The following is a 144,179-nucleotide window of genomic DNA, read 5'->3' on the forward strand; positions in this document are numbered from 1 at the left end:
GTGGAGGAACGGCCCTTGACACACATTCAACATAAATATTGTGTATTCCTCATTTTTCGTTCCTTCATGTTCCTTATGAAGTAGTAACATGCTTAGCATTAGAACACTGATACTTTCATAGCACAGCAGGGTGAACCTTCTGATGTACCTTGCACATTATGCTGTGAATACACTCCAAGCACCATTGCAACACATATCTTTAAGAAATAGGTGTTGTATCAGTGTCTACCGTAAATATGTATTACTGAAACTTGAGTTTCACTCCAATAAATATTAGTAACTTGGCTACAGCTTGTTCATGCCACTCAAGCTACAGGAAGGGGTAGCTAAACTGTGACAGTGTTAATACAAAACCCTTTTTGGCAGTTATTAGTGACTATATGGCAGGAAAAAACAAGGACATGCTATCTAGCTATGTCCTTTGAACATGTGAGTGTTAAGCATTTATATGCAATCCTGAACACATGGAGGCTTTCTTCATATGATTTTGATCCCTGGCCTGCTAGGATTCTATGCTGTGCAGGGAGCCTTTGTGTTCAGCCTACAAACACGTTATTTACGGATGCTCAATGTATGTGGCTAGCCAGCATATCAGCATGGGAGTATGGCTAGCTAGTGTGCTTCCATTTCTTTGTCCGCTAAATGCATGGGGTAGGAAGAATGCCTAATAGTTTAACATGAAATCCCAAACCAGGAATGTGTGGTGTATACAACTGCTCTTACCCATTCTGCATCCCAGTCACATATTAACTCTAAAACTTCTGGACATAGAGGCAGCGACAGCAAGAATGCACTTCTTGGCAATCACATACTATTTTGGGGCAGGGAAGAGGAAGGATAGTGTTTTGGTCACTACTGTTCAGTCAGAAGGGATGGCAGTCAATGCTGTGAAAGGAAAAACAGAGTGGCGGATGCTTGTGGTTACTGCGGAGATCAGCAGCAGGGTGCACATATGCACATGTGTGCGCACAATGCCTGCAGAGAGAAGTGATCTAAGTTATATGGGGAATTGCTGGAGAAAGCATGTATTCATACATATCTGAAGGAGTTCTCAGCACAGTGGACATGTGAACAAGATTATCCAACTTGTTTAATTTATTCCTTATTATCACAGCTGTACAATTCTCATACATACAGGAGGAAATGCATATTGGCTACACCATGGCATGTGGATGCATTTCCAATTATAATACAGTTAAGTGCAACTCCACTTGAAAATGTACATTTTTACAACTTACACAAAGTAAAGACTGCTACATTATTATCTGTGACAGTATAAAGCTTTGATTTATGTTAAGTTTCCTTACTAAACCACTTCCTGGTTAAATACAAAATATACTAAATCATTTTAAAAGGCCCTTGTGGTGCTTGGCCAGTATATAAAATATGTTGTGTAAAACATAACCATTTGCATTTTTAAAAATAAGTTTATAGCTGTAGTTAAACATTTGTTACAGAGATGCTAGGCTGAAACATTAACAGGAGCCATATTTTAAACTTTTCTGCTATTGCATTAATTGTCACCAGAAGAAACTAGTTCCCTGATTCTAAACATACCCCTTAGAATTAAGTCCCATTAGTAGTAATAGGACGTAATTCTTAGTAATGTGTTTAAAAAGGGATGCAAGGCTATAATCCTAAACCATTTTCTTGGAAGTAACTAGAATTGAAATGAATGAGACTTCCTTTCAAGTCAATGGTCAAAATCCATCTCAGAGATAAGTGCACTTAAGTGTGCTTCACACTGTGCTGGACTATGGCCAATGTGTTTAGGATATGTTTGCAATATACTGCTGCTTTATTCAAACAGGTTATAGAACTATTTCTGGAAAGATAAACAGCATCCTCTAAACAAAATGGAATGCTATCCAAGACATATTTACTATCTACAATTTAATGGGCAGACTCTTACCAACTTGTGGCGGGGCGGACTATTTTCATATGATGAACCTGAACGTTGCATGTTAACTCGTTACTTTATTGTATGTTTTGGCCCACAGACCATTAACAGCTGTATCAAAGGAAAAAGAAACATTAATTCTATTGCCATCCCTTTTACAAGAATGGTTTTATTTATAGCCTCCTTTAAAAATATACATTTTACAATCCTGGCACCTCAACAAAAGGTGACAGAGAATAAATATATGTTTTCACTGCTTTACTCTCTTCAGAGTTAGAAACTACCTGTTGTATGCCCTTTCTTTTTTAGATTTCTCCAGTGCCTTGTCCATTGTTTTCTCATTCTCTCCTCTACATTTGGGACAGTACCATTTGCCCTTTGGTTTATGATTGAGTCCCACACATGAGAAGTGAAACCATTCAATTCGGCACTCATCATTATCACAACCTATCATTTCTCCATAGGAGACCTGATTACACAGACAATAGGTTGGCTCGTTGGGATCAATAGGGAGGTCTGCTGGAGAAGCCTCCCTCTCTGCTTTGGCCTTGGATCTCTTCTTTTTCTTCGAAGTTTTTGCTTTCTTCTCCTTTGGAGTTCCTGAGGTGATATCATCATGGTCGTGATTATTAGAAGCATTTTCTCTATTTTCATTATTTCTTTGCCGCCTGGATCGTTTGTTGTTGGGCTTTTCAGCCTGGGTGATTGTCTCGTTCTTTGATTTATCTTGGTTAGTTTTGCCATTGTTCCCAATGGTATCATTAGTCTCTTGGCAGGTTTCAAACAGTTCTACATGACTGTCAACTTGTCTAGTTCTGTTCTCAACAAGTTCTACCATTTGACTGACAATTTGAATCTTTTCATCTCCCAGTTCCTGACTCCGGATCAGTGCTCTCTGTATGCAGTGCAACAATCTCTTCTTTTGTCCTTCATCCGTCTCTCGTTTGAATTTTTCATAATAGTCATCTAGCTCCTTTAAGATCTCTGTAAAGGAAGGACAAGATTATATCACTTGCCAGTCTTATAATTCAGCAGAGCTACTTACATTTTGTCAAAAAGAATTGGTCAAGAAAGGCAGATTCCTAACACTTTAGGCTGTGATTACAAGCACAGCTACCTGGAAAGTACACTTAAATATACAAGCCTGTTTCCATATGGAGCCAGCCCTACCTTGAGATCTTCTTCAGAAGCTCTCTTCATAGGTTCCTCTGCCATCTGCAGTATGGGTCAGAACCTTTTTAAAGCAGTGGTAGAAGATTGGTCCATCTGCAGTATGGATATTTATATTCTGCTTTTCAACAAAAGTTTTGAAAATGGTTTACATAGATATGGCTCCCTGTCCCCAAAGGGCTCACAATCTAAAACAACACACACACCCCATTAGATAGACCCCCAGCAACAGCCACTGGAGATGGATAGAGCCAGTTGCTCTCCCTCTGCTAAATAAAGAGAATCGCCACCTTTAAAAGGTGCCTCTTTGCTCAGTCAGCAGGGGCAAACTCGTCTGGCAGCAAGTAAAAACTTTTCCAGAGATTTTCTGGGTTCTTCAGAGTCTGCAAGAGTGCTCTGACACTGTACAAATCAGTTATTTCTACTTAACTTGTAAAAGTTTGATTTATACTCCACCTTGGCATATGCTTTTAAGAAATGCAGCATATAAATATAACTTCGCATGAATAAAATATTCATAGATTTAGATTTTAAATTTGAGAGCTCTCTTTGGAATCTTTTATAGTCCAAGGGGTTGGAATGTATATTTTTAAGTATAACCGTTCCAAGTAAATCATCAACGTTAAACAGCTGTATTTAAATATTTAAGTGTGCCTAGAACAGCAACTTATTCATCAATACCGATGACATTTAGAGAAAAACATGACTTTCTCAGGCGTAAACCGCAGCTCCACCAACTTGACCCAGTGACCACCACAAGCACAGCAACAGAACGGATGGAGAAGGCTGGCAGACCCTTCCGGGAGGTCGAATGACAGAAAATAGATGGGGGAGTCTACACGAAATACAGACGCCCGCCACCCGTGAAGCACACCGTGGCCCCTCTCCTGCAGCCCCAACTCGGGGCTCAGCCACCACCCACAACTTGACCATTGCTCCTCCCCTACCCCGGCCCCAAAGGAAGCGCCTGGCCTCGCGGCTAAGGGGGAGGGACCGCCAAAGAACGCCCCCCCATCCCCCCCCGCACCCGAGGGCGGAGCAAGTGTATAGTGCGCGCGCAGAAGCGGGAAGAGAATATTTGCATCACATGCCCCACCCTTCCACACAGAGCAGACCCAAGCCCCTCTCAGGCATTGGAAGAACTTCGTGCCTGTCACTACTGGCTCCTCCCCGCCCTCAGCCAACTACAAAACGCCTGCTCTTTCGCTCTGCGCGGCCTCTCCCTTTGCCTTTTTAACTGCAAGTATTTTCGCCGATCAAAGATGTTCTCGTGGCAACTTACAGCCACTTAAAACAACAAAAGACGCAACAAGAGAGCAAGGTCGTTTAACGCAGTTGTTAGATCTAAAAAAGGTTATATCAACAACTCGTGAAAAGCCCTTCCCAACACCGCCCCCAGCCGTGCAATTCCGAGGTCCATTGTTCTTAGAAAGGAAGTGGCGGCGTCGGAGAATGTGAAGCTCCCGCCCCCGTTCTTCTTTAACGGAATATACGGCGAGGACCAAAACCCACTCAATTGACCAATTAGCATCGGGCCACTCGCCCACTCCAGCCACAGGCCCCCTTAGGCGAAACTGACCGCTCAGAATGAAGAATCACCTTAATGGCCCGCCCTCTACCTAAAAAGCATCGCCAACCAATCAAGAGGGAAATCCCCAGCTAATCTCCGCCTCCCTTAACATCAACGGTCCAATCAGATCTGGAAGGTGAAGGAGCGCTATCCCTCATTCTCCACAACAACGCGTCAGTCAGTGAGCTTCTAACGCTTCCTGCATCCAAGGAGAACCAATCAGCCGCTGAGAAGCAGACGGGGCAGTTCGAACTATTAGAACAAACCTCCTCCCATTCGGTTTTGGCATCGTCACTAGAAGGCGGACTTCCAGGGACTAATGGGCGGGTCCATGACTATTCCATGAGGGAAGTGCCAGCCAATAATGGTAAACGGAGGCGGGGCGAGCACAATAGGAGAATGACGGTGACATATAAAAGCCACTGTGACGGCCCTTCTCACTCTTTCTAGAGCTCAAGCGCAGAGGCGCCTCCCTTTAGCGCAGTTGTGTGCTTAAAGCGGGTTGAAATGCCCGCCCTTGTCCTTTAATAGTAGCCTCCCTTCTTCGTTACTCCAGTCCCAACCAGGCAATCACACCCACAAGTTGATGCTTGTCGCTTTCTCCCCCGCCGTTCGCGTCTACAGTGACTCTGCTTGCCTTTCTCTTCCTCGTTGCGATCTGTTAAAACTCCTCACCATACGAGAGGTCTCAAATGGATACTTGCTGCTTCCCCCCTCCCCCCTCCATAAGCGCAGCAATAACCTGCCAGGTTTCCACCACCCATTTCCCCCAGCGGCTAAGGAGGGTGTTGAATGTGTAACGGGCACCCCAGTGTCACCTCTACCGCCAGCCGTAGCACTCTTCCCCCCCTCCCCACCCCCTTTACCTCTCACAGCACCAAGTGACAAAGGACCTTTCAAGCCCCCTCACTAAACTAAAGCCACCATTTCCCCGGCTGCAGAGTGAGGGATCGAACGGAGCCTCCCTCCGTAAGAGCTACAAAATACTGTACGAGTTTGGGGGGTGGGGTAAAAGAGAGGAAGGAAAGCAGGGGGTCACTCCGCTAGCAGCACATCCCCAGCCCACACAGTATTTATATAATCTAGCCCCCACCCCTTTCCATTTCCCCCCTTCGATACAAACACTTGACGGGAGGAGATTTGTTTTAAAAGCGAATCCCATTGAAAAGAAGAGGGAACGAAGGCAACAAGCCCTGCCCACCCCCCCTTCCACTCTCAATCTAATCCTCCCTCCCTCCCTCTCTCTCCCTTACTAGCACCCTCTCCTACTACAGCCATTGCGAATACTAGAAATTCCTCAGCGTTGTGCAGTAATCGCTCTCCCCCTTCTTTCTCTCTGTTCACCCCAGCACTGTCCCACTGTCCCCAGAAAACATACTCTCGCCAACCACGGAAAGAGCGAGAGAGAAAGAAACAGCCGCCTCAGTGCCCCATGCGTCCCGATTCTCTGCCCCTCCTCTACCCCTGCTGCTGCCGCCGCCGCCTTTTTGTCCAGCATTTTTACACCTAAAAAGCCAAGTCCTTGCTTGATAAAAGAAGCCAAAAAGAAGACCTTTTGTTCCGCCCCATGAAAAACAGCTACCGCTGCAGAGCAGCCCCTTTTTCTCCTCCTCCTCGCTTTCTGGTCGCCTTCTCACAAATAAATAAATAAATAAATAAAAAGCTACCATCCGCTTCGGGATGAAGGGGAAAACACACATACACGAGAAATCGTCTCTGCAGAAAAGACAACCCCATGTAGCCTCATGTGTTCTCACATGTGAACCCATAAAGGAGAAAGCACTTACCTTGATATTTGGCGTCAATTTCCCTCATCAGGGAGACATTTCTCTGCAGATCGAAGGGCAGAGATTCGATGGAGTCCAGGTAATCCTCCACATAGTTCGCTAGATGAAGCTGCTCTCCGTTTGCAGGATTCAACATTTTCATCCGGCCGAAAATTGTGTATATATCCTTCTCTCTCACCCCTAATGGGCGAGAGTTTTCCTTTCAAACACAGCAGTCCCAATGGCAGAGGTTCAGTCCTCAGCCGCCTCTCTGTTCTTTAGATCTAACAACAACAAAAAAAGACCACGAAAAAAGCTACATCTGAATCTTTTCTTCTGAGAGCAGAAAGGCAGCCCGGAATACACACAGTCTGCGAGTCCCTACAGCCGTAGAGCAGCAGTAGCAGCTGATTGAATGGCTGTCGTTGTCGGTAACTCACCAAGGAGGTGGTAGGAACAATCAGAGAGATGTGTGTGTGTGTGTACAAGAGAGGGAGGGAGAAAGGGGAGAGGAAGCTCTTAAAAAACCAGATCTTCCGAAGACAGACAAGCAAATAAGATCTTTTCTTTAAACATGCCTAGCAGAAAGGAAGAGATGCTTCTCTCGTCTCGTATGTGCAGCTACTCCTGTTCCGCCGGTGGTATTAATGCAGCCTTCTCTATACGCCGCACTTGATCCAACGTGGAAAACCCAAATACCAGTTTCAAACACTTGGGAAACATTCAGCCCCGCTATGCAGTGCGCACGCGCACCACTCCCATACACTTCCCCCTCCTCCTCCAACAGCAGCAGAGGCGCTCGATGTGCCTCACTATAGTGATTATACTACCTTCCCTCCTGTTGCCCCAACTCCCCACTCGCGGGGAAGGAAGTGAGACTCCGGGCTGGGGTGAGAGAAGAGCGTAGTTTATTTGCTGCTAAAGTGTACTGGACGGGTATGTGCACGGCAAAACACATTCCTAATGCAGACGTGTCTGATGCTTGTGGGTGTGAATTGGGATTACTACTTTGCTAATGCACCATGAGAAGGGAAACGATTACCTCCTAGGAACTTGGGTAGAGCACGGAACCCCTCAATGCAAAGTGACATGCATGTGTGTGAAAAGAGCGAAACAGAGGTACGTGTGAAATCTGTGGGCGGAGTTTCCCGAGGCTGCTTGCCCGATTTTACATAGCGCTGGCGACTGGTAGCTTTGGAGGATCTGGACAGGACGAAGAATGATGTCTTTGCACTTGTTCATAGGGAACGACATAAACTTTGAGGAGTTGCTGCCCAGTCTTCGTCAAGATTCCTTCTTTCTCTCCTCCCACTCTATCGGCCTCGGTAGCAAGCCCTGCTGTGTCTGACCACCACGTAAGAATATGCCTGTGTATGAAACGCCATTGCATTCTTCCCACCTCTCTTGCATTGTTTGTCCTAGTTTGCACAGGACGCTTCTCACTTAAAGGAGAGAGGATTTCTCCTTCCCTCCTTGAAACTAACCACCCGAGCAGCAACCGCATCAATAATTGTAATCCCGTAAAGACAGCTCTGCTGCCCAATCAAGCTTCGGTTCTTACTCCGGCCCTCCGTTTTATTATCCAATGGCATGCTGCAAATGATCGGTCCGGAAGAGAGGCGTCAGGAAAGGATCGGAGCATGCTCAGATCTGATCCGTAGGCGAGGAGAAAATGGAGGGTGTGAGGCGAAAAAGTGAACTACATTTCCCTACAGCAGTTGCTGCAATACCGCATGCGCCTGGGTTGTGGCCATTGCAGTCCGAACTGGGGCAGCCCCTGTATTTTTAAGGTTGGCTGATCTGAAAATCAAAGCACACCCATCTGCAGAAAACAAAAGCAGGGGAACGTGTGTTGTGGAGAGCAAGGTTATTAGGGCTACCTCGCCCGGGGAGAAGGGGGGTTAGCTGCTAATTTGTGTGTGTTAATTCATTGAGATATAGTCAGATGAACTTACTCTATAGCTTAAAATGATGCTGTGATCGTCATAGCTAATCAGCGGTGCTGGTTTAAAAGTAGCTTTGAGGACATTAGAACGAGGAAAGGTAGATTTGGGGAGGGTGGTGTATCGAAGAAACACTAGAACAATGTGGGCTTGTTGAGGACGGAAAGAGGGTTACCTGGCGGAAAACATATTTGCGGCCATGAATCAGGAAGACGGGAGGGATGGCTGGGGGGATGAAGAAGCCCGCGTTTGGGATAGGGCAGCTGATGGCAGTGGTAGTAGTAGTAGTAGTAGTACAGCGGAGCAGATTTCCAAAAGTCTTTTGCAAGCCCGAACCACTCCGTCCACTGAATTTTCTGAGGGAAGAAGTAATGGCCGTATGTCCCGACAGCCATTAAACTCGTTGCTGGGTTTGGAGCAGTTTCCTACGTAAGCTACCTCACTTGGTTGTTGCTAGGATAAACCGGAATTGTAAAGCAGCCTGTAGCGTGGGATGTGCTACAGAAATGCTCAAGAATAAACGATAAGAAAGCAAACGAGATCTTAAGCGTTTTATAGAAAAGCGGCATATACATTTAATTGTGACAATTCTGCAATTTTTAAGGCACACGGAGCGGGGGCGGGGGCTCGGCGGGACACACAACGCCGCATTTAGATGCTTAAGGTAAGAGGCGCAAGAATCTTACTGACTTGAATAGGAACAGCTATGCTCTGGATAGCGGTGGCCACCCCAGTTGGGAGAGCGAGTGGACATTCGGCACGTGCGGGTGGGGGTTCTAAGCCCAAAGGCGAGAACCGGCAAGAGCCTGCCCAGACCTCTAGAGAGGGGGATAAAGGCAGGCAGCAGCTACCCTTCCATCACCAAGAGCGAGACACCGCAACCGTCTACAGCGCAGAAGACCTGAGAGAGCGAGGGCTCCTCTCTTCCCGCAGCAGCAATTTATGATCTTAAGTAATAGCGTGTTCTGGATCTGGAAATACCACAGCCAAGTCCACGGGGTGAGGGAGAGTCTTCCTCTTTATTCTTTCCAGACCAGTAGGTGAAAGTAAACGGCGCGCACGATGAAACTGCATCCCACCCTGAGCTCTTACAAGAGAGAGAGCGAGCAACTATAACGCAATCAGAGGGAAGGAATCCTTTCCAGAGAAGGAGCTTCCTTTCCCCCATCCTTTCTCCTCCATGTCCAAGGAGAGGGAGGTGGATTTGCCCTGATTGGAAGAAAGCTCCGTTTCTCACGAGGCAGGCTTTCACTGATGTGCTGCGGCTGCTTAAGCCGTGATCAAATCGTGAATGTCGGTGATGGCAGGAGGGGAGGAGTTTTTCTAACAGCCACGGTGCTTTGTTGTCTCCATCCTTTTCACTAGTTACCATTCAGAAAGGTTGTCTCCCCTTCTGTATTTTATGGAGTGTGTAACAATGGCTATTACATCTAAACATTTAGAAACACACAACAGCCTGGAAGAGTCTGCTTGCAGAGTCATGGAAAACAGTTCTCCCTGCACCCCAGTTTTAATGCCAGCACCCTAAAGGCTGTCTCTTGTAACTTATTCACATGTTGCAAATAGTTCTGTTTGTCAGAAACTGGGCTCTCCACTACAGGATACTCAGTGCCTGTCTCTTGGAATCCTATTTTTGCATGGGGCAAAGCACATCTTGCTGGACCATGGCAAGGTATTTTGGGATGGTACAATATTACTCATATCTGGAACAGAGAGGCCTCTCCCAACATGGGCTGACTGTTGTGGCCAGTTTGTTCATAAAATTAGATTCAATTCCATTTATGTAAGCGCATCTGAAATATTGCAGTTGAATTAGAGAAAAGAAAAATCAAAGAATTGTTACTGGGTTTTCTTAAGATATTTTCACACATTATACTAATTGTGATTTTTGCATTACCCATATCTGTAATTCATATGAATTAAGCTACACTGGCTGCAGTGTACACTATTTAAATATGGCTTTTCCCCACCTCCCCCCCCATAAAAATATTCTATCACACGACACTAAAAAGCACATTTGAGGGTTTCTTGTATTGCTGAACCATGTTAGTCATACAAAAACATCAGAGTGTCAACTATAATGAAGAAAAAAAGAAAATTAAAATTAAGATCTGTCCTATTAGTCCAATGCATGTGGCTTACAATAATATAAGAAAATTGTTTTTAAATTAAAGTTACCCTCTACTCATCCCCAATACTAAAATTAGGAAATGGCATAACTTTCCTAAATGTCTGCCTGGAGGCAGTAATGGGCTGGATGGGGGATAACAAACTCAAGCTGAATCCAAATAAAATGGGAGGTACTGACAGGGGAGGGGGACCTGAGAGATGGTTTAGATCTGCCTGTTCTGGATGGGGTTACACTCCCCCTGAAGGATCAGGTACGTAGCTTGGGAGTGCTCCTGGATCCAACACTCTCTTCAGGTTGAGTCACTGGCCAGGAGCATTTCTTATCAGCTTGGGCTGATACATCAACTATGTCCATTTCTGGGAGGTAAATGAACTTAAAACGGTGGTATATATGCTAGTAACCTCTAGGCTTGACTATTGTAATGCATTCTATGTGGGGCTGCCTTTGTATGTAGTCCAGAAACTACAATTCATACAGAATGCAGCAGCCAGACTGATCTCTGGGACAACCCGAAGGGACCATGTAACACTGATTTTAAAAGAACTGTACTGGCTGCCGATACGTTTCCAAGCAAAAAACAAAGTGCTGGTTATTACTTACAAAGCCCTCAATGGCTTGGTAGGGGTGTGCACAAAATCAGGTTGCCCGGTTCAGTTAGAGTCTGGACCATGGACTCACAGAGGCCCATTGGGCATGCATGGCAGCCTCCAAAATGGCTGCCGCCACAGAGGACAGGCCTGGAACAGGCCAAAGACCACCCAAACCGGGCTATTTGAAATTAAATGGAGGCTGGGGGCGGGAGAGGGAAACTCTGGATAACCCCCTGCAGCCATGCAGAAGCCCCCAGATGGGGTGGTGGCGAGTTTAATTACATTTTTAAAATGTTTAAATTTTTATTTTTAATGAACCCCCAAGCCTGAACTGGAGGTTGTTCGGTTCGGTCTGAGATCAGGCCGAACAGGCTGGTTTGGTTCAGGGGTGTTCGATGTTGAATGGATCCAAATTTGAACCCATTCGCACATCCCTAGGGCTTGGGTCCAAGGTACTGTCATGAGCCATCTGAAGCAGTCTAGTTATGATTGCCATTGGCTTATTTGGTGGTGACTTGGGACCTGGCCTTCTCTGTGGCTGCCCTGAGGCTCTGGAATATGCGTCCTGTCAAATAAGAGCATCTCCTTCTGTTTGCTTTTAGAAAGACCCTCAAGACACACCTGTTTCTCAGGCTTTTAACTGAAATTAATTTTAAACTTTGTTGAAAAGTTTAGATTGTTTTAACTTTTTATTCTGTTAAATTGTTTTGTTTTAAATTGTGTACACTGCCTAGAGAGGCACATATAAGGTGGTATATAAATATGATAAATAATAAAATGCCTATGATCCAGCACCTTTAGGGCCCATGCATTATTATAATGGGAGAATTAAGCATGTGCTAGGAGAGAGTTAATGTGTACCACTTGAAGTGCTTTTGAGTCTCTTTCTCATGGTCTGTATATGTTAAAGGCAGAAATGCAGTTTTAAATTGACTTGTATCTATTTTTAAAAAATTGATTGATGTGCCATATAGAAAGGTGTATTTACACACTTCCATTTTTCTGTATTTTTGTGAGGTCTGTCTCTAGCACATTTTTCATCCTCCATTTTTCCAGGGTTGTGCACATTTGGGAATAGCTTTTCAACTGTTATATGGAAGTGTATGTGTGGAACCTTTTTCAGTTTCACAGATGCTGTTTTCCTTCACTGTTCTCCCATTTATCCATCCATTTCCGCTGCTGCCATTGCTGCTGATGCTTCAGAGTTTTTTTGTTTCCTTCAAAAGTGAGAAAGCAGGTAATTGTTAAGTATTAACATAACTGTTAGGCCTCAGTTAAACTGACAGGGTTGGAGAGAAACTTAACACTTAAACTGAAAGGGGGGAAAAGTCTTCCTCTTAATCATGCAACAAAAATGACAATGACCATGTCATTTTTATTGTATGTTTTTAACTTTTGTAAACTGCCTTGTGGTTGTTTTTAATGAAAGGTGGTATAGAAATTCAACAATAAATAAAAACAAAAACAAAAACAAGTGGTAACTGAAGCAAGGGAATTAAAGTCCTTTAAAATGTACATGTGATTTTGGCATAGTGCTGAACTTTGGCTTGATAGTCCTTAATTTTTTTTTGTACATTGATCTTAGAAACTGGAGATGTTGATAGACCTCTGGGGGGACAGTAAAATCCAAATCCATAAAGTGATTACCAAGACTATCTGGCTGGAAACATATTTTAGAGGAATAGCTGTGGAAATGCTAGACTAACAAGCATAAGGTTGCCGGTTCGAATCCCTGCTGGTGCTATATTGGGCAGCAGTGATATAGGAAGATGCTGAAAGGCATCATCTCATACTGTATGGGAGGAGGCAATGGTAAACCCCTCCTGTATTCTACCAAAGAAAACCACAGGGATCTGTGGCTCTAGGAGTCGAAATCAACTTGACGGCACACTTTTTACTTTATAATTTTATACCACCCTTCATTCTAAGACCTCAGTGTAGTTAATAAGATAACAATACTAAAATTTCAATAAAACAACCTAAAAATAAAGCAAGCACAGCTACAATCTGAGAGCTGGGAGGCCAACTCATTGGCCAAAAGCCTGAAAGGTCTTCAATTTCCTCTTGAAGTTTGGGAGAGAGGGAGCCATGCAGAACCCAGCTGCAAGTTCCACACCCTGGGGGCAATCACCAAGAAGGCCCCGTCCCACGTGTTTTGGCAAACGGGCCTCAGAAGGTGTTGGCAGAAGGAGCAGAGCCCTCCCAGCCAATCTAGTCAGGTGGGTAGATTCAGCTGGGAGCAGGCAGGTCTTTAAGGTATTAGTCTGATAAAGTGGAGTCTAGTCCACAAAAGCTTATGCTGAAATAAATGTGTTGGTCTTTAAGGTGTAAAAAGGCTGTACTGTTTATTTATCATATTTTTATGATAATATCCAAATTATATATACATCTGATATGTACGTTTCTAGGCTGTGTACAACATTTAAAACAATACAAAAAGTTACAGATTAAAATCTACAAAACAATAAAAATAATAGCATAAGAGTTATTAAAACAAATTATTAAAATTAAAATTCTAATTAAAAGCCTGCGAGAACAGGTGAGTCTTGAGGGTCTTCCTGAAAACAAACAGAGAAGGAGATGCTGTTATTTCAGAGGGGAACATATTCCAAAGCCCTGGGGCAGCCACAGAGAAAGCCTGGTCCCAGGTTGCCACCAGTCAACCTGTTGCCAGCAGCAACCGTAACTGGACCTCTCCAGAAGATTGTAACCGTCGGTAGGGTTCATGACAAAGAAGGCGCTCTCTTAAAAACTCTGGGCCCAAGCAGTTAAGGGCTTTATGGGTAATAACCAACACTTTGTATTTTGCCCAGAAACATACTGGCAGCCAGTACAGTTCTTTTAAAATTGATTGGTCCCTTTGTGTTGTCCCAGAGACCAATTCTGTACCAATTGTAGTTTCTGGACTATGTATAAAGGCAGCCCCACATAGAGTGCATTACAGTAGGCAAGCCTGGAGGTTACCAGCATATGTACCACTATTTTAAGGTCATTTACCTCAAGAAATGGATGTAGCTGCTGTATCGGCTGAAGCTGATAAAAAGCGCTCCTGGCCACTGCCTTAACCTGAGAAACCAGGGAGGGCTTTGGGTCCAGGAGCACTCCCAAGCTATGTACCTGATCTTTCAGGGGGAGTGTAACCCCATCCAGAACAGGCAGATCTAAACCATCGGGTCCCAACCCCCACAGTCAGTACCTCCATCTTATTTGGAATTAACTTCAGTTTTTGCTCTTCATATCTGACACATTCAATGCCAACCAGTCACAGGCAGAGCAAACTGATTTCCAGACCATTTGGGAGTATCATAGGTCAGAATAAGCACTCTTGTAACATAATCCTAAACCTAAATTGAGACTTACACCCAAGTAAGCATATTCAGGATTGTAGCCATACTTCATAGTAAGTGTGTTTAAGATTGCAATCATAACTGTGTCTAGGAAACAGAAAGCCAGCTCAGACCACTTTGTTTAAAACCATTTATAGATTAAATACAATAAAAAAGATCTCTGCTATAAGTGACATAAAACAAAAAAGGTGAAGTGGTACCCTTTTGTGGCACATCTTATGTTCTGTGTAGATTACTCCAATGAAAAGCATCACACATCCATGTCTTTTCAGGAATCTTGTTCTTTAGGATCAACAAAGCAACAGTTTTATAGCATTCTGTAGAACTTAACATTTGATGTAAAAATTAAGAACTTTTTAGGTATAACTTCTGTAGCCCTCAACTTCCCACTCAGCTCCTATCCAGTTGTGAAAGAGATGGTAGGGCCTGAGCTCACTTAGGTGTGAGAGGGGCGAGGAATAATATGGTGAAACCCCAGTTTTGTGTGGTCCTTCTCTCATTCTCTTGAGATAATGGTGGGAATACAGTGAGCTACTTTCAAATCTATATAACCAGAACTGAGGTTTATTCAACAAAGGGTGCGGGGTGGGGGTGGAGAAGGGAAGAAATCATAAAAATGATTCCAGCATGTATATAATCTACAACAAATCCCACACCCACACAGAGTGGAAAACCCTCAGAGTCCAACAATTCATTTGGGTCAGACCTGACCCTCACTCCACTTGTCCTGAAGAGAGCTGATGTATTCTTGCTTTATCTTCCGGTTTGTCTTTTTCTCCTTGCTTGATCTCTTTCTCTCACTCTAATCCTTTCACTCCAGAACTTAGTTGGTTTTTGCTTTGGTCCCCTCCTCCCTCGATCCAGCTCTTCCCTCGGAATCCACACTATGGTAACCCCAAAGGTCCAACAACCCCACCTGTCCTTGTGTTCTAACGGGGGGGGGGGCTACACTGGTATATAGTTCTGTTATTTTAACATGATTTTGAGTGATATTCCTTCCATGTTATTACATTTTCCAACCCTATTTTTTTGATTTGTAGGCCTGAAACCGGCACGGCGAAAAGCAATGAGAATCAGCAGGGCACAGGTTTAAGTGTGCAGCCATGTGTGCAATGAGCCAAACTGGAGAATGCAGATGTAAACCGATTTCAGCCAGGCCAAAAAGCCTGCAAGCCTAAGCACAACTTATTGGGAAGGCAGTCCCCCTGAATCAGAGGGACCTCCTTCCGAATAAACATGCCTAGGATCGGACTCCTAATCGATGAAAGCTCTGCCAGTGCCTTTACAAGGCCGCGCAACTTGCAAGGTCAAGGGGAAGACGCGGCAATGAGAAAAAGCACATTTCAAAAGCTGCTGAAGCCGAGGCATCATTTTACCATTTACTGGAGGCACCTCCAAGCATAGTCCCTCCCCCCGCCTTTCCGACCAGCTCGGGCAACGAAAGCTCCTCCTTTTCCTGCTGCTTTCTGGCTGTAGCTACCGCTCTCCACAGTTGGCGCACAGGCAGCGGCTCCTGTCTCTACAGCCGCAGCGGGTTGTGCAGACCTCCCTTCCTGCTTCGAGCGGCTCCGCTGCCAGCAGAGCTCCGCCCCCTTTCTGAGAGGAGGAGGAGCCGGCTGGGGCTTTCTCCTTCCTGCATCCTTCCTGGCCATGTGAGCGGCGCGTCTGTGCAGCCTTACTGACTTCGTTGCAAGCAGCTGATTTTGAAAGGAGCCATTTCTGAAAGCGACGGCGACAGCAGGAGGTTGCAGTCGCAGTCGTCGAGGAGCTGACCTGGGCTGACCCCGCCGCCAAGAAACATGCTGCACGCGCCGCTTTGGGTTCCTGGGGGCGGGTGGGCGAGGCTAGCCGCCTTGCAGGCGCTGAGTCTAAGGCGCTGCGGAAGGCTGAGCTTTGTAGCCGGAGGTGCTGCCGCCGCTGAAGCAAAGCGACTGCTGAGCGAAGCTAACCAGAGGAGAAGGTGTTCTGGTGTCCCAAAGCTTGGGACGAAGTGGATCAAGCCTACAGGCCAAGACAGTGGAATCCAGATCTACAACAGCCTGAGCAGAAGCAAAGAACCTCTTATACTGGGGAACGCAGATGTGGTGACTTGGTAGAATCTGTAGAAATTTGTGTTCATAGAGGGTGGTGTTGCTACTTTTTTTTTCCTTGATAGAGCTCCTGTGCTTTTACAGCAGCTCAGCAAGCATAAAATCAGCAGGTCTGACTTTTTTTTTTTCTGGCATGGAGGTATAGTAAAAGAAGAAAGCAACACCTGTTGAGTTTCTGCTTGTTGCACAACTCGTGAAAGCCTAGGAGTCCTGCTAGGAAATAAAAAAGTAGTAAGCTTGTATTGGGCCAGCCAAAGTTTTTTTTAAAAAAAAATCCATGAAGAAGAACAGCACAATTCTTTGTTGTGCCTCTGCTTGATGTGAGTCCCACTGAGTTCAATGGGAATTATAAGAAAGTGTGCTGAGGATTTATGCCTTGGTGCTCAACATGCAGTTTAAGAAACAGCACACAATTTACAGGATTTTGTACAGAGATCTGTTGAGCTTGAGATATTGGGTGGCCCTTATCCTAGATCTGCTCTTGTAGTGAATTGTAATCGGATCAGAACTGCAACAGAATTGACACAACCTTGCGGCCCATGGAGGGGATTTGTCAGATGATGCTCTGGCAGAAAAGTTGGGAGCTGGAGCTGTGGTTAGGGATGAAGAGTGAGCCCTGGGGTGGACAGACTTTCGCTGTCTGGCAGCTCTTGAAACAAGGCATGGAACAGAAGCCAGATCTGGAAATAGCAGCAGGGAGATATGCTCTGTTGACCAGTTCTAGGCACCTAGCTCATTCCAGGAGCCCTTTGCTGCTTTCATAGCAAAGGGGCTAGTTAAAAAATTCCTGTTCTTTAGTAGGCCTGAAGGAGGCTCTGTGTCATATAGATCTGGATAAGATGCTGCTAGTCCTGCACCCCTTAACTCAGGGCTGCTCAACTTTTGCTCTCCAGCTGTTTTTGGACTAGTAAAGTGTGCCATCGATTTGATTTCAACTCCTGGCGCCTGCAGATCCCTGTGGTTGTCTTTGGCAGAATACAGGAGGGGTTTATCATTGCCTCCTCCAGCGCAGTATGAGATGATGCCTTTCAGCATCTTCCTATATCGCTGCTGCCCAATATAGTACCTGCGAGGATTAGAACTGGCAACCTTCTGCTTGTTAGTCAAGCATTTCCCTGCTGCGCCACTTAAGGACTACAACTCCCATAATCCCCAACCACAGTGGTCAGTAGTTAGAGATTATAGAAGTTGTAGGTCAGTGTCTGCAGAAGGGCTGAAGTTGAGCAGCCCTGCCTTAATTCAATCTTTTCTTTGGTAGTCATGCACCATTTTCCTGCTTAAACAGTAGGTCTGAGGTAAACTAGATTAGTGTGCCTGATACCCCAAAATGACTTCCCTCTGGAAGTGCCCATGGTAAGCTGAATGCACAGACATATCCATTTCACATTGCTTATTCACCTGTCGATTAGTGTAGTTGACATTGTGCCTTTCAAAACTGCTTATAGATTTATATAACACTGCAAGCAAAATCTTGGAGAGTTTTGTGATTTTCTCAGTAGACTTTAACTTTGTGCACAGGTATAGCTGTGGACCAACTGTGTATGACCATGCACACCTTGGGCATGCTTGGTGAGTGTTTTTATTTTATTTTTAACTGTAAATTTATAAACTTTGTAGCCCACTAGCCATCTTAGATGTAGTCTCTAGCACCCATTAGCTTGTATTCAAATTCACCCATTAGCTTGTATACTAGCACCCGTTAGCTTGTATTCAAAATACACTCCTTCAATCTTGGAAGTATGCAAAGTGCAGCCTGTCAGTCCCTTATAAAATGAGATGCAAATATAGTTAAGCCACATATGAGAGAGATGGAGGAGAGGAGGAGGAGAAAATGAAGAAGAAGAAACGTCTGTGCATCTAGCATGGAGAAAATTCCTTCCCAAGAACCAAAATGTGATGGATTGCTCTGAACCTGATCAAAGAGCCAGGTACACACAGAGGTGCACTTAGGTAATTTTGGAGCCCCCCCCCCGCAAGTTAAGCATCATTTTTTAACACGTAGGTTCTTGAGGGCACACGCACACCACCCAAGATAGACTAAAGATGATTTGGGGTCCCCCAGGCCCCAGGGGGTGTAGAGGCCCTGGACTTTGGCCCCAAAGTCCAGGGGTAAGAATGCCTCTGGGTACACACACTTTGCTGAGAATCCCCAAGCAAAAATATTCTTAGCTCTGGCGTAAGTCTACCCCTGCTTGGAGTGAGGAGGGTGAAGCAGATATATTATCTTGTTTGATCCTACAAAAGGCATGGGGTTATGTTATGTTTGCACCCTCTCTACTCCAAGGAGACTAGAGTGGTCTCCACAGAACAACCCTGTTCTCGGTTGCTCCAATCGAGGCATCTTGATGGGTTATCCCTGTCACGTGCTCCTGGTCAAGACTATTCTAATTAGCTAGACAGAAGCCTTTAGAGCCCGAAGGGGATGATTCCACCCATTTCTTACAGTCCTGCTTCCTGGCAGGTTCTTGCTCTCTCTCTCTCTTCATTTGTCCCTTCTGAAACTTGTTCAACTCCTTTCTTTCTGATTTCTTCCAGTTTCCATCCATTTTCTTCATTCTGTCTTTTAAATATAAATTAAAACAACATTAAAATGTTAACAGATTAAAATAATTTAACATTTAACACAATGTTTAAAAATTATTAAAAACTGTAAATCTAATTAAAAGCCTGGGTGAACAAACGTGTCTTAACTGTCTTTTAAAAAGTTGTCAGAGATGGGGCGCTGTTATTCCAGCAGGAGCCTATTCCTAAGCCTCAGGGGAGCAACAGAGAAGTCCTGTCCCTGAGTAGCCACCAGACGAACCGGTGGCAACTGCAGACAAACCTCTCTGGATGATCTCAGTGGCCGATGGGGTTCATGGCAGGCTGATAGACTATGTCCTGGTTCGGATCCTCATTTGAACCATGGCTTAGATGAGGGCTTCACAAGTCTGGCCCTCCTACAGATATTGGTCTACAACTCCCATGAGGCCTGAACTATTGGCTGCTGTGGCGGGGGATGATGGGAGATGTAGTTCAACATTTGCAGGAGGGCTGAACTTGTGCAGCCCTAGTTTAGATGATCATGAAATGAATATGTTCCTGTCAGGCTTGCATGCTCCCTTTCTCTTTAGTGTGCCACAGAAGATCAAAAACTGTCATTTTTACACTAACCATTGTTCTGCATTGCATCCAAACTCTGGCAACTGTGATTGGCTAACAAACCAGGAACTGTAGTTTGATGCTGGCTTGTCTTAACAAATCACAGGTCATTCATCTGATGGTGGGCTCTGGTTTCTGAAAGCATATGCCATGATACATTTCTTTTTGGTGCATCGGAACTCCTGGTTGGTTTAGTACATTCGGGTTGAGGATCCCAGCAGTCAAAGTGGTTGAGAATTACTGAGGGTTTTTTAATGTTACTTTTAAGCAAACATAAGGGTTCATAATGTAACACACAACTTTTCTCTCCCCTCACCCTCAGTTCCTATGTTAGATTTGATATAATTAGAAGAATAATGACAAAGATGTTTGGAAAGGAAGTAATCATGGTGATGGGGATCACAGATATAGATGACAAAATAATTAAAAGAGCCAGTGAGGTAAGTTGCTTTGCTTGCATTTTAGTTTTTGAATCTTGTTTAGTTTTTGTGATCAATTTTGACGAGGAATGTGCTCTTGCTTTATACTGTTTTTGCTAAAACAAATTTATATATCAGCAAAACTAATCTTGTTTGACTTAACCATTTTAAAAAATACTTTGGATTTTTACAAATTCTTGGTGCCTGCTTTACTAATTTTGTTATATATATCCTGTACTTGCTGCAGATGTAACAAACCGCTTAATTGCAGTTTTCACTGCCTGCTTGTCGCTGCTGCTTTCTTCTTACTGTAGCTTTGGTACTAATTTTTTTTTAAGTTTCTTTCTGAATTGATCCATCTAACTGGTGATCATGTAGGCACCATGATATCACATTTTTGCACAATTGGATTTGACTTGGAGATCAGCTTTTCTCTGAATAGGCTTCCTGGTGATACCATGTAACCAAAGCCAAATCAGAGTGAGGGCAATTCTTTCTCACTCTGAGTGGATTGACATTTTTGTTTTTGCAGCCCATCCACCTCATTATCAAAATGGAGGGCAGGGTACATTCTTTGGTTTGGCACTCATACAATGTTCAAACTGCTTGTTTTTTTCCTAAATGAAATATATGTCATAGTATTAAATGTCTCAAGGAACTTCCAGGATTACAGGGGAGTCTTTTGACATTGTTACAGTAACTCAGAAAAGCTGTCACTCCTGCTTTATGCCATTGTTTAATAAGGATTTTAAAATGTGTGTGTGGGTATTTGAAATTCATACTAAAATTTAGATGAAGGCTGTTTCTATTCCCCCTTATATGCAGCAGGATACTTATGCACTTCTGTGCAGTAATTAATGAAGCTTCATGGTTTTGTCTTGGATCCTTTATCTCCCTCTCAGTAATTAGATGCTGGAATTAACTAATATTGTCGTATTTTAAACAATTATATTTCATGTGTTATTTACTTGTGTAACCCTGCCTTACAGATGGATATATCACCAAAGACTCTTGCTCGCCTTTATGAGGAAGACTTTAAGCAAGACATGACTGCATTAGAGGTACTAATCTTTCACCTGACATGCTTTAGTTTTGGATTCAAATCATTCTTCATTTTAAAAAGAAGAAACAAGAAAAGTTACAATAGTTGTGGGCCTATTCTTTAACTCACTGTAGTGATGGGAAGGATTTGAGGGTGGACTAGGCCTCACTAGGCTTCAGAGCAACTGCTAGGAGGGTGAGCCTTTCCTAATAAGGGAAACATCCCAGGAAATTTCAAAACAGAAGGATCAATCTAGAGGATTGGGCATGAACTACACAGCCACCTACTGAAGAAGAGAAAGCTTTATTCTGTTAGTTCTGCCCCAGGAGTGCTCTGAGGAAGCAGCTGGCTGATAGCTGCTCGGGAAATGGGAAGGCTGCAGCCTGTGATTAAGTTAGGGACCAGTTCAGTTAGATGTGTAAGGGAAATTATTTTCTTTTACTGTAATGCTTGAAATTTGAATTGGCTGGTTAATGAAAACTCTCTCTCTTACAAATTGCTTTATGAAGTAACAATTGGGTGGGTTTTTTTTTGCATGCTCTTGTTCTTCTTTGAATCTAATCATAAACCTTTGTTGGTGAAGTGTGCTACTCTTCATTTTGGGTCTGCCGTCGCACATCTTTGGAGGCCTAGGACTGGTCAGCCCTTCTAGGGAGGGTTTTGCCACTTTAACCTCTCCCAGGAATCTTATGTGGAAGAGTGGTTTGTCCTGTATTAAAATAAAGTGGATGGTGAGCCTACTGTGAATCTCTTGCAGTCAAGGCATCCCACTGATCTCCTCCCTCTTCCTCTGGCATGCACGGAGGCCATGTGTGTGCTGGCATCACTTGGGGCAGTTGGGGAGAGTGCTGCTGACATGCAATGATAGGTGGTGGGGGGGGGAGGCACCGCTGCGAATAAGGAAGTGGTGGTGAGCAGCGGAGCAACAGGTATTGACCTCCTCTCTTCTGTGTTAAAGGGGATGTGTAATCCCTCTGTGTTAAGGGGATATGCTGCGATTCGGTATCTGAATTGCGTTTCATGCACATCGCTGTCTGGTAAGAGTCATGACACTTGCTCATCTACTTCTCTGGAACTTTCTATGGCAATTTATCCATGGTGACTTGCTGTGCTTTGAATAGTGTTTGGTATTGTTGGACAATGCAACTATGTTGCTTCAGTTGAAATAAGTGGAGACTGGAGAGCTTATTGCCAGCAACAATATAGGCCAAGAAAGAGAGCACAAGCCACCCTTAAAACAAATGGAAGACTTTGATTCAGAATCAGAATCAAGCTTTATTACGGTCAGAGACCAGCATAAAATTACACATTAAATGAAGGTAATACTGGAGAAAAGTTACATGTTGATAGAGGTGATTGCAAATATGATGATAGCTATTGGGAAAAGGCTAACATTTAAAATAATTACATTTAAAAAGCGACAAGCTACTAAAAAGAAACAAGCTACTAAGAAACTAAAACTGCTAAACATGCTGTTCCATAATAAAATGCACAGAAAAGATAGAAGGGGGATTTAAATATTAGTAGTAACATAGCTGAAAATGATTTTATATGTGGTAAAAAGCTAGAATTAAAATTAAGAATGGTTAAAACTATAATGGTTGCTATAAGTTGGACTATTACAAAAAATGGTAAAGTTACCTGGAATTACACTGAATGGTAAAATACACTAAATTACGCTAAATGGTGAAGTTACACTGCATTAATCTAATAAAATATTATGCATTGCCATGGCGCAATTAATATGATACGAAGAATATGGAGGCGAGGGTTATCAGGACTCAAATTGGGGGAGCCCATCAGCTATCATCTTTCGCCAGATGCCAATTGCAGTCGCACAGAACTTGGCAACAATCTTTGTGGTGGTGGGGTTAGAGTCAGATAGCAGCAATTGAGTATAGAAGTGATTCGTATGTCCCGGAAGCTTGTTCAACAGTGGAGAAATAAGGGCGGCACGAATGTCTCTGTAGAATGGGCAGTATAAAAGGACATGCTCAGTGGTTTCAATTTGCTCTGAGCCTCAGGGGCATAATCGCTCTGCGTACAGGATATTTCTGTATTGACCCTCTATTACTGCTGAGGGGACACCATGGCAGTGGGCTAGAGTGAACGCCCTTCTGTGGTTTGGGGCTTCCAGTTGAGAAAGGTATGCTGCCGGAGAGGCCATATATCTGAGCTCCTCACTTATACAAAACTTTGGGACACTGCTGAGATCCCCTTGGCGCTCAGTGTCTGTGATGTGCTGTTTGATGATAGCTTTTGCCTGATCGTATCCCTTGTTGTTCGGGGACAGAGGGGCGAGGCCCAGGGTAGCTAATTTTATCTCAATTGCCTGAGCCCATATAGAATGGTAATCATCATGAAGGGTTAGAGGGGCAAGACCAACTGGATTGAGGGATAGTTTAAGCCAATGGGAGAGAGTGGCCACCCATACCCTAGCCTCAGTCTTGATCAGGCCTGTCTCCAGGCGTAATGTAGCATCGGAAACACATCTTGGTACACGCAGCGCTGCCCTGAGGAGCTTGGATTGTACCCGTTCCAAAGTCACAATATTGGGAAAAGGACCCAATTGCGTGCCATAGAGTAGTTGGGCTAATGACTTGGCTTGGAACAGTTCAAGAGCTGTGTATAGTAGGGTGGCTAAGTGTCTCCCAGCGAGCTTAGGAGGATTGAAGTCAACGTTGCTGAGCTGGTCCACCACTGAGTTGATGTAAAAATTAAATAGGAGTGGGGCCAGAATGCAACCTTGCTTGACGCCCTTTTGCGTTAGGACGGCACTCGTAAAATGACCTTGTGGACTACACCTCACTTTGAGTGAGGTGTTAAGATGCAGGGTTCTAATGAGATGCAGCAGGCGCTGATCAATAGGACTAGGACCGGGGAGACCCGAGTTCAAATCCCCATTCAGCCATGAAACTAGCTGGGTGACTCTGGGCCAGTCACTTCTCTCTCAGCCTAACCTACTTCACAGGGTTGTTGTGAAAGAGAAACTCAAGTATGTAGTACACCGCTCTGGGCTCCTTGGAAGAAGAGCAGGATATAAATGTAATAATAATAATAGTGGAGGCCTCCAGCTTCTTGCATAGTTTTACATGTGAGATGGAGTCAATAAAGGGAGGTCGTCCTACAGTAGGGGTGTGCACGGATTGGTTCGGAGGCCATTCTACTGGCCTCCGAACCGGTCTGGAGAAGGGGTGGTTTTGGTTTGGGAGGGTTAGGGTGGGGGGTTCCATTAAGGGCGGGGGGGGGCTTTACTTACCCCTCCCGCCCTTTCCTGCGTTGGCGCTGTAAATATTGTAAGAAATCAGGGCGGCAGGATCCCTCGCCGCCCGCTTCTATTACCGATTATGGCTCTGCTCCTCTGAATTTTAAACATCGGGGGGCGGCAGGGTGCTTCCCTGCCGCCCCCTCGAAGCCCCCTGCTGCCGCTGAAGCCCCTTTAAATCTCGCCCGGACCGGAGATTCCGGCGGAGAAACGGCGCTCGGGCGGGCGGCAGCGAGATGTCCGTCCGCCCGCCCGCTCCCTGCCTTGCCGAGTGCAAAGTGCAGGTTGATGAAGGCAGCATAAAGGGAGGTCGTCCTACAGGAGGAATAGTTTCCGCTGAGGTGCTGTAGGACTATACATTGATCAGTAGTGGAGTACCCCTCTCTGAATCCTTCTTGTTCCTCAGCAAGAAGCTTTTCCTGCTGAAGACTTTGATTAAAGACACAAATATGGCTTGCAAGGCTGCATATGTTTCATCTCATGACCTAAAATTATTTAACTGTTGCATGGCTTCCAGTCTATAGTCATTCTGGATGAGAGTTGTCTTATCAGTCTCTTGTACCAAAAGAGTTTCATTGGTACTGTATCTTGTAATAAAACAAAATCTTTGAGGCATTGTGAAATATGAAAACTTTGCTTTTGGCTTTTTAAATACTTTAAAATTGATAAATGTGGTAGAATTTTAGCATTCTTCAGCTACAACATGACTTGTGAAGACCGGACACCTAGGACCCAAATCTAAGCACATTTACCTAGAGCAAAGTTCCACTGGTTTCAGTTGGATTTACTTCCAAATAAGCCATGCATCTCAGGCCTCTGCATGTTTGCATGCTGCATTGTGTTTAATGGGGCTTATTGCCCAGTAAGTGTGCTTAGGATCACAGCCTTAGACAATCAACAATAGTTTTCAGGTTGATTGATAGTTCTTTTTGACAGATTTTATTTTGTTGCAATGGTATCATTTAAATATGCTGCTCATAGTCCTGTTTCCTATGTTGGTTAATTTAAAGTTATGACTTTCCTCCCTTAAGGTACTTCCTCCTACAGTATATATGAGAGTGACTGAAAATATTCCCCAGATCATTTCTTTTATACAGCAGATCATTACTAATGGACATGGCTATGCAACATCAAAAGGTAAATCTTCAGAATTTTACAATTGATTGTTTATGTATGCAAAATGTTAGTGTCATTTTGACACTAATCATTTTGCCTTGGGATCAGTTTGAATATCTTGAATATTGGATCAGCTAGTTCTCCTGTTTAACTTTGCATTTGCTGTTGATGTAACTGCATTTGTTCAGTTCTACTTCTTATTATAGATGCGTATTTTGTTGACAGCCCCTATCAAAGGAGGTGATGAGTACGATACAATATGACGAATATTTATATACTGCTTTTCAACAAAAAAATCCCAAAGTGGCTCACTTCAAAGATGCACTTACAGTTTTTTTATATACCGCTCTATAGCCAGAGCTCTCTAAGCGGTTTACAATGATTTAGCATATTGCCCCCAACATTCTGGGTACTCATTTTATCTCTGGGCTCATTGGAGGAAGAGCGGGATATAAATGTAATAATAATAATAGTGGAGGCCTCCAGCTTCTCGCATAGTTTTACACGTGAGATGGAGTCAAAAGCTGCCTTAAGGTTGATGAAGGCAGCATAAAGGGAGGTCGAAGGATGGAAGGCTGAGTCAACCTTGAGCCCCTGGTCAGGATCGAACTTGTAACCTTCTGGTTGGATGCTGTGCTGGGGATAGATAGGGCCAGTTGATCTCCCCCTGCTAAATAAAGAGAATCACCACTTTTTAAAAGGTGCCTCTTTGCTTAGTTAGCAGGGGAATAGAATCCTGGCAGGAACTTGGGCCATATCCCTAGGAAGTGGCCCACATACAATAGCTGCTGCTGCATTCTTCTTCCTTTTCACTATGCTAACCTCTCTTTCTGCCTCTGTACCCACATGTGGTTTTTCTCTTCCTTCTCTGCTTGCTAAAGTTCTGGTCTGAAACCTGGCCAGGGTCAACCAGAAGGTGGTCTCTATCTCCATCACCTTTCTCCAGAAAGAGAAATTACAGGCATATTTTAAAGCAACAACTTCACATATCTACAGATTTCCCTTATTCCAGACCAGAGCTGTACTTCAAAAAAATAGCATCTGAGGAGTGTCCGGAGTGCAAGCTCACACTTACTATGAGTGTGACTGGCAACTTTGATATGTCCCATCCCCTGTATAATTTTATTTATTTATTGCATTTTTATACCTCCTAGTATAGAAATCTCTAGGTGGTGTACAGATCAAAACATAATATAAAATAAAACATGTTTTAAAATTCATAAAAACAGATAAAAATCACAATAGATAAAAACACATTAAAATTTAAAATTTAAATTTCAGTTAAAAGCTTGGGAAAACAGGTACGTCTACAAGGTCCTCCTAAAAGCAAACAGAGAAGGAGATGCTCTTATTTCAGTAGGGAGCGTGTTCCAAAGCCCTGGAGCAGCCACAGAGGAGGCCCGGTCCTGAGTTGCCACCAAACAAGTTGGCGGCAACCATAACTGGACCTCTCTAGATGATCTTAATAGGCGGCAGGGTTCATGACGGAGAAGGTGCTTTCTTAAGTACCCTGGACATAAGCTGTTAAGGGCCTTATAGGTAATAACTAGCATTTTGTATTTCATTTGGAAACATCGTTAGCCAGTGCAGTACTTTTAGAATCGTGTTATATGGTCCCTTCAGGTAAACCCAGAGACTAATCTGACTGCCACATTCTGTACCAACTGTAGTTTTTGAACTATGTACAAAGGCAGCCCCACATAGTGTGCATTACGGTAGTCAAGCCTAGAGGTTACCAGCATACGTACCACTGTTTTGAGGTCATTTGTCTCCAGAAATGGATGTATCTGGTATGTCATCCGAAGCTGATAAATAACACTCCTGGCCACAGTCTCAACCTGAGAAACCAGGGAGAGTTTGGAATCCAGGAGCACTCACAGACTACAAACCTGATCTTTTAGGGAGAGTGTAACCCCATCCAAAACTGGAAGATCTAAACCATCTCTCGGATCCCGGCCCCCTACAGGCAGTACCTCCGTCTAGTTAGGATTCAACTTCAGCTTATCTCTCATCCAGCCCAATATCGCCTCTAGGCAAGCACTTACGGGGGTCATGCCATTTCCTGATGAAGTTGGTATGGAGAAATAGATCTGTGTGTTGTCAGCATATTGATAGCATCCCAGACTCAAATTCCTGACGACCTCTCTCAGCAGTTTTGTAGTGGTTAGAGTTCTGGACTAGGACTGGGGAGACCTGAGTTCAAATCCCCATTCAGCCATGATACTAGTTGGGTGACTCTGGGCCAGTCACTTTTCTCTCAGCCTAACCTACTTCACAGGGTTGTTGTGAGGAGAAACTCAAGTATGTAGTACACCGCTCTGGGCTCCTTGGAAGGAACAGGCGGGATATAGATGTAAAAATAAATAAAAATAAATAAAAATTAAAAAGCATTGGAGACAGTATGGAGCCCTGTGGAACACCACACTTCAGCTCTTGTATTTGGAACAACAGTCTTGAAGTGACACCATCTGGAATCTGCCATGCCCATGGATATGTATCTAGATCCTGAGACCCTACAATGAATCCCCTTTGCAGTGGTTTCTATTGATGGAGAATTGAGATGCCATGGAATTGCATCTCTGGACATGAGTTTTGCCAGTGGCTCTGACCAGACTCACCAAAAGTTGCAGTGTGTATCCTGCTTATTGTATGATCAGCACAGATTTGGCACAGTCTCCATGATTACTGGCACTAGATGCAATGTGGTTGCTGGCTCGAGCAGGTGCCTAGGCATAGAGGAATGTGTGGTTCGTGCCCTTAATTAGTAAATCAAATATCTTCTATCTTTTTAATTAGTCAAACTGTTTATTTCCAACAGGTAATGTTTATTTTGATGTCCGTTCTAGGGGAGAAAGATATGGAAAACTAGTAAATATTTATTTAGATGTCCAAGAGGAATTAGGTAAGTTAATGCAAGGTATTTAGCTCTGTACCCATTTCAGTGATGTTAATACCCTAGCTGTTAAGATATGGAATTTACTAGATAAGTTTGGCGTACAGTGTTTTCTCATTTAGCCACTGTTGTTTCAAAGCTGTTGCTCTATAACACTCTACAGTGTATAATGTTAATGTAACCCACAATCCTCCGCACTGAAGAACTCATAGGCCCACATCCTGACTAATGTTGCGCTAATGCAAGGCCTGACTAATGTTGCGCTAAGTCTGGAGCTTGCGTTCTTGCATGGCAGGGTGTGCAGGCTCTGGTATGCCTCATATGTTTTGCAGAGAACACAATTCCTTGTGATTTTGCACAACGATACGATCTTCTTGCACTAGTGGAACTTTGTTAGTGCAATGTTATAATGTTGGCTACAGTTGCCAGCCTAATAGTTTAAATGGGAAAGTAAAATAGATCTTTCCATAATGAACTTCAGGAAAAATATGATAGAATGGATCAGTTCTTTAGATCTTGTAATTTCCGAGTAATGGTCTGTTTATTGCACATATAATAAACTTGATTTGACTTGACTTGATAGTATGAGGGGAGGAGAATATGGCAACAAAATGAGAGTTTTGCAATGCCTTCTAGATGACTGGCTAAACGTTTTACCGTTCATAAGGCAGACGATAGGTATGTGCACGGAACTGGTTCAAAAGGTGCGCGCAGGCACGTCGGATACTTCTGGTTGTATCTGGCAGGGAGGTATGCTGCCGCCCTGATGAACTTTGGAAAAAAGGAGTGCCGGTGGGGGAAGAGCGGAGGGAGGGGTAAATGCAACCTCCCCCTCTCTTAAAGCAGCACCCCCAGCTCCACCATTGAACCTCTCCCGCCTGGTTCCGTGCACATCCCTAGCAGACAAAGCTATGAAGGATATGATAGAAGCATGGGAAATCCGTAAATGCCTGTCAATTTTATTTTTAACTAGTTTTTTTTAGGCCCGTTAAATTAACGGGTGCTAGGAGAGTTGTGCGCCGCTATTCCCCCTCCCGCCGCCTCCATACTGCGGCCGGTCTCCCCGGCCAGGCAAGGGCCCCCTGCCACCACCGGCCTTGCCTTTCCGGGCCGGCTGGCCTCCGCGGCCGGACCGGGCCCGCCACTGCCTCCTCCCCCCCCCGCGACCCAGTCTCTCTCTGGGCGGGCCATCTTCCCCGTCCCTCGTTTTGTTTTTTGGCCGCCGCCATTGCCCCTGGCTTATTCGGGGTGGCCGTCTCATCCTGCCGCATCCTGCCTCGGCCAGTTTCCCCCTCCCCCGCATACCCGGCTTCTTCGGGGCGGCCGCTTCTGGCCGCCCAAGATGGCTGCCGGGTCCCGGCGGTCGTTTGTCCCTTGCTCTGTTCTGGGCATGCGCTCCGAGCATGCCCAGAACAGGCCAGGGAGGCACGAACGCACGCGTTGGTGTCCGTCCACGGACGGACACCAAGGCTTTTATTAGAGAGGATAAACATGTAGTGAGTGGAAGCATTCTTCACGCAGCATACTACTGGAACTGGGTTCCACTGGGAATGGCAAAGACTAGCAGTATAACTACATTTTTAAAAAATCATGCACATTAAATAAAAATTGCAATATCAGTATTTATTAATTGAGATCATTACTATTACTACTATTTATATACTGCTTTTCAACAAAAATTTTCAACGTGGCTTACATGGAAAGATAGATAAATAATAAAAAGATGGTTCTTTGTCCCCGAAGGGCTCACAATCTAAAAAGAAACATAAGGTAGACAACAACCACCACAACTGGAGGGGTGCTGTGCTGGGGTTGGATAGGGCCAGTTGCTTTCCCCTTTCTAAATATAAGAGAATCACCACTTTAAAAGGTGCATTTTTGCTCAGTTAGCAGGGATTATAGTGTGTGTGTGTGTGTGTGTGTGTAGTGTATAGTGTATATAGTTGTATGGTATATAACAACAAATATTTATATACCGCTTTTCAACAAACATTTCCAAAGTGTTTGAAATAACATAGAGAAATAACAAATAAGATAGATCCCTGTCCCCAAAGGGCTCATAATCATAATATAGTATGTATCCCTTCATAAAGTTTGTCTACTTTTAAACTCCCAAAAGACTGTAGGTGGTAGCGGGGCAGAATTCTCAGCTGATGTCCTTTGTAATTATACAGTTCCTCAATAGCAGCCAGTGCTTCCCACTATCAGTGACATGACTGAGCTACATGGGCCATTGATTTATCCAGTACAATGACTCTGATCTCTCTTCTTGTTGAAAGTGTTTCATTTTTGTCCTGTGCTTTCAGACATACATGTCAGAAGGAGAACATAAAATATATGCCTTTATTTATGCTAGATGGTTGAATGTCAGCCGCATGACTGTATTAGAATTAGATTAGGCAGTTCTTTCTCATACATAAAAGACTTAGGAATCAATAGGATTTCTCATACATAAATCTAGAAATCTGTACAGCTGTGATGTTGCCACAGAACTGAGTGGCCCTGAGAATCTCTGCTTTTGTTCTTAAGCTTCCAGGCCTCAGGGTAATAGAAGAGTAGGGGAGAGAACTTTAAAATCTGTGATTAAATTCTTCTTGAGGGGTTTGGGGTTTTTTGTGTTGGTTTGTTTTTTGCTCTGAGTACTTTGTATTAGTGGAAATATATCCTTAATTACATTTTATCTTTGCTACAAGCCTGTAATGTAACTAAGGTTGAGAAGCAGTGTCTTATCCAAGAACATATCAGGATGTGTAGGACCACTTCAGACAATCCAACAGACCAATGTTTATTTGGTCATGAATGTGATCTGAAGCATGCTGAACCTCCCCCTTTTTTTTAAATCTCAATTGAATATCCAGTTTAGATGAAATCTCAGTTTCATATCTTAGTTTCAAAACCATAGTTGAACCACAGCTACCAGGTTCAGACAATACACCAGAGTTGGGGTGGGCAGAAGGGAGGAGAGAGTGTGTGGGCATAGAAGGCTTCAGTTCATGTTTATGATTCAACAAGCCATGGTTTGCTGCGTTGTCTAAACGGGCCCATGGTCTTGCATATACAGGTGGTCCTTGTTATTGCAAGGGTTCTGTTCTGGCCTACAACTGTGGATAATGAAACCTTAAGTCAATGGGAATGGTGGGGATTAGGTTCTGGAGCCCAGGAAAATGACCAAATAATCACTGAAAAGGCAGGGTAAAAGCAGAAATAAGGATGGAGCACAGCACTGTATCTTGGCCACCTAGCTCTCCTGCTCCTCCAGCAATGCGCCCCCCCCCCCCTCGCCAGCTTCTCCAGTAATGTCTAATCATGACATTTCCTCACTCTTCTGTTGAAGTCCAGCACTTAGCAGTACAAGCCCCTTGGACTGATTGGTTGGTAGGTTAGCCAAATAGGCAGCAAGAAATTAAATCCAATTCAAGTAAACGCACACCGAGGAGTGTGTGAGAATCAAGGAGTGAGAGGAGAATCAATTTTCAATGGATAATCAAAATCAATTTTTAAGTTTTAATTTAAATTGAATTTTTGATTGTAATTTAAATTAAATAATTCAGTGCAGTAATTATCAAAACTAAAAAAAAGTTAATTTTAAATTTCCCCCCATTAAAATTAAATTTATAAAAGTGATAATTAGCATCTTATGAGAGCAGCACAATCCTGCAAGAGGTTCCAAAAAAATGACTCCAGAGGAATGTCTCTAAAAAGCCTCCAAAAGCTCCAGAGCAATGGCTCCTGAAGGCTCCCAGTGGCTCCCTAAGGATGCAAGATGCTACTCAAAATGGCTTTTAGAAGCACAAACGACTCAGAACATGCAGACCAAAGCACTTCACTGCCCTCCTCCAAACTCCTCTTACAATCCATGAGCACATGCAGAAAGAGCACAAGCATGTAAGGGCAGAACTGCACTGACGAAAACTCTGGATATGCAAAGCTGCGTACGGTGGATAACGAAGTCCAGTATATATTGCATAGATATATATCCAGGATATATTTCGCGTAGATATGTGAAACCATGAATGCTGAAACCGTGGATAACGAGGGCCACCTGGATAAGCCAATGAGCTAAAGCTCATTGGCAAGATTTCAAAATGGGTCTGCTGGCATTATGCTGGTGCTCTCAGATTGATTTAGAGATGCCAGAGTAGGTCTGATGAGGGCACCTTCACCAAAATAGACTTTTCTCCATGACTTCTGTGTTTCTGTTATCTCTCAAAGCTCCTGCATCAGTTTTTATTTTTTTATTTAACATATTTATATACTGCCAAAAGCCTGTGTCTCAGAGCAGTATACAACAAAAGTTTTTCTTCTCCTTCGTTAGCAACCCTTTCCTCTCCAACATCCAGGTGAACTGGATGGCTTGTTATAAGATGGATGTTATATTTTTTTACATAAATCTGTGCCATCAAACTAAAATTATGCACATTCAGTAAATGTACTGCATTTAAATAATGTGTTCCATTGCAGAATTTGTGATGTTTTGTTACTACATTTTAATACTCGGGTATATATTTGCATGTTTTCCTAGTGACATAAAGTTGTGCCCTTGAGTCAGTGTTGACTCTTGGCGACCACAGAGCCATGTGGCATACATGTTTATAAATATGAGGCAAGCACTGAATTCTGGAGACTTTCTTCTTTATATTGGATACAAAAGAGGCTTAAGAAAGGAGACCAGCCCTGTTTGAGTATGACTGTGTAAGCCCTCGTCAGTTGGCACAGTGCATGTCTTCTGTAGCCAACACATGCAGTCTTTTGCAGAAAGAACTTTTCTTGCCAGTAATCCAGAAAATACTTGTCCTTAATTCATTCCCAGATGTCAGCAGTTAGATCTGTGTTATGCATTCAGGGCTCTTCTGGAGTAAAGAATGCCTCGTATATCCAATACAGAATGCAACAGTACAGCATGTGGTACTTGTGTAGATTGCCATGATTATCCTATATGAATTATCATCACCAGATAATAAATATATCTTTTCAGCTGCCAAAGACTGAACCTTCATGAAGCAGAATACAATGTCACAATGCAGATTTCACAGGAACTACTCTAGAGTTTTAACGGAACTTAAATATTGCCGTGCCCTAAATTCCTCATGTAGCTACCAACCTACCTACCTGCATGTGTGCAACAAAATACACACACACACGATCATTATGTTTGACACTTTGCATGCAAACTATGTATTGTTTCCTACACCAACATGTTTTCTGTGAAGAAAAACCTAATGTGTGAGGTAGACTTGAATCACTTGTAGATTACCGTAGTGATGCCTTGGATTTAATAACTTGGTTCTGAACCACTTTATTAAAACACCATCCCTTATTATTGGCAGGTGATAATGATAAGCATCACATGGAGGATTTTGCTCTTTGGAAGGCAGCCAAGCCGCGAGAAATGTGCTGGGATTCTCCCTGGGGGAAAGGAAGACCAGGCTGGCACATTGAGTGTTCTACAATATCAAGGTCAGCCTCTGTGGAGTTGCTCCCCTTTTCTTTTTTCCAAGCATGCATTAACAAGGGGTAAAGCGTCGCTCACATGATCAGTAGCTGAACCTGTTTATGTTAGTTACCAAAAATGAATGGCCATAGCCGTCTGGGAAATTGAGCCTGAAAGGTTTTTGAACAAAGTGAATAGGTTTGCTGCAGTAAGAACATAAGAACGAACAGCTCTGCTGGACCAGGTCCAAGGCCTATCTAGTGCAGCATTCTGTTTCACCATATGCCTCCGGGAAGTCCACAGGAAAGAGCTAAGGGCATGCCCTCTCTCCTAGTGTTGCTCCTCTGCAACTGGTATTGAGAGGCATCTTGCTTCTGAGGCTGGAGGTGGCCTATAGCTCTCAGACTAGTAGCCTTTGATAGACTTTTCCTCCATGAATTTATCTGAGCGCTCCAGGCTGGTATCCATAGCCCTGTCAAACACTACAAAAGTCAAGAAGGCACATTGATTGTGAGATGCCCCTCACACACTAGCCCTGTTCAGTCACTCAGAAGCTGGGTACATTGCACCTAGAGATGGGGCAAATAGGGTGGGTGGATGCATCGTCTTGCAACTCCCCCAAGCTGATGTGCTTCTCTAGCGCCCCCCCCCCCCGGGGGGGGGGTCAGTGGTTGTGCAGAGGCAAGCACTGCACCTGGCAAGTGTTTCTTCTTAAGATCTTAAATACTAGTTGATGTGCTCCCCTCACCCCAGTTTCAGGCTGACAGCTTGGATAGGGCTACTGTTGGAGCCAAATCATGATTTTTAAACTGTGGCTTGTAATTTGGGTTAAAGTGGCCTAAAAGACCACAGTGCAACAGGAAGGGAAATGCTGAAAGGCTGGTTTGGAGCATATGGGGATGGGTACTGAATAATAATTTTAAAAGTCAGCGCCTTCTGCACACCAAGCACCTGTACTTAAACATACAGGGTGACGGTAAAAGGGAGGCATTGTTGTGAGGCCTTCATGCACAAACCCAACACTGCCTTTTATCCTTTTACCATGTGTGTGTCCAGTTTTCCTGCAACTGAGTGCACAAAGAGTTTTCATCAAGAAGCCTTTCCAGTAGCCTGAAATGTATGTATGTATGTTTTTTCAATGTAGTGGTTCAAAAAGAGCAACCACACTGGAATAATAGTAAACTATGCATACAGTTTTAAAGGTTGCTGGACTAACTGAATGTGGAATAAGGAAGTGGGAGAGGAAGGAAATAGGTTGTAGGAATCTGCATGAAACATTTTGTTGCCTCTATTTTGAGGTGCTGAAATGCTTCAGGTTTCCCCCACTGAATCATTTTGGTGGGGGCGAGAGAGCACTTTGAAAGGAGGAAAGCAGGTCTTACTTGCTCCTCCATGGCCCCTCCACCATCCCAGCACAGTGCTGTAGGGATTAAATGCCCTGCTGCAAGGCTGCTGCTAGCAGTGCGTGGGGCATTGTCATGGAAATGGTGTCTGAGTATGCGGGGACACCATCTTGAGTGGCCAGCATGGTGTTGCTGACCACTCAAGTTGGCGCCCGCGCATGCTCAGACACCATCTCCGTTAATATGACGACCCACATATTGCTGGGAGCAGCCCTGCACTGGGGCGTTTAATCCCTACAGCACTGTGCTGAGGTGGTGGAGGGGACATGGAGGATCAGGTAAGACCTGCTTTCCTCCACTTAAAGTGCTTGCTCTCCCCCCCTCCCCCGCGCCGCCACCCCTGGATGTGCATGGGTCCAATTGCAATTTATACACCTACTTGGGGAGGGGTGTGTGTGATTATTGATGTCAAAGAAATTTCGCTCTTTGTAGATAAGCCTGCTTTACCCTTTGACCGTTTGGAAGTTAGAATCAGGCCGCAATTAACTGCTATTACAATGAAATTCCTTGGGCAAAGATTATACTAATCCTAGTGAGGGCCACAACTGCCTGGAACAGTGGTTCTCAGACTTGGTTCTCCAGATATTCTTGGACTACAACTCCCATCATCTCCAGCCATTGTGACTAGGAGTGATAGGAGTTATAGTCCAACAACATCTGGGGACCCGAGTTTGAGAACCCCTGGCCTAGAGTTAAATAGAAATAAAATAATGGCACATCCAACTGGTAAACCATAATGGCTGTCCCTTCAGAGGTGTGCAACACACAGTTGGTTTTTGCCCAACAGCAGCTACCCTCACACTCTTTTTTTAGATGCCAGGCTGTTTGAAATGCCATGTTATGGAGCCTAGGTTGCTGCTGTTCAACAAGAAGCAGCAAAACAGAGTCGTGGCCTTGGTTGCATCTTGTGCCTTCTTGAAGTAGCACCAGTGTGTGTGCAATCTCTAGGGTGGGAAAATGAATTGGAAATTCTGAACCTATAGGGAATGAGAGGTAGGTGTTTCCTCTAAACAAGATGGACATTGGTGGGGAATGGAAATGCATTGTCTCTTTCGGTGCCATCCTTGGCTGAAGATTTTAGTTAATTAGTTAAACTACCCATATGTTGTCATACAGGTCTGCATGAAGCTTATATTTGTAGAAATGCAGTATTACAATCTTCACTGTGAAAGCAAAACATTACAATAAGTATATTTTTACATTTTTCCGAGAATTCCAATTGTGTGCTGCCAGATTGGGAGAATGTAAGGGGAGTGGGGAGCAGATTCCTCCCCCCGAAAGCCCCCTTCCAATCCCACCCCCACCAGCTTTTCCCCTGGTGCCTAGAAAATACTCAGTATCGGACTATATGCACTTGTATGGGGAAAAAGAAACGTGCTAAGTATTGTGGTTATGTTAAGGCAGCTTCATGCATTGTACTTCTAATTTTGTACGAGCAAAACATTTCATGAGTACTTGTAACAATTAATGTACATGCAATAAATTGATATTTGCCACCACAGGTATCCTATAGGCTCATGTGCATGGAGCTGGGATTAGCTACAGCTCCTGCAGCATGTTCGCACAGTGATGTGTGAAGCCATTCTCATTTACATATGTGTCTCACAAAGTAGTACAGTAATAATAAATAATAAAGCCATCTTGGGAAATGCTACCAGCCAGTAACTGTGATTGTTCACTTTATTTAAGATGGCCAAATGTGAAGTGTGAACTGGAAAATTGAATAAGATGCCAACAGCAATTTTTGCAGCTCTTACAGTTCGCAGAACTGCTCCTGGTCTTATATGTGATTGCTGAGTTCACACGCTACATGCATACTCTGAATGCTTAGACTATTCTTATGGGGGCAGGTGGCTATATTGTGTGAACTGACAATCCATTGCTGTAGTTGTGGGGTAAATGTGTGCTAAATTGCACTTCAAATCTTGATTCCTAATGTACTGTAATCTGGAAACATCTCTTACTACTATTATTTAGATACTGCTTTTCAACAACAACAAAAGTTATCAAAGTGGTCTATGTAGAAAAATAAATTAAATAATAATAATAATAAGGTTCCCTGTTCTCCAAAGGCTCACGGTCTAAAAAGAAACACAAGAGAGACACCAGTAAGAGCTGGTAAAGGAATGCTGTGCTGAGGTTAAATAGGGCCAGCTTGCCTATAGCCAAAGGGATAGCCACTCAAAGATCTGTGCTCCATTAATTTGTCCACGCCCCACTTAAAGTCATCCAAGCTGGTGGCCATCACCACATCTCATTCTAGATAATTCCATAGATTAATTATGTGCTGTGTGAAAAGGTGCTTCCTTTGGTTGCTCCTAAATTTTTCTGACAAGTTTAATAGAATGAACCCTGGTTCTAGTATTGTGAGAGAGGAAGAATTTCTCCATATCCACGTTCTCCAAACCATGCATCATTTTATAAATCTGTATCATGTCTCCCCTTAGCTGTCTACTTATTTTATTTTAAATTGGTTGCTCCTTATGCTTAACTGCTGTGAGATGAGAACTGTGCCTCCATCAATTTGTTTAGGTGTACAAATACATGAGAACAGAACAACCCAAAACATCAGGAAAAAAGATTAATATAATACCAGGCTGAAATATCTCTCTCTAAAAACTATGAATATGGATAGGAATGGGTATTTTAATACTAAGAATTAAAAGTTCTACATAGGACAGCTTAAAACACAATTAAGTTTTTTTTTTTTAAAGTATTAAACATCCCAATACATATACCAATAAAATACTATAAAAGTGTCCCAAAGTATATGTAGTAAAATAGTGCTCACAAATGAGCGAAAATCTTCTTGAAAACTTTTCAGTTCAGTGCTATGTTGCCAAATAGTATGAAGTCTTCTTAAAGTCTTGTCCAGTAAGTCAAACTTTAGACTTTAATGTCTTCCTCAGTGATTTTATCATGCTAATACATGAGTGCAGGCATTTGACAAATGCTATGCATCAATTAAAAAAAAGGTTTGAAGTAAACAAAAATACAATTCCTTTCTCTCAAGTAGAACAAAAGAAAGGAATTGCATCCAGTGCTGTTATCAGTACTATTTTCCGTAGTAACTTCCACAGATACATTTGTATTTCTCAAATCAAAAGGCCTCCTTTGAGGAGGTAGTGGCCAATTTCCAGACTAATGAAGTGTGCATGCAGTGTGTTGTGATCCACACTAAATTGTTGCAGTTACTCGTGCTCTGTACCACCTGAAAACAGCCCCCTGAGGGATATGTGAACCTTAGGGACATATTTTTGAATAACTCGGAGTGCTTCAAAGGGAAGGGGAGTTTGACAGAAATTGCCGCCCGCCCCCCTTTGCATGAGTCTGGCGTGCAGTACACTGCATATGCTACCTGTTCTACATGTGCCCTTTATTAGCCTGGATATCAGCCTGTGTTCTTAAAATTTGGCAGATAAGCTTGGGCAAGTGTTGTAGTGGATTGAATGGATTCCAGAGTTGACCCCTGATTCTTTTCTTTACTGACCTGGCGCAGGAGCTTGGATCATGAATCCCGCCTTTCAGTTGCTAATCTTTCTATTATGGTGGCAAGTCTCTTTATTTGTTTTAAATCACTGGATATTACTGTTACAGTCTAGTGTTTGGAGGACACTTGGATATCCATACGGGTGGAATAGATCTTGCATTTCCCCATCATGAAAATGAAATTGCTCAGTGTGAGGCATATCATCAGTGTGAGCAATGGGGAAATTATTTTCTACATTCTGGTAAGTTCTAGCTTAAGTAAATCCATTTACATGTTGCTGTTGATGCATTTTTTGTCTTACATTATTCCTATTTTCATTTCTATCTTTCATATAGCTATATCGTTTCCAAGACAAAATCCACTTTTTAAGGAAAATGAAGAGGCACAATTCAGAATGAATTAGTTGCTTAACAAAGCCTTAATGCTTATTGAGAGGTTACTCTTCTCTTACCTCTCAGGGCTAATCAAAATATGATTATTTATTAGCCCTATTCAGATGTTATGTTGTACGTTCATATTGAAGTCTGTACACTTGTATGTGTTTTTGTGGGAATAACTGTACACTCTTTTGTAAAAGCAATCCTGGGTGCAGACCCCCTCAAATACAGGATGCACATGCTGTACATAATGTGTGAATAGCTGTACGTGCATACAGATCTGTGTGTACACTGTCTACAGATTGTAGAACATAACGTGTGATTAGGGCTTTTGAGACCAAAACTGCATCTGAATCACTTAGCTCCATAATATGGTTGTGTAAAATTATGTTGGACCTACCACATGAGTCAGTCCAGTTGTGTGGAATGGCTCCAAACCATCTGTTGCCTGGGAGAAGCGGTGACAGTATAGAAGCAGTTCATGCAGTTGGCCTAACTTGCACACTCAGCCCACTGCAAATGTGTCCCACGCATGGAGCTGTGCATTCAGAAATACAGTATATTTCAATAAACTTCACATGAGACAAATTATGATTGATTGGAGGAAACCAGGAGTACGTTTTCTTCTCTCCCTAAAGACTGCATACCTTTTATCTTTATTGAAGTAACATTTGCTTCTGGTGAATGTCACTAGAGTAGGACTTCTCTGCTTACTCCCAGGTTGCCTTTGACCACCACAAAGAGAATACCTGCTTCCTTAGTTGAAGAGAGAATTATGGGATAGTCTAACATCACTAAACATGATTCTTCTTGGGCTGGTTTGGATGCCAACCCATCCAGTCACGCACTGGAGGAACATAGGCATTTATATCTTCACCTCCCACCTGGTGCACTGTCCTACTGTTGCCTGATAGCATGGGGGCGGTTCATTTGGACCATCCCTTGACACATGAATTAAACACTGCATTAAAGCAGTATTTAATTTGTGTGTTCAGTGATTCAGACAAACTGCCTCCTATGTGATTATGAGGCATCGGGATAGTGCACGGGGAGTGGGAGAAACATATCTCCTCCCCCATGTGATTGAGACAGACTGGTAGACATGTCATCCAAACTGGCCCCTTGTAATGAAAAAATGAGGAGCATACTCTGTACCTAAAATGTGTATGTACTTTTTAAAGAGTATGACATGCCTTCCTGAATAAGATTTACTGGTCCCTCCACGTTTGCTCTTGTGAACATGGCTTGAGTGTGTATTATTTTTAAAGCTACTTGATGCAATAACAAGTGCTATGCTAAATATCCAGATCGTTCAGTTTCTAATTTTTTGTCTCAATGGAGCAAAGTAAATAAATGCTGACTTCAATTAATTGTGAGAAGTCAACAAGCAGAAATTGTTTGGCATGATGCAAATGATTTTTATGAAGTTGCTTAGAGTTTAGTGACCATGCTTGATGAATGTTTTTCTGATTCTAATTCATATTTTTATGAAGCAACAGCCTGTTAGTGTTATAAATCAGAATGCTGAAGGATTCAGAACTCTCCCAAGAGACATCTGGATTCCAATATTCTCAGGTTTATTTTATAGCTAATTACTTGAATTTGGTTAATTCATTTATCTTTACCAGTCGGTGTCACTGTTCTGGAAGCCAACACATTACATTCATTAACTGAATTCTTTTTTTTTTAAAACCCATAACTTAATGTTAATTATTCATACCCAATTATTCAGTTTTAGAAAATAAGATGTCAGTGTTTCATAACAAAATGTAGAATTTTAGCAAGCTTATTAATGAGGCACTGTTTAAGAGTACTATCGTCTAACCTTTCTTGAAACATTTACGGAAGGTGCTGATCAAGAAAATTGCACAGCTGTGCATTTTGTACTCAACAAAGCCTAAGAGTGGATTCACATATTGCATGTTTCTTACACAGAAAGCATTTTCAAGCAGAAACTGTGTGAAAGCTGTGTGTAAATTGTTACACGATTATTGTGCTTTTGTGAATATTGCTGCATGTTCCATCGGATGTGCATGTACTTAAAAGCAGTAGTGAGTCATGACGTGTGTGTGTGTATACACACACACACACACACGAGTTCATGTGCATTTGTATTTGCATAATTATTGCAAGAGAACATCAATGTAAAAGTTACCATGCTGTTTCCAACCTGGGAGTACTTTCTCTTCAGCAACTGGGATAAAGTGCTGTTTACAACATCTCCTAAGGAGTTGATTTAGCTGCTGTGGTTCAAACAAATGGCTTTCTTTAGAAGCCTTGAAATGGCAAATGGTACATCCATGTACCTCTTTCTGTTTGCATTGCTTGAAAACTCCCTTTTGATGCCCATGTTGGCACTCTTTTTCAAGATTTGCAGAGCATAATGGCAGTGTTGGGAGTTTATCTCTCTTTAGAAGTCTAATTGGTAGATTAAATTGGCTAAATGTTTAGTTGAATTGGTGGGGTTCAATTTTGAATCTGTGTGATTATATATATATAGAGAGAGAGAGAGATAGAGAGAGAGAGAGAGAGAGAGAGATTGCAAGTAAATAGCCTCTTTATTTGTTTTTGAGACCATTTTAGTTCTGAAGTGCAACTACAATTGGGAATGAGAGAGAAAATATGACCCTTTCTTCTAAAGGGGACTTGCTAAAATGCAAACCAAAACAATCAAAACCCCCATATAGAGGATGGAGATAGTATGTCCATTTGAGATACCATCTCCTTATAATAGTATACGAATTATTTAAATTTAATCAATTAAAAGGCAGATGATTACCCTGATTACAAATTATATTAACAGCTCTGTTCTTATGATTTTATGTCTCTGTACTACTTTGGACTGTTCCTATCTCTGTCTTAGTTCAAAGGAAGCTGATGAATGAGGCATGATTTACCAGGTCCTTCTGAAAAAAATTCTTATTTATCTTACTTCTCTGTTCAGAAGTAGAAAATGTCAGCTTGCTTTTGCCATTCCAGGGCACCTCCATGTCAAAGGGAGTGAGAAAATGTCAAAATCATTGAAAAACTACATTACAGTCAAGGTACTGTTGCTGGTGTTACTGTTGTTTATCCTGCTTTACCAATGAAAAAGAAAGCTCAAAACTTCAAACCCCATCAAAACACAACCAAATAAAATTTGAAACAATTATTCTAAGGGGATGGGGGAAGGAAGTATTTTACACTTGGAAAAGAATATTCTCCAATTCTTTCCCAAAATGGGTGATGATAATTCTTTGAATCATTCTTACCCATTCAGGGAAAGAATTGGAGAATATCCTTTTCCAAGTGTAAGACAGAAATAATTTTGTAGTTGAATCTCTCTAAGCACAGCCTGCCAGCCATGTTTCTGTGCTATAAGCTCCACTAAACAGACTAATCTGGTTGTAAACCGCCCAGAGATGCAAGTTTTGGGCGGCATAGAAACACATTAAATAAATAAATAAATAATAACCTGTGCAACTATATGTACGGAGGGGGAGAGCTGGTCTAGGAGGAGGAGAGCTGGTCTTGTGGTAGCAAGCATGACTTGCCCCTTAGCTAAGCAGAGTCTGCCCTGGTTGCATCTGCATGGGAGACTTGATGTGTGAGCACTGCAAGATATTCCCCTCAGGGGATGGAGCCGCTCTGGGAAGAGCAGAAGGTTTCAAGTTCCCTCCCTGGCTTCTCCAAGATAGGGCTGAGAGAGATTCCTGCCTGCAACCTTGGAGGAGCCGCTGCCAGTCTGTGAAGACAATACTGAGCGAGATAGACCAGTGGTCTGACTCAGTATATGGCAGCTTCCTATGTTCCTATGACATGGAAGACTGTTTGAGGGTTGGCAGTGCCCATTTTGAAGACTAAGTGAAGATGAAGAGTAAGGACCAAAGAAGTGAAAATTGCTCTTCTCACTCCCTGTTGTCATATCACATTCTTCCTCCAGGGAACTTGTCACCTACATGATATGATCCTTGACTTTCTTTTCCTGAAACCTTCTGCCTACTAGACTTTTCAAAAGTTATGATTACATTTGCACCCCACTCTTGCTCTAAAGAGTGATAGGTCGACTCCCCCCCCCTTTTATCTTTACAGCAACCTTGTGAGGTAGGTTAGTTGGAGAGGGACTGGCCCCAAATCACCCACTCAGTAGATAACTAATTTGAACACTGGGCTTTGTGGTTCCAAATCCAGTATTCTAGCCACTACACTGACTAAAATTTTTTCATGTATTTGAAATAGAAGAAAAAGATGTATTCTTGGCCAGGGATTTTTGCTATGGATGAGTGTCTGTTCATTGTAGTTTCATACTTTAAAATAAGTTTCAAATGAGATTGGTTTCATACTTTAAGGGAGAGGCTTTTTAAACATGGTATTACATATAGTCAACTGATTAATGGCTTTTCTTCAAAAACTATCTTTATCCTCTCTTGAAGGTAGGTTTCAGTCCATTGATCCAAACTTCCTCACGTTTAGCCAAGAGAAAGCTCTGTGCGGAAATTCTCTTCTGAAAACCTGCAACACTGCCTGCCTGCCTTTTGTCTTGCCAGCTCTGGAATTGAGCAGATTCCAAATAATCAGCGAGGCATGCTTTTTCTCTTTCTGTAGTCATGTTGGATACCCTTGATCAAGCTGTGCTTGTTTCTTTGGTTCTTCCTCCCTGATTCTATCAACCTTTACCTGTTTAATTTGTTGTAAGTACTCAAAGATAGTTTCCCACAGACTATGATGTGCATAGCTCTTCTCCCCATCTCCCGTCCTGTCTGAAAGACATACTGTTTATTGCTCTTAACTGAGAGTGTAGCTGAGAAACAGGAAAAGTGTATGTCTTGTCAGTTCAACTCAAACTCTTCATTAAGACTGTAAAATGATTTAAATAAGTAGTGTGCAGATCTGCCTATTTTGACACATGTCCTTAGTTTGCTTTAATTTGAACTTGCTGCCTTGAGATTTTGTAGAACTTGGGTTTTACTTTTACTTTTAATTATGTAATGTGATGGTAGAAGAAAGGTGACAGACTGGATAAAGCAATATCCCTAGACAGCAGGCACTTTTGCAACCTTTGTCCATACATATGCAAACGCTTCTGCAGCCATGAAGACTAGAAACTTGCTTTGTTCATTTTATGAATGCTGTTCTACATCTGCCCACATCTGCAAGCAATCAGCCATGACTATAGGTGTTGTAATAGCAAAGGAACAGGAACTCTGGAGAGTGTGGAAGGACTAGGAACTCTCCTGCATTAAAGAAGTCCCTTTCTATTGAAAACTGGAAGCTTTACTCAAGTCTCCTTAGCACATACCTGTAAGCAGAAATTATTCATGTGATTCTAGTTTGCCTCCACAGTCATGAACAATGGAAATGTGTTATCCTTGAACATTAAAGCAGGGCTTCTGCAGAATACTAAATCCCCGTTGTTCATGGTGTTAATCACAGTTATGTTTATTTTAAGGCTTTGTGAGTATTAGTAGTTCAAGAGCTAGAACTTAACTTGTCTTTATTTTCTCTTTTGTCTCTAGGATTTTCTGAAGACGTCTTCAGCTGATCAGTTTAGAATGTTTTGTTTGAAGAGCAGATACAGCTCATGTAAGGAAAGCTCCTGTGCCTAGAGATGGGTGCTGCGCAATTAATTATCAATGATCTCATAATTAGATGGTTGCTTTGCATGTTCATTTTATTGGATAAAGCCTGAAATGGCTCATCCAGTTTTAATTTCACTTAAGAATTTTGGGGCAAGGACTTGATTTTATTTTTTAAAGCTGTGCTGGTTGCGTGTAGTGAGAGAAGCAGAATGGCTCAGCCCCTCCTATTCCCTGAGCCACTCTAGTTGATAGGGCATAACGTTGAGCATTCCAAACTCTGTCCCTGATGCTTCCTCTAAAAACGTCACCCTTTTAATTCCTCAGAGCCAGAATAAATGCAAGAGTGCTTACCTGCAGTTGGGTGGGTCAGAGTTGGGGGGTCTCATCTTCCGTCCTGGGAAGAGGGAAGGAGGACAGAATTGAGATCCTTCCCCATTCATCCTAGATTTGGTTCATGATCCATTGAATCCATTAGAATGGGTTCTGCGCCTGCGCGGAAGCCTCTCCTTTTCGATGCCTGCGCCCTGCCCCACGTGACCATGTGGCTATTTAAGGTAGGAGGCAACGCAGGCACCTCAGTTCCTTTGCGACCGCCATAGATATCACTCTCTCGATTTCTGTGGCTCCTTTGTATTGGTTCCTTTTTCTTCTCAACGAGTTCTTCTGTTATATGTCTATTTGGTTTTTACCTGGACTGTTTTTTGACTATTCTCTGGCTTTCTGATTTGGACCGATTGATCTTGGTTTTGACCTCGGACTGCTAACATTTTGCCTCCTCTTGCTGATTCCATCTGATTCCATTGGACTGATTTCTGGCTATTTGACCACGGACAGTTAAAGGTGTGAGTACTGGGGATACCCCAAAAGGGAAAAAGACTTTTAAACGCTGCACTAAGTGCAAAGCAAAGTTGCCCTCACAAGACGGCCATAATTTTTGTTTACTATGTTTTGAGGAGGCCACGTTATTTCGGCCTGCAAGATTTGTCAGTCCTTCTCTAAACAAATGAGGAGGAATTGGGAACTCCATTTAAGGGCGGCAATTTATGACGATGTGTTAGCTGTGCCCTCTTCATTGAAATCTCCTCAGAAGCAAGGCATGAGGATCCTGGGTTCAGCCTAGTCTAAAACCTCTACGCCCTCCATGAAGACCTCTAAGTCCTTAAAGAGGCCAGGTAATAAAATGGCAACTGCAAGTGAGCCTGCAAAAAAACACGGAGACCAGCAGAAATTGTCGGGTTCGACGCCGTCTCTGAGTTCCGCTCAGGTTATCGTCTTTGTATCAGCATTAACAGCACCACTGACATGGAAGAAATCGACACCGGAATCTTCGATGCCGAAAACCCCGCTCGGCTCGACATCGAAGGCTTCGACGTCGAGCCAGCAGCCGAGAACATCCTTGATATCAAAGCAGTGCTTGCTGTCGATATCAACATCGACGCTGATGGAAGGAACGGGGCACTTTTAGATGGAACAACAGTTCTCAATATCGATCGCATCGACAGTTCAACCCACACTGGCATCGACGCACTCAATACCGACAGCTCGGGACCTAGTGTCTGCACCGACACCTATTCTATCCCCTTCGACATTGAGGGATGGAGAGCAGGTGCCCACCTTGAATACCCCAGCTAACATCACCACTGTGTCCCCAAGGTTCCAGGCTCCTATGACGTTCACCCTGGAGGACACTGACATTTTGGACAAAGAGGCACCACCTTTGGATCCTCTTCTCAAGATGTTGGATTTGACAACCACAACTACATTTCATGGATTTCTACATTCTGAGGATGAGGCGGCTCCTGTTACCACTGTGGAACCTCAGCTGTTTAAAAATCTGGTCCCAACTCTCCAGTTATTGATTGTGCAACCTCAACCAGGTCGGGAAGGAAACACACCACCCCTGCAGATAAAGAACCACGACCTACCAATACTGTGTTCTGCCTTTTAGCAATAGCAATAGCACTTACATTTATATACTGCTCTATAGCTGGAAGCTCTCTAAGCGGTTTACAATGATTTAGCATATTGCCCCCCAACATTCTGGGTACTCATTTTACCCACCTCGGAAGGATGGAAGGCTGAGTCTACCTTGAGCCCCTGGTCAGGATCGAACTTGTAACCTTCTGGTTACAGGGCGGCAGTTTTACCACTGCGCCACCAGGGCTTTGCACATGTCTTTTGGGCTTTGCACTGCCCCCCCCATGTCTTTACCAAGTGCATGGTGGTAGTTGTGGCCCACTTGAGAACACAGGGACTGAACCTGTATCCCTATCTCGAAGATTAGCTCCTATTGTCCAAAGACAGAAAAGAGTTAGATTCGCAGAAACAGTACATGTTGCAACTTCTCCAGGACCTCGGGATACAGGTCAACTGGAAAAAGTCCAACCTGACACCAGTGACTGCCATATCTTACATTGGAGCGGTGCTGGATGCTACACAGGAGCGGGTGTTTCTACCGGAGGATCGTTACCAGGCCATCATGCTGTTGGTACAACAGTTTCAAACCACTCCCTTACAAGCGGCACATCAGATTCAGCATCTGTTAGGCCTGATGGCCTCTTGCAAATCAACTGTGCATTACACCTGGTTGAAAATGAGGAAACTACAGCTGTGGTTCCTATCATCTTTCAATTTGCTCAGGGACTACCCTGCAGACCAACTGCTCGTGCCGGTGCCAATCCTTCGCTCGCTCTCCTGGTGGACGCAGAAGTCCAACCTTCTCAGAGGAGTACCATTTCAGACGCAACCTTCGTCGGTGTGGGTCACGACAGATGCCTCGCTCCAGGGATGGGGCAGACATTGCAATGTAACTATGACACAGGGTCTCTGGACCCGCAACCAATGCCAACTGCACATAAATTTTCTAGAGCTGTTGGCAGTTTTTCAGTCAATGAAAACCTTTCTAATGTTGCGGGGACGTGTTGTCTAGCTGCAGCTCTACTGCCATTGCCCACCTCAACAGGCAAGGAGGGACAGTCTCCAGGTCACTCTATGCACTGAGCATACAGATTTGGCATTGGTGCATCTGGAACAGTATTACGCTGGTGGCGATCCACATCAAGGGGACAGACAACGTACTGGCGGGTGGCCTCAGCCGGTCATTCACGATGGAGACTCGACACGAGTGGGAACTGAATGATGTTTACCTTCATAAAATCTTCGAACTCTGGGGTCAGCCAGAGATCGACTTGTTTGCTACAGCTCGGAACACGAAGTGCAAGCTGTTCTTCTCCAGAGCAGGGAACAATCCACGTTCATTGGGGGACGCTTTGCAACTGGACTGGTCGCTCCATCAGACTTACGTGTTTCCACCCTTACCACGCATGAGCAGGGTAGTAGCGCGGCTTCTCGGTGGCCAAGTGAAGTGCATTTTGATCACACCTTGATGGCCGTGCCAAGCGTGGTTTCCTCATTTACTCAGACTGACTTCAAACACCTTCCAAAGACTGCCGAACTGTCCGGATCTGCTGATTCAAGAGGAGGGACTAGTTCTGCACCCCAGGATTCTCACACTGCAACTGACAGCATGGCGAATCGATTGTTGAAAAAGATCTTTCTGAATGAATATAAACTCTCTACCAGAAAGAACTACGCCAGTAAGTGGAAGATTTTTACTGCCTACGCGAGGTATCATGGCTTCTGTCCCAAAAGCACGAACATCCGGGACATCTTGCTCTATCTCAAGTCCCTGAAGGTGTCTAAGCTCTCCAATGAGTCCATAAGGGTCCACCTCGCTGCCCTGTCGTCCAGGCATCCTGGCTTGGATAGCAAGACGTTGTTCTCTCATCCTTCCTGTAAGAGTTTCTTGAAAGGCCTCACGAATCTCTATCCACCTATCCTTAAGCCCCTGGAACAATGGAGCATCTCTTTGGTCTTCTCCGCTTTGACAGAACCACTGTTCAAACCCATGAGTTCTGCAACTCTAAAACATGTATCTTTAAAAACCGCCTTCTTGGTGGCTATCACCACTGCTCGCAGGGTGAGTGAACTTACTGAACTCCAGGTGGATGTGCCTTATACCCAGTTCTACCCGGATAAGGTTCTCCTGCGCCCAGACATTACCTTTTTACCTAAGATCATGACTAATTTCCACGTCAATCAGGACATTGTACTGCCCACCTTCTTCAGGTCACCATCCATGTCTCTGGAGAAGGCACTCCATTTGTTGGATGTCTGTAGGGCACTGCTTTATTATTTCTCTAGGATGAAGCCATTCCGGATGACAAAAAGAATGATTATATCTTACAAGGGTCTTAATATGGGTCAAGCATTGTCCAGACTCAAGGACCGCTAAATCATTTGTGCAGAGTGTCAAGGACTGCTACATTCTTTGTGTGCAGTTTCCCGGACCAGCAGTCCAATAATAATAATACAATAATATTCACAAAACATACAGTGTATTTTACAGTTATTTAATACAAAAAGCTCAGTAATATCAAACAGCATAATCTATGAAACAGAGCCTAGCTTAATCAGGCCATCATTTTCTTTATGTGATCAAGCTAGGCAGAATGTACAAACTCTTAGTATAATAAAGCAGCTGTCATCCTAACTAGCTTCACCAATGAACTTTTAAAGTTTGGGTTCAAAAAACAAGCATGCTGACAGACACTTTTCTAAGCATCGCCTCATTTACCAGAGGAAGCAATTCCTTCTCCCAAGACTACATTGAACCCGTTCTTCCATCCCAAAGGGCTCCAACAAGGCTTTTGTGCACTGATGTAAAACAGATGTCCTTTTGCACAATCAAGTACCCCAAAACATAAGGAGGAAATATTTTAGGAGCAGAGGAAGAAGTCTGATAATAAGACATTCAAAATAAAACCTTGGTATGAAAAAACTACAATATTCTTCCTTTCCATGTAGCCATAAATAAGAGCCATGTCTGCTTACTGGAAAGTATGCATTCCCAGATTCCAAGGAGACTCTTAGTATATGCATATAAAAAAAGAATCATTGAAATAGAACACATTCAAGCACTACTTGAATGCTTGCATTACTTTCTCCCAAAAGCAATATTGGGGCTGTATTTGTGAATGGCAAAGAGATGACAAACCAATTGCCTCCGTTTACTTCAGGATCATCTGTGATGTTTGACATGGAAGCTGTGAATTTAGGTCCTTCCAATAATAGTGAAGGAGGGAACTTCAAACTCAGAGTAACGATTAGCTCCAACAATAGGGATTCTGCTTTACCAACTCTCCAACTGCTACAACGGCATTTGGCAGCCACCTAACTAAGTTTTTTGAGAATTTCAGAACCAATGCCAAAACCTCTGAACTCTTTCATCAAAAAGTAATACATGGCAAAACCCACAATACTGTATCCTTCAAGTGTTGTGTGTTCTTTTTGGTACTTCTGCAACAAGACAGTGGTAGAAAGGGTGTTCTCCAAAGCCAGCCTCAAGCAGATCTTTTTCAGTCAGTACTACTTGATCCTCCATTTCTTCATATTTAGCAAGCTCCTTTATGAGGCGCAACAGGTCAGAAATTCCATTGATTTCAATGTTCAGAATTGCAGCCCCAAATGAGTTGTGCTTAACACTTCAATTTATCAATATAAACAAAAGATAGAAAAAACTCTTCATAAATGGAAGGATAAAATCTTGTCTTGGAAATGATTGAAGGAGAATAGTTAGTTGCTCTTAGCTGCACGCAGCTTTAAATGGAACACACTGCTCAACAATTCTGATCAAATATTATGGGGCATGATGAAAGCACATTAAAATAGAAATGACTGGAAACCCATTGAGAGCCACTCCTATTCTATTCCTACTCTCTCCTATGTTTCTAGGACCACTCATTCTTTTTTTAAAATATGCTTAGTAGCAAAACTTTTACACATTTTTATAGCACTTTAAATGTTGCACAGTATTATCTGATGCCATTTGCCCCGTTTCTTGGCATGCAGCATCACCACACTTCTTATTAGCTTCCCAGAAATCTGTGAAACGTTGAGCTCAGACTGTTTCTCTCAGCCACAGAAAGGGCTAAACAAGTTAACCCTTTGTGTGTACCTCCACAGCAGTGCTAACACAGCCAGTACATCATAGTATGATAGGATCTGTTGGCAATATTTTAGAATTAGGAAGTTTTAGAATATTTTAGAATCAGGACTCCCTCGCGTGAGTCCCCGATAGTTGAAGAGCAGGAGAAGCAGTTTCTTCATTTGTGTCCCGGGCGTGGCATCGATGGCGGTGGCACAGTAGTCAGGCAGAAGAAGCTGCCATCGAGATTACTTGCGGGTTTTTTTCTCCGTGCCGCCGCCGCCCCCACATGGCCGAAGACGGCCCGAACTACTTGAAGAAGCAAACAACTTGAAGAAGCTGCTACTGAGATTGTCTGCGGGGTTTTTTCTCCGTGCTGCCGCAGCATGGAGAAAAAAACCCGCAGATAATCTCGGTGGCAGCTTCTTCAAGTAGTTTGCTTCTTCAAGTAGTGCGGGCCGTCTTCGGCCATGTGGGGGCGGCAGTGGCAGCTTCTTTGGTCCAAAATCGGGCCTTTGTGGGGACAGGTGGTTGGCGGCTGCGGCCGCAGCAGTAGTTTGGGGCGGGCAGTATTTTGGGCCAATTTGGCCCGTCTTCGGCCATGCAGGGCGGCAGCGGTGGCTTCTTTGGCCTGAAATCGGGCCTCTGTGGGGGGAGCTGGGTAGGCGGTCGGTGGCAGCGGCCGCGTGGGCGCCAAGCGGGAAAGCGGCGGGAGGGGTAAGTAAACCCTCCCGCCCTCTTAAATATACCCCCACACACACACTCACAGCCTCGGCACCTCACTTATTTTTAACCCAGTAAGTTTAAATATACCCCCCCACCCAGTGCCGGACTGCAGTTGGTGATTCAAAGCAAACACTCACAGCCTCGGCACCTCGCTTGTTTTTAACCCAGTAAATTTAAATATACCCCCCCACCCCGTGCCGGACTGCAGTTGGTGACTCAAAGCAAACACTCACAGCCTCGGCACCTCACTTATTTTTAACCCAGTAAGTTTAAGCAGCTCACCTCATCAAAGATCTCAAAAACCACCTTCAAGCGACCAGCAACCACCCGATTCCTCCACTCACTCACTCACTGATTGGGCTATCTTCCCGCCTCGGCACAAGCCCCACCCCTGCTCCACCCCTATTGTCCACTGACGTTCCAGGAGCCTCGGAATTTCTGGGGAGAGAAAAACTTTTACAGCGGAGAGAAAAACAAGCGTATTCTTTGGAGCCCTGCCTTCCTAGTCGCGGACTGGCACTCAAGCCTCCGCGGACCGCTGCCGGTCCGCGGACCGGCTGTTGAGAAACCCTGGTCCAGACAAAGGCTTTCACATTGGCTAGTGGAGACCATTCACCTAGCCTACTCTGTTCAGAAAGTTCTGGTGCCTCAATCCATCAAAGCACATTCCACAAGAGCTTATGGTACAACTGTGGCATTTTTGTCTGGCATATCCTTCATAAGACTGCCACTTGGTCCTCTGAACAGCCTTTTGTGAAACATTATGCAATTGACCTACGTTTGGTTGCAGAGATGAACTTTGGGAGAGCTGTACTTAAGAGGATTTTACAATGACTCAGTGCTCTCTCCACCTTTTGGAGCTAACTAGACACCCATTCTAATGGATTCAATGGATCATGAACCAGATAAACAGGTTGCTCACCTGTAACTGATGATCTGGTAGTGATCCGTTGACATCCATTAGACCTTCCCTCCGCAGTTGAACTTACTTATGCACAGCAGAACTCACCTGTTCGTCGTCTTGTCTGACTGCTTTGGTGGTCTCCAAGGAACTGAGGTGCCTGTGTTGCCTCCCACCTTAAATAGCCACCTGGTCATGTGGGGCGGGGTACAGGTGCCGAAAAGGAGCTGTGGAACTCGACACCGAGAGGCTTCCACGGGTGCAGAACCCATTCTGATAGATGTCAACGGATCACTACCAGATCATCAGTTACAGGTGAGCAACCTGTTTTTCTTGCAACTGTACAATAGCCAAGGGCATTCAGAATCTCTGACTGACTCTGTCCCTGCCCCACTTCCTTTTCTCTTGTTGGGATAACACACTTTTCCCAGCATGTTATCTTGTATGATCTTTCATCACTGTTGCAGGAGAAACATATATTTTTGAAAAAACAGCCCCTTGTCATACATGGCAGATTGTGTTTGAAGTTTAGGATACTTTCAAAAAGCAGTTGTTAAGAGGATGTGAGAGAGCAGTGTCATTCAAAGAAAAATAGTCAAACCTTCCACTCAGGAGGCGCAAGCTTTTGGACATGCCTATAGTAGCACTTTAAGTCCTGGCCAATCAAGAGAAATGTGTCAAAACCTGTTTACCTTGCTTTTGTAATGAAGCTTTTGCTTTGATTTTTTGTCCTCTTTATGTACAAAGCAATAAAGGGTTTAGTTGATTTCTTACATTTTCATCATGCTCTTCCTCTAGGAACCTCAAGGTAGCATATCTCTTCTCCTGCTCCCCATTTTATTTTTGGAACAAGCCTGTGAGGTAGATTAGGCTGGGTATTATCTAAAGGTAAAGTTGTGCTGTCGAGTTGATTTCGACTCCTGATGCCCACAGAGCCCTGTGGCTTTTTTTTGGGTAGAGTACAGGAGGCGTTTGCCATTGCCATCTCCCGTGCAGTATGAGATGATGCCTTTCAGCATCTTCCTATATTGCTTCTGCCCAATATAGGTGTTTCCCATAGTCTGGGAAACATAACAGCGGGGATTTGAACCAGCAACCTCTTGTTCCCTAAGCCAGTTATTTCCCCACTACGCCATTAGGTGGCCAGTGGGTATTATCTGCCTGGGCCAAAATTATCCAGCAACTTCATGGCAGAGCAGGGATTTGAAATGAACACTTGAATTTGAACTCTCTGGTCAAAGTCCAGCACTCTGTGAACTACCCGATACTGGCTGACTATTTAGTTGTTACTAAAAGCTTTGCTAGTAGTTTCAAAGGATTCACATTTTTGAATGACTTGAAGAGATCTTAATAGCACGGCTTCTTCTGGATCCTCACGTCACTTAACAATAACTGCTGGACATCTTATTTATTAAAGCTGGAGTTCAGACTGGTGAAAGACCACTAGTGCTGCTGCTCCTGTTCATAATATGTTAATCTAACTATTCCATTGCACCAAGGGTAGGCTGACTTCAATCCTGCCTGGTCATTTAGGGAGGAGAGCTGATCTTGTGGAAGCAAGCATGACTTGTACCCTTAGCTAAGCAGGGTCCACCCTGGTTGCATTTGAATGGGAGACTACATGTGTGAGCACTGTAAGATATTCTCCTTAGGGGATGGAGCTGCTCTGAGAAGAGCATCTAGGTTCCAAGTTCCCTCTCTGGCATCTCCAAGATAGGGCTGAGAGAGATTCCTGCCTGCAACCTTGGAGAAGCTGCTGCCAGTCTCTGTAGACAGTACTGAGCTGGATGGACCAATGGTCTGACCCAGTATATGGTAGCTTCCTATGTTGCTATGTTTTGGGGGGTTTAGTTTTGTGTTTTACCAGCATCCCATGATATATTGACATGTATTCAGTGATGCAAAACAGAAGTACTTACTCAAGATCTCTTAACTATTGTGGCATACCAAATCTGTGTGGAATGATTCTGAGTTTGCACTCTTGATTGAGAACATAGGAAGTCCCTTGCTGAAACATTCCAAAATCTACCTAGACTAGTGTTCTTTGCAAGAATCCCAGAAACCAGCAGGTGGGCCACAATCTAACCTTTGTCCACTCCTGGTTTACACTGTTAATCAGTGTTCTCTCTAATTTTTTTCATCTTTGTGCAAAATGAGTTTTGTTCTGAGTGGGAGTATCAAAGCAGTCTGTGCACATATTTTTTCAGAATAGGGCCTTCCTGATTCAACCTGAGTGGGATCTAAAATTAAATGAGCGGACATTAAAATACTTGTGAGCGCAGGCACGTGTGCACGCCTTAGGGAACACTGCTGTTAATCATGGTTGAAGGTCAATACAGAATAGAGAAAGGGGTTTCCCCAGGATACAGCTTGTGGAAGGTGGAGATCTACTATCTCAATGTTGTTTTCAGTTGAGGGTAACTGTGCCTCCCCCTATCCTGTCTCCCTTCTTCGCTTACTTCAACAGGAGACTGGGGGTGGGTAGGAATATCGTGTGTCGCTTTTTTAAAACCACTGTTTTCATTATGTTGCAGAAGCTCTTCTGTTTTCCCATGTAACTGAATTTTATTTTTTTTTAGCTATAGAATATAGTGAGGACACCCTGAATGATGCGAAAAATGTCCTGCACACGATTACTTCTTTTATGAGCAGTGCTACTGCCTACATGAAAGGGCACCTTCTCTGTGAAGCCATTAGAGAAGATGTACTCTGGGAAAGGTGAGTATTATGTCCATTTTTTATAATATGTATGTGTGAGTATCCTGGTCTCAGCATGCAGAATAATAAAGTGGTGGAATCCTGTAATGGGACTCTACTGTTTCAGATTGTAAGTAGTCAGTGTGCCATTTCCGAATGCTCTGGTGTGTTAAAAATAAACAACCACCCTGCAAACATAACTAGCACATCAAGGAGAAAGCAGATAGGTTGAGCTAGAAACCAAATGCTAATTTTCAGCTTGCAGGGAATTTTTTTGATTTTACAAAGAGGAAAGTGTTCAAAAATACAGCATGTGTATTCTTCACCTGCCATCTGAAATGGTCCATTCATCTCTTCCATCTCATTCTCTTATTTGTGTAGATCAGGCGTATAACAGATAGGGATGTTCATGAACCGGTTCGGAGGCCATTTTCCAGATCTCCGAACAGGTCTGGCCAGTTTGGTGGTGGCAGGGGTGTTACTTTTTTTTAGCAGGAGTGAGGGTGTTCTTCCACCCTGCATTGCCCCCACTGGCATCGTGCTGAAAATCGCTGGCGTGGGGTGGCAGCGAACCCTCTTGCTGCCCCAGTCAGCGTCACTGCCACCCCGCACCAGCAATTTTCGGCACAGCACCAGTGGGGGAAACGTGGGGGGGGGAGCACCCTCCCTCCTGCTTAACGGTAAACCCCCTTGCTGCCGCCAAACCGGACATCTGCCAGTTCGTGCACATCCCTAATAACAGATATGTTACAATGAACGTGTCCATCAGCATGTGAATGCTGACAATCCCAGATGACTTTTGTGAATGTATATGTTGCTTACATATCCTAACATTTCAGCCATGGTAATACAGCTATAAACATCGCTTGTATTCCGACTAAAGCTCCAGAGTAAAACGTTATCACTATATAGCAACTAGTTGTCTTTGTAATGTTGGCATGATGTGGATGTATGAAGTCTTGATATGTATGTCGTTCAAAAGGAATACAGTTGCATATATTACACAGCAAGGAAGCTTGGAATTGCCACAGAGTGGATGCTCATCTGCCAGTCCTGGCTTGCGCTTCCTCTCTCAGGTGTACCTGTATGATGCAACATGTTTCCAAACATTGTATTCATCATTTACACACTATTCATTTTTAGCTGTTCATTTAACAAAGTTCAGGTATATACCTAAATACATAGTGTGAGTATGAAGCAACTTTTGTATTGCATCAGGATACATGAGGCAAGTGAAGCTGCTTTCTCATTCTTTCCTGCCTTAACTGGAGTTGACCTTTGATTAAAGAAATATTAATTGATGAACAGAATGAGTTTTAATTTTTATGAAACTTGCATAAACTTGTATATGAATAAAACAGTAATATGGAAGAAAAACCCTTTCTTTTCTTTGTTTTAGATGATGCATGCATGCGTCACTGCAGGCTAGGGATGTGCCTGAACTGGTTCGACACCTCAGAGAAGCGCCAAACTGGCTCGGGTGCCTGCATCTGAACTGGTTTGGCGTTGCAGGGATTGGTTGCTTTAAAAACCAGGTAAGCAGGTCCTTACCTATTCCTCCACCCACTGCTTTTCCAGGTGCAGCGCTGCAGCAGCGCACGGCCTCTTGGAACGTGAGCGCCATGCCGGAAAATAAGTGGGCCAGTGGAGGAGCAGGTAAGGACCTGCTTACCTGGTTTTAAAAGGAACTGATCCCCGCCCCGCCTGCAGCTGCCAGAGCCGGTTCAGCAACTTCTCTACTGCAGGTAGGGAGAGAGGTTCCCTCCTGTGAGAGAAAAGGAGGATTGTCTCTTCTAACGTCTATGGATTTGTACATTGCTTACTTTAATCAGGCAGCTGATTTTTTAAAAAGTCAGAACCACTTTTTAATGGACCATGAGATTTTATCTTAAAATGTGTGGATAAAGTTAGCATACAAATGTATTACATTTGTATGCTACCTTTCTTCCATTGTGCAACTTAAGGTACAATGTACCTTAAGGTAACAATGTACTCCATTGTGTACATGGAGTTTCTAGATAGTCATCCATCCAAGAACTTTGCTTAGTTTCAGCAGAGTAGTTGTTTCAGCAGAGTAGTTGTGATGCACATTGGGACGGAAACCCCCAACTTCAAGTACCGTATATGCTGATTGGGATCTGAGCTGTTGGTGACGGACCAGGAGAGGGATCTTGGTGGACAGCTCATTGAAAGTGTCGACTCAGTGTGCGGCAGCTGTGAAAAAGGCCAATTCCATGCTAGGGATCATTAGGAAGGGGACTGAAAATAAAACTGCTAATGTTATGATGCCCTTATACAAAACTATGGTGCAGCCACACTTGGAGTACTGCATACAGTTCTGGTCACCACATCTTAAAAAGGGCATTGTAGAACTGGAAAAGGTGCAGAAGAGGGCAACCAAGATGATCAAGGGCCTAGAGCACCTTCCTTATGAGGCAAGACTACAACACCTGGGGCTTTTTAGTTAAGAAAAAAGACGACTGCGGGGAGACATGATAGAGGTCTATAAAATCATGCATGGTGTGGAGAAAGTGGAGAGAGAGAAATTGTTTTCTCTCTCACACAACACTAGAACCAGGGGTCACTCCATGAAATTGATTGCCAGGAGGTCTAGGACCTACAAACGGAAGTATTGTTTCACACAGCGCGTGATTCACTTGTGGAACTCTCTGCCACAGGAAGTGGTGACGGCCAACAACCTGCATGGCTTTAAGAGGGGTTTTGATAACTTCATGGAGGAGAGGTCTATCAATGGCTACTAGTTGGAGGGCTACAGGCCACCTCCAGCCTCAAAGGCAGGATGCCTCTGAGTACCAGTTGTGGGGGAGTAACAGCAGGAGAGAGGGCATGCCCTCAACTCCTGCCTGTGGCTTCCAGTGGCATCTGGTGGGCCACTGTGCGAAACAGGGTGCTGGACTAGATGGGCCTTGGGCCTGATCCAGCAGGGCTGTTCTTATGTATTATGCAACCTCAGACCATGCTCTGGAACTGTTTTCAACCTGTTAACCTAACTGGTTAAATGACTGAAAGTTCCAGCCCTATTTTTAATCTGTTCTGTTATCCCGATAAATCTTGGTAGAGTAGTTACTTGAATTGTCCTGTCTTTGTTATATGGATACGACACTTTCAACAAAGTTTCCAAACCAGTTTACATAGGCAGTGATTAACTAATTAAAATAATCAACATACCCTGTTCTGTTCTCTGCACCCCACCACACACTCTTTTTAGAATTTTTTTCTTAATTGTTGATACAGAATCCAGACATAACATGTGGAAATTATATGTAACTTCTATTGATACACGATATGGTCAGAAATCAAAATAAGTTCAATTATATTATGAAAAAGAGCTATGTTCCCCTGGACATCAGTTTCTGAGGTCATAATTCCTTTCCCAGTATTATTTTTAAATTTATTTTTATACAGCCTCATCTTGGCCACTCCAAGCGGTTCACATAAATAAAAGCAAAATAAATAACCCATTAAAAATGATCAAAATTAAAACAGTTTAGAACCATTTAAAAATAACTAAAGACCAGGCTAAAAAGATGTGCTTTTGATTTATTCATTTTCACGTATTTCTGTACCATCCCAAACTTGCATCTCTAGGCAGTTCACAATTAAAATCATTTGAACATTGAAGTCATTTAAAACCCCAATATTAAAAGTATTAAAACTTTTAGGCCACTTTTAAAGGCTGGTAAAGATCTCAAGCCTCTAATATCTATAGGGATTGCATTCACAGCCCAGGAGCAGCTCAGAGAAGGCCCAATCCCAAATCGCTGCTGGATTTGCTGGCAGCAGTCAGAGGCAGGACTTCTCTCACAGAGGCAGCTCATCAGTAAGGGCAGGAGGGGTGTGCTCTCCCTCCCATCAAACAAGCAAGCACCATAGAAACCTACAGGCAGGCAGCACATCTTTGAAACCACAGAACCTCCTGCCCCTCCTCCTTGCCTGTAACTTCCATCCTTGGTCTTATTGACTGGAACAGCTTGCTAATCAAGCTATTCTAGCAAGTCTGATTCCTGGGGGATGCTGGTCTGGCATTGACCACTCCTTGAATTAAAAAATAGGTAGAAAATACAGCCCCTGATGCCACCAGGAAGTGTATTTTTAATCCATTTTGAAATTCCCAAGCTGGAGCCCCTTAGGAATCAGACTGGTTGGAACAGCTTGATTAGTAGGCCATTCCAGTCAATAAGACCAAGGACAGAAGTTCCAGGCAGGGAGGAGAGGCAGGAGGAAGCTCTGTGGTTTGGCAGATTTGCTGGCTGCTTCTAAGTTTGAGTTTTGTTGTTAGCTTGTTTGTTTGGGGGGGGGGGAGGATGCAAGTCCTGGATTCCCCACCCTTGAGTTCTCCTTTCTGCCCCTCTTTCTCTCTGCCTTCTCCCTTCTGCCACTGCTTTCTCTACCCCAACTTCTCTCCTACCTTCTGCCTTTTTGTCTCCTTTTGCCTTCTTCCCCCTTTCTGGGTTTCTGCTATCTCCCTACTTTCTGGTTTCTTCTTTTTACCCCTGCTTTCTGCTTCCCCCCTGTTTCTGGTTTTGCCTTTTGCCTCTGCTTTCCTGCCTCTCTCCCTACTTTCTGGCATGTTTGTTGGTGGGCTTGGCTAGTAATTACCCAAGCCAACCGGTGTGGAGGAAAGCACATGCGGGGTGGGGGTGGGGGCGCTCCTGCCTCAGTGACTGGGCTCTCCTCCCATGCCCACCCTCCAGCCTTAGTGCCCACCAGCTGCCACTTCTCTCTCAGTGACCTTAATGTGTGTTGGGGATCATGCTGAAGATAACAGTAACACATACACATGTAATATTCCTCTGAACAAAAAAAATGGGTTTATGGATTCGTCTGAATTTAATGTTGGGCAACATCCAGATTAATGCTGTCCTCCTGTGAGAACATCTCATTCACATTGATTTCTGCTTATTCTCTTCCCCGCTTACTTCTGCCTTACCTAATGTCCCCCCTATATAATATGTCCCTGTGGGTCTAAAAGCCCTGAGGGACATATTTTCAGGGGGCAGCAGAGGGAAGGAAGGATAAGTGAAAATTGTCTCTTCCCTGTTGCATGAGTGAGGTATTCTTACATGTGGGCATTGTTGGTCTAGCTAGATGCTGGTGTATTCCACATCTTTAACTATTGAAGATCTAATCCTAGGAATTACATTTGTCCTCCAGTAATTCACAGTTGCACATCTGTGGAGATTAGCAAATATCAACTGCATCTGATCCTTTCTTCCCAGGTCTGGTAGGTATCCCAGTAATATAAGCAGGGCTGTTTCCATGTTCCAGTAGGGGCTTTGGCCAAATGCCTTTCTGGGACCCCCAAACCCTAGTGGGACTTAACTTGATGGTGGGGTAGCTTCAGTGGCCCAGAGTGTTTTGTGGCAGTTTCACTGGCAGGCCCCCATATTTTTGAGTTTTGTTTTAAAAATGGCACTTGCCAGCATAGCTTCCACAAAGCATTCCAGGTCACTATTCTGCCACCTATTAGGGGTGACTCTTCAGACACTATCTGAACCAATGAATGAGCTTCTTGCGGAGGCCCCTGAGTTATCATGGGGTCCTCTGAAAGAAGCTCATTCATGAATGAAGATGATGCCTGGAACGACGTGATGCCAGAGCTTCTTGCTTGGCCATGTAAGTCATTCTGTTGTCGTCTCTTCCCACTTTCCCCGTCAGGGAACGGCAGCTTTCCTCAGAAGCCTCTGCATCATTACACAGAGCCCTGGAAAAAGCTCCCATTCATGGATGGAGAGGGCAGCAGTGGAGGGGCCTTCTCAACCAAGAGTTCTGCTGCCGCTATGGGCACTGGCAGAAGGACCTCAGAGATCAACTGTGAACCTTTTGATGGCCCTGGGCCCCCTGCCAATGCATGATTTGGCCACCCTGATGCTGAATACAACTGCAGGAACTATTAGTGTTTCTTCTCATGGAATGTCCGTGATTAATATCCTCTCCCCCCAACTGCCCCAATCCATGTATTTTTTTGGCCTGTCTACTAAATGTATGAAAGACCAGCTTATTCATATCCCCATCCATCAAAGCTTGCATCCAAACATATCTGTATTAACCTTCGAAGAGTGAGGTGCCCTTGATCCTGTTCTCTTCATACCCTTTTAAATTTATTTAGTGCATCTCTATACTGTGCCTGCCTACAACCTTGGAGAAGCCGCTGCCAGTCTGGATAGAAAATGCTGGGCTAGATGGACCAATGGTCTGACTCAGTATAAGGCAGCTTCCTATGTTCAGATGTCCCTTCAGCTGCCTTCCCAGAGTGACTGAAGGGCAGCTTATTCATAGCTATAGTTAATGCTATAGAGCTGCAGATCCTGAGGGAGGCGGGGGAAGGTTGGAAATCAAGGAACTGAGGATAGTCATGGATCATCCTTGTGACTAGTGGCGGGTTTCACTTCTCATTTGGAAGCTGCTTGTTGGTTTTTATTGTTCTACTGTATAAAGCTTTTCAACAAAAAGGTTCTCAAAGCAGTTTTCTTCATTCTTTTCTTCTAATAAGATGGTTCCTTGTCCCCAGAAGGCTCACAGCCTGTCTAAAAAGACACACAAAGTAGACACCAGCATTGGAAGGACACTATGCTGGTGTTGGAGAGGGTCAGTTGCTCTCCCCCTGCTAAATAGAATACCATCACCACTTTGAAAGAGGCCTCTTTGCCCAGTTATCAGGAACCAGTTGAAGCCAACAGACATCTTGCTGCCAAACTAAAGGCCTTGCAAGGGTCCATATTGTGATAGCTGTACACTTTTAGCAGAAATGGGCTACATCACTGAGATCTTCTGGGTTGGTTCAGGTAATGCTTTTCCAGGTCGTGTGGTTAAAAGGGGGACCCACTGAGACCATGTCTGTCCTAATGTATTTAGTGGGCATCCTGACACCCTCCTGGTGCGTTCCTTGATCAAACTGAGGGTGGGTTTTCATCTGAATTGCCTCTCTACATGTGACCCAAATACTAGTAATCACAATAGAGTGATAGTTTGGATGAATTTCTCCCCATACAGTAAAATAATGCATTGGGTAGGACATAGGATGTCTGTGAATGGCATCAGGACAGTCTCAGTGCATCCTCTTTTAATCATGTTGACTGGGAAAGCATCATTCAAACTGGCCCAATGTCTCTTCAGTATTGGTTGGAATAATTCTGCCATTTGAAACAGCATATCTCTCATCATATGGCAGTTTCTGAGCCATGTTCCAAATACAGAGTTCTTTCACCAATGTTTGCTTTTACTGCAAGACCAGAAACACCATGGTCAAGCACAAGGGCATGCTTGGGTTTCTTTTTAACGATTTGTCACTGGGTGGCTGAATGTCGCCTGGCAGGTTAAATCCATTGGTTGTTGACAGCTGTAAACGTTCGGATTCTCTTCTTCTGTTCACGCATCACTGCTGTAAAAATGACAGGCTTCAGAGCCAAACTAGACATGACAGCAGCAGACCTGTTTGTTTAATTCCTGGCCGGTCCCGGGTTTAATCCCCTTATATGCCTGGGGGAACAGACTGTGGAGATGTAAGCCATGGGTAGAGGGAAGGTATGATATTGCCCACTGATATGCTCCATATTGCTCTGAAAACTAGACCCATATTGCCATATGAAAACTGCTTCTCATATGCAGTTGGGCAGATTGAGATTTAAACAGTCTGGTTTGCTGCCATTCTGGTCTGCTTCTGGTCTAATTCAGTCCTCAGAATATTTAGAACATATAGCACAATTTGTGGGTGTGTATAAATAAAAATATATATGAGCTGCAGTGGAGAGCAGTGTCCATGCTGAATTTGTAGGGTGATCTAGGACTACATCGAAGAGATTATGTCTTTAAGTACTTATTTCATGAGACTGTTGAAAGAAAAGAGGAGGTTGGGGGTTAGCAATGCCTGCCAGTGATATACTGCCCTAGTGAAGAATTTTATCAGTGGTACTAAGCACCTCTCTCCTCAGTTCAGTCATATCAAAGTGATGAAATGCTGCCGTTTTTGTTTGTCTTGGGATGAGATGTACATAGCTAATGCAAAAGGATTCTTGAAAGTGAAATATGTAAATTGGTTTCACATATTTTAACTCAATTTTTTTTAACTTGCTGCCACATGACAACCTCAGCATTTGTTTGCTAACTTATAGTGGTGATCTGAATAAATGACTTTTCTCCATTTAAAAACCATACGCTTGATCCAGCCAGTGTTAAATGTTTTTACAAGCTATGGAAAAGTTTTAAGCACAAGCTTGTTTTCCTTCACAAAAATGAATGATGTCTAAAAAAGCTTAACATTGGCTGGGTCATTCCCCAAACAAACACACACCTGTGTCTCCACCCAAAGCATTATTTTAACTAGTTGATGGACTTGGGGCATGCATGATATTAACTACTTATCTGGCTTAAAATTCTTCTTTCTTTTCCCAAGGCTAGCCAGTACTAAAGCCACCATCAAGGCTGCATGTGTGGATAACTTCGACACCCCCAGGGCTGTTGCTGCAATTATGGACCTCGTTCACCATGGCAACAGACAGCTTAAGGCCGTCACTAAGGTAACCCATTAGGATACAAAGATCAAAAACCGACAGTTGTCTACAGTTCAGTAATGACAGATGGGTTATTTTCGTATGAGAAACCAGCAGAAGAAAAACAGCAAATGAATTTTCCCCCCATGGTGGGCATTTATCCAACCTGAATATCTAGGGCGTAAAAACCTCTGTGTTTGTGTGTGCCTGCAGAGTGCTTCAAGTCTGTTTTACTGCTGCTTCTCTTAGGCAGCTTGTGAAAGGGGACTTCCATGCTAGCCGCCTTCTCCACTACTGATGCAATCTGCATGCTCAAGAATCCAGATGATGATCCTCCCAAATAATTACATTCACGTGTTTCTCTGTTGTCTCCCCAGGTTTCTTTCAAGTGCTAGTTTATTGTGTGTTGATTGGTTTGCATAAGTATCCAGTACAATTGCAGTGGCAGAACTTTCTGGCGAACTGACTAGCACTCTTGTCTGTCTTGGTTTGTAAGTGTGCTTTTGACATGGTTGGTGATGGTATTGAATCCTTCTCCTCTCTGTTGCCTGCCTGCTTGCTCTGTGCCCCTTTCCATCAGTGCCCTTTTCCTCTTGGCTAACACTGTGGTGAAAACACAAGGCTTTTCCTGCCTGTCCACTCACACTTCTCGTTTTTGAATGAGGCTATTCCTGCCTGCCTGTGCCCTTTCCCACTGCTGCTGTGTTGCTTTTGTCCCTACCATGATGGCAAGGCGTGCAGCCAAAGTGGAGGAAATGGTGAGGGCAGCTCTTACCTGCTGCTGGCTGAAGAGTGGAGGCAGTGGCAGCAGCCTGACAACTCTGGAGTCCAGACAGAGCAGGGTGCTCCTGAACTTGGCAGATGAGACCCCAGACAGAGGACAGTTTGCTCTTCCTGGTACATGTGGTAGGCTTGGCTCACAAAAGGCCCCGAGAAGTAAGCCAGAAGGAGCCTGAGTGAACTTGTTGGGGATGTGGCTCTTCTGCAGCAACAAGTTCATCCTTGCTTGCTTCCAGGGGGCATCGGCAAAAGTGGTGATGGTTGTGGTTGTTGGTTGATGTGTAGGGACTAAATAATGCACAGTGGCTGTTGAACGAGCAGAAGAACAAACATGCAGAATAGCTAGGAAACTCGGAGCATTCAAAAACATCTTCTAGCATGTCTCCAGAAGTGGAGAAGTGGAATACAAATACAGCATAGCCAGAGCACAAGGAACTTTGTCAAAAGGCATACAGATCTTCCAGACAACCTTTGATCTTGTGCCATAACTAGATTTTCAGTTAGTTTCGGAGTGATGGCTTAAGGTCCCATTGAGCCTTGAATCTGTGAGTAGACAGATTTAACCCTGCCTAGGGTTTTCATCCCAGTACATCAAAGGAGGGTTTTTGAAAATGCTGTATATAATGCATGGAAGAATGACAATTGGATTATTTGTTATGCTTCCCACTCAGTTTTAAATCTAGCTTCACTGTCATAGTGGCTAGAGATATTCATTATTTAATGACAGTATTTAGCATTTGTATAGTGCTTCCATGTATTCAAAGTGATTAACATGTGTTACATTAACAACTCTTTTTAAGGTAAGTATGCATATTGCTCCATGTTATAATTGGGAAGCTGAGGTAAAGAGGGAACGGCTTGCTGAAGGCCACCTAGTCAATAGATGGCAGCGGGGAGATTCCAGTTAGAAAGTTGCAGCCCTACTATACGACACTGGCGGTCTAATTTAAATTTAATATTGCATCAAATGAAAGCTGAGATCTACAGATTCTTTGCCTGGAAGGATCAAATTTGGGTATTCCACTATTAGTTTTAACCCTGCTGTGTCTCTGACATGAGAGAAAGGACTTCTCCAACCATACAGCATGTCCTTTTCATTGCGAGGCTCAGTCCTAAAGGGAGTAAATGCCCAACCACTGAGTGTTGAGCACTAAATTTCTAGGTCTAAGTGTACCATTTTAAATATGGTAAATGTTTATACCTAAAGTATTTAAAGTTCATTTAGAGAGAGAGAGAGAGAGAGAGAGAGTGTGTGTGTGTGTGTGTGTGTGTGTGTGTGTGTGTGTGTGTGTGTGTGTGAGAGAGAGAGAGAGAGAGAGAGAGAGAGGGCGCCAAATTGAACTATTATAGTGTATATTCTAGCTTGGCAAAGATCTGTTTGTATATAGTCTGTCATCTCTGACATTATATTTCTTATGTTTTGCTTCCTATTTTATTAATTTCCCAGGACTGTGATCTTCACTGAAAGGTCTCTTCTTCCCCTGACCCTGAAAATTCATTTCACCTAGGGTCCATTTTATAAGACAAGACTGTGCTTTATAACTTTCTATATACCTTGAACTTTCTTTCTTTCTTCCTTTCTTTCTTTCTTCCTTTCTTTCTTTCTTCCTTTCTTTCTTTCTTCCTTTCTTTCTTTCTTTCTTTCTTTCTTTCTTTCTTTCTTTCTTTCTTTCTTTCTTTCTTTGTCAGTCATATGGGAATCTTTTGCTGAGATCACCCACACATTCCATACCAAGAGAAGTTGAATTCTTTAATCGATATAAATGTTGCAAATTAAACAATTTCACATTTAGTAGCTTATTTCATATGTTGTGCTTTCACTCACCATGTGGAAGGGCAAGGAAGGCCTTGAATCCCTGCCTCCTTTGCCAGTGGATATGTTTGTCTCCTTTTTAGCTTCCAGGTTTTTCACTAGTCATGGCTAACACACTTCTGAACTTTCTCTTTGCAGCCATAGAGCTATTCATGTGTGACATTGCACACACATGCAGGTGCTCTGTACGGATGTACACATTCTTGTGTACTTGATAGTAATGTGCATTGTTGAAATTAATATAAGGACTGGATCCATCCTCTATCAAATGTAAAGAACAGATTGTATGTACTGCTGCACATAGGTTGAGTGTACTGTGTCCTGATAGCTAGAAATATGTGTTTACATTTTTAAAAAGAAAGCTGGGTTTGGTGGTGCTAGACATTCTACCCAATAGCAAATGGTTCAGTTCTACAGAATTACAGAATCTGTAATAGTATACACTTAACCTTGTATATAATATATATATGCACAGTCTGAGTTTGTGTGACTTTTCTTAGCTGAAGAGAACTAAAACTAAACGTTGAGCATTTTGGTTAAGACTGTGAAGACGCAAGTCAGAGACAAAAAGATATATAGGCTTTTGGTTTTGAGCTGAACAGTGCACATCTTCAATTTCCCCCCGTTACAGTAATGAGAGGAGCTTTAAAAACAAAACATATATTTGAAGAGAACTGATTTCAGCACCAAATTTTGCCCATATCACCAATGCACATAATAAGTGCAGCTCATATAAATGTATGACGTATATTTTTTAAATGTTTTTAAAATGTTCTGGTAATACTGCTTAATGATCATTTATGGTGATTCTTCACTGTAAAAAGGGTGGTGGTTTAGGAAAGACTTCAGATAATGAAATCGCTGCAGAACTGCCTTTTCTGAACAGAGAACTGTTCATTTTCATCTTCTGTTCATATGCAGACAGACATTGGCCACTGTAGGGAACTGTTATGTTAAATCAGCTCTCTTGTGTTTTGAAACCAGGAAACTGGATCTCCTAGAAGTGCTGTTGTGTTTGGGGCCATTGTCTCCTATATAGAGGAATTTCTTGGCACAACTGGGATCACTCTTGGTGAAAAACAGGTAGGAAAATACCATGAAATGATATAACACAGAGTCACAAAACCAGACTTCTAACTACTTATTCATCCAATCCCTTGTGTTGTACAAAAATTGTCTCCTGGTGAGTTCCCTTTGTTGCAAAGATATTGCCTTGTATATAAACATATGAAATGGCCATTGGTCTATCTCGTTGAATACTGCCTTTTGTTACTGGTAGTGGCTCTTCAGAGTCTTGAACAGAGGTCCAAGATGGGTTTTTTGCAGAGATGCTGGGGATTGATCCTGGGACCTTCTATAGCCTCCCGCTGGTGCCCATGGCATTGTCGTCTATTTACATAACTGTATGCATGACTGTACCACAACTAATGCTAGAAGGAAGCTAGCAGGAAAAGGAGGAAGGGATGGATGGATAACCTGAAAGAATGGCTAGAAATGGACACAGAAGATATCATCCATGAGTCTAGGGCTTTTTCTGGCTGCCAACCTCCCAATCGGAGAAGGCACATGAAGAGAGAAGAGATGCATGACTCTCTCATTCTGTTTTCTAGCCTTAGAAACCTTTTGAGAGCTTTCCATTGTGTGTATTACTATATACAGGAAATTGCACATGGATGAATTGCATGCAAGTTTCATACTATTTCATGACAAAGTGCTTTCTTTGTAGAAATATTGGTGTATTTGAAGTGGACCATGGTTTCAATTGGGGACACACTTTGGAATGCCCTCTGTTGATGAATGTGTGCTGTTTATCTGGCGTCCAGTCTGTGTGATGTGTTATGTATAGGGCTTGATTTTGATTTGATTTATAGGTTGCTTCAGAACCCAACCATTCAGCCATGCTTCCCAGTGTAATCGATGAACTAGTGAGCTTCCGAATCAAAGTGCGTGATTTTGCTCTTGCTGTGGCTGAGACTACAAGAGGCATGCCTGCTGCAGGTGCTGTTCTGTCAGAAGAAGCAAAACGGCAACAGAAGGAGGAAAGAAGGCAGCTACTGCAAGATAGAGCTCCCCTTCTGCAAGCCTGTGACCGCCTGCGTCAGGACCTAGCTGTATATGGGATCAACATAAAGGTTTGCCTCCTCCCTGCCACAGCCCAGATCCTGCTTGCTGGAAATCTTTAAGCATATCACCTCTTTGGCTAGCCTTAGGAGTAGGATTTCATGTTGAACTTTCCTTCACCCTGAGAATAGGCAGCTTTCACTTCTGTTCCCTGAGCAGTTGTGACATAATAAATGTCACAATAGCTTACAGCCTGAATTGCCATGATTGCTCTGAGCAGGCCAGTCCTCAATACTAAGCTGTCCACAGGTAGCTGCTTCTGCAGTTGTTCTGCATAAAAATTGAGCTGTTGAACATTGGCCTCTAATGTTCTGAAGTTCTGTCAGGAGATAAAAATATTCAAGTGCTCCTGTTGGTGCATTAAATAAAGGTAAAGGAAATTCTGTATCTCTGACGTGGTCTCTTGTCTTTTACACCAGTGGGCTATGCGCCTGCGCAGAGACCTCGTCAGAACCTAACAAGCTCAATTCTCCTCATTTAGGCAGGAACCCCGCCCGCAGCTGCTATATACGGCTGCACCATTCCACGTTCCTTTAGTCTTCGTCATCGATGACTCAGACGTCGTGGAATCTTCGGCTCGGCAACACGTTGGACGGTTTCTCGAATCCTCTTGTTTTTTCTCCCGTTTCCCCCTGTTAGGAAACATGGGAAGCTGCCGTATACTGAGTCAGACCATTGGTCTATCTAGCTCAGTATTGTCTTCACAGACTGGCAGTGGCTTCTCCAAGGTTACAGGCAGGAATCTCTCTCAGCCCTATCTTGGAGAAGCAAGGGAGGGAACTTGGAGCTTAGATGCTCTTCCCAGAGCAGCTCCATCCCCTGAGGGGAATATCTTACAGTGCTCACACATCAAGTCTCCCATTCAGATGCATCCAGGGCAGACCCTGCTTAGCTATGGGAACAAGTCATGCCTGCTACCACAAGACCAGCTCTCCTCTCTGTTTCACGCCTGGTTTTTTAAATTTTACGTGCAGTGGTGACTTTTTCTTGGTGTTTTTATTTTTACGGTCCTCCCCCCCCCCACCCATCTTCATTGGCGCCAATCCTGGCCGGAATGGGGCTTTGTGGCCGGCTGGCCAAAAGTTTTCTATGCCAGGCACAAAGAACTTTAAGAAATGTGTTCTCTGTGGATCTAAGATCCCTTCCCCCGATACTCATACCAAGTGTTTTCTCTGCCTGGGGGAATCCCACATTGTCGAGACCTGTATTCATTGCCAGAGGTTTACGAAGCAGGCTTGAAAGAATAGGGCTTCTCGCTTGTGCGCTGCCCTGTGGGACTTGGCTCTCTGTTCTTCTGAGGCCTTGTCATTGAAGCAATAGTTTAAAATGGCTTCTTTGATGCACTCAGAGCATTTGGACTCCGCTCTTCTGGTGCCAGAACCCTGACTTTGGTACCAGTATCGTCGGCACCTGCCTCGGACCTATCTGTGGTTTCGGCCCTTTCTGTGCCACTGGAGGACTTGCCTCAGTGCACTTTACCTTCGGTACTAGACCCCACTTCGGTACTGCTGAAGAAGAAGAAGAAGCCGACACTAGTTCCGCATCTGCCGGCAGGGCAACACCTTCCATCTATTCCCAAGAAGAAGAAGCCCCCGCCAGTCTCTTCTTGGGATGCTCCGCTTGTTAAGAAGCCGAAATTGGCGTCTTTGGGGCATGGTTCAGCGGTTGTTGACCAGGTGTCAGAAGGTCGGCCAGCCACGGTACTGGTTCCTCTGATACCAAGTTCTACTGGCCCTCGCCTTCCTACTAGTTCTCTGGTGGCTTCGATGTCTCCAGGTCAGATGCCTGCCCGTACCTTTGCGGGGTAGGAACTCTAGGTAGTGGCGGATGAACAGGACTATGCTACGTTGGATTATGAACCCTATTCACCAGACAAGCCCACTGCAAATTTGATGTGGCTGCCTAGACGTTGTTCGTCTTCCATGCACCACATGGAACAGCCCCTGCTTGGGGATTGGAGGAGCGCTCCTCTGAATACATATATGGGAGAGATTTGGATCAACGTGGACCTCCTTACACTGATCGATACCGTGTCTCTGCATGAGGTTCCACGTATGTAGATGACGAGCCCTCCTCCTACCGAGATTGGCGTTGGGATGCTGTCGTTAATAGACAGTATCCCTCTGATTATTGTTCGGATTGTTCTGACTATGGAAAGCCCTGGTACAGATCTTGGTACTGAGAGGGATCTGCTTATGGGACTAATCGTGATTGGCGTAAGGCCCCTTCACATTTGGAAGGGAGGCCTTGGTCTCACTCTCCGTGACGAGACCTTCATGACTGTGCTAGTGGGCATGCTTTCGGAGGTTCCATTTCGGACTCCAGTGCCGCAACCTTCTTTGGTACCGTTTGCGGCGGCAGATGGGTCAGTATCGAACCCATTGAGTAACCATACAGAGTGTCCAGCTGTTCATCTGGATTTGGCCATGGATCCAGTTGCACCTCCTGAGGCGGAAAGCAAAAGTGAACCTGGCTCTCCAGATTCTAGTTTCCCTGGGGTCGTCCGCTTTGGACAATCAATCAGACTCTAAACCTGTGTCTCTATCAGAAGATCTGAAGCAATAATCAGCCTATGTGGCCCGCATGGCCTCAGCTCTCAGTGTGAGCCTTGATACGCAACAAAAAGGGGAATTGGACCCTTTATTCGGTCTCATTGATGTTGAGGCTAAGGTACCGGCCTCTCTACCACTTAACGCCACCTTATTTGGAATCATGCATGGACATTAGAAGAAGCCAGCAACTCTTTCACAACCCAACAGGTGTTTGGAGAACTTCTATAGGGTGCAGATACAGGAGGATACTACCTTCTTGAAGAATCATCCTACGCCTAATTCCATTGTGGTGGAGGAATCCCTGCAAAAGTCTAAAGGTCACAATCACTCTGTGCTGGGTGATAAGGAGGGCTAGAAGTTGGACTCCTTTGGGAGGAGACTCTACTCTGTGTCAGCTCTGCATTTGCAGGTTGCCAACTACCAGGCCTATAATGCCAAGTATAACCATTTTTTTGTGGGGAAAGGTGGCTCCCTTTTTGGATCTCCTGTTCCAAGATAAGTGAGATCCAGTGAAGGCTTTTCTGCATGAGGCTGTGCAGGGGCAAAGCAAGAACTTTACTCGGCGAGATACTCTGGAGTGTTCAGCAAAGGTGATGGCCACGTCTGTGGCTCTCAGGAGGCATGCCTGGCTGCGTTCCTCTGGGCCGACCTACGAGGCCCACGCTAGGATTGAGGATCTTCCCTTCAAAAGTTCGAGCCTCTTGGCGGAACAGACTGATGACACCTTACAGAAGGTTCAGAAGCTGAGGAGTATGGCGAAATCTATGTTCTACTCTTCCTCTGCTCCTAAGCTGCAGAGGCAGCCCAAGTAGTCTCCTTACCAGCAGGCTACAGCCCCTTCGCAGCAAAAATCCTCATCGGAGCGTACCTTTCGAGTTAACAAGTTCCATCCTCGATACAAGTCTGGGTTCCAGCCCAATAAGCCTGCCTTTCAGAAGCAGCGTCCGAATACCTTTCAGAAAAAGCAATGACTATTGGGCCTTTAGGACCCGCCTAGCTTCCTTTGTGGCGAATTGGGACAGTGTGACTGTGGATTAGTGGGTCCTCACAGTCATACGCATGGGTTATGCCCTCGGGTTTCACCAGACACTACCTTTTGTCCGGGGTCGTGACTACACCGTCGACCCCAGCATTGGATCAGGAGGTCTCTACTCACCTCTTGAAGGATGCGATCAAAAGGGTCACCAAAGTGATGAGCCCTGGTTTCTATTCCCATTACTTTGTTGTTCCAAAACCAGACGGCGGTCAGCACCCTATATTGGACTTCAGAGGCCTAAACAAACAGCTTGTTTACAAGCATTTCCTAATGTTGTCAGTACTGACTATTTTGGCCCTGTTGGAAAAGGACTTGCGGATGGTCTCCTTAGATCTGAAAGAAGCGTACTATCATATCTCCATATGCCCTCATCAACGCCATTTCCTGCATTTCCAGATAGGGTGAATCACCTATCAGTTTAAGGCTTACTGTATGGCCTTTCGGCCCTGAGGGTCTTTACAAAGTGTCTGGCCCCTGTGGTGGCATTTCTACAAGAGCAAGGGATACAAATCCTGCCATAGCTGGACGATTGGCTCATCCTAGTGGGTTCAAAGCGGGCTGCTTTGAGCTCTCTCAGTGCAGTCATAGATACTCTGCAGAGCCTGGCTTTGCAAATCAGCTTTGAGAAGCCCCACTTGGATCCTGTCCTCAGGATACAATTTATAGGGCTGATCTTCAACACCAGCTTGGAGAAAGTCTTCCTCCCATAGGCCCGCATAGATACACTTGTACGGCTGGCCGCCGGGCCATGGACCATGCACTCTGTGCAGTGCCTGTTAGGCCATATGACTGCCATCACATACATGCTTCCACATGCATTCTTTCAGATGTGCATCATTCAGAGGTGGTTCCTGGACGTGTTCAACCCCCTTTGGGACTCCGCTCAGTTGGAGCGCATGCCTCCCCAGCTGGTGTGGGAAGCTGCAGCTTGGTGGGTTGAGCCTCATCGTTTGGACCTTGGCTCTCTCTTCCAGGTCTCCCCCCCACACACTGGAGGATTACAACCGACACGTCAGAGCTAGGATGGGGCGCTCATTTGGGCGGTTATTGCCTGAGCAGCCATTGGATGTTGACAGAGAGGGGGTGACACATCAATTACTTGTTAGCCATATTCCATGCCCTAAGGGGCTTCTTACTAGTAATTACAGCTTGTTTGGTGACAATTCAAACCAACAATACGACAGCGAAAGCCTATTTAAATCGACAGGGAGGCACAGCCTCAAGGAGCCTCCTATTACTTTCAATCGACCTGTGGCATTGGTGTGTAGCACATGCGGTGACGCCTCATGCGGTCTACATCCAAGGGAACCTGAATGTCCAGGCAGACACGCTGAGCAGACTAAAAATGGTTTCCCACGATTGGACCTTGGACCAGGGTGTACTCCGGGACATATTCACAATGTGGGGTGCTCCAGTTCTGGATGTCTTTGCATCTCAGGACAATGCTCAGTGTGTCCTCTATTGTTCCAGGGGAGGGCTCTCTGGGCAGTGCTTTCGTCCTGTCCTGGAAAGGCCCCTTCCTTTAGTTTCTGCCATTCCCCTTCATACCAAAGGTTCTTCACAAACTGAGGGAGAAACCGCTCCAGGACCATCCTGATAGCCCCTTGGTGGAATGATGCTAGGTTTGGCAGGACTGTCCTACAGTCTATTTTCAGTTGAAAATAGTACTTTGTTTCTTTGAAATAAATACTTGTTGCAGAGTGCATCCTTGTTTCTGTTTGTTCCCTCCACCTTGGGTGCTAGCTTGTTATGCGCCCATTGGTGTAAAAGACGGAGACCATGTCGGAGAACTACAGGTTGCTTACCTGTAACTTTGGTTCTTCTAGTCGTCATCTGTCCTTTTACACGCCCTCCCATCCTCGCCGCTGGGTCTACTGAAGGTGGACCCCGTGACTGAAGGGATGTGGAGTGGCGCAGCCGCATATAGCAGCTGGAGGGTGGGGTTCCCACCCAAAGCAGGAGAATTGAGCTTGTTAGGTTCTGACGAGGTCTCTGCGCAGGTGCATAGCCCATTGGTGTAAAAGGACAAATAGCTACTAGAAGAACCAAAGTTATAGATAAGTAATCTGTAGTTTTAGAAGAAAGGGCTTCTCAAGGTTGACTTGCCACACAGGTATTGTCTACCCGCCTGACCATGGAGGCTAGGTTTCAGGAGAAGAAATCAATGTGCACAGATGCTCTACACTCACACATCTCGCTTTCGTGGGATCCGGAATACTCAGCCATGTAAATAAGCATTAGAACTGGCTTTCTGTAAGGCAGCAGTAAACAACCAAGGGCACAATCCAGCAAATGCTGATTGTGGCTAAGTCCCCTTGAAAGCAATGGCTAGGGACCTGCAGCTCAACCTTATGCGTGTTTACTCAAAGGGAAGTCCCGCTGAGGTGAAGATGGACAAGGTCTTCCCTGGCTATGAAGATGGGCATTGCACCCCACCAAACTGGATAGTGGTTCCACTCCTGTCTTGTTACTGTCTCAACCACTGCACACTGCAGCTTGGTGCCTGAGAGATGAGAGAAGTCTCTGCTGCTTTTTCTCTTCTTTTGGAGTAAGCTAAAAGCATCACCAGCCTTCCCAGCTGCACATTCTGCTGTATGTGTGTGGTGTGGTAAGAGCCGATGATCCTTTCAGGTTGCACAGGACTCTTGGTTTTATCTATCTATCTATCTATCATTAATTAATTTAAATCTAAAAGAAGGGAGACAAAGCAGTTGAGCCACCTCCTGTCTCGAGCACTTGGCTGTGGAGTGTTCTGTGGGGGTCACTTGCCTGAGGTGGATTCAGCTGGGGAAAGGGGCGAGACTGCCAGCTAATCCAACAATCAGTTGACTGATATCAACCAGCAAAGTCCAAAGCCCTGGTGCATAGTGTGGCTGCAAAAATACTCTGCAAAAATACCCTGGTGGTGCAGTGGTAAAACTGCCGCCCTGTAACCAGAAGGTTACAAGTTCGATCCTGACCAGGGGCTCAAGGTTGACTCAGCCTTCCATCCTTCTGAGGTTGGTAAAATGAGTACCCAGAATGTTGGGGGCAATATGCTAAATCATTGTAAACCGCTTAGAGAGCTTCCAGCTATAGAGCGGTATATACTGTAAATGTAAGTGCTATTGCTATTGCTGTTTTCAATCTCTGGTTACTATCCCGTTTATTTCAGATGGATGTATTTCTAAGCATATATGGGTAAAATTGTAGGTTTAGTTGTCCCTGACTTTTGCTGGCTTGTACCCCTTTTTTGTAGAGAATTACAGTGTTTATTCTAATTCCTAACATTTTTCAAACTTGTGGATTTGTTTAGATCAATCCAAAGTTAAATAGTTGGAAATATTATTTATATTTACACACACACACACACACACACACACACACACACTCACTCTCTCTCACAACATTTGCAGGTACCACTTAGGTTTGAATCGTAGGACTGTCACTGAAAGTGTCTGGATTAGATTTGATCTGAATTGAGGACATTGGTTTGTCTGTACTGGAGGGTGTGGTGCCCGTATTTTATTGATTCAATAGCACGGTGTATTGTTGGATTAAATTAATGTATTGGGGATCCTTAGCTGCCAGTCATGTGATGGATTCTTTCTTTGTATTTTAGTTTCAAATAGCAACGTGGTTTTAAAACTCTTTCTTCCCAACATCATGACATTGCTTCCTTCCCTAGAGTAGGGATGTGCACGAACCTCAGTTGATGCAGCAGTTTGAATACAAACTGGTTCATGGTTCAGCAAACCAGTTCATTGCATTTTGGCTGACCCATGAACCAGTTTGTTGGTTCAAGTGCAAGGGCAGTGAGCGGCACCTTTAAAAGTGACTACCTTACCTTCATGACAGCCACGCGGTGCTCCCCACAGCAACCAATGCACGGCAGTGCTGGCAGGCATATGCCCAGCACACATGCATGGGAGCCATTTGCATGGTCAGAAACACCATGTAAGCTGCTTCCACTCATGCATGGTAGCCATGTGTGTGCCAGCGTTGCCGCACGCAGGCTGCTGAGGGGAGTGCTGCTGTAAAGGTACCCCTCACTGCCACCCCCCGGCACTGCACTTGAACTGCCAAACTGGTTCACGGGGTTGCCCGAACCGGCTCAGACTGGTTTGTTGAACCACAAACCGGTTCACATTCAAACTGCTGCATGAACCAAGGTTCGTGCACATCCCTACTTCACGGCATTGCGGGCCAGCTGTTGTGGGAGAAGGCAAAGTCCATAAACTCTGCTGCTGCCTATTAAAGCAGCCGCTTTCTCAGGAAGTAAGGAAAGTGTTCATTGAATCCACTCCCATTTTTTAAAAAAAATGTCCAGTAGGGCCCACGTTATCAGCCCAATTCAATTCTCAGCCCTAATAAATAGATGGCTTAACTAGGATTGAATAGATTTTCAAACTACATTCAAGTTCATATAAGGCTAGTACTTAAGTACAGTATCCATTCTGCGGTGAATTCTACATAAAGCTAAAACTGTAGAACACATGAATTTACTGTGTACATAGTTGAGTGCTGTTGATTTTGATGCAGAAATTTTAATGCTGAAGAAAGGAACTATATTTCAGTTTTTGAAATGGCTACTCTTCCTTTGGCAGCAAAAGCAAAGGTATAAACTCAGTTCTCACCCAACATTCATATACTGCGTTTTGGGTCCAGAGTATACATGTGATTTGATTAATCAGTGCACCATTTTCTGGAAAGTGTTTAACAATTGTTGCTTTACTTTTTCTCTTTTTAATATTGATTAGCCATGGTAGGACTTCTTTGTCTTTACAAGAACTTGTAATATTCTCTTCTGTTGGCTTATGGTTATTAGTCTTCTCCATAAGCCTGTTTAGTAAGATGACTACTGCAGCTGCAACATTTAGTTGGTTTAATGTCACATTAATTGATGAAAAATCATGTTGATAAACTAAAGAAGTGCCCCAACTTAAGCAAGTCTTAATTTTTTAAAGTGCAGCCACTTACAAATGCTATATATAGATGGCAAATGCCATCTTACAGAGAAGAGAAATGTCTTTTCAAAGATGGTGCCTCATCTTACAAAGCACACTTTAATCTCTGCAATGATTGTTTCTCATATGCTGATTTAATAAACTACAATTTCTTAATTCAGTGACAGGTTTTGTAACTACTATTCCAGCTTCATATATGAACTGAGGTTGAAAGGTGGTGCTTAGTTCAGATTAAGCCAATGTGTCCATTCTTGAGCCGGGAGCTGGGGTTACAATCACTTACTTGGGAATAACCCCTGTTGAGCACAGTGGAGTTGCTTCTGAATAAGTGTGTGTAGGATTGAACAGGCAGAGTGTGTTAAAAGCAAGCGTGTGTGTGTGTGTAACTTTTTTTTTCTTTTGATACATACACAGGACAGAAGTACGTCTTCTACATGGGAACTTGGCAAGCCCAGTATAGAAATGAAAAAGAGCTGATATAAATATGGAATACATTTGACTAAAAACAAGAACAAAAAACTGGGAAATTCCTCTCTACTAGACTTTTGTACAGAGGCAGTGTACATATATACATAAATACATACATAAGCCTGGACATGATTTTCTACTTTAAATTTAAAAATGATAAGCTTTGTTCTCTGAAAAGACTGGTGATGTGTTGGGAACAAGTGCAGATCCATGGCTACAGTTCTCCTTTGATCTTGTGTATGGAATCCTATGATCCAGTGTGCTTCACCACTGGTATAGGAATGAAGCTGCTTCATCTGAGTGTGCCAGTGAAACTACCACCAACATATCTGATGCCAGAGGTAAGTTTGTTCTAAACTCAGAATGGGTTGTACTGTTTGAAAATTTCATGGAGTAGTGGAAACTTCAATGCAGCATAAATAACCATGATCTAGTGTGACTAGAGACCCTGGAAAGGAGGGCTTTGGTGGCAAGATACTGAATCATACATACTTTTATATTGTAAGAACTGAGGAGTTTGCCTTCTTGCTTGTTACATGTTAATCTATTCATTGTACAAATATTCCATATATTGTCATCATAGTGGAAAGAGTTCCAAACAAGATCTAAGCTTATTTAAAAGTAGCGGATGCCAAACCAATATTGATTTAAACAGGCACAAGCCATACTCTAGAACTCTGATATGTACTTTAATGTACTTAAAGGTTAAGTAACTTAATTAAAACATCGCTAGCAACCCCTTTCCTCTACCTCAAAGCATAGTACAGTGGTAGAAGAATCCCTTCTACAAACTTCAGTCAGTCAGTAAGACAGTATTTTGCCAACTGCAGCTCTGTAAATAAGACACTCTTATGGAACAGACTTGATCTAACTTCAAATCCCAAACCCATGATGGACTCTTAAATGATTGATATGATCATGTTAATAATTGATGTATCAGAAGCTAAACTTGATAAACTTTCTTCCTTCAATCTGGGAAAGCTGTTTTGGATGCCTAATAGACTGTACTGCTATACATTTATTTTTATATTTATATATAAATATAATTGCCCTTCATCCTAAGACCCCAGGGCAATTAACAACAAATAAAACAATAAAACTCAACAAGAAACAAAACATAGCTAAAAATTTGAAAGCAAGGGCAGCTCATTGGCCAAAAGCATGAACAAAAAGGACAGTCTTCGCACTCTTGAAGGCTGAGAATGTGGGGACTATGTGGATCTCATCCATGAGCATGTTCCACAGTCTGGAGCCAATAACTGTCCTGTGTATTCAACAAATGGGCTTCAGCAGGTGTTGGCACGTGGAACAGAGCCCTCCCAGATGATCTAGACAGGTGGGTAGATTCAGTTGGGAGCAGGTGGTCCCTAAGGTACCTGGGGCCCAAGCCATTTAGCACTTCAAGGTAATAACCAGCATCTTGAATTGTTCCCGGAAACAGACTGCAGCCAGTGCAGTGCCTTCAAGACTGGAGTTGTGTGCACTGCGAGCAGTCCCAGAGACAAATCTGGCTGCTGCATTCTGCACCATCTGTAGTTTCTGAATACATTTCAAGGGCAGCCCCGTGTAGTGCGTATTGTAGTAATCCAAATGCGACATGACTGAGGCATGGGTGACAGCAGCCAGATCAGCCTTCTCAAGGAAGGATTGCAGCTAGCGCACTAACCAGAGTTATACAAAGGTGCTCCTGGCCACAGCCACCACCAGATTTTCTAGGAGCAGTGTCAGATCCAGGAAGAACCCCCAAGCTGTATACTTCCTCCCTCAGAGGAAGTGCAACCCCATCCAGAACAGGCCTAACCCCCATTCCCTGAACAGGCCTTCTACTAACCATCATCTCCTCTGTCTTGTCAGGATTAAATTTCAACTTGTTAGTGAACACATCCACCCAGCCCATCACGGCTTCCAAGTCACGGCTCTGAACTTTCTGTGCCTCCCTGGGATCAGATGGCATAGTGAGATAGAGCTGGGTATTTTCTGCATATTGTTGACACCAAAGCCCAGATCGCTGGATGATCTTCCCCAGCAGTTTCATGTAGATGTTAAACAAGGGGGACAAAATTGAGCCCTGTGGACCCTGTCCAGTTCCCAGACAACCAGGGCAGTTTCAGTCCCATAACCAGATCAAAAACCAGATTGACAAGGGTCCAGATACCATGTGTTATCCAAGACCTGCAGCAGGGCATGCTCTATCACCTTGCCCAAGAAGGGAAAATTAGAAACTGGCTGGTAGTTATTAAAACTGGAGGTATCGAGAGAGCTTTTTCAATATAGGTTCCCCCCCCCCCAATATATATTTGTTAAAAGAAGAAAAGGAATGAGAGAATGGGGATTAGGGAGCAAGAGGTTGCTGATTCGAATCCCCACTGGTATGTTTCCCAGACTATAGGAAACTCCTATATCTGGCAGCAGTGATATAGGAAGATGCTGGAAGGCATCATCTCATACTGTATATGAGATGGCATGGCAAAGGTAAACCCCTCCTGTATTCTACCAAAGACAACCACGGGCTCTGTGGTTGCCAGGAGTCGACACTCAAGAGCACAACTTTAATCCAAGGGTGAGCAGGAAGGGGCACCTTCTTCCAGCTGGATAGCTGCAAAAGTTCAATGTGATTTACTTGCTGCACTAGTTCACAGAAAAAAGTAGGTGTGGAATGAAGAGCTCTGGGGCATTTATATAGGCAGAGGTGTGGATTTAAAAACATAGCTTCTCCAGTAAAATGAGGCAAAATTCATTTTGGCATTACATTGGGACCATGTCCACTGACCTGTAATGGGTGGTACCATCAAGTTACATGTAAGGCTGCTTGTTCCATTCAAAAGTGAATTAAAGGTTTCTGAATGCCAATGAAACAAATACAAGAACACTTTAGCACTCAAGGAAAATAATACATCTGGTACTTTAAGTAGCACCATTCATTTACTTAGAATAGGGGGTGGGGATTTAAGTTAGTTACTTGTTAAGTGTGTCTAGGAAAGAGTGAAGTACAGTTAGTACTGAGTAACTGCAAAACTGTAACTTCTGTGCTTGAGAGAATTTACAACCTATAAAAGCCAAACTACTCTTATTTCAAGTGTAACTTGCACAAAAATAAATTGGTTCAAACCTAACTGTTCAGAGTAACTTCTAACATGACTATGCTCTACTAGTATTGACATTTCATGTGAGAGCACAAGACCACTTTGAACTAAAAATGGGATCTATATGTGGGAATGAAGGGCATCCCCATTGCCTCCATTACTATATGAATGAGGAGTACATTGGATACCCATCTATTTTTGCAAGGTTTCGGCTTACCTACCTGCCTGCCTAATTTTTGTCCCCTGTCATCCACATATGGACTGTAGAGTTTGGAAAACAGAATATAGCTTTATCTGATATAGGATATGGGTGCTGCCAATAAAAAGCTGTTAAATATTGGTAAGACTTTCAGAGGTTCTAGTAAAGGGAGCTTTGCATTATCATCTTTACATTTGTAAAGTTGCTATTCTGTTTAAATGGATCCATTAATACAGCTTAAAGGAAAGAGAGAAGCCACCTTGACATGTTGCAACTTCATTAGGTAGGGCTTGTCCAGGTCACTAAACAAATTCACAACAGTTGTTTAATTTGTCATATTTTTATTTCCTCTAGAAAAGAAATTGCTACATCTTCAGATTGTTTCAGCTGTAAAACCTTTATATACTAGTGAACATATTTGCAACTTCTGTAATAACAGTTAAAGCAGGCAGATTCAAGTTCATATTGACTGCTCTTATATTACTTTGTTTCCCTACAAATAACTTTTGAGATCTCATGATGTGCTTTCTAAATATTGACAGCTCAATTGTAAGATGGTAGGCATTTTATTAATTATTATTTGATTTCTATACTGCCCTTCCAAAAATGGCTCAGAGAAATAATAAATAAGATGGATCCCTCTCCCCAAAGGGCTCACAATCTAAAAAGAAACATAAGATAGAGACCAGCAACAGTGCTGGGGATGGATAGGGCCAGTTACTCTCCCCCTGCTAAATAAAGAGAATCACCATGTTCAAAGGTGCCCCTTTGCCAAGTTAGCAAGGGATAAGAAATTTTTACATTGCATTTTACTTCTGGAATTGGAGCACAAATTAATTTAAATAATATTTCCTTATCCCAAGGTGGCATTATCCACTTGCATAATGGGTGCAGTGCTTATGTGTGGAGGATCCTGATAGGTGCTCATTACAGCCTTGTTTCTCACTGCTCCCAGCCCCTACAACTCTACAGGACACAGGCACACAATGCAGTAATATGGTAGAAGGAACAAGAGATCTGTACATACATCTCATGTCCCTATGCAGCCGCCCTCTGCCTTGCAAGCATGAGAAACTTGCATTGGGCATAGAGTGAAGGCTGGATGAAGACATGGGAGGCATTTGACCTTATACTAACATCTCACTGTGCTGGCCTTGTGCCTGTACCAGGTGACAGGGTGGTATTGAAGTAGATCTCTCTTGAGCCTTAACAGGATCCTCTACATGGTAGAAAATAGTGTGGAATTCACTCTCATGTGAATAGATCATGCCCTGTAAATATATTCTGCTTACATATAGGCAATCCACATCTTCTAGTTCTTCAAATATTCAAAAAGCACATTAAACTCATGGTCTGTACCACCAGAAGGAAGATGAGGTTCCATGATGGGGAGCTATCCCTTACCTGCATTCTGAAGTGGTAAAGACTATTCCATCCCCACCACCTCTTTAAAAAAAAAAAAAAAAAGTTGAATGAGAGTACTAAACTTTGATGGAACCAAACATTGGAAAACACTTCGGATATATATAGACACGTTTTTGTAAAGAAACAAATTATCGTTTTGAGGTAGTGGTTGCAGTGCATCCAAAATGTTAGTTGTAAGCACATTGAGTTTATGCAGAGCAATCGCCCTGATTGCAAGTAGAAAGTTAATTTATGTAAAGTGGCATCTGACTATTGCATATTGTAGCAAATTCTAAGGGTAACACACATGATAGAAATACTAGCTTAGAGCCAGATTTTAGATCAGAGCTGCAGTCCAAGTGCTTATGTTGTAGTCCATGGAATAAAGCGATCAACATTCTGATTAACAGTGAGCACGTGCTTCTAATAAAAAGTATGTGTGCAGCACTGTCCTCTCCAGTTCTGAAGTGTGGGAGCTTATTGTGCAAGAACACAGTGATTTTCGTCACTATCCCCTTGCTCCACAAGTGCTCTTTGACTGGCAGAAACACATCCCTGAGGGCCGCACAACTCTCCTTTTATTTAAAGAACGCGCGCACACAGGATGTTGGCCACTTGAACTCATTTCTCAGTAAAACATGCACAGGATCAGGCTGCAAGTCATTCAAGGAAAAATAAGTATTCTTCCAGAATTTTCCTTTGAACTTAAAAAAAACAAAAACCGCTAATATACCAAGGTTAAATTCCAAAAGTAAAAAAAAAAACGTAGAGCATAGATCCTACAAAATCAAACTAGCCAGATAAAGAACAATTCATGTATTTCCTCTTGAATGCGTGTGCTGTCTTGATTACAAAGATGCTCAATGCCATTATCTTAGGTGTACTACAACAGAGCTTTGAGCAACCTATACCCTTTCTTGTAGGTGGTGGTCAGGAGGTGCCTGCTAGTTCTTTAATACTGTGCAGTTTAAAGGCAAAGCCTTTCATGCTTCAATTGCTATATGCTGGTGATTTTAAAAAGTGTGTCACTGTAACCAGCAATTGAAGGTGACTTTTTAAAAACCAGTATAAAAGCATGATGGGCATTTTCCATCAGCAGCCACTCCTGTGCAAAACTCTGTGAGGCTTATTGAGGAACTGTTCATGGTAGATTGTGTTAAGCTTTCTTTCTTTTTTTTAAAAGGGAAATTCTTACCATGAATTCCTGTTTTTGGAGACTCCCAGAGGGCATTCCATTTATAGGTTAGGCCCCTCCCTCAGAGTGATGAGCAGGACCAGACTGAAGATTGCTAAGGAGGGAAGGGCTGCCCCACCTTCCCCAGACCAGACTACAAAATCAGAAGCAAACCCCACCACCACCCCACACACGTTTCCAAGAAGGAACCAATTCAAGGACTCAGTACCTACAATGAAAACTGCAGAACACTAGGCTGCGTAAAAACCCAGAAAGGAATGGGAAAAGCATGGGGAAAACAGGAGGGCAACAGAGGCAACATCCCCAGGAGGCCCCAACTACCATCCCACATGTGCGGCAAAGGTAGAAGCCTTAGTGTGCAAGAAAAACACCACACACATGCAGAAGGAAAACGAAGAGCAACAAGCACCAACCCAGTTATCAAACAAGGGTGGGCTGAATGCCTTCCAGGAGTCTGAGAACAGAGACTCTGTAATTAGTCACTGTAAGAATTTCCCTTTCTCCAGAGGCTCCCAGAGGGCATTCTGTTTATGGTTGTAGAAAAGCAGTGCCAGCCCAGGTTGGGGAGGTACCATAGGTGGATCCCTGAGAGCGTCTTCTGCAACCCCCCCCCCCCCAAAAAAAAACAACTCGGCGGCCATAGGAGAAAGAAAACATCGATTTTATGATGTTTGGGAAAGGAATGCACTGAGACCCAGGTAGCCACCCTACATGTCTCGGTGATGGAGAAATTGCCTTTCGCTGCGGCAGAAGTGGCCACTCCCCCCAAGGAATGGGCCATAATGCCCATAGGAGGAACCTTCCCCAGACTTTATAGACCAGTGATATGCAGTCCCCCAGCCACCTGGAGATTATTGCAGAAGACATCTTCCCCTGAGAACTGTCCCTAAGGGGAACAAAAAGACACTCTGTCTTGCTGAGCAATCATGTGATCCAGGTAAAACCTAAGCGCTCTCCAAACATCTAGTAAGTGCCACCTGCATTCCTTTGTGCATGAACTAAATTCAGACAGAATGTAAGCAAAGACAATTCCTGGGACCAGTGAAAGAGGGAATGAACCTTCGGATCGGGGTATTAACACAAACGTCCCGATGAAAAACACAACTTGGGGTCATCTGACAGAGTGCTGAGCTCTGACATGATGGCGACCAAGAAAACAGAATTAAGGGTCAACACACGGAGATCACACATGGCCATGGGCTCAAAGGGAGGTGACATAAGAGCCAAGAGCATCCAGTTCAAATTCCATGTAGGGAACCGGTGAACCACTGGGAGATTTAGTAAGGTGGCCCCTTTGAAACATTGGATATGAGAATGTTTGGAAACCTGTGGATGCCCTGGCATCCAATATGCTATTGAGTGTGGTGACCTGATGCCTGAGAGTATTAGTGCTCAACCCCTTCTTGAGGCAAAATTGCAAAAAACCCCAAGATGTTTTGGACCCCCACAGACCTACCATGAATGGCACACCAAGACTGAAAATCCTGCCACGTACCCCCATAGGCCCTATTGGTTTAATCTTTCTGGGAAGACGAGTGTGTGTAAGACCGTGTCCAAGCAACACATCATGCTGAGGTCTTCCTGCTCACCTGCCAGGCTGTGAGATGGAAGAGATCTGGTTGAGGATGAATCACCAATCCCTGGGTCAGCAGATCCAGGCACATCTGAATTTACCATGCAGCATGAACAGTAAGGTACAAGAGATCCAGAAACCATGGACATCAAGGCCAATGAAGCGCAATGAGAACCACCTCCACCTGTATCTTCTGCAGCACCCTGGGAAGAAGAGGCACCACTGGAAAAGCACACAGAAGGCCCTGTGGCCAGTGCATCCATCCCCAGGCTTCAAGGGAATAGGAGGTGTGTGTTTTCGTCTGTGGCAAACAGACCAGACTGAAGTGACAGACCACTTGTCAGAATAACTCCAGATTCAATGTCCACTCTGACTCCACCATGGAATTCCGGCTGAGCCAATCTGCCAGTATGTTGGATACTCTGGCTGTGTGCTCTGCCCTGGTCAATAGTAGACAATGTTCCGCCTAATGAAGCTTCCCGGTACAAGCCTGACCTTGTGCCTCCTTTTTGGTTCACATACACTTTTGCATACACTGGAACAGAGGAAGCTGCCATATACTGAGTCAGACCTTTGATCCATCCAGCTCAGTATTATTTACACAGATTGGCAGCAGCTTCTCCAAGTTTGCAAGCAGGACTCTCTCTCAGCCCAATCTTGGAGAGTCTCCATCCAGAAGGGTTTCTTGGAGAGTCTCCATCCAGAAGGTCCAGCCACTTCAGGAGAGCCACTTCAGGTCCAGTATCCCCCTAGTGTTCCCATTCCTTTTTGGTACCAATGAAAAGATGGAATAGATCCTAGAGTGGATGTGACAATGCAGAACCAGTTCTATGACGTTTATCTTGAGCAGATATTGAATCACCTGCATAAAAGCCTGGTGTTTTTCTGAGTCTCACAACTGCCGTGGTGGAAGGATATTCAGTAGCGACATCTGAGGAACTCCAGAGAATAGCCCTCAGTCACAATTTCCAGAACTCCAATGATTGGCAGTGGATGTGGTCAATTAGTGGGCAAAAAGGAATCCTCCCACCTGACAGCTGGCCAGAGGATGCTTCTGGTCAGGAAGACTGCTTCCTGGAGGTAGATGGTCCAGAGGAAGTGCACGCAAACCCTCTAAACTTGTGACTTCTGGTGATACCACAGAAGCTTCTACCCCCAAACTAGAAGAAGATGCTGTGCTTTGGTGGGATGGTTGTGGAACCATGAACTTGCGATCCTCTCTCCTTGCCGTAGGCAGAGCCGTTTTCTTATCCCTAGTTTCAACCTGGTTCTTGTCTGGTGGTTTGCAAAACAACAACAACACACACACCCCACCACCGAGAAAGAGGATCCGGCCAACTGCTTGGAAGCCAGTGTCACCATCCCAGTTGCTTAGCCACACATTCTTGGCCACAGCATTGGCAGCCATGGCTCTGGAACAAAATTAGACAGCATACAAAGAGGAGTCAGGAGAAAGAAGAGAGAAAATCCAAGGGGCTCAGTAGAGCTTGGCAAAAAAACTCTGCCGGGCTGGGGAAGCTGTCTTCAATCTGACCCTGCCTGTTGCCTAACTGAATGCCCTCTGGAAACCTCTGAAGAACAAAAAATAGCCTGAATTTTTTGATCATGCAAGTATGTCAGGTTTCTCAGTATGCCCTGAAAATGATTTGGTTTCACGTTCTAAACTAGCCCTGAACAGTAGATGAAGCGAATACATTCTTCAGCTAAATGAACTCTACTTTGCATGCTAAGCTCTACAGCTCTGCAGTTTCTTTGTACAGATTCGAAACAAAAAAACATCAACAACTAGTGATGCCCTTCCCTCCCTCCCCATCCCAAAAGTGAGGAACATTAGTGCCTTGTGCCTAGGACTCAATAAAGATAATATGCATGCATTCCCTGCTCAAAAATGGCATGTTTCAAAAGCAGCACAATGTTGTACAGAATTGAAACCCAGTAGTAGTTCTAAGAACAAGAACAGATGAGCTTGGCACAAACCAAGGAACAAAAGCTGAGCTGGTAGAAGAATATTATGGCACAATTTAACCAGAGTTCAGTACTTTCAAATCCTATTTATTTCAATAGAAAAATTAAGCATATGCTTAAATTCTTCTACTGCATTTAACTGGGCTTTAGTACTTAACTTCAGCTGGATAATGCCTCTATATCACACATTAAGTGGTTTGGGGTTTTTTTGCTGCTGCTGCTGCTAGCATAAACTTAGTTATTGCTCAATAACTGTGAGATAGAACAGAGGAATACTTTCAATTCTGTTTTATTATATTATAACATCTGCAACTACAGCTTATTCGACCAAAAAAAAATTTGTATTCCAAACTCTTTAAAAAATATCTACAATTTTTCTATTTTTAAAAAATAAAAACTACCTAGTATACCAAGCACTTATCCTACTGTAATTTCCACTGCTGCCAAAGTTCGGTTTTTCTTCCTCCTCTGCTGCTGCTTTGGTCTTAGGTTTCAAAGAGTTTATTAAAGGCTGCTCCAATTTCTAAAACCATGTCAGAAGCTGTCATAGATCGTCCAAATTTCTGAAAGGCTTGGTTGTTGCACTGCCTTGTAAGTGAACATGCTCCAAATGCCGCCACTAGAAAAGGATTCTGACTAAAAAGGAAACAGGAATGTCAATTAAAATTGAAGCTTTCTTTCCTTTACACACATTACCTTCAAGGGGCTTCAAGCTAACTGATCCAAGCACTGAATGCTTCAATAAATATTTCTTGGAAAGGTCATGTGTTTTCAAGTTTATTTCCCTTTGCCTTGGCTGCTTGACCAGGACCTTAACATTAATTTTTGTGCTACCCACATTGCTACTTCTCTCTTCCTGGCTCTTTCTCCCCAGTATATATTTCTTTAAAAACACAAAGGAGCAGAGCAGTTCCACTGAAGTGGGCTGTTGAAAAAACAAACAACAGACTACTAGAAGCACCTTACCCATTTGTTTTTTCTGGTCCAGCAATAAAGGCCCAGTGTGCTAAGACTCCAAGAGAACCTGAGAGGAGATCCCCTTGTCCACCACACCTTCTGCTGCTTCCTTCATGACTACATACAAGCACTATAAGAAAACAAACTCAAGATTAGTAATGTACTTCAAAGCATTCAATATACTTTGTTTAATACTACTTATGGGAAATGGGGGAGGGAGAAGCTCAGGAAATGAAGACCAACTATGCTAGACTAGGAATATGGCCTGACATGAGGAAAATTACTCCAAGTGGTCCCATTGAAATTAAAAGGACAAGTTAGGCAGTGTCTAACTTGTCCTTTTAATTTCAATGGGATTATGAATAATTTTCATCAAGTTGGGCACTTTAAGATGATTCAAGGAGCAAGAATTCAGATATTAAGTTACTAACTTTCAATCATATCCTATGAAATTTGGACTTTTCAACAAATAAGGCTGGACATATGCTCAATTTCTGTCAACTTGGATGATAAATTCCTAAAAATGCATCAATTAGCAAATCTTATCCTAGAGGTGCTCAAGTGCCTGAGTAAAGTTAGCCTAAAAACATCATGGCACTTTTGGAAAATCGAAGATTTCTTCATGCCTGGAGTGGGAACACCTGTCTAGGACACAGCTATTTTCAATTTTATATCGTTAATCATCATAGAATTGTGTGTTGTTGCCACGTTGAAGTGTAAATATTGAATATCTTTGTAGTGGGTGTTGGGGTGGTGTTCAGATCCCCCAGAACATTCTTGGTGGGCTCCGACACCACCTGTTCACAAGCTGGGAAGATTTTTTCTGACCTAGGCCCCCTGCAAAGAGTATAGCCAACTGGATTGAACAGGATACCTGGTCTCCCTCAGAATTTCGTGAAAGACCTGAAACTGTAAAGTGATCACTTGGGGGAAAATATTAGAAAGTTGTGGACAGCATTTATTTATTTATTAGTTAAATGTATACCCCGCCTTTCATTAAGAAAATCTCAATGTGGCTCATAATAAAATTTTAAAACACAATTATAAAAAAGGCACATTAAAACATTGAGCTAAAAAGTATATTTTAAAAAACTGATTTAAAAAATAATAAATTAACACAAAAGCATAAAAACAGTACAAAATACAAGACGCAGCAGTGGAGACAATCATATAAAAGCCTGGGTAAAAAGCCACGATTTGACATGCTTTCTAAAAACTGATGGAGACTGAGGAGCAGATACCCACCAGGAGAGTATTCCAGAGTCTGGGGGCAGCAACAGAGAAGGCCCTGTCCCAAGTGCACAACAACCTAGCCTCCCTCATTGTTGGCACCCGGAGCAGAGCCACCTCGGATACCCTGGGCCCAAACCGTTAAGGGCTTTAAAGGTCAAAACCAGCACCTTGAATTGGACCCAAAAACGAACTGGCAGCCAGTGCAACTCTTTCAGAATGGGTGTGATGTGTTCCCACCCGGCAGCTCCAAATAAAACCCTAGCTGCTACGTTTTTCACTAGATGCAGTTTCCAGATATTCTTCAAGGGCAGCCCCAAGTAGATGTGTTTCAGTAATCCAGACGTGACGTGACTAAGGCATAGGTAACCGTGGGCAGATCTGCCTTCTCAAGAAAGGGATGCAGCTGGAGCACTAGCCGAAGCCATGCAAAGGCACCCCTGGCCACCGCTTCCACCTGAGCTTCCAAAAGCAGAGCTGGGTCCACTAGTACCCCCAAGCTGCGTACTTGCTCTTTCAAGGGGAGTGCAACCCCATCCAGAACCAGTAAAATCTCCCCATCCCGATTGGCACTCCTACTGACCAACAGTACCTCCGTCTTGTCCAGATTCAATTTCAGTTTATTTGCCCACATCCAACCCATCACAGCCTCCAGCCCCGGATTCAGGACATCCACCGCCTCCCTAGGATCAGGTGACAAGGAGAGATAGAGCTGAGTGTCATCCGCATATTGCTGACAACTCAGTCCAAGTCCCCAGATGACCTCTCCCAGCAGCTTCATGTAGATGTTAAACAGCATGGGGGACAAGACCGAACCCTGCAGGACCCCACAGGCCAGCGGTGACAGAGCCAAGCAGTAGTCTCCCAGCACCACCTTCTGGACCCTCCCCCCAAGAAAGGACCGGAACCACTGCAACGCAGTACCTCCAATTCCCATACTCGAGAGGTGGCCCAGAAGGATACCATGGTCGATGGTATCAAACACCGCTGAGAGGTCCAGCAGAACTAACAGGGATGCGCACTCCCCCTGTCTAGTTCCTGGCGAGGTCATCCACTAGAACGACCAAGGCAGTCTCAGTCCCATATCTGGGGCGGAAGCCAGATTGAAAAGGGTCCAGATAATCCGTATCATCCAAGACCCTCTGCAGCTAGGATGCCACCACACGCTCTATCACCTTGCCCAAAAAGAGCAGGTTAGAAACCGGTCTATAGTTGTCCAGGTTGGAGGAATCAAGGGAGGGCTTTTTTAATAATGGTCTTACCACTGCCTCCTTGAGGCACGGTGGCATCCTGCCCTCCCTTAATGAGGCATTAATAATCACCTCCAACCATCTACCTGTACCCTCCCTGGCAGCTTTTATTAGCCATGAAGGGCAAGGGTCAAGAGCACAGAATGTCACCCGCACACTGCCCAGGATCTTGTCCACATCCTCAAGCCACACCAACTGAAAAGATTCCAACACAACAGGACCAGATGGTCCCAGAGGCACGTCTGCCGGAACTGCCAAAACTCTGGAGTCCAAACCGGCACAGATGCGAGAGACTTTATCCGCAAAGTGACACGCAAACTGATCACAGCGGGCTGTAGATGATTCTTCCCCCATTATCTGGGGGGATGTGTGCAGCAATGTCTTTGCTACATGTAACAGCTCCGCCGGTCTGCACTGAGCAGATGCAATGGAAGCGGAGAAAAGTTTCTTCACCGTCCCCACCGCCATGGAGTTGGTGGGGACCTAAAATGGGCTCTAGCCTGTGTTTGGTCGAATTCATCAAGACTTTTCCTCCAGCGTCGTTCCAGTCATCACTCGAGTTGTTTCATCGCCCTAAGCTCTGAGGAAAACCAAGGAGCAGATTGGGCTCCACCAAGCTGGAGAGGACGTTTAGGAGCAACCGTGTCATCTCTCCATTCCAGAGATCAACCTGGGCCTTGACAGGGTCATGAGCTCTGGACACTGGAAACTCCCTGAGGGCCACCTGGAACCCAAGTGGATCCATAAGCCTCCAGGGGCGGACCATCCTAATCGGTCCACCACCCCTGCAGAGGGCAGACGGAGCAGTCAAACTAAACCCCACCAGATGATGATCTGTCCATGACAAGGGAGTTGTCTCAAATTCCCCCACCTCCAGATCATTTGTTTCCCGGTCGGCAAAAAGCATGTGACTGGGGGCCCACTTTTCCTCACTTAGCATTCACGAAACAGTATTAACAATTTAAAAAGCTTTATTATTAAAATAGGACATAAATTGGAGCAAATGGGGGGAAATGGAAACATAGGCCTGTCTTATTATGACATCCAGGCAATACTGGGGGGGGGGGGAGCTAACACTGACTACAATCACTTTCCCAGTTATACCTTTTATCCTAGTCCTTGGGGCTCTTCTACTCTACATTCTTCCAAGTCACCTTCTCATCTCAAATTGAGCAATGCCTCAGGGAGAAGGACAGAGAGGCATTTCACTTCACTGTTCTTTCCAAAACCTCAGAAGAAACTCTCAAAAGAAACCTCTCCTTCTAAAAGGAGAGGAAAAAGCTAACTCTTAATTTAATTGGTTCCCATGTAGGAGACTGTAGCCAATTATAGGGTTCAGTTTCTGGTCTGACCGTGATGTCATCTATCCTAGCAACCAGGCCCAGATTCTGATAATCCTTTGCTCACTATAATCTTATTATCCCTACCTTTCTATTACTGCTCTGCAAAGCAAAAACTAAAGTATGGAGTTCCGCAAGGCTACATACGGTCTCTAATACTCTTCAATATCTACATGAAACCACTGGGAGAGATAATCAGGAGGGCTGGCGAAGGGTGTTCATTATCAGCAGCTGGTGCGGGTGTCACCGGGAGAGTGGCAAAAGGCACCTTTAATTGTAAATTAATAGGTGCTTGCTTCCGCTACTACCACACCTGAACACTGCTTCGAGCAGCAGCACACCGCCCAGCACCCCCGCTGGCTGTCAGGTGAGTGGCAGAGGCAATCCCTCGCTGGACGATGGGGGGTGCTGGACGATGCGCTGCTGCTTGAAGCAGTGTTCAGGTGCGGTGGGTAGAGGGGCAAGCACCTATTAATTTACAAGTAAAGGTGCCTTTTGCCACTCCCCCGGTGACACCCACACCAGCTGCTGATAATGAACACCCTTCACCAGCCTTAAAGGTGCCTTTTGCCAATGCCCCCAGCAGTGCTGAGCAGCACCACTATTGATTAATATGCTGACAATATGCAGATCTATTTCTCCATATCAGTTTCATTAGGAATTGGCATAACTTCCCTAAATGCCTGCCTGGAGGCAGTAATGGGCTGGATGGGGGATAACAAACAAGCTGAATCCAAATAAGATGGGAGGTATTGACTGGGGGGGTGGGGGTACCTGAGAGATGGTTTAGATCTGCCTGTTTTGTATGGGGTTATACTCCCCCTGAAGGGACAGGTACGTAGCTTGGGAGTGTTCATGGATCCAACATTCTCTCTGGTTTTTTAGGTTGAGGAGTGGCCAGGAGCGTTTCTTATCAGCTTGGGCTGATACATCAATTATGCCCATTTCTGAGAGGTAAATGACCTTAAAACAGTGGTACATATACTAGTAACCTCTAGGCTTGGCTATTGTAATGCACTCTACATGGGGCTGCCTTTGTATGTAGTCCGCAAACTACAATTGGTACAGAATGCAGCAGCTAGACTGGTCTCAGGGACAACCCAAAGGAACCATATAACACTGATTTTAAAAGAACTGTACTGGCTACCGATATGTTTCCAAGCAAAATACAAAGTGCTGGTACACTACAAAGCCCTCAACAGCTTGGGTCTAGTGTACTTAAAAGAGTGCCTTCTTTGTCATGAACACTGTTGCCTATCAAGATCATCTGAAGAAGTATGGTTATGGTTGCTGCCAGCGTGTTTGGCGACTCAGGACCAGGCCTTCTCTGTGGCTGCCCTGGGGCTTTGGAATATGCTCCCTGTTGAAATAAGAGCATCTCCTCCTCTGTCTGCATTTAGGAACACCCTCAAGACGCACCCGTTTTCTCAGGCCTTTAACTGAAATTGATTTTTAACTGTTTAATTTGCTTTTAGCTTTACTTTTTAAAAATTCTGTTAAATTTTAACTGTTTTTACTCTGTTTTATATTTGCTGTGTTTTAAATTCTGAACACTGTCTAGAGATACACATATCAGGCAGTATAAAATTATGATAAAAATAAGAAAAATAAAATAAATTACTAGCCCCTATTTTGTATGTTCAATGTTTAATATGCTTAGCAGCATTAGGTTTCTTCCACAGTATCACCATTATGAAATCAAAGTTATTATATAAGTGCTTAGTGTGTTTTTCCTTTAATGGTAACGCAACTTACCTTTTTCCCCATCTGAAATAAGATCTCGTTCTCCTTTCTGAACAATTGTCAAATTCCCTAAGGCTTGGCTGAGTCTTAGCACACATCCATGATGATCATTACTATCTACAGGGTCTCTAAGCTAAGACAGGAAGATAACAAAGATGTTATTCAGTGGTGTAAACTCATACCTGCTGTGCATACATTTAATCATGAAACCTTTTTTACAAGATGGTACTGTCTCATACAAGTTTTATTTAATAATGGAGAATAGTAAGTAAAAATGGTTTTTGAATCTGTTGTATGAATTAAGTATTCCTCGAAAGTATGAACTCACCATAGCTTCATACAATCTGCTAAACTCCATCGCGTTTGGAGTAAGAATAGCTCGAGGGTAACCCTGGATAACAGAAGGCTGTTGGGCAATGAGCCATAAACCATCCTGCAGAAGACAAAAAGAGAAGTATTTACTGACAAGTGTAACATCTTGCCAACAAACTAATGAATACAGAATACTTACAGCATCAATTACAATAGGAATTCCTTTGATCTTGGATTTTTCTATAATACCCTGTTTAAAAACAAGTGAATATTTTAAGAAATGTAGCTTCTGAAAAAGTTCAACTTATTTTTAAAAAATGTATAATTAGCTTCCACAGTTTCAAAGTAAATATTAAAAATACAGATGCTCCTAAAACTAACAGTACAAGGTGCCATTTGTTTTTATGCTGTCTGATTTTATAAAATACTGCCCTCCTTTCTCCTCAGTGGCTTACATGATATGCAGTGTTACAGGTCCATAGTGCTGTGGCCCAGGTCTGCTGCAGACTTCAAAGTTCTGAAGCAGCAGCAGAAGTGTTTCTGCAGATTCCCCAATGTCACAAATGGGGAGACCTGTGGAAATGCTACTTCTGCATCCACTGCATCAGAACAACATCGGGGCTTGCTCTGAAGTCCACAGCAGCCCTAAGGCGCAGCGTTATGGAGCCGTAACACACATCATGTAAGCCAATACCTCCTAAATCACAAGCTGTCCAAACAGAGGGCATCTCTGCTTATCCATTTAACATACTGGTTTTAGATATGAGTTATGTTTGGAAGTGGGGGAAACCCACACACGTTAAAGACGTGCAATGCCACAGCCTGGAGTCAAAGTCACACTCTGATCTGATAAAATATAAGATACCTTTTCAGGATAAAAGGTAAAAAGAATGCCTTACAACTACCTTCAGAAAACTAATCATCACAGAGTCACTTTACTTTTATTTATTATTGATCATATTACTATACCACTTGATATAAACATCTCTAGGCAGTGTTGACTTTTGACTCAGATGTGGCTGAGAACCCCCTTGGTTTGTTGCTTGAAAACTAAAAAAAATGTGATAGTGGGTGTGGAAGGAAAGCTACTTTTGTACCTTTCCCTTTCAAAAGCCCTTTCCGCTGGTATAAATCTGTTCCTGAGGACTATGTCAGGAACAGATTTATACAGTGCAAAAGGCTTTTGGAAGAAGGATCAACATTTGAACATGCACACACGCAGTCCACTGTGCAGTGGAGCCTGCACTGCAGGGGTGCTGAAGGCTCCTCGTAAATCCACAGCCCTCCGTCACTGGAGAACTGTGGATCTTGTGAACCGCCATCTTCACATGTAGTGCAAACCTGAAGCTATTGTTTAACTATGCAAATCATGATCTGAAAGCAGAGTTGACTCTCGTGATTGCGGTTTTTAAACCACAATTAAACAACAGCTTCCACTTTGGACAACACACAGCTGTTTAAACATACCAGGACAGACATTAACACCATAACATAACTGAGAAGGGAAGAGGAGAGAGACGCGCAGGCCCAGGAAGATTAGAGTGATATGATTTGTGCAACTGTCTAAACCAGCCTCAAAATTTTCACATGAAGGTAGATTTACTAAACAGTAGCTACTAATTCTGTCATTTGATTATTGTCCCTCCTTTTCAATAGCAAAGATAAAGAATAAGATCACAGGAAACTGCCTTCTACCGACTCAGACCATTGGCCCATCCAACCAGGGTAGACCCTGCTTAGCAAACCTTAGCAAAGACCCTGCTTAGCAAATTTATGCTTGTAATAATAATAAGCAATGTAAGCTTGTAATAATAATAAACAATGATAAAGTCAAAGCAGAGTCAGCTCAGAGCAGAGGCAAGAAGAAGAGTAAATTAGAAGTCACTACTATGCACAGTATTACAGTACAGGTTACCCTGAGATGTCTGCAGGTAAAGGCTAGGAAAACCCATCTCTGAAATCCTTGGGACCTGCTGCCACTCAGCATATACATTGGAATTTAGGAAGCTGTCTTATACCGAGTCAGACCTCTGGACTATCTAGCTCAGTATTGTCTACACAGACAGGCGGCGGCTTCTCCATGGTTGCAGGCAGGAATCTCTCAGCCCTTTCTTGGAGCTGCGGGGGGTGGGGGGAGAGAAGACTTGGAACCTTCTGCATGCAGGTGCTCTTCTTAGAGTGGCTCCATCCACCAAGGGGAATGTCCCTGTTGATGAGCCTCCTCATCTCTGATAACTTTTTTAGGAGGAGGTTAACATGCATTTCTTCACCCAGGCTTTTAATTAGACTCCTAGATTTTAACATTGTTTTAAATTTTAAATTGTTTTAATATTTTACTTTTGTTTTACTTTGTGCTTTTCCCCTACAAATCGCCCAGAGTCCTGAGTTTGGGGCAGAATATAAATTAGGGATGTGCAGAATGTGCTGAGCTTGGAACGTTCCAACTCGGAACAGGCAGTTTTGAGCGTTCCAAGTTTGTGACACAACACCCCTAAAAGGGGGGTCCTGCTCAGAGCGTAGAACGGAAAAAGCCTGTTCCACTTGGAACATTCCAAATGTTCCGGCTTTGTTCAAAAAACATTTTAAGATAGTGAGGGTGGTGCTAGAGGGTGGCGAGAGGTATCTTTAGCGTTACATTAATCCAAGTGCTTGCCAGCGGTACCACCAGCACTGCAAGCCATGGCGGCAGTGCTCTGGCCAGCATCCCGCACAGCAGCGGCACATCTCCAGAGCTCACCCGGCCTCCATGCATGCTGGCCATGCAAATGGCCTCCCCGCATGCGCAAAGGTCAGGATATGCGCTGCCTCCATGCAAAATGCCAGCCAGTGCCCCGCGGTGGCAGCACGCCGTACCAGCGGTACCACTGTTAAGTGCTTGGGTTAATTTAAAGCTAATGGTACCTCTCACCGCCCTCCAGCGCCGCCCTCACTACCTTAAAATTGTTTTAAACCAAAGCCGGAACATTTGGAACGGAAGAGGCTTGTTCCGAGCATAGTGTGTTCCATTCCAGGCTCAGAACAGAGTGCAAAACCTGTTCCATGCACTCCTCTAATATAGAGCGATACATAAAAAGGTATCCACATGCACAGCCTAGCCCAGGCCAGGGCAGCCCAGCCTGGGTTAGGCTGCACGTGTGGAGCACTTGGAGCGAGGCTGCTCCCAGCACTACCCCAGCACCAAGCCCCAATTTTAACCCAGTGTTTAAAAAACCCACAGCCCTTGCACCCTCCCCAGCGAGGTAGTGTGAAATCCCTTTAAGTGTCCATGTTTGCTCCAACAGCAAGAAAAACCAGAGCTAAATTTGGGGGGCCTATTGTAGGGGGAGGAAGAGTCCAATTCTAGCTTTAATTTTGCATATGCTCTGTTGTTAGATCTGTCGTATGTTGCTTCTTTTCCTTGGTCATGGCCTTTGGCTTGTACAATTAAAAAGTTCATTTTTTTTTGAGGTTACCTTGGCATTCTCAAGTAGTACATCATCTCTACCCAATCCAGGTCCTATGACAACTGTGTGTAGTCTTGGTAACCACTTTTCCACTTCATGGACAGCATCAGGGCTGTCACTGAAAAGGGAACAGAGTGCAAATTGGTATGAGTTTTGATTCTTGAATTTGCAAGCAAGTGCAATGTTTCCATTTAAGCACACACCCCCGGGGGGGGGGCACACCCTTCCAAAGACATGGCTATACCATTTTTTCTCCCTCTTGCGCATGTACCAAAACAGGTAATATCCATACATGGAGAAGCATATTTATCATTCCCTGTTTAGAAAACATGGAACATCACGTTCACAGGATACAGAAGCCATGTTACTCCTCTATCCCCTGCTAATCGGGCAAAGAGGCACCTTTCAAAGTGCTGTGTATCTTATACTGAATGGGGATGGCGAGAGAAGAGTAGTTGTCCCAATTCAGCACAGCACAACTTCTTTTCAGTAGCTATTACTGGTGTCTCCTTTGTGAGGGTTTTTAGACTGTGAGCCCTTTTGGGACAGAGAATAATTTCCTTATTTTTGATAGGCAAACTGCTTTGAGAACGTCTTACTGAAAAGCAGCATATAAATAATTAAAACAATGGGGAAGGTGGATACAAGTTCATTCCTATGGGATGGTTACACATCATTACTCTGGTCGAAGAAAATCTGCATCTCTCAGGGCCGCTCCCACAACCAATCAGGTCCATGATCTGAATCTTTGCACCCAAACTGGAAGCCCTTTGAAGGCAGGTTTTCCAGTTTCCAAATCATTCTGCTTGAAAAAGATTTTCCCTCTAATATTTATCAGCAGCATTAAAAGGCAAGTTAATTCTAATTATTACTGTGCCAAGAGCTGAGAAATGGTGGAAAACAATCTATGTGTCTGGCATTCTCCCCCCACCACCACTTTTTAATTGTAAGTGGTGGTACTTCGATGTGTCTAGGAAGCTGACAAGTGGAGGCAGGAAGTGGGGGGACTATGTGTATAACAAGCTAGCAACCGTCTTTTTAAAAAAAAAAAAACTCAAGAAGGAAAAGAATTCCTATGTGTACCATGTTTTCCTCACTCTGTTCCAATATCTACTCAACCAGCAGCAAGTGTTCAGTTTTATTTCCTGGCAGCATTTTCTCCTACCATGTTTCTGACCCTACATTTACCATAAATAGGAGCTGCAGTGACCAATCACCTCTGAAAGATTTACAAACAGTCTGGTGTAATGCTTGGGCATGTAGGTTACCTTCAGTAATACAGTATAACTGATTGCCACTGGAAGGTCCCTCTGCATCTTTCCGGGAAACTCTAGGGTTTTCACTGGACTTATATTTGTTTCATCATAATAAAATACTAATCTAATGGTTTGGACACACAGCTTGAGAAGGCAGCACTGGTGGACCTGGGGGCCAGGACTTTGGACACCACCATGTTTGAAAAGCAATAGCTGCTACTGTTTACAACTTTTCTAAAACAATTAGAGTTTTACAGTCATTAATCAGTGTCTCATGAAGTAACAAACAAACAAAAAATACAGTTCTATAAATTGACTTTAGCTCTAGTAGAACAGGAGTTTGAGCAGGAATTTTAAAATTCAGTCACAGCACTGAAAATGCAGCAGAGAAAGACATCATCCAGGGTTTTTTAATTCTAACCCGATTTGGGGGCTTTTAATTACTGTAACTGTTTAATTGCTGTTTTAAAATGTTTTAAAATTGTTAATTGTTGTTATATTGTTTTTAATTTGTTTTAGCTTTTTATTGTTTTAGTGGCTTGTTTTAATTGTAAACCACCCTGAGCCATTTTGGAAGGGCGGTATATAAATCAAATAAATAATAAATAAATAAATAAATCATCCAACATTAGAGTCACTGGATTTTGTACAGCAGACCATGGCAAGTCAGCACAAACACGAGAGTAAACATGCATGGACAATTCAGTTCCAGCAGTGGCATGAGAGGGTTGTTGGGATCCTAGCTTTGAATTTGTAAGTTGGCTGCCCTAGCACTATAGTTTACGAGTTAAACCTCTTAAGTCAGCCATGGTGGGGGTGGGGTGGGGAGACCCAAAAATTAAAGCAAAACAGACAAAAATGATACTTACAGAACTGGATGAACAATCAGCTCTGGACTATAAGACTTTATTACAGTTGCTGCTTCTTTGGTACAAAATACATGGGATAGGTCTGCACCCTAAAAAAGTTAACACAGTTATCAATGCATAGTACTACTGTTAAGTCATCAAGTAAGGATAATTAATAATATTGAGCATGTGTATAGTGCATTTTGAGTATGCAAAGCACTCTTGATGTAATCCTTACAACAACCCTGTAAGCTAAGTATGATTATGCCCATATTAAATGGTGTGTGTGAGCACTGGGAGGGCTACTTATTGCAGAGGGGTTGTTCAAAGCACTTTATCTTGGAAGGTGCAAATGCACCTGAAATGTACAGGAGTAACTTGACTCTCTATTGAGCTGGCAGTGCAAAGAACACAGAAGTGAAGTGAAGTAAATTATTATTTTCAAGAATTGTTTTACAATTTACACTTATTAAGAACATAGGAAACTGCCATATACTGAGTCAGACCATTGGTCTAGCTAGCTCAGTATTGTCTTCACAGACTGGCAGCAGCTTCTCCAAGGATGCAGGCAGGAATCTCTCTCAGCCCTATCTTGGAGAAGCCAGGGAGGGAACTTGGAACCTTCTGCTCTTCCCACAGCAGCTTCATCCCCTGAGGGATATATCTTGCAGTGCTCACACATCAAGTCTCCCATTCAGATGCAACCAGGGCAGACCCTGCTTAGCTATGGGGACAAGTCATGCTTGCTACCACAAGACCAACTGATTGGCAATCAGCATTGAAAAAACAGCCATCTAAAATGGCACAGCTAGCTAAGGTTAGCACACTCAAGTCTGACTGACATACAACGCAACATTACGCATAAGGTGGAATGTAACATTTGTGCAGCTGTGCAAGCGCAAAAATTGCAGAGTTGCACAAAAAGTGCAGCCACTATATATAACGGCTGCACTGTTGTGCAACTCCATTTGCGCAGTTCTGTATCTGCACAACAGTACTCTTGCACAACTGTGCAAACATCACACTGCATGCATATGCATAACATTGCACAATATGTCAGCCACTGATTCCAACTCATCACCATTATCTGCCTAATGCCCATTATCAAATGCAGGGTTCAGCACACTTATGCTCAATGAAAACTTGCAGGCTTAAGTATGCTTAACTGTTTCAGATAGCAGTTAGTGGTCCACATACTGTGCAGTGAGCCACTGATCCAAGAAAGGGGTGCGCTCACTGCTTCCAAACCATTCTGCAGCCCACTCACACTGCTTCCGATGGTGGAGCTGTTCTGATGCACTCCTTAGCAGCCACAGAGCAGCTCTGCTGTCAGAAGCAACACTGTCAGAGCGGGCTGTGGAGTGGCATGGAAGCAGCAAGCACATCTCTCTCCTGGATCGGTGGCTCACTGAACAGTGTGTGAGCCACTGTCTTTAAATATACACTTTATACATACCATTTTTAGAGCTGAAATTGCAGCAAAATATGGTGCCCCTGTGTACCTATAAATGAAAAAGCTTGGGTTAGGAAACATATTTGTGGTCTGCTTGATGAACTAAAAGGTACACAGGATGAAAAAGAAGTCAATCTACTCTTCCCTCCTGTTACTTACATACCTACTTTAAAGATTCAAACATTTGTAATGACCTTATCACAACTCTCAACCCCCGCACCCACCCCATAAAAGACTCAACTCATTAACAGCCAATTTAAGTGATCAGTTAATGTGGTAGTTGCAAAGTAGTAAGAAAGACTTGTCATTTCATTGGCTTGATTCCACAGATAATACGTTGATAAGAAATCTGAGACATCTTGGTTGTGTGCACAGGCTATCATAGTTACAGTTATCTTGTGATCAATATGGTTCTGCACAACTGACTTAAAAGCAGTCACATAACCTTCATGTGACTGATTTCTCTGGAGCACCGAATATTGTCTACCTTAAGTGGCGCAGCGGGGAAATGCTTGACTAACAAGCAGAAGGTTGCTGGTTCGAATCCCCACTGGTACGATATTGGGCAGCAGCCATATAGGAAGATGCTGAAAGGCATCATCTCATACTGTGCAGGAGGCGGCAATGGTAAACCCCTGCGGTATTCTACCAAAGACAACCACAGGGCTTTGTGGGCACCAGGAGTCAAAACTGACTTGATGCCACACTTTACCTTTACTGAATATTAGAGTAAAGACAAAGATATAATTTTAGTTAGGCCAAACAGACATTCATTGATGTTTGTGAAACATAGTAACAAATGCTGAGATAGAGATGATAATATGCAGTGATGTTAAGATACCTTAACATTATACGATATTAGTAATCCCCATTCCCCATGATCTGTAGGTTGAGGAAACTGACACAGGTCTCTAGATTTAATTCCTAGTGTCTTGTATTTGGATTTATTTAAAATATGTATACCCCGCCCCTCCAGTACACTACTGCTCGGGGATGCTCACAACATTAATAAAACAGATATAATGTAAAATAAGACTAATAAAGTTAAACAAGTTAAGTTAAAATACCAGGCTAAAACCAAATTTAAAATTACAATTTTTAAAAGTTTCCAATTAAAAGTTATTTAAAAAGCTAAAAACTGAGAACTATGATGTTCTATGACAGTGCCAAACAAGCTTCCTAACCTTAAGGACCTGGGGCAGTTGTTACCATCACATATTCAAATGTATTTCTGTAACTTTTGAGGATTAAGAAGTTACCTTTTGAACAAATTCTCAAGATGCAAGTAAGAGCCCCAAGTCTGTGATGAAGAGCTTTTGAGGCCACAGGTTCTCTGGCCTTAACTTAAGGTTATTCTAGAATGTGTGTATTCTGTGCCAAAATAATTCAAATTTCATATTATGGTATAGTATGGCAAATATTTATATACCGCTTTTCAACAAAAGTTCCCAAAGCGGTTTACATAGATATAAATAAATACATAAGAAAAACTCAGTTCTGTGACCTGTATTACATTATGCCAGTTGAGCAATTTTCTCTTAAATATTTTATACTTTTATTGCATTTTACTATTTTGCATTTTTTACTTTGATTTACATTTTAGTTTGATTTTACTAGGAGTTGATGTTAATTTCATAGTCTGGTTTGCCTAAGCTGATGAGGAAGTGCATGGACTCAGTGCTCTTTAGCTTGTGTTCTTGATCCACAAACAATGGTTTGTTGCATTTTCTATACCAGGCCAAAGTTATTGCAAACCAGGGAGGAAACTGAAGTATGCAAGGTGGGAAGGAAGGCCCAAGGCATGGCCTTGAGTATCAAACAATGGAAGGAACCTCTGAACTTGACCCAAGTTAGTGATGCATGTGCCTCAAGCCTACAACCACATCAGGCTTGTAAACAACTACTCAACTGGTCATCTGTGGAGAGTAAAGATTTACCACCAGGTACCAGGCAGGGTACCTGGCCTTAAAGGCCAAGTTGAAGACAGGTCATCCTGGAGAGAATCTATCTATGTGGTCGCTAAGAGTCGACACCAACTTGACAGCATTTATATCTATCAATCAATCACCAGGCAGGGAAGCAAGCTTTGTCAGAACTAGGGGTTAGTTATATATTTTTCTTTTTGCAAGCTGCCAAGAGGTGGTGGGCTAGTAATGTCTGTGAACTTGTTTGCAAGGGTGCTATACATTTCCATGTAACTTACTCTTGGCATCCTCCAACAATCCCTATTCGTCCATCTTGTCCCTTATGTTTTTTGGCAGTTAGAGGAGGAATAACATTTCGCACCAATTGAAATATATTCTCCATATCCTTTAGAGAATGCGTTTTGTGCACTGAAAATGATCTTTCTATAACTGAAAAAGAAATAAGGAAATTTAAGGAGTTACTTCACAAACAAGCTTTTGATAACATTTACAATGTTGACTGCATTCACTTATAACCCTAATTTGGACAGGCCTCCAAGGAATTCAAGTAAAATATTCTTGTTTACATCTTTAAAACCCTGTGAAAAGTCATATGCCTGACTAAGCACTGCACACAGCCTCACTCACTACTAACAGTGAAGAACATGGCTTGGATTCAAAGGTGCTTTCCAACCAGCAGAAACTGCCTCTTCTGCTCACTGGCCATTTCCAACCTAGTAGAAGAACATTATGTGAGAAAAGTCATCCCGAATCCAAGGAAGTTTTTCTATTTGTGCAGGTTTTCAGTTCCTTTTTATGGCCCACTAGAATATATGTGCCACAACCTAAATCTTCCTTATTCACCGTGATGGCTCAAGGCCTCGGTGCCCCTGAGGCAAGGTACGGTTTTTTATTTTTAAGCAGGGGCCAGAAGACATCTTTTCAGTGCCACAATAATCTGCTGCCTGAGGTGACCAGCTCACCTTGCCTCATAGGAGGGCCGCTCCTGCTTATTCACTCTATTTCTTATACTATAATACAATCCCTGGTACACTGTAGCACTACACTGTAAAATGTCTTCTGCTAGTGCTTGTGCAAGCATTTATGGAAGAGTGCTGATAAATTTTGTCCTTTGGATCCCAGCATATGCTTGTCTCCACTGAACTGGTTAAACCAAACTCATTATTATCAACCAATCAAAGAGAAGTGAAAGCATTTCTGAGGCTTGCAAATACAGTATTTTGGGCTTGTATATTTAGGGATTAGTTTCCCACCCCCCCCCCAAGTTGGGCACTGTCACACAATCCTGGAAGCACAGGAAGTAACTCAGAAAAATATACAAGCATGTCATTTCCCCTGGGATACCCACATGCTTACTCACTCTGGGCCCCAATATGCAACCACCACAGAGATAATTCATGCCAGTGAGATAGGTACTGGCAGAGATCAGCACAGGTTGAAGTATCCTGCAAGTCTGGTCTTGAGTGATTGTAAGTATTAATATACTGCTTCAAAACCCATACTCAGGGCCATTTGAAAATGCCCTGTAAAGTCATGGAAGATATATTATGAATAACTAGGACAAGAAATTATAAGAACAGTACTACTGTCATGTAGGTTTTTTACACCTGCGTTGCACTACACTCCTCAAGTCAGAACTGGTACTGAGTAAACAGGCGCACATTCTCTTTGTCACCTGGAAATAAGTGGAGGGGGGTGGATACAAGTGAGGAGCAGATCCCTAGTTTAAAAGCTATTTTGTAATAAATTACAAGTCGTAATTTTTCCAGTTCATCCATATTCACTTGTTGCAAGCCAACTTTCAAACCAGGATGCAATCAATTCCTACAATTAGGAGAACAGTAATAAGCAAGGAAAATCTGTGCTGGCAAGAAGCATGGACTGAGATCTTAAGCTGAAATAATTTTAATATTTCTAAACGGAATATTAGAAAAAGATTAAAACTGCCTCAGGGCAACTTCATTATTTTTAAACAAGGCACACTAATAACTAGAAAGTGACTAGGAGCTGAATTAAACACTGGCTTTCTAGACATAAATGGATTAAAGAAGGGAATTAATACAAAGTAAGCAGCAAAATTAATATTCCATATTTCTGCAACTTAAAAAAAAATTCTCCAGTACAAGAGCTTTGAGAATAAGCAGTCCAGCTGAAAATTCATATGCTATTTAATACTTCCAACCAGCCCACTGTTCTTCATCAGCATTTCTCCTCCTATATTTTTATAAAGCGAGTTCAAATAGTGTTTGGTTGTCAACATAAGATAAATTTTACAAGTAGTACAAAATGCACACAAGAGGAAAACCCTGTGAAGAAGTCTGTGTCAAACAATAAAACTCCCACAGTTTGCATTATAAGCAAGAATTGTTCCATTCCATCCTCACTACAACCGCAATCTATAACCAGACTTCCTAACATTCACTAAAAAAGGTCCTAAAAGTCAGTAATTCTCAGTCATTTTTTACACTGGTAAGTTTCTTTTAGATAAAGGCATTCCACTTCCATAAAGATAACATACACAGCATATCCAATGCTTTTTAACATCTACATGAAAATGCTGGGAGAGATCATCAGGAGATTTGGTGCAGGGTGTTATCAGTATGCTGATGACACGCAGATCTGTTTCTCCATGTCAACATCAAAAGGCATAGTTTCTCTAAATGCTTGCCTGGGGGCAGTGATGGGCTGGATGAGGGATAACCAACTGAATCCAAATAAGATGAAGGTACTTATTGTGCGGTCAGGAGACCATTTTGATTTGCCAGTTCTGGATGGGGTCACATCTCCCCAGAAGGAACAAGTATGAAGCCTGGGAGTGCTTCTGGATCCACACCTCTCCCTGGTGTCTCAGGTTGAGGCAGTGGCCCGAAGTGCTTTCTATCAGCTTCGGCTGATATTCCAACTGCATCCATTTCTTGAGATAAACCACCTCAGAACAGTAGTACATATTCTGGTAACCTCCAAACTTCTACTGCAATGGGCTGCCTTTGTACGTAGTCCGGAAACTGCAGCTGGTACAGAATGCGGCAGCCAAATTGGTCTTGGGGTCATCTCGAAGAGACCATATTACTCCTATATAAGAACTATGCTGGCTACCAATAAGTTTCCAGGCAAAATACAAGGGCTGGTTATAACCTATAAAGCCATAAACAGCTTAGGCCCAGGGAATTTAAAAGCAAGTCTTCACTATGAGCCCCATGGCCTATTGAGATCATAGGTTCGTCTATTGAGACCATAGGAAAGATTTGCCTGCAGTTGCCACCAGGTCATCCAGTGGCTAGACAGGGACGAGCCTTCTCTGTTGTCGCCTCGAGACTCTGGAATGCATTCCCTGCTAAGGTAAGAACCTCCTCATCTCTGGCAACTTTTTAAAAAGTCTCTAAAGACACATTTATTCACCAAGCTTTCTAATCTGTCTTGTGGTTTTAAATTTTAAGGTTTTAATTTTTGTTTTAATTTGTTTTATGTTGCTGTAAACCACTCAGAGACAGAAGTCTGGGGCAGTGTAAAAATATAATGAATGAATGAATAAATAAATAAATAAATAAATATCTAGAACAACATTACAGAGATCTCAGGACATGGCTTATTCCAGATGCACTTGTTTTATTATGGTTGAAAACCTGAAGAATTAAGCTCATAGTTAAATAGGTACAATGAAGAGGGACAGGGAACCATACTATGTGCTGAAGTCCCTCCTGGACTCCTTCAGTTGTCTAATATCAACAGCAGAAATTGCTTGCATGTGTTCAGATTCTTCTGGGCAATCACAAGAACAAAAAACTTAGGTGTTTTTTTTTAAAACCCTAAAATGTACAGTATTCAGACTAGTGTACAAGGTTCTATGTTAAAGGCTATTCCACAAGTCACAGGAATTTTTTTTTTAAATGCAGATTCCTAAACAAATGATCTACGAATTGTAGGATAGGCAGAAAAGTAGAAGGAATGAGGAGGCAGAAAAGTAGAAGGAGTCGCATTCAGTGGTCCCTCTAACTTTTTTCATCTCTGTGTGGAATGAGTTTTGTTCTGGGTGGCAGTATCAAGGCAGTGTGTGCGCACCTGCATTCAGAATGGGGCCTTCCTGATTCAACCTGAGCGGAATCTAAAATGAACTGAGCAGACATCCAAAAATTTGTGAGCACACCTTAGAAGGAACAGTGGTAGCACTGCTGCAGCCTTTCTTCTTTTGTAGATATAAAACTGGTGTGTACCCTATGTATTTTTCTTTGTTTTCTAAAGAATTACAGACTGATTTACAATTTTTTTCTAAACCATGTATTATAAAAATAATAGTTTAAAGGAAACATTAAAATAATCTACAACCAGTGCAACACACCAGTATCGTATCTACTAAAGACAAAAGGCAACAGCAATGCTACTGCTTCCTCATTTCCACATGCCATATTCTCAGACATCTGGATAAGTTACTAGTAGCTCTATGCCCAAAATTCACATTATGGATTGGATGAAGTTACTGTGAAATCAAATTTGTGTCAGCCACTGAAGGTCTGAAAGTAAACTCCAGACTACCCAGAATAAGATTAAGGGCACAAATACAACACTAAGGGCACGTAAGCAAATACAGATTAGTTACTGATTGATTGATACCCTTAACCACGCAGTCATACCCACAAAAGATGGCTAAACATTGATGAGGGTGGATTCCACTCTTTCAGTACAAGCTTTTTCAGCAATAGTGAGTACAGAATCAGAGGTTGGTGTCTACTCCAGATTAATTAACACAGAATACAAAAGCATGATCTTGTGAATAGAACCTATAGTTTACATAAATCTGGAATCCATCAAATACATAAACTAGATTTTTTTCCAGACTTGGTTACCCCTACTCTTGAAAAACACGAGTGCAATCCACATGGAAGTATATTGCAGGGGTTTGTGTATGTGTGAGAGTGTGTGAGGGAGAGAGACATAAACTAGAAGATTCCATACAACGAGTTTTCAAATGGTGCTCTGGAGAATCCTGGAATACCAAGATGACAAGAAAATATAACCTGTTTCAGCATTACTAATCTTCTCCTGCAATATGAACATAGGAAGCTGCCATATATTGAGTCAAACCATTGGTCTAGCTAGCTCAGTATTGTCTTCACAGACTGGCAAGTGGCCTCTCCAAGGCTGCAGGCAGGAATCTATCTTAGCCAAAAATGGAAGCTTGAACCGGATCTATTTAAAGGATCCTCCTCAGTTAAGCAGCTAAGGAAAACAATTTATGGAGAGATTCTAGAAGTGGGTTTCTTAAAACCTGATTTAGAACGTAAACGCTACAAACACCGCACTTTACAGTACTTGTTGCAACCCGATCACCCTATCACTCTCTTTAAGAAGAAAAAAGTCCCTTTCCATTTATGGGAAACAAGGTGGCGCTTATACCATCAAGTACTACCACTTAATGCGGCTAAGCTATGGCTCCCAGAGGACCAGCAAGAGTGCCCTAAAATCACCTGCAAACAGAAAGCTAGTGAGCTAGGTAAAACATTCAGGGAAACCCACTCACATTTCTTAAAAGAGTGTGTGGTAGCTAAAAAAAGAGTGTGGCAGGGAGTAAGCAAGCTGTTAGAGTGGCCTGATTTGGAAAAACAGACTTAGGAAGAACTAACATCAGGTTTGAGCGATAGAACCTCCTTTCGAAGTCCTAGAAAGAAACCTTCAAGGAAACGGAACGGGACGGGTGCCCTCATACTAGGGAATTGGAATGTTCCCCTTCTCGTAATCAGGTTAGTAAACCTGTATGTCATTTATGCAATGCTCCTGCATAGGAATAGGGAGGGAAGACGCGACCAAGAAGTTCCCGCAGATGAGACAGTAAATCTCTTCTGGAAAAGTTTGTATGGTTATGTGCAAAAAGACAAGAGTATCTCTTCTAAACAGCAATGGGACAAAATTGTGGAAATGGACGACGGACGTAACCCCCCCCACGATTACCTGATGTGCCTTGAAATCCCCCACCCCTGAGTTACGGTACTACCTGCATATACTTCATAACCTTGTGGGTTCCCAAATCATTGTGTGTACATCTTTGTAGATATATCATGTACAAACAACCACTTTGTATATAATTGTGCTTTGGCAACGTACTGTATGCTTTGGTAGTTTGTTGGTTCAATAAAAAAAATCTTGTCCTATCTTGGAGATGCCAGGGAGGGAACTTGAAACCTTCTGATGCTCTTCCCAGAGTGGCTCCATCCACTGAGGGGAATACCTTAGAGTGCTCACACTTGTAGTCTCCTATTCATTTGTAACCAGGATGGACCCTGCTTAGCTAAGGGGACAAGTCATGCTTGCTACCACAAGACCAGCTCTCCAGACATTCAAAACATATTCTAAAGTGCACCCAAAGTTTACACTGGGTGACAGCTAAGTCCAATAGGACTTGTAAGCACCCTGTACAAATTCAGAGTGTATCCTAACATCCCAGAAATCTGTGTAATATGCTAAGATACCCCAAATTATTGATATGGAAAAAGTTTCCTATTCAACGACAACTACTATAGTAGTTACCCGCTACTATACAAGCATGATAAGAAACCTACTACCACAGAAGATCAGCCATAGACCCCTCCTATGGAAGTTTTGCTAACCAGGAAGTGACTTCACTTCTAGGTGTGCAATTACAAGCCTGCAGTACAGATTCAATTGCAAAACACAATGAACTATTTCAGCTATTACGGTAGTTCAATATAAAAGACTAAATATTACCACGTGGATTTGACTTTCAGGTTGAGCAGAATTCTCTTTTCAACCCACAATCACAACTGATGATATACTGCTATACAACATCAAGAGTCAGAGCTATATAAACTACCTAAATCGTCATGATCCACACAATTCACACAATCCTAAATCAATGCTGTCTACATAGATCTCATTCAAGCCCAATGCTTTTCACACCTAGAACACTCCAAAAACCACTACATTTATTTTTAGAAAAATTATCTGATATGCACACAGATCTTAACCACCAAGCTGCAATAAATGTTGCATCATTTATGCAACAGAATGAAGTACCTATGGGTGGAGATAGTGCTGTTGTCATAGAATTATAGTTAAAATTATCTCCATAGGATCGGTGATTTGATCTCTGTGAAGGATTTCCTGGTGTACACTGTGACCTTTGTGATACCGTAGAAGAAATTCCTGCCAACATCTGTCCCAACATCTGTAACATCTGGAGCTCTCTAGCATGCTCAGCTTCACGTCGTTTGTCTTCAATTTTAAGCCGCTGCTCTTCATACTTGTAAAATTTCTCTTCTGTATCCATGCTTTGTTGCAGAAACCTTTCCATCATTTTGTCCAGTGTTAAGTTTCCATGCCGTTTTTTTGACCTTTTTGCCTGAGATAATAAGGGTGGTGCATTTGTGTGAGCATTAATTTGTTTGTAACCTAAAACAAAAGACGACTAAGTTAGTTTTCCATATTTTGAACAGGCTTAAAAAGAAATAAAAATACTGGAAGTATTTAAGTAAATCTATATGTTTATTATTTTGAACCATGCAGTAACTTTGTTCAGCCTATGACATATTGACATTTTTACAAGCAAAACTAACTTACTGTTATAGTGAACAATTGTTGTTAAGACCTGAAAATGGTGAATGCATTATCTATCCAAGAAATTAAAGGTTTCTGGAATCTGATAAAGGAGTTTTCACATAGTATTTATTTGATCCTTTTGATCCTTTATGCATTTAAATTAAGTGTTGAGTGGAGATTTATTTGTGTATTGCAGGTAATTACCTAATTCAACAGTTTTAATCACCTGCTTCTAGAACTGCATTACAAAAGGGCACAACAGTAAATAGTTTTCCTTTGATGTGATTTATTTGTTAAAAGTTATCTGTTTTAAGTGTAAGCCAATTGGCTAAAGGATGTCAGCTTTTGAAGCTAGATTCACAGAGGCTGGATATACACAGATGTGTATTATATCAGACTCAAGTAAGAGGCACAAAGAGTAAAAGGAATATTTCAATGTCCTGCATGAGCTGAAAATGCAAACACCTGTCTGTATGCATATTTAACATTTTGCACGTACCATGTCTATGTATATGAGAAATGAAAGTCTATCTGTGGATGAGGCCTCTAGGAACTTAATCTGAGCTCTGTATACAGAAAATAAGACTGAGGGCCAAGGAGTTATTTTTTACTGGAGGGATTTCTACTCTTCTCCGGAATAAGAGACTGTGTATTTGCAAAATGTCAACAACAGAAATACTGTTAAATACAGGAATGATTGGTGAGCTGCAAAAGTAACAATTCTCCTACCTAAAACACACACCACAAAATCTAGAAGGATTGCAGGTTTGGGGCATATTGCAAATATGTATAGCACATACACCTGATTCTTATTGTACATGTAAAACTTTCCTGCATTTAATGAATGTATGAACTGGCCTATGGGTAAACATGAGATTACATGCAAATATGAGTAGTTTCCCCTCAACTACAGGAATTGAGGTATTAGGTGTATGAATGGAACAGTTTGCAGAACTTTGGACTGTTATGAAATTGGTTTATCTTCCAAAACCAGTCTGTAATATGCCACAGTGCTTTTCTTTTCTTTTGTCTTGACACTGCCACCGCCTAATACTTTAATATGCAGCTGGCATACACAAAACAGACTCCCAACTGCTGATTTTTTAGTCATAAACTGGAGTAATAGGAATATTATTAAAATTAAAATAAAGGACACTTGGCAATATTAAAATAATGGGTATTTGGCAATTTTAATGAAAGCCTGCCTTAGGGTGCAGGGAGACCAAAACGTTGCTAATGGGATAAGAGGAGAATTTTTCTGAACGGTTGGGTTAGAAGTAAGAATTTCCCTTCTCTGCCTACACAGGAGGAGGAGGAAGAGAGATGATCCAAGTTGGGTTGTTGCAATAAAGCTGATACTTCTCCTCCTCAGGTGCACGTGTGAAGCAAGGATGAAGACAGTAAAAAGGTTATCCGGAGAGTTCTTCTGGTGGGGTGGGAGGGCAGGGCAGTGGTGGGAAAGGCTGGAGGACTGTAACACTGAATGGAGAAGAGATCCTGCCTGGCTACCTCTCAAATGTAGAAGCAGGTGTACGCACAGCAGGAGTTTGGGGCATGGATGTAGGGATTCGACCTCTAAGGGAAAGGCACGAGATGGGATAAAGAGGTTGGGGTCTCCCCGACTTCTTAACATTATTTTGACTCACCCTCTACTGTCGGCAGCGGGATGGCGAAGGGGGGACACTCCACCTTGATGGCGTGCCCGGCGTAAGAGGAGCACTCGCCAGAGTCCTCCTGGAAGTTGTCTCGCCGGGGAGACTCGAGCTCGCCGCCGTCCTCGTCCTCCTCCTCGTCGTCGTCCTCCTGCTCCTCCGTGTCCGCCTGGCGGCAGTTGCGCGGGTTACCACCAGGCGCGGCGGAGGAGGGGGGCGCGGCGGCGGCGGCGGCGGCGGGTGGGTGGCAGCCGCCGTCTCCTCCCGCCACCGGGGTCAGAGGCCGCTCAGCCGCGTTGTGCCCGTCGAGCACGACGGTGGCGGCGCCGCCGTGCCTGCAGCTGAGGATGCGGTCCATCTCGTCGTAGTACTTGCAGATCTTGCGGGCGTGCCCGTTCTTCTTGAGCCCTTCGCGGGCCTGGTAGTACTGGCGCTTAAGGCCCTTGATGCGGATGCGGCACTGCTCCGGGGTGCGCTCGAAGCCCAGCTCGGCCAGGCGGCAGGCCACGTCCCGGTACACATGGCTGTTGCGAAAGTTGCCGTCCAGCGCGCTCTGCACGTCCGCCTCCCCCCAGATCTCCAGCAGCGCCCGCGTCTCCAGGTCCGACCACAGGAAGCCCCGCGTGTTCGTGATCATCCTTTCGCCCTCCCAGCCACCCACCCACCCGGGGGCCGCAATGGCCACGCCCGCCCGGGTAGGGACGAGAGGAGGGCGGTCGTCGGTTGCTGGGCAGATAAATGGATGCCTTGCAAGCGGAGAGCGAGTGAAGCGGGCGAAAAGACGGGAGCGAGATTAGCGCTGGCCGCCCGCACCACCCAGTCCCCTCCGCCGGTTCAGTCCCTCCCCTCAGCCTCTGTGTCCCTTGTGAGGAAGCGGCGGCGGCGGCGGCGGCAGAGACCCCAGCGCCGGGCTGGGCCTCCGCCGCATCCCTCTTCGCCGCGCCGCCTCACACGCCCGCCCGCCCCTCCCCCCTTCTGGCCGCAAACAAAACTTTCCGCGCGCCGCCTGGCTACAAACGGGGCCCCGCCGCCGCTCGCTGGCTGCAAGGGGCGGGCGGGCGAGTGGCTGAGCAGGCCTGGCCTTTCAGCCGCTTGTGCGGCGGCCGCTCCCTCGCCTCAGGCTGCGGGAGCTCGGCGGCGGCAGAGCCTGCTGCGCTTGGAGGCCCCGCTCCTGGTGCATCGCCTCGCGGAACCTCGAAACCCGGCTGCGGTGTGACAGCAGCGGCCCCAGGGAACCAGCAGCCGCCGAGTGGGCTTCACGTTGAAGCAGAGCACCGAGCCGGCCTGCTTGTCTTTGCCCGCTCCCCAGCGGGCCCAGGTCGGCCCGGCGTCACTGCGCATTGCGCTGTCCCCCTCCCCTTCGTGCGCGCACACCAGTCAGTCACCAAGTTCACGCACAAAGCACTCGCTTGTGTGCTGCTGCTGCTGCTGCTGTGCGTGTCACAACTTGAGCCAAAAAGAGAGGCTGGCGCGCTAAGCGCAGCGCGAGGCCTCGCCACGGGATGTAATCAACATTTCCAAGAAAGAGCGATACCAGTGGCTCGGCTGAATAGGGAGCCGAGGGGAATGCCATTTTAAACCAGGAATATCATGTGAGGGAACCGTATAGCCTCGGCTAGCCGCCGCCTCTCAAGCCCGCCTAAGATTTCAAAAAGAAGTGGTTCTTCTTCAACCAAACAGGAGAGACAACAAATGCTACACACCAGTACGAAAGGTGTCAGGCACACCGCTGTCTTTTCCTTCCCTGCTCATATCAACAAACACACAGAAGAGAGCTTTTGCCTCATACATCAGTGTGCGGAACCTGTCAAAGAGAAAGCACATTCCGCTTACGCTCTTGACAGTCTGCGAATTTGTAACTAGTTCTTCTTAACATGCTTATCAACCGACACAAGAGACGCGATATGTGCTTTCCTCTCCCACGCAGAAACCAGTCAGTAAAACACCGTTAAAAGTAAAGGACACTTATTTTGTATGCGTTCTCTTGCACTCTTAAGATGCAGTCTCCAACCATCTTTCCCCCCCTAGCAGTTTCCCTAGATCTAATTGTGTTGCATATCACAAAGAACAGCTGCTACTTTAAAATAGTTAGTGCCAACTGCATACCAGGCTACGCAAAGATCATAACAATTACCTGGTCGCCATTCAAAGGGCTTTCCTTCTTCAACAAAACATTATGAGCTGGTTCATCACTTGATGCCTACACAAGTTAAGACTTGCATCTCTGAATGGATCGTCGCTCTGATAGCTTTTCATATCACCTCATAATGCAATCATTTGGAACTGAGCCCATTCACATATGCACCTACCAAACGTATAGATGTCAAGTGACGTATACACATGTAGGAGCAGCACTCAAGTGTTTGTAGGGTGGCACTTTCGCCCTTCGTGGAAACTAGATCTTGGGGCGGTTTTATTCCATGGTTCTAGGGCTGCAATATGTAGGCGTAAACACAATATATCCTGACCATACTGGTTGCTTAATTATCACCCGTGATAATTATATCCATGGCTTTATAGTACAGAGAAAAGACCAGTATAGTACTTAAAAAGAATCCTTTAATTTGAAAATACGCATGTATATTTAGACCCAAGTCCTACATAACAAAGTTACTGAATATCATTATGTGACACGCATCCAAATCAAACAATTTACTACTGAATCTGCTTGCAGTACTTAATAAGGATTCTCCACCCCCGCGTTCTTTCCAACGCCATCTTCAGTCTTTTCTTAGTTTTCTTTTTTCATTAAAGTCAGCCTCATCCAAATGTCTGTGCAATCAGTCTTGAGCTACTCTGTATAGGTAAGCAAAGTGAAGCGCACTACTAGCAAAACGATGAGCAGCAGGTGCTGATTCAGTTTAAGGATAATGCAGCTATGAAAAAAACGAACACTCCCTGTCTGGCCTGTTGCTAGTTCTAAAGCCATAAATCGACCTGGAAGATTCATGCCTCTCGCCCAGATGAAATGCAGACGCCACAGAAAGCAGTTCTGTACCTTTTCCATACTGCAGCCAAACCATAACTGCTGCCGAGGCCAGTGCTATGATCACACAAGTGCCCCTTCCCCAAACCATCGCGCGAGTTCGCCTGGGCCCTGCTTGCCTTCCCTAACCAGCACACACGCCGCTTTGCAAGCTCGCTCTGTCCCTCTTCTTACCTAGCCACCAAGCAGGGCTCACAGCACCTCCTGCCAAATACACAGGCAAGCGGCTGACACAAAACATCAGCGCTGCTTCCGGGTCCAAGCCTCAGCCACTGCAAAAGCGGCGCGCGCGCAGGACACCTTCTCCCCGCCTCCTTCTGCGGCGGGAACACCTAACAACCGAAAGCCAATCCTAGCTGGCTTGCTGTGATGATTGACACTACAAAGAAGGTTGATAGGCGGGGGGAAAAGCTGCTATGTAGTTCAGCAATCTTCACAATTAGGTTGCTGTGAGGGTCCTTTATATCAAGTGAAGTGGAGAAGGCGCGGCGCGGCATTTGGAAGGAGACTGACCATCTACAACAGCGGCTACCTTGTTGTTCCCTTCATAAAGAAACGGGTCCCCAAATTGTTTAAATGAAACACGTTTCATTTAAATTGTTTGAATTACTAATCTTACATTCAAATTGTTTGAATGAAACACGTTTCATTCCACAAATTTTTAGGAGGTTAGAAGTATGTATTACGTAACACATTCTTACATTCTGATACTAATTATGTTCACTTGGAAATCACTCCCATTTATTTCAATAGCATTTAATTCCATATAATTTTGTTGGGACTATTATTTTATTCTGAGCCACGGTTCAGCCCAGGAAGAGGAAGAATTTGAGATAAGGCTCCATCCTGAAAAAGATGACTACAAATGCCTCTGACCACGTACAGACTGCCCTACATCACCAGTGTATTAAGTGTAAACAGATTTCTGCATACATGGATACCATTGTGCTTAGAATTAGGGTATAGGCTTTGGAGGCAGGGGTTGTGAAGGGTGTTTGGACTCTTGAAAAACCTATGTATGCACAGAGGTGCTCTTACCCCTGGACTTCTGGGCCCAAGTCTAGGGCCTCCACAGCTCCTGGGGGCTCCCAGATCTTTAGTCTGTCCCAGGTGGTGCGGTTGCCCAGCCAAGCATGATGATTCTTAATTTGCCAGGGAGGAGGGGCCTCCAAAGCCCTTTAGGTCCAGGCTCCAAAATTACCTAGGTGGACCTCTGTCTATGCAGCAAAAGTACACTTCAGCACCAACTTTCTTGCTGTGCATTAAAGAAATATAAAGATGGCTTTTCCTTCCAGTTTATATCAAAAGCTAGCATGTTATTTGCTTTACAGGCTGAAATAACTATGATTTTCCTTCAGATAATATAAAGCCCTTGGCAATAACAGCATTTTATTTGTTAGCCGCCCCACAACATATTGTTCTCTGGGCAGCTCACAACACAGCATTAAAACTTGGAATAAAAACACATGAAATCAAAACACACACATACACCCCAAAATACAGTGCAAAACAATTTAAACACTTTTGTTTATAGTCAGTTTTAAAAATCAAATTTAAAAGGCCTGAATGCTAACCCCTGCTAACTGAGCAAAGAGGCACCTTTTTAATGTGGTGATTCTCTTTATTTAGCGGGGGAGAGTAATTGGCCCTATCTATCCCCAGCACAGTACCTCCAGCGACTGTTGCTGGTGTCTAGCATGTGGATTAATTCATGTAGATGTTAATCACATAAGGACAATAATGGAACCCTCTGGAACCCCAAAGCATAACTGCCAAGGGGTTTGAGCAGTAACCCCCCAGCACCACCTTTTGGAAATGGGCCTCAAGGTAGGAGTGGAACCACTACCAAGCAGTGCCTCCCATACCCAACTCGGCCATAGGGGTGTGCACAAAATCACCTCACCCAGTTCAGTTCAAATTCGAACCAGACCCAAACTGGACCGGGCCAGTTTGGTTTTGACCCCCATCAACCCCCTCCTTGTTTGGTTTGGTTGGGGGGCGGTTTTGTCGAATATTTTATTTTTTTATTTCCCCCCTAACTTACCCCCTCCGGGTCCTTCTCTGAGGTGGCAGTGGGAGGCCTGTAGACGTCCCCCCTCCCCCTGCTGACCTTCCTTTTTGTAAAAATCACCCAGTTTGGGCACCTTCGGCCCTTTCTGGGCCTATTCCCTGGTGCAGTGGCCATTTTGGAGGCCGCCGCGCCTGCACAGTGGGACCCTTCATAGCCTGGGTCATGACCTGGATATGCAGGGTCCCTCTGAGCAGGTGCAGTGGCCTCCAAAATGGCCACCGCACCAGGGAATAGGCCTCGGCCAGCCTTTCCAAAAGGATACTATGGTCAATGGTATCGAAAGCCGCTGAGAGATACAAGAGAATTAACAGGTTTGCACTTTCCCTCTCTCTCTGCACAGGTCATCCCACAAGGTGAACAAAGCAGTTCCTGTTGCAAAGCCAGGCCTAAAGCCTGATTTAAATGGATCTAGATAGTCTGTTTCCTCCAAGAGTGTCTGGAGCTGGTCAGCCACGATATGCTCAAGCACCTTGCCCAGGAAGGGAATGTTGGCCACATGCCTAGAGTAGTTTACATCCTCTGGGTCCAGAATAGGTTTCTTTAGTAATGGTTGAATAATAACTTCCTTTAACAGAGCTGGGATCTCTCTCTCTCTCTCTCTCTCTCTCTCTCTCTCTTTCTCTCTCTCTCTCTCTCTCTCGCATTTAGAACCTGAGGGACCTTCCCTCTCTACTAGAATTAATAAACTGGGAAGGGCAAGGGTCAAGCAAGCACATGGTCGACCAAACTTGACTGACTATCCTTGGGCACCAATAACTGAAACTCTTTGAGCAATAAGAGTTTCAGTTACCCAGTGGGCATGCCTTTTTCCTTCTCTCCTTCAGCAGTGGAGTTGGATGCCAAGTTTGCCAGGTATGTCCAGCCCTGCATCTCTTTTCCTTTGGCTCCCAAGGCAGCAGGTTTGGCAACCCAGAGTGGGGTGAGTCTGACATCCAGGGCAGTTCTAGCCCCCCATGTTTTTTCTCTCCTGAGGTGGCAGTCCAAAATCAGCCTCAGATGCCAAGTCAGACCATGGAAACAAAGTGTGAAAGTAACAGAAGTACAGACTTGTTTAAAGACCAGGAGTACCCTGAAGCCTGGACATCTGAATGCTGCAGGAGTGAGACCAGCTCCTCTGATTTCCTAACATGTTCTCTCTGTTAGGATGGTTCTTTGTTTCTTTGTCCTCTAGGTTTGCCTGACCTGGAGTCTGTGACCTAGTTGCTTCCCTTGACCACTTCAGGGGTGTAACTATAATAACGCAAGGGGAGACAGTTGTCTGGGGGCCCACTGCCTTGGGGGGGGGCAGAGGCAAGTCACATGACTGACTCCCCCAGCCGCGCACCCGCCCGGGCTTCCTTCAGTTGTATTCATCCTCCAAAATTGAAGTGGGTGTTAAGACCTGGAGCTACCAGAACAGCATGTCATTCTCTAGTACCATTAAATGACTTGCATCGTCCACAATTTACAAAACCTATTTAAAAATAATTTAGGATGATTTCTATTGTGGCACATAGGAGGTGTGTGTGTGTATATATATAAACACTATGCTTTTTATTACCACTATTCAGCCTCATTTAAGATTTCTTAACTTCATGAGCTGAGCTTCAATGAGGGGGGGGCATTTTAAAATCTTGTCTCTGGGCCCACTCCAACCTTGCTATGCCCCTGGACCACTTGGTGTGACTCCTGCTACCTGCTTAATCCAAACAGGAACAGCTCTGGAATACTGGATGTAACTCTCCTGGGGGTAAACAGCTTGCTTGCTTGCTTGCTTGCTTCCTTCCTTCTTCTTCTATCCCACATTCCTTCTCAAATCTGGAGGTTTTAAATGTGGGTAACAAAATACAAAATAACAGAAACAATATTTTATAAATGACAAATTACTAGAACACTTAAATTCAGTCTTAAAAGAATGAACCAGAGAGTCACAAGAAAGTACCATAAAACTACAACAAAGCTTGCCAGAATAATAATAAAAAATAAATTTTTTGTTCATGATGCAACACCACCAACTGAACCTCCTGCACCAGGGAGTTCCACTTGCTGAATGCCACCACAGAAAAGGTCTTGTTCTTAAAGCATGAGTAAACAGTGCAAGAATAAGCCATTCCCCCCTGAATAATCTCTATGAAAACTCCTCATTTAGTATTTAGCAAATGCATTATATAAATTATAATCAGCCAATAACTGATCAGGAAAAGCATGGGACATATCACATGGCCCCTATGGTCTGAATTTCAAATGTTCTCAAGAAATGCTTGCCTTTGGGTATTTACTCATGAGTAGATATGCTGGCAGGAAATTATTCCCAATGTTCCAGTGCCTTCTGTGCACATCACATGTGGAACATCACAGAGAAGTGAGTGATACTATGTATCATTTAACATGTCAAAGCTGTCAATGAAGTGAATAAACTGAGGCAGAGTTTTGAGCCAGTGATGATGATAGGTGATATGCATAACTTTCACCTCCAAGCTTTTAAATTACAATATTCATAGTTTCAGCTGGATGCTTGCCTGGTTAGGTTGTGGGAGTTCTGACACAGTTAACATAGGAAATAGTGTAGGTGTTAACATATGAAATATGATGAGCCTGCAGATGCTTTAAAGGCTGTCATAATCTCCCTGAAATAAATGGGATTTGCTCAATAGATGTGTTAAGGACTACTCTGTAAATGCTGTAGTGCTTAATATTATTAAGTAAGTAATCAGGCAACCATTTTGCTTCATTTAGGCCAGTTTCCTGGCTATGCCAGCCTTTATGTCAGTCTAATGTCATATCAGTCCAGCACAAGAAGGGAGGATAAAACAAGAGCTGGGGATGGGATCCAAAGGAGTGCAGCTCTACCAGCCACTCTCTCCAGTGTCCATAGCAACACTGCCAGCATGTACTAGTCATGGGGCAGCATGCTGATGACTTCACCACAGGGGCCAGGCATGGAAAGAGCCAATCCATATACAGTGATGGGGACACACCTCCATGACATCAAGGTATCCCACACACAAATCACACAACCTGCCTGTCAAAAGGATGCCACAGCATGTTCTACTGCAAGAGCTGCTGTGGTACAAGTAGCAAGAGGCTGGATTCAGAGAACTGGCAAGGCCCACGATTGGGCATTTCAATCCCCAAAAGATAAAGTGTGACATCGAGTCGGTGTCGACTCCTGGTGACCACAGAGCCCTGTGGTTGTCTTTGGTAGAATACAGGAGGGGTTTATCATTGCCTCTCCTCACACAGTATGAGATGATGCCTTTCAGCATCTTCCTATATCGCTGCTGCCCGATAGAGGTGTTTCCCATAGTCTGGGAAACATACCAGCGGGGATTAGAACCGGCAACCTCTGGCTTGCTAGTCAAGTCATTTCCTCGCTACACAGCAGTGAGGCATTTCAATCTCCTCTCATTTTGTTACCAGGGACAACAGATACGTATCAGGGGCATAGCTACAAATTGAATGGGGAGGGGAGGGAATTGTCCCTGGGCCCCTGAAGTGCGGAGGAAGGAAACGACTGGTTGGGCAACAGCTTGCTCTTTGCCTTGCACTTTTCTGAAGAAGAAGGCAGAGAGACAGGGGCCCACATTCACTTTTTGACAAAGCACCTGATATAAGTATTCCAATCAACATCTTATTCCAGTAGAGCTCCTGTACCTTTGAGAGCTGCCTGATGGGCAGGTATTGACTGGTTCTGGCCATACGAATTACATAACCAGGTAACTGGGTATTTAAGAGAACATCTTCTTCCCTGTCATGAGCCCCATTGCGATCATCTGGAGAGGTTCGTCTGCAGTTGTCACCAGCTCATCTGGTGGCTACACAGGGATGGGTCTTCTCTGTTGCTGCCCTGAGACACTAGAATGCACTCCCTGCTGAAATGAGAGGCTCCCCATCTCTGACAACTTTTTAAAAAGTCCTTAAAGACTTGTTTTCTCACCCAAGCTTTTAAACTTGACTGTGGTTTTAAATTGTCTTAAGGTTTCAATTTTTGTCTTAATTTGTTTTATGTTATGGTAAAACACCCAGAGATAGAAGTTTGGGGCAGTCTACAAATTTGATTGATTGATTGAATAACTAATTGCCATGGAGCTTACAAAAGTATGGGCACCATTCTGGCACAAATAAATTGGCAATCCCACAGAGAAATAGCTGGAATCATACAGGCCATTGCTTTTGTGCTTCTCTGCATGACATGGGCATATGGAAGGTCCCATACTTTGCACCTGTTGGGGAGGTGACTGTGAAGAGCACAGAGAGAATAGGAAGCAAGATAAGCAGCAGCAATGCATGGGCTCTGGACTCTGACGTATGGTCAAGGCAATCATGTTCCCTCTCCTGTGGGGCGTTGCAGTAGAACTGTGTATATTGTGATTCTTTGCACAGCACCATGAAGCAAGACAGCAATCCTGAAAAACAAAAAGGCTCATCAGTGTTTGGCCAGCAGTAACAATGGCTGGAGTTCACATCCAACATTCAACAACAGAGTAGATATTGACCTGTGTCTCCTGTGTTGAGACACTGAGGAAGGAATGGTTAGCCAACATAATGAGACAAGACACAGCTAGCAATACTGAACTGGGTGTGAGAGAGAGATTTGCAGAATTTGTGCGTTTGTAGCATCTGGAATCCCTTTCCTAGTTGCAGACTTTATGAGCTTCTGTGAGCTGTCTCAGCTGGGCTCCATGTGTAGCTCTGTCTGCCACCTTCCTACAAGGACAAGATGGATAATGCTGCCTGGAATTTTTTAGGTGGGGTAGAATTAGAAGGCTTCTGTAAACTGTCTCACCTGGGCTCCAGTGTGAAGTTGTGACCTCCTTCCTCTAGGGACAAGACGGCTTACGCTACCTGAGAAACCTTATTTGGCCTAGAGTGGAAAGAAGGCTGCTGTTAGCTGTCTCAGCTGGGCTTCAGTGAAGCTGTGTCCTCCTCCTCTTCCTCCCTCCACAGACAAGAAAGCTTTCCTTGTCTGAGACACTTTAGATGGGCTATAGCGGGAAGAAGGCCACTGATAAGTTGTCTCACCTGGGCTCCAGTGCGAAGCTGCATCTTCTTCCTTCCTCTGGGGACAAGATGGCTAATGCTGCTTGAGACACTTTAGGTGCACTACAGTGGGAAAGAAGGCTGCTGTTACATGTCTCACCTGGACTCTAGGATGTAGCTGTGTCCTTCACCTTCTTCTGGAGACAAGAAGGTGTGCCTTGTCTGATATACCTTAAATATGTGCTAGAGTGGAAAGGAGGCTGCTGTGAGCTGTCTTGCCTGGGCTCCATTGTGAAGCTGTGTCCTCCTCCTTGCTATGGGGACAAGAAGGCTTGCATTGTCCACAATGCATTAGGCGGGCTTGAATGGGAAACTGGCGGCTGTGAGCTGACTCACCTGGGCTCAGTGTGAACCTCTCACCCTCTCCCAAGGACAAGATGGCTAATGCTGCATGAGGCACTTTAGTTGAACTAGAGTGGGAAGATGGCTATTGTTAGTCATGCCACTATGTGAAAGAACGAGGCCTAAACCTCTTCTTTTTGTATATAGGATTTTATGTTGCAATTGCCTTGCTATTCACTGTGTTAAGAAAGCTGTGCAGGGGTCAGAAGTTCATGGCTCCTGTTCCGCAGTTTCATTTCTGAGGATGATGCAATGTACTGGTTTGATTTTGGAGGGAAGTGGAGGTTTGATTTTATTGCTTAGGTTTTAAAAAAAATGGAAGGACCTTAAGTTATCTTGATTGGAAAGTGTGTAAAAATGGGAGGGAAGTTTAAGTATATACGAAGGCTGCTTTCAACAAAGTTTTAGGACAAGTTGGAGGGCTATAAAAGAAGAGCCCATGTGCTGTACAAGTTTGGTACTGGAAAAGAAGAGTTCATGTGCAGTACAAGAAGAGCGCTGGGGAAAGAATCCAAGTGTGTGTAGTTCCAGTTCGAAGAAGAAGTGCAGATCTGAAGAGTCCTCCAAGTAAAAGAAGTGTTGGCACAGCATGAGAGAGAATGCTTCTTCTGGGGCTGGGGTTGGAAAGAACTGAGAAATCACTGGCAGAAAGTGAAAACTTTCTGGAGAGCTAAAATTGCTCACCAGCAAGAAGGAACAGTCTGGGGCTGAAACCCCAGAACCATGAAAGAGAAGACAACCTGAGGCTCAGCAAGGGACTAGCCAGGTTTGCTGGAAAAGCTAAGGTGACTGCAGAGGACCCTGAGTTAGGGACCAGTCTTAGACAGGTCGGTTTGGATGCATTTTTATCACATTGTATTTCTTCCTTATGCTCATTTGGATGTTGTTTTGGTGCTTAACATTTCAAAGAAACTCTTGGTTTAAATTGAGGGAGGAGAAGGGTACAGCTTCACACTGGAGCCCAGGTGAGACACCTAAAAGCAGCCTTTGTCCCAATCTACCCTACCTAAAGTATCATGAACAAGGCAAGCCTTCTTCCCGGAGGAAGGAGGAGGACACAGCTTCACACTGGAGCCCAGCTGAGACAGCTAACCGTAGCCTTCTTCCCACTCTAGCCCACCCCAAGTATCTCAGATAGCATTAGCCATCTTGGAGGGGGAAAGGGGGGGGAAAGGAGGACACAGCTTTGTACTGGAGCCCAGGTGAGTGAGTGCTCAGGAGGGGAGATTTCTGCATCTACCCCAGTTACAGCAAAAGTGCACAGGTAAGGGAGCACTGCTAATTAATATTGTCTGGAGACATGGAGTTAGTTCTAAATCAAGTAGTTTATTTAGGAAATCCATCAGGGAGATAGATTAAGACCTACATGGCTCATTGCTAGCTACATACAGGAAGAAGGGATGAGAGAAGAAGGAAATCTCTCCCTTCATGTGAGAGAGTTAAACCTGAGAGTATCAGTCTAACATAGTAGAGAAAGCATGGTCAGAGGTTAGAGTTAGGGTATCTCTACCCTTAATGCCCCTAGTGGCCAATAGGGTTGCTGGTGCTAAGAGTTGATGCCATCAGGAGCTGCCAGTTTTGTGTACATTCCTAGCTTATGTTGCCTGAGATCAGAGGTGCTCTTACTCCTGGAATTTCGCTGCTTGAGATCAGAGGCATTCTTACCCCTGGACTTTGGGGCTGGACCTTGGGGCCTCCAGACCCCCAAATCCGCTTTAGAGACAGAGAGGGGAGTGGAGAAAGAAACATGTGGGATTAAAAGCTGGCGAGGGGAGGAGGAGGAGGAGCAAAAAAGGGCAAAAGTTGTGTGTTGAAATTTATTTATTTATTTGTTAAAATGTTCTTATATACCGCCTCCTCCAAAGACTCTAGTCTAACAAAACCAATAACAATTACTTATAATATTATAATAATAGCATGTTTCTATAATAGATATGTTTCTGCTAATGCATATTTGCATAAATATAACTGTTTTATATTCTTACATTCTTGTGAGTTCAGTTGTTGTTTGTGCTCTCAAGAAGCCACGTGTTAAAAATACTGCATATGCCACGATGTGTGTTGGGGGATGATGCTTAACTTGGGGGAAGGGTGACTCCAAAGGCCTTTAGGTCCAGGCACCAAAACTACCTCGGTGCACCTCTACCTGAGGTGGGCTAAAGTGAGAAGGCAGCTGCTGTTAGTTGTCACACCTGGATGTGGCACAGAAATTAATTACTTAGTAATTCATGAATTTACGTGATGAAGTGATACAGGTTTCTGATATAATGAGAGCTATACAATAATATGTGCACTCAACCTATTTGTTGATGCCTTTATTAAGCAAATAAGTTAACTAGCATTCCAAATGGGGGAAATTCCTCATGTTATAGGGAGTTTAAAGAAAAGAGTCTGATGAGCAAAACTCTCAGTCAGGGGTTCCCAGTGGAACTCCAGATGTTGCTGAATTACAACTCCCATATTTCCCAGCCACATTACAGTTATGTGGGTGACAGTGCATCTCTTTGGGGTGATCAGCTCCTTCTGAGTACCATTTTTGTCCCCCCAAATGCACATGGAAACGACACTCACATCTTTATGCATTGGGGGGGGGATGGCAGCCAACATGAGTTGCCCCCATGAAAAGCAGCAGTGCTTGTAGTGCTGTTTCTGCTGCCATCCATAGAAGCAAGACTTTGTCAAGCAAGAACAAATCAGTTGATAAGCTCCCCACCCCAGCAACTAGTATGCATCAAACATTTTGAGACAGTTTTGTGGTATCTAATGAAATGACCTTTTCCCGTCCTGCCTCCTGAGTCTCTTTGAATGTGTCCCCATCAATGCACTTAGTTACCGAACAGAGAGATGATCCTTGGCAACTATGCTGGATTAACGTAGTAGCAAATGTAGCATTTGCTATGGCCCCCATGTCAAGGGCCCCGCACGCCCGGCTTGAACTGCCCTTTCTTCTTTCTGCTCTCTACTTGCTGCAGCTTCTCTCCTCACTGCCTGCTGCTGCCCATTCTCTTCTCCCAAGTTGGCCACTGCACCAATTGGCTGCCTTGCCCTTCGCCCACGTGCTTCTTGTGGGGCTGATAGGTGCAGGAAGCCCACCTCACGCGCTTCCTCCTCATGCCTGCAGTGCCGCACAACCTTGTATATTCAGCGACGCACACTTGCTTGTGATCGCCCATAGCTGCTCTGCAGGCGCTTCTCTCTCTTGTGCGCGATGCCGCACTTTATGCTCACAAAGAGTGTGTCTACCCACCACTGCTATTCCCACAGGGTGCTGCTGAACCCACTTACCACCACCCCTGCCCCAAAACGAATTCGAAGAGCGGGGGCTGCCGGGCGGGCCAGGTATGCTGAGAAGTGGGCTCAGCCCTCTGGCTCCCACTGAGACTCCTGTCTGCAGATTGAGCACAAAAGGGTGTGTGTGTGTGTGTGTGTGTGTTCTGCAAAGTTGGTTGGCTGGCTGAGTGGGGGCATGGGGCAGTTGTTGGTGGTAGGGGCACTAGGCAAGATCAAAGTGCAGAAATGCAGAGCGCTTGCCTCTTATAATATTGATCTTTTCCCCATCTCTCTCACCCAAATGCATTCTTATAAAACATTGAGGGGGTGGAAAGAAGCTTAAGTTGCCCAATCCAGATGAACCCTTAGGTCTTTGCATGTGCATTGTTTAGCTTATCCATCCCAAGAATCTGGATTGAGGGAAGGCTAATTAGCCTAAAGTACAAATGAGATTTGTAAGGGGGTCATAGGGGAAAACTGGAAATGAAATCATATAAGCTCCAGTTCAGTGCCTTCCAGAGGCTAAGTCAATGTGTGCTAGAGTTAAATGTGCACAATCTAGCATTGTTTCAAAAAATGAAAGGGAAATGATATCCATGCACAATGCAAAAACATTTCCAGTATCATCAACAAATTTCCTCATGCTAAATCTAGAAAATGTAACTTTTAAATTGTAGTTTTCTTAATTTTGACATTTGAAATTGATACCTACATGTAAGTAATAGTATTACTGAAGTGCCAGACATTTGTTGCAAGTAAATAATTTATGTTTATGTTTTAATATTTATGGACATTTTTAAAATTTAGGGCCCCTTCATAACATATGCTACAGGCCCTGCACTAGCTTAATCTGTCCCTGCTTAGCAAACTGTTTTGAGAATCTTCAAGATGTTTCTTCAGAGACTATCATCTCTTTTTAGTTACCGCTTTACAGAATATAGAAACAATTCTTGGATAACAGAGTCTATCTCCTATAAAATTATGTTTACAGTAGAAGATTATGCTTTTTCAGTGTTCTTAACGGCGAGATCACCTAGAATAAATTGCTCAGACGTATTCAAAATGTATGTACATTGGGCTCTCAGTTGACAGGTGAGTTAGCAATACATACATTGACTAATTTCATTTTAGTTATTGAATTAATTAAAACTGGATAGAAAGCAAATTAAATATAGCTTTAGTTTTAGTATTGTGTCACAGCTGTCTGCTTTGCATCTTGGAAGCCAAACGATGTAGCATGTTATAGCCAGAAGGAAAAGGACAAAGAAGGGATGTGGAGAGCATGATGGGAGGCATCTCCGCTGACCAATTAGTAAATATATCGAGCAGCACCATGGCACCCACCGAGAAACCCTGCTATGAAACTTTGATGGTGTCATAATTTGGCAATACCCAATCAGTGGCACTGGGTGAAGAGCACTGTGAACTTTACTACCAAAGGATACTGTTGCTTTTAGCTGCTGTGTGTAGAGTGCCTGGCAGATTGTTCTCTTAAGTGTCTACTTTCCAAATCATAACACCATTCCAAACTCACTTATTTTTAAATTAAGTCACTGTGTTTTATGCCTCCTCTCTATTTTGATCTACCTTTTGATTTGTTAACAATTTATGATTTTCATGTCTTTAAATAATTAAATAATAATTATTCATTCATTCAGTCAGTCAGTCAGTCACTTTATATAGTGCCCTTCCTAAAGTGGCTCAGGACAGTTTACATTAAAATAAAAAACACATAATAAAACAATTAAAATGAAGAGACATTTAAATCAGATTTAAATTAAAACTAAAACTAGATATTAAAAGTCAGGCTAAAAAGATGGGTCTTTAAGGCTCTCTTGAAGGCCTCCAAGGAAGATAATCCTCTCATGTCCATGGGGAGTGTGTTCCACAACCTAGGGGTGACAGCTGAGAAGGCCCAGTCCCAGGTTGCCAACAGATAAACCAGTGGTACCTGAAGATGGACCCCTACTGATGATCTCAATGAGAGGTGAGGGTGATGTAGAGAAAAGCACTTTCTCAGGTAACCTGGACCTAAGCCATAGGGCTTTAAAGGTAATAACCAGTACTTTGTACTTTGCCTGGAAACATATCAGCAGCCAGCACAACTGTTTAAGAACAAGCTTAACGTGGTCTCTCTGGAATTCCCCAGAGACCAATATGGCTGCTGCATTTTGGACTAACTGAAGTTTACGAACTATGTACAAAGGCAGCCCTACATAGAGCGCATTGCAGTCGTCCAACCTGGAGGTTACCAGCTGGTGTACAGGTTAAGAAGCCTTTATCCAGACTGCTTGGGACCAGAGGTGTTCCAGATTTCAGATTTTTCCGGATTTTGGAAGATTTTCATAAATGAGATATCTTGGGCATGAAAGGTTACTGGGTTGTTTTTTTTTAAAAAAGGTTTTATTTAAAGTATATAATCCAATAAGCATTGAATTTATTCAAACATGGCATTTTAGGTGGAAATGAAACTCAGATGAAAATAATATCATCATGAGAAGGAACATCAGAAGCAGTTGAGGGACCAGATAGTGGGTCCTCTAGAGATGAGGAGTCATTCTGCTGGATGGCTTTTTTGAATGTTTCCTCCAGAGTCATCTGCCTCATTAACAATGGTTTTTGTCTTAGAAGTCTCTCTTTGATTTTATAAACAGCACTCACGCACTTCTCAATGGGCTCATACTCCTTCCCACCTCCCCTCCTTCCCCTCTCTCAGACTGGCTGAGAAGCATGTGAGAGGCAGTGTGATCCCATTCACAAAAGCTTGGCTCTGACCTGAAGGAGGGCTCTTCTTGGTTGCTGAAGCCTAGGAAGCATTTCTCTCTTTCTCTTCTCATCTATTCCTGTTTGTTCACATTTATTCTGCTAGATCTTTACTCATCTGTTTCCTGTGTGCCCCTGTTATCTCCTAAACTCTTGTGTATATATACCTTAAAAAACAACAACCCTTCTTTCATCTTCCCCCTCCCCCCCTTCCCTTCCCTTCCCTTCTGCTGGGAGCAGAGCTGGAGAGGCAGTAAACAAAAGGCAGATAGCAAAACCTGAGGGGAAGAACTGAAGGGAGAGCTAATGAGCTGAGGATTCAACAACAGCAAGTTTAGGGGCCGTAAGCAATCGCTCCTGCAAACTGAAGGAGGTTGATGCTACAAGCATATTCTCTCTCTCTCTCTCTCTCTCTCTCTCTCTCTCTCTCTGTGTAGTGTCCAGATTTCGGAGCTTTCCGGATTTCGGGAGTCCGGATAAAGGATTCCTGACCTGTACTACTGTTTTCAGGTCATTCTTCTGAAAGAATGGGTGGAGTTGTCGACTAAATTACAGCTGGTAAAAAGCCCTTCTAGCCATAGCCTCAACCTGAGGCACCAGGGTGAGATCCAGGCCCTAGAGCATATCTAAGCTACAAACCTGTTCTTTCTGGGGGAATGTAACCTCATCCAGAACAGGTAAGTCTTGCAGATTACAACCCCCAACAATGAGTAGCTCCGTCTTGCTTGGATTTAGCTTCAGTTTATTATCCCTCATCCAGCCCATTACTGCCTGTAGGCAGCCATTTAAAGGGCTAACAGCATTTCCTGATATTAATGATATGGAAGAATAGATTTGGGTCTCATCAGCATATTGATAACACCCAGCACCAAATCCCCTGATGCCCTCACCCAGCGGTTTCATGTAGATGTTAAAAAGCATTGATGAAAACCCTGAAGGACTGAAATCTACTCCTAGACCACTGTAAAACAGTGCCTCCTATCCACAAATCCCTCAGGTGATCCAGAAGGATGCCATGGTTAATGGTATCTAAAGGTGCTGAGAGATCAAAAAGAAACAGCAGAGTCACACTCCCTCTGTCAACTCCCTGGTGAAGGCCATCTAACAGGCTGACTAAGGCTATCTCAATCCTATTGCCCACTCTCAAGCCAGTTTGAAATGGGTCTAGATAATCAGTTTCCTCCAAGACTGCTTGGAGCTGATCAGCCACCACCCTCTCAGTCACCTTACACAACCATGGGAAGTTGGAGACTGGCCTATAATTATCCATCAACAGGGGATCCAGAGTGGATTTCTTAAGAAGGGGTGTAACCACTGTCTCCTTCAAACAAGGTGGCATCCTGCCCTCCCTCACTGAGGTATTAATGATATCAACTAGGTCAGCTCCAAAAACCTCCTTTCAAGATGAAATCGGTCATGTTGGGCAACGATCCAAAGAACAGGTGATAGGCCATATCACTCCAAGCAGCTTGTCCACATACTCAAGAGTCACAAACTGAAACTGGTCCAATCTAATATTGCAAGAGGGACTTCTGGACACCTTCCTAACTGGCCCTACAGAAATATTGGAGTCCAGATCAGCATGAATGCGATAGTTTTTATCTGCAATGAACTCATTGAATGCCTCATAGTGAGACATTGTTTCCAGAAACAGATTTTGAAACAGGCTTGAGTTAACCCCCTAACAATCTGGAACAGCTCTGCTGGACTGTCTGGATGAGAACTTGCAGATGCAATACATGCAATACACTTGCTGCACATATTGCCACAGAAGAGGCATCCAAATGGGCTCTATGCTGTGTCTTATTGAATTGTAGATGAGTCCTCCTCCATTTGCGCTCCAGTCATCTACCCGACTGCTTCAGTTCCTGTAGCTCTTCTGTATACCATGGAGCTGATTTTGAAGTGGGTCAGAGAAAATGCTTAGGAGTGATCATGTCCACTACCCTGGTAAGTTCCCAGTTCCAGATATCCACCAGGGCATCAACAGACTCACCAGCAGAACCAACTCCAAAGCCCTCCAAGACCTTTGGGAATCGTACTGCTTCCAACAGCTTTCTCAGGAGGACCATTCTAATAGGTCCACCACCCCTGCTGGGGTCAGATACTATTGTGAGACCAATCTTAACTAGGAAATGGTCCAGCCATGAAAATGGGGGAACAACGGGAGACCCCACCCACAGAATACCCCTATCCGAGCAAAAGACCAAATCCAGTGTGTGACCAGCAACATGTGTAGGTCCTAGGATTAATTGGGATAGGCCCATAGTTGTCATTTTTGGGGGCTGTGATTTTTATCCCCCAGTTAATTAGCAGAGCACTAAAGAAGCTACCCACTCCAGTTACAGAGTAGTTGCAGAGGTTAGTTGTTGCAGCTATTTAGAGAGGACACATGGAGATTCTTGTAGAACTAAATTCTAAGTATTTATTGATGAAGTACACTTTGGATAGGAAATACCTAACTCTAGTCTACAGAACTACATAATGAATAGGGAGGGAGGGGGAGAGATGTTTCCATCTGCTCTCTAAGGGGAAAGGAAAGGATTCTCTGACTCTCAACAGGAAATACCTGTAGAGTCATATCAAGGGTCATAGAGTAGAGACAGGTAGAACAGTTAGGGAGACCCTTACTCACTATCTCTACTCCCAAAGCCCCTAGTGGTCATTAAGATAGTTGGGGCAAAAGGTCGATGCACTGGAAGTCCAACAGTCATGGCTGCTATGAACTCCTGAGCTGCACCAGACAACATAGGAAGCTGCCATATACTGAGTCAGACCATTGGTCTAGCTAACTCAATATTGTCTTCACAGACTGGCAGCGGCTTCTCCAAGGTTGCAGGCAGGAATCTCTCTCAGCCCTGTCTTGGAGAAGCCAGGTAGGGAACTTGGAGCTTAGATGCTCTTCCCAGAGCAGCTCCATCCCCTGAGGGGAATATCTTGCAGTGCTCACACTTCTAGTCTCCCTTTCAAATGCAACCAGGGCAGACCCTACTTAGCTAAGGGGACAAGTTATGCTTGCTACCACAAGACCAGCTCTCCTCTCCTGAGGAAAGGAGAGCCAGTCATAAACTGGATGTTGAAATCACGCAGCACCAAAAGCCTGGGCAACTCCAACACCAACTCAGCGGCCAGCTCTGTCAGCTCAGCTAGGGAATCTGTTAGTCATTAGGTTGGACAGTACACCAACAGAATCACCAATCTATCCCAAGTCCCCAACCTAAGGTATGCACACTCAATGTAAGTCAATTCTCTCACAGGGATCCTGGTAAGGGAGATATTATTCCTATAGACCACCGCCACTCCACCCCCCCACCCCACTTTCCCTAACCTTCTCATCAACAGAGTATCCTGGGGGATGAATTCGAGCCATCACAGGACCACTAGCCTCCCCCAGCCAGTTCTCTGTTATACAAGCCAGGTCAGCTCCTTCACCCACGATCAAGTCATGGATTATTCCGATCTTATTTTGAACTGACCGACATCTGTGTGCAATCCAAGCATACCGCAGACTCCATACCTGAGGTAAAGGGCATGCCCACACCCTTTAACCCAGGTTAAAGCCCGAGTATGGAACCCGGGCTTGTGAGAAGGCAGTGCCGGGATCAGCCTTGATCCCAGCACAGCACCCAAGCAGCCCTACCCAGGTAGGGCTTCTCTAACCTGGGTAGGACTGCTTGTATGCATAGCCTTTCTGTGTTATGCCCACCTGCTGACTTTCCTGTTTCTCGCTATGGGGATTGGGGGTTAGGTTCCTCAGTTCCTTAAGTGTGCTCAAATCTCATTAAACAGTGGGGGAGCAGAAATAATTGTAAAGCACATCTCCTTGCTCTCCAGCAATGCTCCCCCCTTGCCCCCAAATTCTCTGATTTTTGAGCTCTTTATTTATTTATTTTGGTGGGAAAGTCCCAAAATGGCCACCAGAAATGACACCGGAAGTCACTTCTGGGTGGCGCTTAGTCACAAATAGCTGAAAATAACCCTAGTTTTAGTGCACAAGCAAAAACAATACCACAATCAGTTGAAAATAGTATCAATACCACAAATAGCTGAAAACAGCTAAAGTTTTAGGTGTGTAAAGAAACCAAGTTGAAAATAGGGCTATTTTTGGCCTGCAAACAAACTGGGTCTCTGTGACCCACCTAGAAATAACAGTAGCCATGATAGGAGAACCCACGAAAAACAAGGGTCTCCTGTACAATCCTGAGCTCAATGGGGCTTACTTCCAAATAAGTATGCACAGGATTGAAGTCTTAAAAGATGACGCAGTGGAAAGATTCAACAAGTGATAAGGGACATCTTTAATGGGGCTCAGTGTTTGGCCTAGATGACCCCAAAGTTAAACTAATATAATTGATAGCTCTTATGACCTATTCATTTTTTTATACCTACATATGTACAAAGCAACTAGAACTGCAACATACATTTTTAGTTGTGCAATCCTTCACATATTTGTTCATAAGCAAGTCCCACGGTGTTCAGTGAGGTTTACTCCCTAGTAAGTGTGTTGACAATGGGAACCTCAGTAATATATTTATTTTATAAATAAAATAGGTTGTAGTATGGTAAAGTGTATTATCCTACTTTTGTGAATTAAGCTAGTGCTCTTTGTTTTTCTGCTTAATGTTTGGCACCACTCATATTCCAGGAATATGATTAGTAACTGTGCTTGAGAAGTCAAAACCACACAATTCACACTGAATTCACAGCAGTTGGCAAATCAGCTGCTTGGAAGCTGCAACCAGGCCTCTGCTTACTCTTCAGATTTAAACATGTCCACTTTTCAAAGTATGTGGCCACATATAAATGTGTTGTTAGAAGGTTTCCAGTGCAAGATGATTCCATAGTAGAGCTGACCTTGCACTTCAATGCAAAATCAGCACAACATAGAAAAATAATATTGTCACTGGGTCGGGTGTTAAGAATAGATCACTGTTTTTGTCTTGCATGCATTTGGGTTCTGCATAAAAACATCATAGACCTCATCCTGCATTCTGTGGCCTTTTAACCCCATTTACTAATTCTGTCTCTGCATATGTCTGCTGCTAGCTGAGGATATCACAGCTCATGCAGTAGAACCATCAGCTCTGATTCATTTTGGTTCTCAGACAGGACCAGGCAGCAAGAGATAAAAGAAGGATCTTCCTGCGAGGGGAAAGTTCACACTTCTACTGTAAAATAGCTGCTGGTCTTTTCCCTCTTCTTATGATATGGTGTCAAAATAGACTGAATCCTTGACCTAAAAACATGTACAGTGAATATATCTATTGAGTTAGAGAAAGGGGGAATGTGAATGATCAGGGCATTGGTTCTTCCCAGATCTCAGAAAGCACCAGAAATGACAGGAAGAAATAGGTAAAGGAGGGGCTTTCTGTGACAGAGCAGTTCATAGTTCTCCTCTTAAATGGTGGTCATTTTTCTTTCCTTGTCACTACATGTGCATCTGATGAAGTGGACTCTAGTACATGAACTTATGTCATAATAAATCTGTTCATCTTTAAGGTGACACAAGATTCTTCTTTGCTTTTGCTGCAGCAAACGAACATGGCTATCCCGCTGGTATATTTCTGATATGATCGGCAACATAGAATGATCTGCAATGATGCTACCTGATAGCATCATGTAGCCAGTTACAATGTGATTCACAGAGCAACAAAATACTCTGGGGTGAATGAGAAGAAAACATGCGGAGTGTGATTTAAAAGAATCACTTATAAGAACTGCTTTTGAAGCCTCAAAGGACACTGTCCGTCTTGCTGTTCCCCAGCTTGATATGCATCTAACCACAGCTGTCTATACTTTTCAGCATTTTTCTACACCATCTTATTGTGATATATAGTATACAGTTGTGAAAGGAAGTACAGCAAATGGAATAGTAGAAAACTTGCAGCAAAGACATCACAGGCTGCAATCCTATGCACATGTACCCAGCCCCACTGAACTCAGAGGGACTTATCAGAGCTGGCTCCAGATCTCACAGGGCCCTCAGCAATGTGCCATGATGGGTTCCTTTCTTTTGTGGGGGAAGATTTATTTTAGTGAGGGGGGAAGTAAATAGGGTCATTGGGCAAGGAGGCTACTGATGGTTCCTTCTGCCACCTGATTCCCCTTTCAGAGCCTGCAAGGGTTGGATCTGGAGCATTTACATTTGCTGGCGACCCATGCCCAGTAGAGGGAAGTTTTGGTCCCATTCTAGGGGCATGCTGTCCCTGTAAGGTAGGCTGCCACCAACTGAAGGCTTGCCCAGAATCATTAACCAGACTCAGACATGGCTTCAACAAATCCTGGAATTATGTGGTTTAAGAACCCCTGACAAAGCACAGCCAGAGCCTGGGAAGCCAAGGAGATTGTTGAGATCTCTTTAACTTTCGCAAAGTCATTTTCAAAGCCTGTAAGAGTCACATTGGGAATGCAGCTTCCAATCCAGCCTTTGCATCCTTTGAAAGGTGGGAGAGAATCAGGAAGCTGATTCAACTCCTGCAGGCATTCAAAGAGGGACGGGGCAAGGAAAGGAGGTTGCTGGCAGTTGCTTCTTCTCACCCTGCTCCCCTTCCCGATCATGAGGTGGCAGACTGCCCCCGCCAGAGGCCTAGGGTCTCGGGATGTGCAAGCTGGCTAGTTTTGGGCTGGGCTTGCCATTGAGTCAGCTTGGCTCAATGGGTTGGGGCTTGAACTGGACCGGCCTCAGCCAATTTAAGTTTGAACTGCACTGGGCCCAGTACAAACAGTGCCGGCTCAGAACTCTACTGGTAAAGGGGAATCTGGTGAGGAATACCAGTGGTATACCAGTAAAGGGGAGAGAAATGGGGGGGGGGGCCTCCTCTAAATATAGAACAGGTAGAAGGGGAGTAAAGAAGTACTTAGGAGTGCTGCTAGCGGCTCTCCCCCCACCACTGCTGGCCTTCTTTGGGGTAGGCAGGCCCAGTTCGGTCCCATTTGGGCACCTGCACAATTGTGGAGGTCACTAAAATGGCCTCCATGCATCCATGGAGGCCATTTGCATGACCATGCAATTTGCAATCTCCACACATGCACAGAGGCCTGAAACAGCCCTGCCTTTACCAATTAGCTGGGGGAGGATTTGAGCTGAACCCGCAAAACCGGTTTTGAGCACATCCCTACTATGGACAGCAACCATTCCCCCATCTGGCCAGCCTCTGCTGCTGCCTTTGGAACTTACTTCTGAGCATTAGATTGAGCTGTCAGAAAAGGATTCATGCAGAATGGCTGCAGGAATTAAGCTGGATTTGTTAATAAGGGAAATGACTATCCCCCTCCAATTTTCACTAAGTTCTCTTTATGCCCATGCCATGGTCTTCATGAAATGCAGCCAAGAGGCCAATGGAGGAGGAGAAAAAGGAAAAGCCAGCCCGGTACCACGCTGCTGTAATGAGGAGCCATTGATTGATTTTATATAAGCTGCTCTGGGAGCCTTGTCAGCTGAACAGTGGGGTAAACATACCGATAGATAGATAGATAGATAGATAGATAGATAGATAGATAGATAGATAGATAGATAGATAGATAGTTAAAGCTTGTGGCATATTGGTTCTGGCATGTCAACATTTCTCCCTGCTATCAGAAATGGGAGGGGGATATGCACTTTTTTTCTAACTTACATAGCTGCATTATAATTTGGAGGAAATTCTCCAAGACAAGTGATCATTTACAAACCTTTCTTTTTATGAGCTTGGCATGATCTGTCTTAGAAATAATTGGTTTTGATGACTTCTAAAGCCAGGACACCATCTCCCTGTAGTTGCCATGAAGCCTATATAGCCTGTTTTGAGATGAATGACCTCAAAACAGTGGTACATATGTTGGTAACCTCAAGACTTGACTTCTGCAATGTGCTCTATGTGGGGCTGCCTTTGTACATAGTCCGGAAGCTTCAGTGGGTACAGAATGCGGTGGCCAGGTTGGTCTCTGGGTCATCTCGGAGAGACCACATCACTCCTTTGTTGATAGAGTTACACTGGCTGCCAATAGGTTTCCAGGCAAAATACAAAGTGCTAGTCATAACTTATAAAACCCTAAATGGCTTAGACCCTGGGTATTTAAGAGAACGTCTTCTTCATTATGAGCCCCACCGCCCATTGAGGTAGTCTGGAGAGATCCATCTCCAGTTGCCGCCAGCTCAGGTGGTGGCCATACGGGACCAGGGAGATACGATCCTCCCCATCTCTGACAATTTTTAGAAAGCATTTGAAAACCCACCTCTTCACTCAAGCTTTTTTAGTTCTTTAAAATTTTAAGGTTTTAATTTGTGGATGATTTTTAAATTGTTATATTGTTTTATGTTTTTGTACATATTTTAACTTGTTTTATGCTATTGTTAACCACCCAGAGATGAAAGTTTGGGGTGGTGTACAAATATGATAGATAGATAGATAGAAACATATGATCCTTTCTCCATAATATGAAACACACACTGGTGCTTCAGCTCTATGCTGGCCATGCTTTGTGCTGGCAGCTCAGTTGCTCCACACTCTGGAGTCTCCATACTCCTCCTGCCATTGCCTGGCAACAGGGACACCGTACTGCTATGTCCCAAGCTTCAGTACATATAAAAGGAGAGACCCACATTGGGGGAGGCCTGTTTTCTACTGCGTCTCATGTCCCTCCCACTTTCCCAATCTGCACAAAAAGGGGATGGGATGACAAGATGGGCACAGCAGGAGAATCGCCACAAAGCAAGGGCTGCAGAAGTATTTGCACAAGCAAATGGAGTCCTGGTGACACCAGGATATTGGGCAGGTTGTTCCCCCAACAAAGATCACACATGCCAAGGGAGTGATATATGAAGTTTGGGTGAAAAGATGGCCCCTGGAATTCTTGAGTGGTGCTGCTCTATTTTCTGTACAAGTGTGTTGGGGAATGGGAGCCCAGTCCTGTCCCCTTGAGTGAGAGCATGCAGTCTCTGGCATAACTCATGAGAAGAACCATCCATTTGGAACATCATTCAATCCAATCACAGGAGACGTTCTTCCTGTGTGATTAGGACGGATAATGCTCTGGAGCGGACCACTCTCTCATGTCAATGAAAGGCCATGGAGACACACATGTGGGACAGAGAGCTGTTGTTGCCCAGCCTGGTTGCTAGATCTCTGTAAGCCCTGGGGAAGGATACCCCAGCAACACTTTTTGCAGTCCTGGCAACTGGTGGACAGCAGGAGCCAAAGTGCTCCCTCTAGCAGTCTAGTCACCCCATAGCACACATGCATGTTTTTCGTTGCCCACCACAGCCATCCAGCTTGGCTCTGCTCGCCCAAGATTCCCCGCAGAATTCCACCAGCGGCTACCCGCACCCAGGATTCCTCATGGCAGCCGCTCTACACACTCCGCAAAGCCGGTCCACACCTGGGAGTTTTGAACTTGTATTAGGAGAAATTCCCAATGCCACCCAGCTCTGCCCACCCTGGAACACCTGGACTCCTTGGGAGTCTGTAAGGGTTGAGTGGGGAGGGGAAGGCACAGAGTGTGGGTTCTATTGTTAAACAGAGATAGTGGGAGGCCCACATCAGCGGGGGCCCCTCTTGTTTGATGGGCTACCCCATGAGAGCACAGTCTGATGGAGATCCAAAGCTCATGGATCCTCTGGTCCTCCACAGTGGACTGGCCCTCTCACTAGAGGGCTACTCCCTGGTGAGCAAGCTGACATGGGGGCAGGAGTGTGTTGGGATTTCCTGGACTGCTTGGTCCAGGTCGACGAGTCCAAGAACATCCTTTGTCATGGTGGTCCAAACCACAGGATCCTTTGCCTGCCCTTGTATATATATTCCCTCCTAGGAAGTCGTCATGATCTCTTCCTGAAATAACAGGGAAAACAGTACTCCTCATTATGTATTCTGCTGGTTCGAGACTGTGTGGCTACCGGGCCCTTGCAAGAACTGTGGTGCAAGTGATTTGATGAAGGGTTTTTAATGCCTTTTCCCTCCTAAGGTTGGCTGAAGTGAATTGTCTATTAAAGTAGACTTCCAAAATATATTCATACCCAGTGGGTAACATGGTATCTGCATACCCCTTTTGATCTGGACAAGGAAAAGTTTAAAGAGAAGGACAACAGATAATTACTGAAGCTGGCTGTTTGCTCATTTTTTGGACTTCAGAGCTTTCTTAGAAGGGAGGAAAACTACTTTAATCATGGTAAAGTATCCAGGCCTCTAAGCCTGGATATTTTAAAGGTTATATCATATACAATACATTTCTTTGTCTGGGTGGGGGCGCTAAATACATGTGAAGTCCATCTCTTAAGGGTGGAGGCATATCTCTTAACCTTGTTTCAATGGGTACACTTTTTTGTTATTTCCAAATCTCCATTTTGTATGCACATCATTCAAGTCAAATCAATCTTTATTACGGTCACAGACCAACATAAGAACATCATTCAAACAATACTGCTCATCATTCATAAAGTGTTATTTCAGTATTTTTACAGCTATGTTGTGTGATGTATCACTCTGGCCTAAGAATGCTGTAGGCAGAATGATATAATTGCAAAGCCAATATGGAGTCTCATACCTCATGTTCTCCGTGAAACACTAAGGTAGGGCTGGGGAGAACTGGTGACAGGTGCTTAACGCTTCCTGTACCCACCAGTCAGGGTTGCCAACTTGCCATTAAAACAGCTGCATGGGCTGCCAATATGTTTCTGGGCAAAACAGAAAGTGCTGGTAATTATCTTTAAAGCCCTAAACGGCTCAGGAGTGGGTTACCTTCCAGGAGAGCTTCTTCTTCTTCTATATCTCCACTGCACTTTAAGGTTATCAGGAGAGGTCCGTCTCTGGCTGCCACCAGCTCACCTAGCGGTGACTTGAGATCAGGCCTCCTCTGTGGCTGCTCCTGGGCTCTGGAATGCTCTCTCTATAGATATTAGAGGCTTAAGAGTTTTAGGTAAAGGTAAAGTGTGCCTTCGAGTTGGTGTCAGCTCCTGGCGACCACAAAGCCCTGTGGTTGTCTTTGGTAGAATATAGGAGGGGTTTACCATTGCCATCTCCTGCACAGTTTAGCAGCCTTTAAAAGAGCCCTAAAACATATATTTTTAGCCTGCCCTTTAGTGAGTACTGAAATGATTTTACACTGGCTTTAATTATGTTTTAATGAGTTATTTGTTTTGTATCTGTTTTTATATTTGTGAACTGCTTAGAGCCATCTGGGTGAAGCGGTATAAAGATCTATCAAACAAACAAATATAAATAAAATAAACACATGCCTCTTCTATTTACTGAGCAGTAGTTTATATGAAAATGCTTGCTGCCACCTTGTGGAGATTTGATTGAATGTCTTCCTAAACCTGCAAGACTAAGAATCATACACAAGAAATGGGAAGTTCTTAAGTGTGTCATCGGGTGCTCAGATTCCACTAGAGCAGGGGGTCCCCAATCTGTGGTACTGCAGATGTTGCTGAACTACAACTCCCATCCTCCCCCAGCTGGCTGGGGAGGATGAGAGTTGCAGTTTAGCAACATCTGGAGTACCACAGATTGGGAAACTCTGCACTAGGGGAAGCAGGATTTTATTCTATTAGCAGGACTGTATTGAAGCATGCTTCAATATCAAAGCCATAGTCACCCTGCATCAGTGGAGTGACATGACAAATGGTTCCCCCCGCAACATAGTGATGTGGAATGTAATAGTATTGTATTGACAGAGTTCGTGGCAGCTCCCTTTCCCACTGAAGTCATATCTGAACATAGCTGCATGCAGAGGTAAATCAGGCATGCATAGTGAAATGCATTTTTCTTGGCAGAGTGCCTCTGGGTTGTTTTTATTATTTATTATTATTATTATTATTAATTATTATTATTATTAACATTTTATATCCTGCTCTTCTTTCAAGGAGCCCAGAGCAGTGTACTACATAAGTTTCTCCTCACAACAACCCTGTGAAGTAGGTTAGGCTGAGAGAGAAGTGACTGGCCCAGAGTCACCCAGCTAGTATCATGGCTGAATGGGGATAGGAACTCGGGTCTCCCCAGTCCTAGTCCAGTATTCTAACAGTGGCACAGCAAGCAGAGCAAGGTTGCCAGTTTGAATCCCCACTGGTATGTTTCCCAGACTATGGGAAACACACTAGAGTTCTGCTCTCCAGACTATGGGAAACACCTATACTGGGCAGCAGTGATATAGGAAGATGCTGAAAGGCATCATCTCAAACTGTGTGGGAGGAGGCAATGGTATACCCCTCCTGTATTCTGCCAAAGACAACCACAGGGCTCTGTGGGTGCCAGGAGTTTACGGCACACTTTACCTTTACTGCATTTGTGTTTTATCTGCAGCTAGAATTTGGGTTTAATCTGTGCAGAGGGACCCTGCCTCAAGCAAGGCTACAAACCTAGATGTACCAGTCTAAGAGGCAAGATGCACAGCATAATGTAACTTCAGTTTTCCTGGCCTGTAGAAAAGCCCTCTGCAGGTACATTGTGTTTGTCTGGAGCCCAGGTCACATCTTGATGCAATCAGCGTCCTACTGATGAGGAAGCTAGAAATGGAGGGCGTGCATACACCCTAATGCCTAACACATAGATTGCATGCACGCTCTTCATTTCTCATCCAGCTCATCCAATGGCCAGAGGTTTCATAACTCTGCTCCTTCACTTGAGCAAGCAGAGAAACCATGGAGTCCCTCAGTGCTGTGCAAACCGGCAAAAAGGAAGGGGGCAAGAGGCAGATGGGGGACCATAGGGCCCTCCTCTTTGAGGGTGACAATGGGGGTGTGTGTTCTTAGAACATGGTGTCTGCCCATTTAATACTTATACCCCTGGTGAGAGTCCTTCAGGTGTCTGAAGGATGCTTTCATATCCCCCCCCCCTTTAGTCTTCTCTTCTGCAGGCTAAACATTTCCAGTTCCTTCAACATTTCTGCACAAGGCTTGTTTTACAAACCCCACCCCCAGCCCTCTTTTTTACCATTCCTTGAACCCATTCCAATTTGTTTACATCTTTATAAAAGTATGGTGTCCATCACTGAACACAGAACTGTAGATGAGGTCTGAGAGTAGTCCAGAACTGTGCATTTGTCTCTGTTGCATTTAACATTATTAGTTTCATCCCAGTTTTGCATTCTATCCAGGTGATTTTGAATTTTATTTGTCTTCGGAGGCGTTAGCTAACCCTTTCGGTTTTGGGTCATCTATACATTTGATGAAGATCCTCTTCACCCCTTCATTTAAGTTACTGAAACTTAAAAAAAACGTAAGTCATTTCAATTACTGATAGATACATTGAAAAATACTGGGACCAGGTCACAAGTCTGCAGCACCCAACTCGAAACCTCCCCTTACTTTGATGAGAAGCTATTCATGAGCTGCCTTTGGAGATGATTTACCAAGCACTTGTGAATGTGCCTGATGATATTATCTGTGTCTGTGGACTGGACAGCATGGGGAGGAGGGTGGAGAAAGTATTGTACTATAAAAACTTTCAACAGAGAGCACAGCCTCTGAGCATACACAGAGTACAATTATCAATTTAAATCACAAGTATTTGCTGAATAGTTGCTACTTTTTTCTTGCTTTACTGTGTGGGGAAATGACTAGCAAGCCAGAGGTTGCCGGTTCGAATCCCTGCTGGTATGTTTCCCGGACTATGGGGAACACCTCTATCGGGCAGCAGTGATGTAGGAAAGTGCTGAAAGGCATCAGCTCATACTGCGTGGGAGAAGGCAATGGTTAACCACTCCTGTATTCTACCAAAGACAATTACAGGGCTCTGTGGTTGCTAGGAGTTGACACCAACTGGGCAGCACACTTTACCTTTACTGTCTGCAGATTAGGAGGAGAAATCTTGGCATCATTTCTAAACATATGCTAATAGATCCCATTCCCTGAGGGCTGCTGTAGATAATGTATGAATTACATGAGTGCTGTGAGTCCTGGATGAAGGGGAGGTGGGTTTATTTCCGCCTTTTAACAAGGATCATTCTGTTATTCCCTTCCCTCAGTTTTAATAAATGTTTTCCATTTATTCTCTTCTCCCCCATTTTGAACCAAGATCTTCCTATTATCCACCTGTTGTTTAAAGCTTTTATAATCATTTCTCATTTTTATAAGGACCTTTCCATTACTCCCCCACTTTGGACTTATTCTGGAATTATCCATGCAAAGGACAGTTTTGGTAGGCAGCTGCTCCGGACACAAAAGAGTCTCAGCAAGCCAGCAGTTTCTGCTCTGAATGAAGATCAAGTTAGATATACAATACAACAAAGATAATTGGTTCCACTCTCAAAAAATGCCTTCAGCTGGTCCAGTTTTCTGCATCTTTACCATATGTGCTAAAGAGCCAAGCAAACAGCAAACTTTAAAGCCTGCCTGATGAGCCTCCTCATTACTGGCTCATTGACTGTACTATTCTTCCTGCTTGCAAGAGCTGTGAAGGGCAACCTCTTGAATGAAGACGGTGAATGGTTTTGTGGAATCCTGCCTCTGTCCATCTGCCACCTGAGGGGAGTGCCTCAGGTGGCCTTATTTGTGTGTGGGGGGCAGGTGTGGGTCACTACTTGGTAACATTTGGTTGGTCCTAATAAAGATATGATCCTACTTTTGGACTATTCTCAGAATAAGCTTCCCGAATTTATTATTCCACAGTATGATTTTGTTTTGTTTTCCTTTGCTTCCGTTCTATTTATCTGCCTATTTTAGTACTTTCCTATGGCATGAACATTACACAGCTTCTTATACGATCTTAAAATAAGTACATAAATGGTGTGAAAAATCACGGTGATTGGTTGAAATGATCATTCCCATCTGTTGTATAATATAGATTTTTTTTTTAAAAAAAAAGAACAGTTTTGCTTTATTGAAATTATTCATGGTTCTCTACTGGGGTGCTCCATTTCTTAAGGCCACCAGATGGCCTCTGAGTGCTACTTGAGCAAGCTGTGCTTGGTCACGCTAGTGCTTATTGAAATAATTTCTTCTTCAATTATTACTTTTTCAGTTTGTTCACTTAATGGGGGCTTTGCCTTATTCCAGAAGCCTTCCAGCTCAAGGGTTTTTTAAAAATATTTTTTATTTATTATATTTGTATCAGTCCCTCTTCTGAGGAGCTCATGGATCTTTTCCCATAACAACCTTGTGAGGTACTTTAGGCTGAGCAACACTCAATGGCCCAAATTCACTTAGTGAGCTTAACTGACAGGAATTTTAACCCAGATTGCCCTGGTCAGGTCCAACTCTATCTACAATGCACCACCTTTTCTCTCTTTTGCAGGTTTAGTTTCGTTCTTGAAGGCCTTTGGTTGTTTTCACATATGCCACTAAACAGATCATTTGAGTTCATGTTTGCATCACATTTGAATGTCATTAATTCAAGACAGAATGCAAAAGAGAATTCAAATATGTATTGTAGGCAATCTGTGTTTTGCATTCACATCATATATTTAATTCAAGTACAAACCAATTTAAACATCAAGTCCTCAACCCTGTGTGCCACTTCTCAGCTGATAAACAGCTGGGGATTAAACAAATTAAAGGGGTTATCCCAGCTAGACAGGCTGCTCCTTCTGTACAAATTTAGCAACTGAGGAGAGTTTTGTTTGGAAATTTATTTATTAATTACATTTTTATACCTCTCCATCCAAAAGGCTCTGGGTGGTACACAGCAACCAAACCAAACCTGCGACTCGATCATTTAAAAGCAATCAGTCATTTAATTTGGCAATTAAAGAGGTTTCCTGAGTGGAAAACCCTGTGAAAGACTGAACTACCACTATTATAATGAAATTTGCACACAAAGAAATTGCCCATGAAAGCGCAAAACCATGGAAGATAAACTTGTGAGATTCAAGGGTTACCTGTATTCACATATTATGTTGATCACAGCAGTACATTTCCTATTTGTATCCTGCATTTCAGGGGGCCTGTTCCCGGTATCACTTTTAACATGAATGCAGTACAATTATTCACACAAAAACATGTATGAGTATACAGAACTCTGTACACTCACAGAACATTGTGTGTGTGTGTGTGTGTGTGTGTGTGTGACATGTGACTAGGGCTTTTGAAATGAATGATTCCATAGCAGAAATCCCACCTGCAGTCTGTACAATCTAACCAAAATGACATAATATGGGACTGCCGACTACAAATATTGTCTCTAATTTCATAGCTAAAATGCGCTTGATTAGAGAAATCCAGAAATGCAGAACCTGGATTCTGCACCAGTAAAAGAGGCAATCT

At 43.8% G+C, this 144,179-nt stretch overlaps 3 protein-coding genes and 1 long non-coding RNA gene across 17 annotated transcripts; 1 reads left to right on the forward strand and 3 right to left on the reverse strand.

Moving 5' to 3' along the window:
• Window positions 1–1,077: 1,077 nt before the first annotated feature.
• Window positions 1,078–7,199, reverse strand: ING1 (inhibitor of growth family member 1). Of its 5 annotated transcripts, none has more exons than XM_053312621.1 (2): window positions 6,428–7,199; window positions 1,078–2,884 (listed from the first exon to the last, which is right to left on the reverse strand). In XM_053312621.1, exons 1-2 carry the CDS (start codon window positions 6,567–6,569, stop codon window positions 2,181–2,183), a joined length of 846 nt encoding a protein of 281 aa, XP_053168596.1. In that variant the 5' UTR covers window positions 6,570–7,199; the 3' UTR covers window positions 1,078–2,180. The 5 variants fall into 5 exon arrangements, with proteins under 5 accessions (XP_053168596.1, XP_053168595.1, XP_053168598.1 ...); XM_053312620.1 differs by lacking the exon at window positions 6,428–7,199 and adding an exon at window positions 6,193–6,325; XM_053312623.1 differs by lacking the exon at window positions 6,428–7,199 and adding an exon at window positions 4,907–4,931.
• Window positions 7,200–11,740: 4,541 nt separating this feature from the next.
• On the reverse strand, window positions 11,741–15,998 carry LOC128352227 (uncharacterized). Of its 2 annotated transcripts, none has more exons than XR_008320270.1 (3): window positions 15,794–15,994; window positions 14,618–14,699; window positions 11,741–12,287 (listed from the first exon to the last, which is right to left on the reverse strand). It is a non-coding gene; the product is annotated as an uncharacterized LOC128352227 (long non-coding RNA). The 2 variants fall into 2 exon arrangements; XR_008320271.1 differs by lacking the exon at window positions 11,741–12,287 and adding an exon at window positions 13,390–13,628 and having other exon boundaries at window positions 15,794–15,998.
• A 218-nt stretch (window positions 15,999–16,216) lies between these two features.
• CARS2 (cysteinyl-tRNA synthetase 2, mitochondrial) lies at window positions 16,217–80,923 on the forward strand. 5 transcript variants are annotated; one of them, XR_008320269.1, is made up of 16 exons: window positions 16,217–16,509; window positions 18,026–18,076; window positions 19,971–20,088; window positions 21,057–21,128; window positions 25,406–25,511; window positions 28,309–28,392; window positions 33,711–33,840; window positions 38,815–38,948; window positions 42,064–42,128; window positions 44,580–44,646; window positions 54,835–54,973; window positions 63,366–63,489; window positions 67,040–67,138; window positions 67,927–68,187; window positions 77,125–77,519; window positions 80,815–80,923. XR_008320269.1 is itself a non-coding variant. In XM_053312615.1 (15 exons), the coding sequence occupies exons 1-15, from the start codon at window positions 16,217–16,219 to the stop codon at window positions 77,185–77,187; spliced, it is 1,806 nt and encodes a 601-aa protein (XP_053168590.1). In that variant the 3' UTR covers window positions 77,188–80,923. The 5 variants fall into 5 exon arrangements, 4 of the variants coding, with proteins under 4 accessions (XP_053168590.1, XP_053168591.1, XP_053168592.1 ...); XM_053312615.1 differs by having other exon boundaries at window positions 77,125–80,923; XM_053312617.1 differs by having other exon boundaries at window positions 16,382–16,501; window positions 77,125–80,923.
• Window positions 80,924–86,870: 5,947 nt separating this feature from the next.
• Window positions 86,871–114,865, reverse strand: NAXD (NAD(P)HX dehydratase). Of its 5 annotated transcripts, XM_053312609.1 has the most exons (11): window positions 111,549–112,964; window positions 109,381–109,755; window positions 102,633–102,783; window positions 100,433–100,478; window positions 98,998–99,086; window positions 96,882–96,990; window positions 93,629–93,679; window positions 93,446–93,550; window positions 93,130–93,250; window positions 87,564–87,684; window positions 86,871–87,233 (listed from the first exon to the last, which is right to left on the reverse strand). In XM_053312609.1, exons 1-11 carry the CDS (start codon window positions 112,189–112,191, stop codon window positions 87,083–87,085), a joined length of 1,962 nt encoding a protein of 653 aa, XP_053168584.1. In that variant the 5' UTR covers window positions 112,192–112,964; the 3' UTR covers window positions 86,871–87,082. The 5 variants fall into 5 exon arrangements, with proteins under 5 accessions (XP_053168584.1, XP_053168588.1, XP_053168587.1 ...); XM_053312613.1 differs by lacking the exons at window positions 109,381–109,755; window positions 111,549–112,964 and adding an exon at window positions 114,715–114,865; XM_053312612.1 differs by lacking the exons at window positions 109,381–109,755; window positions 111,549–112,964 and adding an exon at window positions 114,553–114,706.
• Between the last annotated feature and the right edge of the window lie 29,314 nt (window positions 114,866–144,179).

Source organism: Hemicordylus capensis, chromosome 3 (genome assembly GCF_027244095.1).
Source record: "Hemicordylus capensis ecotype Gifberg chromosome 3, rHemCap1.1.pri, whole genome shotgun sequence".
NCBI lineage: Eukaryota > Metazoa > Chordata > Lepidosauria > Squamata > Cordylidae > Hemicordylus > Hemicordylus capensis.

Bases quoted from the DNA above. Each gene is read 5' to 3' on its own strand.
- ING1 (XM_053312621.1), bottom strand. From the start codon at position 6,569: ATGAAAATGTTGAATCCTGCAAACGGAGAGCAGCTTCATCTAGCGAAC. The intron at 2,885-6,427 runs GTAAGTGCTTTC...CTTCCTTTACAG, and splicing joins AATTGACGCCAAATATCAAG to AGATCTTAAAGGAGCTAGAT.
- CARS2 (XM_053312615.1), top strand. From the start codon at position 16,217: ATGCTGCACGCGCCGCTTTGGGTTCCTGGGGGCGGGTGGGCGAGGCTA. The intron at 18,077-19,970 runs GTGAGTGTTTTT...CCTCACCCTCAG, and splicing joins GCACACCTTGGGCATGCTTG to TTCCTATGTTAGATTTGATA. The intron at 63,490-67,039 runs GTAACCCATTAG...TTTTGAAACCAG, and splicing joins AGCTTAAGGCCGTCACTAAG to GAAACTGGATCTCCTAGAAG.
- NAXD (XM_053312609.1), bottom strand. From the start codon at position 112,191: ATGATCACGAACACGCGGGGCTTCCTGTGGTCGGACCTGGAGACGCGG. The intron at 96,991-98,997 runs GTAAGTATCATT...TTCCCTTTTCAG, and splicing joins CTGATTGTTCATCCAGTTCT to TGACAGCCCTGATGCTGTCC. The intron at 87,685-93,129 runs GTAAGTTGCGTT...GTTTTCTTATAG, and splicing joins TATTTCAGATGGGGAAAAAG to TGCTTGTATGTAGTCATGAA.